The following is a 136193-nucleotide window of genomic DNA, read 5'->3' on the forward strand; positions in this document are numbered from 1 at the left end:
GACTTCACACGTCCAGATGTCTGACTCTAGGTGAGTGACCACACCATCATGGTTATCTGGGTTTTTAAGACCTTTTTTGTACAGTTCTTCTGTGTATTCTTGCCACCTCTTCTTAATCTCTTCTGCTTCTGTTAGGTCCTTACTGTTTCTGTCCTTTATTATGCATGAAATGCTCCCTTGGTATCTCTAATTTTCTTGAAGAGATCTCTTTCTTTCTTGAAGAGAGGGATTTCCCATTGCATTGTTTTCCTCTATTTTTTTGTTCTTCTTTGATATAAATAAGAATATATTCAAGGGACTTCCCCGGTGGGCCAGTGGTTAAGAATCCCGCTTGCAATGTTGGGGACTTGGGTTTGATCTCTGATCAGGGAACTAAGATCCCACAAGCTGCACCAACTCAGAGCACACACCCCAGCTGCTGAGCTGGAGCGCTCCGGGGCCCGTTTGCCACAGCTAGAGAGTCCGTGTTGGGCAACAAAGCGTCCCACGTGATGCAATGAAGATCCTGCAAGCTAAAAAAAAAAAAGAGTATAATCAAGACTGGATTTGTTATTGTATTTATTTCTTCTTCTGATTTAAAAAAAAATTATCAGAGTGTAGCTGATTCACAAAGTTGCATTAGTTTCGGCTGTACAGCAAAGTGTACCAATCATCCATATACATATATCCACTCTTTTTTATATTCTGTTCCAATATAGGTTATTACAGAATATTGAGAAGAACCCCATGCTGTTCAGCAGGCCCTTACTAATTATATGTTTTATGTCCAGCAGTGTGTGTGGGTCCATCTCGAGCTCCCAGTTTATCCACCCCCAACCCAGCTCCCCACCCCGGGAACCATAACTTTGTTTCCTACATCCGTGACTCTACTTCTGTTTTTTCCTTCTGATTTTAAAAGAAATTAAAATTAAAGCCTTTTCACAGGCCCCTGCAAGTGTTCTGGGCTCAAGGCCCCGTGTCTGGTTGGCCCTGATTCATTCTGTCTTTGGTGAGGGCTCCTGAGTTTCCAGGTACAGAGGCAGTGTCAAATGTCCTTTTTGTATATGTGTATTCAAGTGAGCAAAATGAGCCCCTCAGTCAGCTCAGGCTGCCCTAACAAAATTCCCTCTTCTAGGTGGCTTAAACAATATAAATTAATTTTCCCACAGTTCTGGAGGCTGGAAGTTCGAGATCAGGACGCCAGCATAGGAGATGCTCAGGGAGGTCCCTCTCCTCTGTGTCCTCGGGGGGAGGAAGTGTGTGTGTGTCTCTCTGCCTCTTCTTAGAAGGTCTTTGTCCTATTGAACTAAGACCTCACCCTTAGGGCCTCACGGAACCTTTTTTTGGCCTCAAGACATGTGGGATCTTAGTTCCCTGAGCAGGAATCAAACTCGAGCCCCCTGCATTAGAAGCAAAGTGTCTTAACCACTGGAGAGCCAGGGAAGTCCCTCACTGGACTTACTGTTGCTGTTTGGTCACTAAGCTGGGTCCAGCTCTTTTGCAAGCCCACGGACTGTAGCCCACCAGGCTCCTCTGTCCGTGGGATTTTCCAGGCAAGAATGCTGGAGTGGGTCATGGAACTTTACTTACCACCTAAAGATTATCTCCAGATTCAGTCACTCTGGGGGTTAGGGCTTCAACATATGAATTTGGAGGGCACACGGGGGAGAAACAACTCGGTCCACAGCAAATATGGAAGTACATACTAGTACAGCGGTGAGAGAATATGGCAAAAAAAAAAGGCCCACTGTTTTACAGATGAGAGGTCTGGGGATTAAAACCGCGTGGGGCCAGGACTGGAGTTCCTCAGCTTTCTCAATCCTTCAGGACAGTCTGTGACAAGGCACTCTGTGCCTCAGCTGGGCAAGAGTCTGCCTGCAATGAGGGAGACCTGGGTTCGATCCCTGGGTTGGGAAGATCCCTTGGAGAAGGGAAAGGCTACCCACTCCAGTATTCTGGCCTGCAGACTTCCATGGACTGTAGCCTACTAGGCTCCTCCGTCCATGGGATTTCCTGGAATAGGATGATCCCTGAGCCTTGGACATTCAGCACAGGAGTTGGGGGCTTACCCCACAGCCTGTTCTGGCCAAGCCCTTGGGACTGGGGAGTCTGCTGTGCAGAGGACCCTACAAGGAAATTACGTCTGAAATGGATTTTGTTTCCATCAGAACACTGCTTTAAAAACTATTCTGAAAGGCCAGCAAAAGACAAAGCCTCTTGAAATCCAGCTGGCAGCCCCTTGTTAAGAATAATAATAATAATAAAGCAATGAGGGAGCTTTGAAGAAGGGTGAATTAGCGTTCTGGCTCGGGCTGTGTCAAAGGCCTGAGACCTGACTCATCACCCAGGGAACCACATCCTGATCCGGAGACACTTCCACAGCTGGGAAGAAGGGCCCTGGCCCTCCCATCCCCCAGAGTTTTGTCCCCGCTTCTTTCTCCATTTCAGCCCACAGGAGAAGAGGCCAGGGCAGAGTCCAGAGACCTAACGGGAAACGCAGAACCCAGCCTTGGAGCCAGCTTTCTGGGTCAGCTCTCTGGATGGCAATTAGAACTGACTGCGGGAGATGAAACGGTCATCTTTGAAATGCGGACAGGACCGGAGGCCTTTGAGCTGGGAGTGTTTGCCACTAGTCCGAGCTGCTCTGTGGTCTGAAGCCTGGCCGGAAAGGCCGTGGGGAGCTTCTGATGGAATGAAAAAACTCAGCCAGATTTGGATACTCAACAAACACAAGTAAAACCTGGATGAGGTGAAGCGATGACAGAATGCGTTTGGGCTGGATAGGAAGCATCGATCTAGCCCCATCTGTGACATTAAATACTTTTTTTACCAAAAGGTCTTTTTATTGTAGCCCACATGTAAATGGATGCGATTCATGGTAATGCTTAAATGTCTACGTATTTGGTAAGGGAGGAAAATGCGAGTCAGTCAGGGCTTGCGGTCACAAGCAAAGCATGAGTGATGTGTATGGAGGCTGTGCGTGCATGCTCAGTCGTGTCTGAGTCTTTGCGACCCCCCTGGACTTGTAGCCCGCCAGGCTCCTCTGTCCATGGAGTTTCCCAGGCACGGATACTGGAGCGGGTTGCCATTTCCTTCTCCAGCGTGTAGTACCGAGGCTGGGGTAGGATAGAGATTACGCCTTGGCCTTGAATTGTTACAGCTCCTGGCGCAGCCGTTTCTCTGGAATTTGGGGGAGGGCATGCTCTCCCCGCTCCACCCCTACCTCCGTGTAACGTCTTTGCGTCTCCCCTCTCTTAGCCGTATCAGTTCTTCCAAGGAGGCAGCGGGTGTCACCAGCCTCCCAGTAGCAGCTGCCAAAAGCGCCTCCTGGGGTGTGAGCAGGAGGAAGTAACCGCTAGACGCCATCGTGGGCCGCTTTCCTCTCGTCCTTGATGGCCAGTGTCCAGCCACCTTGCTCATCCATGCCTCCTGGGGTGTGAGCAGGAGGAAGTAACCGCTAGACGCCCTCGTGGCCAGTGTCCAGCCACCTCGCTCATCCAGTCATTCAGGGAATATCTGGTGAGTTTCTTTTGTGTACCAGCGTGTGAAAGGAAATCACGTGGACCAGGAATGGAATCAGAGCTTCTCCAAGGTGGGAGAGAGGTCTGATTCTGAACCGTGAGAATGTACCCCATTAGCCCCCAGCCGCAACAGAAGTTAGCAGCTGGCACCAGTGCGCCACTGGCGTGCTTCTTTAACGCCCACTCTTCCTGTTTATGAGTGGTTGTCTTCCTTCAACTCACATGAGGATGGGGAGGGATCAGAAAGATGGAATCCCCTGGTCAATGGGAAAAAAAGTGCACAATGTGAGAGTTGTGAGTTAAGCTTTTTAACTTGCTTTTATTTATTTATTTATTTGGTTGTATCAGATGGCATGGGGATGCTCTAGTCATGGCTTAATTGCCCCAGGGCATGTGGGGTCTTAGTCCCCAACCAGGGATTGAACCTGGGTCCCCTGCATCGCAAGGAGAATTCAAGGAGAATTCTTAAGTCACGGGAGACCACCAGGGAAATCCCAAGAGTTCAGTTTTATTCTGGAAAAAATGAGGACTGTAGCCTGAAAGATGGAATTTCATAGAGAAACTGCTCTGAAGAGGTAGGTGTTGACTGAAAAAAAAAAAAAAAAAAAAAGAAAACCACAGCCTAAAAGTTGAGAGTTGTGTTTTATTCAGCAGACATTCTGAGGACTTCAAGCCCAGAGACAAGACTCTCAGATCACTCTGAGGGACTGCTTCAAAGAGGCAAGGGGGAGATAGGAAGGGTATACAGGAGTTTTTGTGACAAAGACCAGATAGTTGGGACATCAAAAGGTTATTGTTAATGAAAGAAAACGAGATATCTCAAATTAATTTAGTGCTTTTCTATGTATGAAAGAAAGTGAAAGTGAAGTCGCTCAGTCGTGTCTGACTCTTTGCGACCCCATGGACTGTAGTCCACCAGGCTCCTCCATCCATGGGATTTCCTAGGCAAGAGTACAGGATTGGGTTGCTACTTCCTTCTCCAGGGGATCTTCCCAACCCAGGGACTGAACCCAGGTCTCCCGCGTTGTAGGCAGACGCTTTACCATCTGAGCCTCCAGGGAAGCCCTTTCTGTGTTTGGGAAGATGCAAAACCTGGGCCCGTAGAAATCACTCCTTTGACACGCACCCCGGCTACCTGGGGCCAGTGCCCTGCGTTTTCCCCCTGAGCCTCCTCAGGGTGCACCATCGGGGTGTGTGGGGGGTGCTTGCAAAGGCAGGCCTGCCGTTTCCACCCTGAGCGCCTCAGGGCTCACCGTTCGGTGGCTCTGATGATGGTTTCACGGCTGCCACATCCTTTGTTTCCTGATATTTTTAACTCACAGCGGGAAAGCCAGTAATCTCCGTGATTTTGGCGAAGGGGATATTGCCGTCAAGCACACACTTTGGCAAAGGCTTGCTGCTGGCCACGAAGAGCAGAAGTCCCCTCCTTTTTTTTTTCTTTTGTTAGTTGGGGTAGAATGGCTTTACCGCGTGGTGTTAGTGAGTCAGCCCTGTGTGTACACTGCCCCTCGCTCTTGAGCCCCCTACCCCGCCCCACCCTTCTGGGTGATCACGGGCGAGCTGAGCGCCTGGGCTCCGGGTGATCACGGGCCGAGCTGAGCGCCCGTGCTGCGCGGCAGCTCCCCGCTAGGCCTCTGTTTAGCACACAGTGGTGTCTGTATCAATGCTGCTCTGGCAGTTCGTCCCCTCCTCTCCTTCCCCGCTGTGTCCACACGTCCACCCTCTACATCTGCCTCTCTGTTCCTGCCCTGCAAACGGGTTCATCAGCACCATTTTCCTAGATTTCCTATATATGTGTTAATATACAATATGTGTTTTTCTCTTTCTGACTTACTTCACTGGGTATGTCAGACTCTAGGTTCATCCTCATCACTACAGATGACCCAGTTTCACTTCTTTTTATGGCTGAGTAATATTCCATTACATATATGTGCCACCAGACGCCACCTTTGATGATTTCAGTGCTTTTCTGAATAGGAGGAGATGCAGGAATAACTGGGCTCATAAAATCTTCTCCTGAGAACATGAAACTATCTGAAGCCCTGTTCTGCCAGTTCTTCCCGGAGCACAGAGTGCCTTGTTCCTGACCTCCTCCCTGAACCCCTTTCGGGGGCGCTGAAGGCCAGTGGCTCCAGGGGCTGTGCCTCCATCCTTGTGGAGGCCGGTGCTCGGCGAGTTTGTAGTTGGCATGCTCTCACTGGGTGGGGAACGTTTCCATGAGACTCAGTGACCCAGCTCCTCTCCCAGACACACACACCAGGCTGTCCCTGATGGTTACACATGATCACTTGAGGTTCTCAGCAGCTCATCAAGTTCCCACGAGCAGTCCCCACGCTCAGGACCTCTGCCTTTTCACTCAGGAAAGGTACGTCCAGTACAGTAGAAACCAGCACAACATTGTAAACCAGTTTTCCTCCAATTAACAAATAAATTAAAAAAATAACTCTCCTTCGTGATACACATAGTGAAAAACCAAAGGTCACTGTGGTAGAGAATAACAGTGAAGGTGCTCAGAAAGGCCCCTCGAGGAGAAGCATTCAAAGGCTCAAACGGAGGACTTCCCTGGTGGCCCAGGGGCTAAGTCTCTGTGCTCCCAATGCAGGATGCCTGTGTTCGAGCCCCTCCCAGGAAACTAGATCCCACCTGCTGCAACTAGGATCCGGCATGCCGCAACTAAGACCCAGTGCAGCCAAATCAATAGATAAAATATTTAAAAGAATAATTATAAAGGCTCAGATCCAAAGGATGAAGCAGCCGCGCGGAAAGTGAAGGCAAAGTCCTGTCCCAGGAACAGAAAGGACAGAGGCAGCAAGAGTGTCCATATTCTAGAAGGCGGGGACTTGATGGGATAGGGGAGCTGAGAAATACCAGGGGAGACTGGACAGGAAGGCAGAAGTCAGCTGGGCCCAGCCTCGCAGGCTAGACAGGCTGAGATCTTATTATGAGTGCGGAAAGAAAGTCGTTGGTGTGACTTTCCGTCAGAATGGTCTTCCGTGGAAGATCATCTGCTCTTGTTTACAATTCTGGCTGCCAAATGCAGAATGCATGGAAGAGGCAGCGCTGAGGCACGGAAGCCAGTTAGGGAGCTGTTCAGTGCTCCGGTGACGAAGGACTGTGGGGGGACTGGGGTCATCCCCAGACGAGACAGGTGAGTGGATTCGGGATACGTTCTGGAGATGTTACTGAAAGGCCTGCTGATGGACTGGATGGGGGCAAAGCTCCAGACCCCCTGGGTGAGAGCTTAGTCAGTCTCCTACCACCTTCCAGCCCCATACAGAGAGCCGGAGGTGGAGGTCAAGGGTTCAAGTTAGGACAGAAAAATTTAAAAAATATTTATTTTCTTATTTGGCTGCACCGGACCTTGGCTGAGGCATGCAGGCTCTTTAGTTATGGCATGCAGGGTCAAACTTGGAACATTTGCACTGGGTGTGCAGAGTCTCATATATATATATGGTGTGGGTGTATGTGTGTGTTCTGGATGTTTGACAGACAAGGGGAGAGAGAGAGAGAAAGAGAGAAGTTTATTTTGAGGAACTGATTCACATGATTCTGAGGCTTGGTGAGTCCTAAACCTGATCAGGTAGGCTGGCAGGCTGGACTCAGGGAAGACTCGTTGGTAGAGTCCACAGGCTGTCTGCTGGCAGAGTTTCTTCTTGTTTAGGGGTGGGCAGTCTTTGTTCAATTAAGACCATCAGCTGATTGGATGAGGCCCATCCACATTATAAGGGGTGATCTATTTTACTCAAAGTCCACTGATTTAAATATTAATATCTTATGAAAAAAAAATGCTCCAGAGAAATATCCAAACTTCCAGCATGATGTTCGACCAAATACTGGGCACGATGGCCCAGTCCATTTGATTCATAAAGTTCACCATCCCAAGGTCTAACACAACAGTTTGATAAATTGCTATGAGAGTTTAAATCGCAAACTGACTTTGGAAGTGGTAGAGAAAAAATGAAGGTGCTTACACCTTTTGACTCAGAAATGACCATCCTGGGTACAGACCCTAGAGAAACTGGCCGCATGCACAGGTATATTCGTAGCTGCCTCGTACAGAGCTGGAAACAAGTGCCCATCTGTACCAGAGCACACGACACTGTGGGTGTGTTCACACAACAGAACTCTACAGGACAACGGAGATGAACGAACCATAGCTCCACGCCACGGTACGGACAAATCATAAAAGCACACTGCTCGCGAGAAAACGCAGATGCTTACGAATACACACCGCAATTTCATTTATATAAGTTTCTGAAATGGGCAAAACTAACGCTGTTGTCTAAGAGTGGTGACATAGGAGGCAAGTATATAAAGAAAAGTAAGCAAGTGATGACTGCAACATTCCAACCGTGGCCTCCTGTAGGGAAACGGACTTGGGATTAAGAGGCGAGCAGAGGGTGCTTATAGCTTGACAATAATAACCTAGTTTTTGAGCAGGGTGGTGGTTACGTGGATGTGAACTTTATAATATTTGTTAAACTGTACATTTATCTTGTGTAATTTTCTCTATGAATCACTGTAGTTTCTTAATGTTACAAACACAAAGACACCGGGCGGCCATTGCAGATTTCTTTTGGGTTATGTGTCTCATCATAAAATGAAATTAGGGGCTTCCTTGATGATCCAGTGGTAAAGACTCCATGCCTCCAGTGCAAGGGATGTGGGTTCGATCCCTGGCTGGGGAACGAAGGTCCCACAGGCCGGGAGATGAGACCAAAATATAAAAGTAAATAAAATTAAAAGTCTAGATGGGCTTGCAAGGATGCTTGACTCAAGAACAAACCCCTTTTGATGCAAAACCCCATTCATGAGCGCCCAATTTATGACCACACTAATGGGAAACAAAAATGATGGCTTTTTCTGGAACTTACGGGAAGGTAGTCATCAGCACTCAAAAGCTATCTTTTCAAATACGTTTTAAGTATTTGTCACCTGTCTTACCCAATCCTCAAAATGACCCTGTAGGGGAGATAGTACAACCTCCATATCAATCAGATTCTGAAACTGTGACTCCTCAGAGAGGTTAACACCCCCCACTTCCCCAAGACAGTCAATAAGTAGAAAAGTAAGGACTTCCCCTGTGGTCCAGTGGCTAAGACTCCGAGCTCCCAATGCAGGGGGCAGGGGTTCAACCCCTGATCAGGGAACCAGGTCCCACATTCGAATTCAGAGTTCACACGCCGCAACTAAAAATCCTGTGTGCCACTGCTAAGACCCAGCACAGTCAAATAAATATATAATGTTTTTTAAATAATAATTTTTTAAAGTAGAAAAACAGGATTTGAATCCGAGTCAGGGTGACTCAAAGATACATGTGCTTTCCCTTCTGCCCTGTGACTGACTACAGGGCCCCGGGCCGGGGGGGAATGTGTAGCCCCTCTTCTGTCTGAAAAACTCCCATTTGTAGCAGGTAAATATTTGTATGATGAGATGCTTGCAAGGTTTGTAGGGCAAAGGTAATTACATGTTAGAGGGTGGAGCAGAGAAGAGTCCTCAGCAGGGCTAGCAATTACGGGGGCTTTGCGTCCACTTCCAGCTGCACCAGGATATTGGCTCCCTGCCCACCTTGTCAGGCGGGGATGGATAAGGGCTGGGCAGGCGGGCTGGCCCCCCGGGGCTGGGGCAGGCACTGTCATCCCCGGGGGCGGCAGTCAGGAGCAGTGGGTCAAAAGAAGAAATCCCAGTCCGGGAGGAACCAGATTCAGAACTGAGTGAACTGTCCAGACCTGGGTTTTCTACCCAAAAAGGTGACAGCAGAGAGTTGGAACCAAAGGTTAGAGGCATAAATGTAGCAGAGAAGCCAGGCAAGCTGCTGAGTAAGGAGAGTAAAAGCAGGCAGGCCAGAGGGAGCCTCCTGGAAGCACAGTACAGGGAGGCGCCTGGCTGGTGTTCAGTCGCCAGGTCATGACTCACCCCTTTTGACCCCATGGACCGCAGCACGCCAGGCTCCTCTGTCCTTCACCATCTCCCCGAGTCTGCTCACACTCACGTCCACTGAGTCGGTGACGCCATCCAACCGTCTCGTCCTGTGCTGCTCCCAGCACCTGTTGCCTTTCATCTCTCCCAGCATCAGGGTCTCTTCTAATGACTCGGCTCTTCGCATCAGGAGGCCACAATACTGGAGCTTCAGCTTCAGCATCAGTCCTTCCAATGAATATTCAGGACTGATCTCTTAGGATGGACTGGTTGGATCTCCTTGCAGTCCAAGGGACTCTCAAGAGGCTTCTCCAACACCACAGTTCAAAAGCATCAATTCTTCAGCGCTCAGCTTTCTTCACAGTCCAACTCTCACATCCATACATGACCACAGGAAAAACCATAGCCTTGACTAGACGAACCTTTGTTGGCAAAGTAATGTCTCTGCTTTTGAATATGCTATCTAGGTTGGTCATAACTTTCCTTCCAAGGAGTAAGTGTCTTTTAATTTCATGGCTGCAGTCACCATCTGCAGTGATTTTGGAGCCCAGAAAAATAAAGTCTGACACTGTTTCCACTGTTTCCCCATCTATTTCCCATGAAGTGATGGGACCAGATGCCATGATCTTCGTTTTCTGTATGTTGAGCTTTAAGTCAACTTTTTCATTCTCCTCTTTCACTTTCAACAGGAGGCTTTTTAGTTCCTCTTCACTTTCTGCCATAAGGGTGGTGTCATCTGCATATCTGAGGTCATTGATATTTGCCCCGGCAATCTTGATTCCAGCTTGTGCTTCTTCCAGCCCAGTGTTTCTCATGATGTACTCTACACATAAGTTAAATAAGCAGGGTGACAATATACAGCTTTGACGTACCCCTTTTCCTATTTGGAACCAGTCTGTTGATCCATGTCCAGTTCTAACTGTTGTTTCCTGACCTGCATACAGATTTCTCAAGAGGCAGGTCAGGTGGTCTGGTATTCCCATCTCTTTCAGAATTTTCCACAGTTTATTGTGATCCACACAGTCAAAGGCTTTGGCATAGTCAATAAAGCAGAAATAGATGTTTTTCTGGAACCCTCTTGCTTTTTCCATGATCCAGCAGATGTTGGCAATTTGATCTCTGGTTCCTCTGCCTTTTCTAAAACCAGCTTGAACATCAGGAAGTTCACGGTTCATGTATTGCTGAAGCCTGGCTTAGAGAATTTTGAGCATTACTTTACTAGCATGTGAGATGAGTGCAATTGTGCAGTAGTTTGAGCATTCTTTGGCATTGCCTTTCTTTAGGATTGGAATGAAAACTGACCTTTTCCAGTCCTGTGGCCATTGCTGAGTTTTCTAAATTTGTTGGCATATTGGGTGCAGCACTTTCATAGCATCATCTTTCAGGATTTGAGATAGCCCAACTGGAATTCCATCACCTCCACTAGCTTTGTTCGTAGTGATGCTTTCTAAGGCCCACTTGACTTCACATTCCAGGATATCTGGCTCTAGGTCAGTGATCACAGCATCGTGATTATCTGGGTCGTGAAGCTCTTTTTTGCACAGTTCTTCTGTGTATTCTTGCCACCTCTTCTTAATATCTTCTGCTTCTGTTAGGTCCATACCATTTCTGTCCTTTATTGAGCCCATCTTTGCATGAAATGTTCCCTTGGTATCTCTGATTTTCTTGAAGAGATCTCTAGTCTTTCCCATTCTGTTGTTTTCCTCTATTTCTTTGCATTGATTGCTGAGGAAGGCTTTCTTATCTCTCCTTGCTATCCTTTGGAACTCTGCATTCAGATGGGAATATCTTTCCTTTTCTCCTTTGCTTTTCGCTTCTCTTCTTTTCACAGCAATCTGTAAGGCCTCCCCAGACAGCCATTTGGCCTTTTTGCATTTCTTTTCCATGGGGATGGTCTTGATCCCTGCCTCCTGGACAATGTCACGAACCTCCGTCCATGGCTGGTGATACATGCATGAAAAGGAACACAGGCAGCCGTGAGGAGAATGAGGCACAGCGGCATGGAACGACATGGAACAATGTCTGTGACACTCAGATGAGACAAGAAATTATGGAAGAGTAATAATTATGTGTGTAAGAGGCAGATGTAACTTCACAATTAGAGAGTCTCTAAGAATACACTTGAAACTGTTACCCGAAGCTGTATCTGGAATAACTTTTCATTTTATAAATGTCTGGATTGTTTGAAAATTTTTACAAAGTACACATGTGATGTTGTAGTGGTAATTTTGAAAGAATAGTATAAAATTTCCTTGAAAGTGAAAGTGTTACTTGCTCAGTCGTCTCAGACTCTCTGCAACCCATGAACTGTAGCCTGCCAGGACAGAGAATTCTTCTGTCGTGGAATTCTCCAGGCAAGAATACTGGAGTGGGTAGCCATTGCCTTCTCCAGGGGATCTTTCCAACCCAGGAATTGAATCTGGGTCTCCTGCACTGTAGGTGGATTCTTTACCGTCTGAGCCACCAGGGAAGCCCATAAAATTTCCTTAGAAAGAAGTAAATGAGCCCATTTAGAATACTCATCGGGAGTCATAATACATTTTTGTTCCAATCAGAAAAGCTTTATTTTCCTTGACCTTCTAGGGTCTTCAAATAGGTTGTGAGTCAGGGTTTGGTGTGTGCTTCTCACTAACTATTCGGACCTAACCCACGTCTTTGTCTTTCATTGCCAACCATGTCCTACCAGTTGACCGATGGAAGATGAAAATAGAGGGTTTTGTTTTATTTTATTGTGATAACAACATGAGATCTAGTCTCCTAATTTTTTAATGTACATTGGTGTGGGCTGTAAGGACAGTGTTGTACAGCAGGTCTCTAGCTTGTTTACCTCTTTTTTTGGCTGGGGCTTCTGGGATTTTAGTTCCCTGACAAAGGATTGTCCCTGCAACCTCAGCAGTGAAAGCATGGAGTTCCACTGACTGGACCGCCAGGGAATTCCCAAGGGCTATTCTTCTTACTTAACTGAAGTTTTATGCCTAGGGATCAATAATTCTCCATTCCCATCTCCCACCCAACTCTGGTAACTACCATTCCAGTCTCTGATGTTATGGATTTGACTACTCGAGGCATCGCGCGTGAGTGGAATCAGGCAATACCTGTCTATGTCTGGCTTCTGTCACTCAGCATCGTGTCCTCCAGGCCCACTCCTGTTGTCTCGTGTTATAGAATGTCCTTCCTTTTCACGGCTGAATATTCCTGCACTATATGTACACGTCACACGACGTGGGGCAGAAAACAGCCCACAGGGGGCAGCTTGGTGAGAAGATGTAAAGGGGTATCGGCTGCTGACCCTCACCCGGCCATCAGCCACGGCGGCCAACCCTGGCCTGCGCCGAGAAGACTGCAGGAAACCAGAGACAGGCTCAGCCAGCGCTCCACCCGTCCTCACTAAGCACCACCCCCCACACAAGGGGGAGCCAGGGTAGGGGCCGGGCTGCCCCGGTGCCACTGTGGATGTTTCTCCTGGCCCTTCCCCTCCAGGAAAAAAAAAAAAAAACGAGTTAAAAAAGGAAAGCTAAGACACAGCCCTCAGAATGGCAGAAACATGATTCCCACACAAATATGCAGCAAGACCATTAATGAGACAACCATCAGATTGACAGAGCAGGTTCAAAGAACAATGCAAGAAGCTGGTGTGTGTGTGTGTGTGTGTGCACGCGTGCGCATGTGGTCGATTAGGCGGTGTGTTGCTGCACATACATAAGAGAGATGATTAGCTAAAAATCATACACGTCCTAGGTAAAGCTGTGCATCTGGTCTACCTGGCAGGGCTACTACAGAAGAGATGGTTCCACCTCACTCGCCTCTCTGGCAGACAGAAAAGATTTGCATCTTATCCTTTTTTGGCAGGTCAACATCTGACATTACAGACCCTGGGCCCTGATCCATAGTGAATAAGAAATGAGGGACTTCCTTGGTGGTCCAGGGATTAAGACTCTGGGTTCCCGATGCAGGGGACCCGGGTTCAATCCCTGATCAGGGAACTAGATCCCACAGGCTCAATTAAGACCTGGTGCAACCAGATAAATAAATTAAAAAAAAAAGAAACAAAATTTTATTCTCCTTGAATGGTGTTCCTCAGCTAGGATTCCGAAGAGAGGACTGAGACCTAATGCCCAAGACACTCTTTGTGCATAATCACAACCTCTCTGCGTCTGTAGTGATACTCGTGTGGCTTCTGTGAGTGAAACGAGGAAATAATCTTCCGAATGATTCTCTGTGTTCTGGGAGTCTGGTGACCCTGAGTCTTCTGCCCAAATCCTGGCTTTTGGGTAATTCTTCTTCTGAGGAGAAACCGCGGGCATGCAGGTTGTCAGAAAGCTTCACCCATAGCAGTTGGTACCTGAGGGTGGACCAGAGATGGGAAAAAAAAGATAAAACGCTTTACAGAAAGAGCTTCAGTGCGAACTTGAATTTATCCAACACCAGGAACCCCACAGGGAGGAGAAGCCGTGCACACACATGGAGGGGAAAGGGCCTCCTGTGAGCTTATCCATCCTCACCCATTGGAAGGGAAGGTTCTCATGACAGAGAAACCCTGGACTTGCTGAGCCACAGAAGCCCGAGAATACTAGAGTGAGTAGCTGTTCCCTTCTCCAGCGGATCTTCCCAACCCAGGGATTGAACCCAGGTCTCCCGCATTGCAGGTGGATGCTTTACCAGCTGAGCCACGAGGGAAGCACAAGAATACTGGAGTGGATAGCCTATGCCTTCTCCAGCGGATCTTTCAGACCCGGGAATCAAACCAGGATCTCCTGCATTGCAGGTGGATTCTTTACCAACTGAGCTACCAGGGAAGCCATCCGATTGCCCACACTAAGGTAAACACCCTGCTTAAGTCAACCTCAGGCCATTCACAGTGGTAAAGGGCTTCAGCTTGGTTCCCAGTTTCATCGGGCAAGATAGTAGCCACAAAGCAGAGACACCGTTTAAACGTCCAGAAGAGATGCTTTGGCAAAGAGCTGGGACGTCCGGAGGAGCTTGGGAAGACCTCTGCGCCGGTCCTTGTCCGCCCTGAGACCCTGGTGCTCGGAGCTCCACGGTCCTGCCGCCGGACACAGGGTGTTCACTCTGCTGCCAGCCTCAGACGCGCTCATGTCCTGTGCCGGGAATCCACAGGGGTTAGCGCCGCGTCTGGAGCTCAGACAGACGTGGTCCACACCCTGGCTCTGTCACTAGCCGTGTGATGTCAGGTGAATCAAATAATTTTCTGTTGAGTCTCGTTTTTTTTAATTAATTAATTGATTTTTGGTAGCTCTGGGTCTTCGTTGCTGTGCTCAGGCTTTCTCGAGTTGCGGCGAGCGGGGACTACCCTTCATTGTGGTGCACGGGTTTCTCACTGCGGTGGCTTTTCTGGCTCTGGGGCACAGGCTCTGGGCACATGGACTTCCGTACCTGCAGCATGGGGGCGGGGCCGCGGGGGGCAGGCCTCAGCAACTGTGGCACACAGGCCTAGCTGGAGGCACGTGGACTCTTCCCAGACTAGGGATCGAACCTGGGTCCCCTGCATTGGCAGGCAGATTCTTATCTACTACGCCACCCGGGAAGTCAGAGTCTCATTTTTTAAAATTCGTTTCAGATGGAATTAATGTTAGCACCCATGTCGTAGATGTCATGAGCATTAATGAAAGGATGAAGGACGTGGCTTTCCACCAGCATCTTTTTGTTCAGCTGTCTCCTATGTTCAGGTTGGCGCAGCTCGAGCCCGGGGGACAGAGGAGTATCACTGCCTGTACAGCTGTTGGCGGCCACGGCTTGATGTAAAGGGACTTCCCTCCCACCCCCGACTTGGGAGGTTCCCCTGTGGCCCCAAGGAATGAGGACCTGAGAAGCCGGTACCATCTTTGTGAGTCTTTCCCACGGATGCCCCCAGCAGCCCATAAGTGTTCTCTTGCCCCTGTTCCTGGTCGACCCATTGGAACAGCAGCTCTGGTACTAGCAGCCAACTTTCCAGAATGTGCCAAACAGGACAGGCCTGGCAGTGACCCGACCACAGGCCATCAGAGCTGTATCAGGCCACCAGAGACCACCGTGTTTTGCAGAGGTAGGGTTGCCAGATTTAGCAAATAAGATGCAGAATGTCTAGTTAAATCTGAATTTCAGATAAACGTCCACAAAAAAAAAAATTTTTTTTTTAATGTAAGTAGGTCCTAATATTGCATGGGACATATTTTCAAAGAAACTTTTCTTTGTTTATCTGAAATTCAAATCTAATTGAGCTTCTTCCTGTATTTTACCTGGGAACCCTGGGAGGGAAGCTAGGTATGGAGAGGGAAAGCAACTTGCTCGGTTCACACACAAGCCAGGTCTCACAGTGGGGTCCATCGGCCCCCAGTCTCCAGCCTCCCACCCCTCGACACAGATACCCAGCTTTCTGGGTTGTTTTTTTTTTCTTTCTGGTTTTGGTTTTGGTTTTTCCAGTTTTCTGTTTTTCACTTAAGGTGAATGCTTGCTGGACTGGGTGTCCCAGATTCCTTGCGTATTACAGATAGGTAGAACCACGGACTCCAGGTAGCCAAGAAAAGAAGGGGAAACAGCCACGGAGGAGAGCAGGGGTGAAATCAGGACCTCAGGAGGTCCAGTCCAGGCTTTATCTTCAGGAGAAGGCTCACCAAGTGAGCCAGAGGCTCTTAGCTATTACATCAAATGGGCACCGCTGGGCCTCTTTCCAGGGCGTTCCTTTAGGGATCCAGTCCAAAGAGCAGTTCCAGGAAGGCAGCTTGCTGGTAAGCTGCAGGTCTGGGACATTTGGGGTCTGGGATGGCTCCATCACCGCCAGGTGCAGAGGGAGCAGGACGCCGGCTGTGCCCAGCTGAGATCTGCACCCCAGCTTCCCCAGCCCGGATCTCCAGGGGCTTTGAGCTGAAATTCCAGGAGGGGGCTGGACCAAGTGGTCCGGCCCAGCCTGATTTACGGGAAACCACACCAGCCCTCTATCCGCCTTAATTTGTAACTGGGCAGTGTCCTGGGCCAACCAATAGCTACGACCGAACCCCCACCCATCGCAGCCTCCCTAACCCTGGGGGACTAGCCGCTGAGTCGGCCCGAGGCAGCGCAGCCATCGGAACTTAGGAGCAGGTTTGTGCTGGCGGATGGGGGTTTGGGGAGGAAGGCGGTCTCCCGTCCTCACTTCCCTCCCTCCCGCAGGCCCCCCTGTCTCTGCGGTCTCTGGGCGTCGCCGGTGCCCCTTCCCTCCCCTCCCCTCCCCCGGCCCCCTCCGACCGCCCCCCTCCCCGCCCGGCCTCATTGTTGAGCTGCAGCGGGACCCTCTAGATGGAGCAGGTGGACCAGCCCCGGGCCTGGGAGGGGGCTGGGACGAGGGGCCAGCCGAGCCGGGAAAGGGACGCGGTCTGGGAACAACAAAACAGGGGGAGGCGCCGGGAGGAGGCGCCCGGGCGGGAGGCGGGAGCGGGCGTTGAATGGGGGCGGGCTCCGTGGGGGTGGGCGTGCGGGGGGGCCCCCAGACCCCAGGCTCCGAGCTGGCACCCGAAGCGGGCTGACCCTGCAGGTCCGGGCTGAAGTCGCCTCCCAGATGGCCTCCAGGCTGACCCCGCTGACCCTCCTGCTGCTGCTGCTGCTGGCTGGGGTGAGTGACCCCTGCGCGGGCCAGGCGGGAGCAGGGCTGAGGTTAACCCTTCTGGCTCCGGGGAATTCGAGAGCTCCTCCTGAGATCGACACCAGGGGTCCTCCCACCAGAGTTGAGTACACAGCTTGGAAAGAGCAAGGACTCAGACCCACCTAGGGTCTAATCCTGCCTGGCCCGCCACCCCGTACCCGCTGTGGTGGCCCGGAGCCTGGTACTTAGGCGAGCTGACCAGCCCTGCTGCACAAGGTGGAGAATAAAGCAGAAAGGCGAAGGAGATGGACAGCATTTTGAAACTAAAAAGCAAGAGCTCCTCGTGGAAACCTGAGCTGCGGGGTGAGGGTGGGAAGGCTGCCCCCAGTGGTGCCGGAGGTCAGGGGTAAGGGATGAGCCAGGGAGAAAGGGGGGTGTTTGCCTTGGCTTGTGCATTCAGTGGGTGTGTGCGGAAGTTGACTTTAGCATTGCCCTTTGAGATGGATCAGATAATATGGTGGTGATCAAGGCATCTGGAAGCAGAGACCCAAGTCTGACCCCTAGTTTTTCCTCCAGCTTCTCTTAAGACCCTGTGCTAGTTGCTGAATTTGTCTCAGTTATTGGCTTCTTTTATCAGTTAAATGGGATAATGCGGGCTTTCTCTGAAGCAATCCATGGTGAGGCTCCAGGGCAGGCCCCTGTCCTACCAAGCTTTGCCAGGAACAATTCTCTGGTATCCCACCTTTGATGCTCTGGCAGCTCAGTGGTAAAGAATCCACCTGCCAATGCAGGAGACGCGGGTTCAATCCCTGGGTTGGGAAGATCCCCTGGAGCAGGAAATGGCAACCCACTCCAGTGTTCTTGCCTGGGAAATCCCACGGACAGAGGAGCCTGGTGGGCTACAGTCCACGGGGTCGCAAAGAGTCGGACAGACTTAGCAACCAAGCAACCCATCCCACCTTCTCTTTGAGTGTTTGTGTTTAAAGGGGACTGTGCCTCATAATGAAAGAAAGAAAGAAAGTCTCTTGAACCACAGGACAGAGTCACCTCAGATATGATCGTCGGCCCAGGGAACTTACAAGAAGGGGAAAGTGAAGGAGACAGCCAGAAAGGAGGTATTCTCGATGGTGAGTCCATTCAAGGCAACGAGGACTCTCCCACCTTGCCGATAACTAACCTGACCGTCGTGCCAGCCACTGTCACCAAGCCCTTCAGCCAGCCTGCCACTGAACCGGTCCAATCAACCATCCAGCCCACTGCTGAGCCCTTCTGCCCGGCGCCCGTCACCTCCTGCTCTGACTCGGAGATCCGCTCAGCAGAGGCGGTGCTGGGGGAGGCTTTGACAGACTTCTCCCTGAGGCTCTACCAGGACTTCTCAGTGTTGAAGAAGAGGGAGACCAACTTCATCTTTTCCCCCTTCAGCATTGCCAGCCTCCTCACCCAAATCCTGCTTGGTAAGAACCCGAGTTCTCTCCAGCTCCTGTGTTTGACGTTCCCTTGAGGCAGGGTCCCTGATAGCTCAGTTGATAAAGAATCCGTCTGCAATGCAGAAGACCCAGGTTTGATTCCTGGGTCGGGATGATCCGCTGAACAAGCGATAGGCTACCCACTCCAGTGTTCTTGGGCTCCCCTGGTGGCTCAGCTGGTAAAGAATCCACCTGTAATGTGGGAGACCTGGGTTCAATCCCTGGGTTGGGACGAAACCCTGGAGAAAGGAAAGTCTACCCACTCCAGTATTCTGGCCTGGAGAATTCCACGGACTGTATAGTCCATGGGGTCACAAAGAGTCAGACATGACTGAGTGACTTTCACTTTCACTCACTGAGGCAGGGTAGGTATCTGGATATAGATACAGCTATGCCAAAGGAAGGAAGCTGTGAAAATGGGCTACGTTGGGGGTGGGAATCTTTTTATTCTGGAACTTACATTTATTCTTTCATTTAACAATCATTTAATAGGCACTACTTATAATAAAGGGCTTCCCAGGTGGCTCAGTGGTAAAGAATCTGCCCGCCATTGCAGGAGACATGGGTTCAATCCCCGGGTCAGGAAGATCCCCTGGAGGAGGAAATGGCAACCCACTCCAGTATTCTTGCCTGGAGAGTTCCATGGACAGAGGAGCCTGGCAGGCTACAGTACACGGGGTCTCAAAGAGTCAGACACGTCTTAGTGACTGAGCAGCAGCAGCAGCAGCATGGCTTATAAAATCCTATGACCTGTGCAAGAACATGTAAATAAGGTTGCAGCCCATCCATCATGGTTCAGGGTAAGACCATAAGGAAACGACAAGAGAGGGACATAGAGTAGAACCATAACAATGCTGCTTTTCAGCTATGTGAGCTTGGGTGGATCACTTAACTTCTCTGAGCCTGAGTCCTCTGTGTAAAATGGAAATGGTTGTGAAAGTGAAAAGTGAAAGTGAAGTTGCTCAGTCGTGTCTGACTCTTTGCGACCCCATGGATTGTAGTCTACCAGGCTCCTCAGTCCCTGGAATTTTCCAGGCAAGAGTACTGGAATGGGGTGCCGTTTCCTTCTCCAGGGGATCTTTCCAACTCAGGGATCGTCTCCCGCATGGCAGGCAGACGCTTTACCATCTGAGCCACCCTTAAAAAAAGAAAAATTAGCCAGATAGCCCAGTGCCTAATGTGGCAGGAGGTCAAAAAAGTGTTAATCCCTCCACTTCCCTGAAAGACCACTGTCAAGTCCCCTGGGGTAATTTACCTTAGAAATGGCACAAAAAAGTGCTCCAGGCAATGGAAACAGCTGTTGCTCCAAAGGGGAATTCCAGGAAGGCTACTGCAGCCAATACAGTGAGGAACAGGGGAACCTTTCTACTAGAGTCCCAGAATCCTAACGTCCCTGGCCTGTATCCGATAGATGCCAGCAGCACCCCACACCTCCAGGTGTGACACCCAGAATGTCTCCACATGTGGCCAAGTGTCCCCTGGGATGCACATTTCGTTTGATTGGTTTCAGTTAATTTTGTTATTGCCCCTCCCCCAAAACTGGCTTGAATTTTTTCTCCACCCTCTAGTTATGAACTCCATGATCTTAAAATGAGTAGATTACTTCCTCTCTTAAACCTCAGTTTTCTCATCTGCATAATGGGGATAGTAACTGTCCTTACATAAAAGGGTTACAGTGAAGATTCAAAGAGATACTATGGGAGAAGCACCTACGATGCCTGGAACAAAGTGAGTGCTTGCTGAATTCTATTACTACACAGAAGGTGTGGACAATCAGTATTTAATGATGAACAAGGGAAAGGGAATTGGGCATCTTTTATGAGTCTCTGCTCTCTCTTCTTAATGACGAGCTAGTGTCCCTGGTTACAGGCTGAACCTTTGTAAACCCGAACCGACTAAATAAGAGGTCGTGTGGGACAGGTGGTGACTGGACCAGGCTTTGGGTGACAAGTGGTATTAAAATTAGGTAGGAAAATGCAGGAAGGGAATATTTAGTCCTAGAAAATTCTGGATTGTTCATAATTCCCCCACCCTTCTCTTTCTGACATGTGTTGTCTTTGAAACCATTTCTGGCTCTGATGATACGGGGTTAACCCCCCCGCCCCACCATTGCAGCCTGGTCTCCTAACCCTGGCCCCCCTCCGCTCTCTGCTCTTGGCTGCAGGGGCTGGAGGAGAAACCAGGGTCAGCCTGGAGCGCCTCCTCTCTTACCCCCAGAACTTCAGCTGTGTCCACCACGCCCTGAGGGCCTTCATGTCCGAAGGTTTCACCTCGTTCTCTCAGATCTTCCACAGCTCAGGTGAGTGTTAGGGGGAAGGACAGCAGGGGCTGAGCTGGGCCCTCAGGATTTGAGTGGGTGCCTAGCACTGGGGATGGAGGAGGAAATGACAGCCCACTCCAGGATCCTTGCCTGGAGAATCCCATGGGCAGAGGAGCCTGGCGGGCTACAGTCCGTGGGGTTGCAAGAGCAGGACATGACTGAGCGACTAAACCATCCATCTGTAGCACTGGGGAAAGAGAGGACAGAGGGAATGTTAGAACCAGAAGCCGGCGGGGGGTGGGGTGAGGGTGGGGGTGGGTGGGGAGGCATGCAGAGCAGGGCGGGGCCTGAGAAACACCAGGTGGCTCCTGGGTGCCAGATAGGTGCCCAGGTGAGATCGTGGGCAAGTCATTTGCAGTCATCAATTTCATCAAAGTAAGAACAGTCCTCTGCATTCAGGAGCAGGGAGGGCTGGAGGGCTGGAGGGCTCTAGGCGTGAAATAGACCAAACCATGTCAGTCTGGGGATGCCCGGGTGGCCCAGTGCTGAAGACTCTGGCCTTTCACTGGCCGAGTTCAGGTTTGAGCCTTGTTGGGGAACTAAGATCCCGCCAGCTGTGAGGCCAAAAAACAGAGAAAGCGTGTGAACCAGGGTCAGGGGGTCTTGGGCCTCCTGTTCTTTGTGTGTTTGTTACATGAATTTGTTGCCATTTACGCATGTTGCATTATTAGGTAAGGTGATCAGAGCAGTCAGTGGTAAAGAATCCGCCTGCCAATGCAGGAGACATGGGTTCGATCCATGGGTCAGAAAGATCCCCCTGGAGGAGGAAAGGGCAACCCACCCTGGGATTCTTGCCCGGAAAATTCCACGGACAGAGGAGCCTGGCGGGCTACAGTCCATGGGGTTGCAAACGATAACAACAACATCAGAGCAATAAGCTTCCAAAATGATCTAATGCAGTTCGTTCAGATTTTGTTCCCCAGAGCCCGAGGTTCCTGCAGAACTGCTGCAGGTGGGAGTGGGAGTGAGGGAGGCTGAGGGGAGGGGGCTGGGTGGGGGAGGGGATGGGGGTGGGGGGTGGGGCAGCACTTTCTGTGAGACGGGATGGAGCCAGGTGGGCTCTGAACTCCCACCCAGCCTCAACCAGAGCCCTTTAGTGTTGTGGGCTTCAGACATGACTACATTTGAAACCTCAGTTCTCCTGAGCTTAAAAATTACAGGTTTAGTGTGATCCAGTTTTAAACTGGGGAAAAAAATTGTCTTTTTTTTTAACTATAAAAGCAATACTCATTCATTGTTAAAAAAAAAAAAAAAAAAAACCACTGAGAAAATATCGGAATTCCCTGGCCATCCACTTGTTAGAACTCCACACTTCCACTGCAGGCAGCACAGGTTCAATCCCTGGTCCGGGAACTAAGAGCCTGTGTGCTGCTCTGCGAGGCCAAAAAGAATAAACGAGAAAATATAGGAAAGAAAAAAGAAGGAAATAAAGAAAACTCATCTTTAAAAAAAATTAAAAAAAACTTCTTTTCAAGATGGGAAAATTATGACTCAGAGGGGTTCAAGAAACTTCGCCTTTTTTACTCATTTGCTATAAATCGAATTTATCCTCTGTCTTGCTAGGTTGGCAGAAAACACAGCTGCAGTCAATATTTAGTATTTAGTTCAGGAAAATTTTTTGTTTCAAACACTTTTTTTCTCTAGTAGGCCTGGGTTTTGGAGAGCAAAACCCAGGAAGTCCTGTTACAACCTTCCACTGAGACTAGAAAGCAGTCTGAATGAAGGGAAGAAAAGAAGAAAAATACGGGCAAATGCAAGCTAAGATCTCAAAGAGCTGCCTTGCTGAGCCACGGCCGCCCAGCAGTAGAGGCCTGGGACAGGGCCTCCTGCTCTCAGCTCAGGGTCTGGGCTACGGAGCGTCTGTCAGAGGAGGGGCTGCAGCCCTGCTCCACGTCGCGTTCATGGGGTAGAAGCCAGCTCCCTCTGCAGGGCTACTCCTGGAAGGGGAGAGGATGTCCCGAATCTCGAGCCTGCGTCTCTCACCCGACCCTCCTCCCCATCCCTGCAGACCTGACCATCAAGGACACCTTCGCCGAGGCCTCTCAGAGGCTCTATGGCAGCAGCCCGAGACCCCTGGGAAATGACAGCACAGCCAGCTTGGAGCTTATCAATGACTGGGTCGCCAAGAAGACCAACCTCAGGATCAGGCGGCTGCTGGACAGCCTGCCTGAGGACACCCGCCTCATCCTCCTCAACGCTGTCGCCCTGAGCGGTAAGGGGGAGTCTCCCTATCCTGAGATCTTCCTTCCCTTCCTGGTTTGAAACCCACTCAACCCCAGGCTCCACCCCTGGATCCCCGGTACCTGCCCCACCCCGTGCCCACAGAGCATTTAACTCCCTTTCCTCCGGTCCCCACCCGCCTTAGAGTCACCCTCCGCCTGCTCTTCCCTCTAGCCAAGTGGAAGATAGCCTTTGATAAAGGCAGAACAAGCACAAAGCCCTTTCACCTCAAATCCTCTGCCATCAAAGTGCCCATGATGAACAGCAAGAAGTACCCTGTGGCCTCTTTCACAGACCGGACTCTGAGCGCCCGGGTGAGTTCTTGGCCCCCCCCCCCTGTCTCAGAGCCTCTCGCGCGTCCTGACTTCCTTTCTGGGGGCGCACCCTTCCACTGAAAACCCGTCTTCTGTCCTGCTTCCATCTCTGCTTCCACCCTATCTTTTCTCCTTCTCCCCCTCTCCAGCCTGGGCCAAGGGAGGCATTATATATTTGAGGTTGGAAAGCAAGATTCTAGTTTCCTCCTGCGTCTCTACTGCGTCAAATGGCAAAACGTGAGTCGTGTTCCTGTTCTGTGTCTTGGTTTCTCTTCCCAGTCAACCCACCAGTAGACCCTGCTTGCTTAGGAACTCCTGTGTGTGTCCCGGTGTACGCATGCATCTGTGTATATATGTGTGCACATGTCTGGGTATATCCATGTGTTCATGTATGTAGTAAATGCATGCGTGTGCATGTGTTAAATGGCTTAAGTTCCTTGGCAGAAATTGAACAGTATGATTTCAGTGAATGAAGAGGGAAGGAAGAGAGACCAGATGTTTTCTTGGTTTTCTTCCTTATGTTGTTATTTATTTCTTTCTTAAACTTTTTATTTTGTCTTGGTGTACAGCCAGTTAGGGCTTCCCAGATGGCTCAGTGGTAAAGAATCTGCCTACCGATCCTGGAGATGCAGGAGATGTGGGTTTGATCCCTGGGTCGGGAAGATCCCCTGGAAAAGAAAATGGCAACCCACTCCAGTGTTCTTGCCTGGAAAATTCCATAGACATAGGAGCCTGGTGGGCCACAGTCCATGAGGTCACAAAGAGCCGGACAGGACTGAGCACACACGCACACACGCACACATGCACACACTCATAGCCGGTTAACAAACAATGCTGTGATAGTTTCAGGCGAACAGTGAAGGGACTCAGCCCTACATGTGCGTGGACCCTCTCCCCCAAACCCCTCCCTTCCAGGCTACCACGTAACACTGAACAGAGTTCCTTGTGCTGCACAGCAGGTCGCTGTTGGTTTCCCACTTTAAATATAGCGCCGTGTACATGAGTGACCAGATATTTCTGCCTTGTTAGGGTAGCAGGGCACAGACCTATGAGACAGGGAACAGCAGGAGATGCCCAGTGATGCGGGGTCAGGCTGAGAAAGACAGGACCTGTTCTGGAACACGCCAGGGCTGTTTCCACCCTGGAAGCTTTCCTACCCTTTCCCTCTGCTGGACCCTCTGCAGGCAGATTGTCACATACCTTGTTCCTCTGGCTCATCTCATGTCAGCTAAAAGGTCAGCTAGGTGGAGAAGACCTCCCCCTGCTTAAAGTCGCCTCCTCCTCACCCTGTCTTATTCCTAATAATGTTTTGTTACTAATATATCCATGGACTGTATTGTCTTTGTGTTGTTCAGTTGCTAAGTCGTGCCCAGCTCTTTGTGACCCTATTGACTTCAGCACGCCAAGCTTCCCTGTCCTTCACTGTCTCCCAGAGTTTGCTCGAACTCGTGTCCATTGAGTTGGTGATGCCATCGAACCATCTCATCTTCTGTCACCCCCTTCTCCTTCTGCCCTCAATCTTCCCCAGCAGTCTGCCCTTTGCATCAGGTGGCCAAAGTATTGGAGCTTCAGCTTTAGCATCAGTCCTCCCAATGAATATTCAGGGTTGATTTCCTTTAGGATGGACTGGTTGGATCTCCTTGCTGTCAGAAGGACTCTCAGGAGTCTTCCCCAGCACCACAGTTCAAAAGCAGGGTTCTTACCACTATCTGAATTACGTTGTCTATTTGCCTATTTAATTGCAGTCTTGTCTATCTCTCTGAGATTTTGTGATCAGAGACTTTCTCTCTCTTTTCCCTACAATATCTGAGGGCCGAGAGCAATGCCACATATAATAAGTGCTCATTATGTTTGCTGAATAAATGAATGTTCAATGGAAGATGCTAAAGGGAGCAACTCACTCAGAATGAGTGGCTAGGAAGATGTCACAGAAGTGGCTACTTTTGACCACTCTTAACCACCCATGCCCTTCTCCACCTCTCCATCCATCCACCCCCACCCAATGGCTTTCAGTATTGCCAACTGTTTAACAGAACCAGAATACGTGTGCAAGGCAGAAAGCGTGAGGATGCCGGGCAGGCTTGGGCCATCACTCTAACTCACAGTATTTGCGGGGAGAGTATCAGGGTGAGGGATTTTTAATGACAAAGGAGGAGGGTTTTTATGCAACCCCCCTCCCACTCTTTGGGTTTGGCCAGGTGACTTAGCCGGTAAAGAATCCACCTGCAAGGCAGGAGGCCTGGGTTTGATCCCTAGATTGGGAAGATGCCCTGGAGAAGGAAATGGCAGCCCACTCCAGTGTTCTTGCCTGGAGAATCCCATGGACAGAGGAGCCTGGCGGGCTACAGTCCACGCGGTCGCAAACAGTCGGAGACGACTGAGCGACTAACGCTTTCACTTCCACTTTCCCCACTCTTTACAGTTCCATGGGTTTTAAACAAATACTTTATTTGATATGGGCGTCCCTGTGGCTCAGCTGGTAAAGAATCCACCTGCAATACGGGAGACGTGGGTTCGATCCATGGGTTGGGAAGATCTCCTGGAGAAGGGAATAGCTACCCACTCCAGTATTCTGGCCTGGAGAATCCCATGAACTGTATAGAGTCCATGGAGAAGAGTATAGAGTCTTGGAGAAGACTCTTGAGAGTCCCTTGGACTGCAAAGAGATCAAACCAGTTAATCCTAAAGGAAATCAGTCCTGAATATTCATTGGAAGGACTGATGCTGAAACTGAACCGCCAATTCTTTGGCCACCTGATGTGAAGAACTGACTCACTGGAAAAGACCCTGATGCTGGGAAAGAGTGAAGGCGGGAGGAGAAGGGGACGACAGAGGATGAGATGGTTGGATGGTATCACAGACTCAATGGACATGAGTTTGAGCAAGCTCCAGGAGTTGGTGATGGATATGGAGGCCTAGTGTGCTGCAGTCCGTGGGGTCACAAAGAGTTGGATATGACTGAGTTGACTTTCACTTCACTTCACTTATTTGATGTGGTCACATTATAAATTCAAAATCAAAGTTTTACTTAAGCTTTTAAATTTTTAGCTGAAGTTGCTACATTATTAATCATAATTTTTTATAAAACACTTTCATTTGTTCTTTAATTAAACCACATTGACCAGATTAAACTCCTTTAAGCCATTGTTTCATTTACAAATATGGTTAATTAATCTTCCCCTAAGCATTATGAGCTTATGTATATACTTTATAAATATACTTCGTACGTTTGGCATACTTGATTTTCTTTTTTAACATGTTAAATACTTGACTGGACAGAATCACACCCCTGTTTGTCCATATCTTGTGGCACCTGAAGCCCACTTGTGAAAATTAAATCTGAAGAGTAAATCAACTTTCAATCAACATCTCAACTTTATTCTCAAACCGAATGCACCTATCCTACCCCTCTTTGTCCAAAAGCATGAAGCTAGCATGTCTGACTCTTAAAAATTATACACGCTATTTTAAATAACAAACACAGATTACTCTGAACTTATCACCCAGCGTTCATACTATAGAATTGCTTTATTCTGTCATTCCCATACTTCGTTCTAAATTTTCCTGGGATTTAAGGAGTATTTCCCCAACAAAGGGGGTTAGATTTACCAACTCAAGTACGCTAGGGTTACTAGCTGGAAATTTCAAGGCCAGAGCGTGGTGATTTTGGTCAGAGAGGCGAGGCCCATACCAGGATGTGGAGGGCGCAGCGTCCGGCCAGCACCCCGTGCAGCCCCTCTGCCGACAGCGCCCCCCGTGATACAGCAGTGTGCAACCTGCTTCTTCTGGGCCAGTTTTTCAAATTCCAACAACTGACTGGTTTCAGTTAACGTCTTCATCGCCCAGTTGAGTTCTGCATTCTAGATTATTCTTGTCCGTCTCTCAGCCTCGACCTTAATGCCATTTCAGTGATAGTCTCTTCTGTCCTCTCCGTCTGGGGTTCCCTTCTTGGCACTACTGACACTTTGGGTCAGTGATTCTTCGTATAAGGCGCTGTCCCCGGCCCTGCAGGACTTAGAAGCGACCCTGACTTCTACCTCCTAGACGCCAGTAGCACTCTGAGCGCCCGTTTCTGCCAGCTCCGAGCGTTACCAAATGTCACTGGGGGCAAATCATCCCGAGTTGAGAACGCTCGTGTATTGCACTTGTGGCTCCTGTACTTCGACTTTTGTCTGGCCGCCAGTTGTAAGTCTTTCTACTGGCAAACTGCAAAGGTAGGCTGGGATCAGCTTGTATACCATGTTGAATGCCAGACCAGGAGGTTTATACCTACCCTCACAGGCAGGGAAAAGCCATCCAAAGTCTTTGAAAGGACAGACCTGATGACTCTGATGGTACATCATGTGCTTTCTGCACTTTATGCACAACATATGTGAAAGGAACTGGGCTCAGAGGTCCCACTGCTTGCCTGGATCGCACAGCTCATCAGTGGCAGAGTATGGGTGTGACCTTCAGCCCGTGAAATCAGAAACTCTAGCTCATTTCTCTGCGTCTCACCAGCACAGGGCCAGACCAGCGCTGTTTGCCTACCTGGCCACCCCATCTTGTGGCAAAGCCTGCGAGCCTAGTTCTGGCTCCTTCCTGAAACAGTACAGACTGGAGACCAGCCTCGGGTCCCGGAAGGTAGGGGCCAGGAGACAGCAGGGCAGGAAGACTGATAAGGTGCGTCTCTTCCTCTCCAGGTGGGCCGCCTGCAGCTGTCTCACAACCTCAGCTTTGTGATCCTGGTGCCCCAGACCGTGAAACACCATCTCCAAGACCTGGAGCAGGCTCTCAGCACCGCCGTCTTCAAAGCTGTCATAAAGAAGCTGGAGATGACCAAGTTCCATCCCACTCACCTGACGATGCCTCGCATCAAAGTGCAGAGCAGTCAGGACATGCTGGGTGAGTCCTGGCAGCCCCGGATTGATCCTAGGCCCCCAGAGGGGAAGAGGTTGTGTGTGGGGGGGGATGGGCCTTAAAATGTGGTCAACACTGTCTTGAGTATTTTTCACATCCATCGTCTCAGGTTGGGCTTCCCAAGTGGCTCAGTGGTAAGGAATCTGCCTGCCAATGCAGGAGATGCAGGAGACCCGGGTTCGATCCCTGGGTCAGGAAGATCCCCTGGAGGAAGAAATGGCAACCTACTCCAGGATTCTTGCCTGGAGAATCCCATGGGCAGAGGAGCCTGGCGGGCTACAGTCCATGGGGTCATACAGAGTCGGATGACTGAGCAACTGAAGACAAATGCGTGCCATACATATCCCTTCGTTTTCTTTTATCAAACTTGGGTCTCCTAATAGATGATCTCATTTCCTGATCTCGTTTCACGCCCTGGTACGTGATGTCATTTGAGAACGAACGTCCTCCTTCTGATTCGTCACCTCGTTTCCAAGATCCTTGTTGATGAGGAAGCCGAGGCATCACTTGTCAGGGTTTTGGGGGGCTTGTGGCCAGGCCTCTGACCACTTGAGAGGAAGTGGTGACTGGAGTGAAGATGGGCCCACGGATTAAGGAGCCCACGAACGGGACTGGAAGGCACACTGTAGTGTGATTACAATTCGATAACCAAGGAAGAGGAGGAGAAAGAGAGGGTTGGAACTTGGGATCAGCCCAGGAAATCAGGACCCATGTCTCCAACTGCTGAGGTTTCCGTGCTGGTCTTTTTTGGTTTTGTTTCTTAACGTAATATTTTAATTTTAAAAGTACTTTAAATGACTATTTTTTACATTTCACTTTTTATAGTTTTTAGAGGTTGCTTTCCGTTCACAGCGTCTGCCGAACGCGGGCTGCGTCCCCGTGTTGACAGTCGTGCAGGCCTCTGACGCGTTGTTTCCCCCGTCTGCGCCCTAGATTACTTTGACTTCATCTACGACGTCAACCTGTGCGGGCTGACGGAGGACCCGGACGTGCAGGTGTCGGGGATCCGTCACCAGGCCACCCTGGAGCTGACGGAGAGCGGGGTGGAGGCGACTGCGGCCTCAGTCGTCTCCGTGGCCCGAAACTTGCTGCTCTTCGAAGTGCAGCAGCCCTTCCTCTTCCTGCTCTGGGACCAGCAGCACAAGTTCCCGGTCTTCATGGGTCGGGTGTACGACCCCAAGGGCTGAGCCCGCCCTGGGGCCTCAGCTCACCTAGCTGCAGCCCACTCTGCACTTGCCCCTCCCCACCTCCCACCTCAGGCCTGCCTCCACCCGAAGGGCTCCCCTGGGGTCCTTCCCTCCTCCCTTACCGTGACCCCTCCAAAGCACTTTTTGCCACCTTCTCTGGTACAGATACAGCGGACTTCACAAATAAAACCTGGCAAACCGTGACTTTCTTTGTCATTGTCTTTCAATTTTACAGGACGAGGGCCTCCATGGCCCCTGTATCAGCTAGCTGCTGCCGTGTAACAAGTCACTCCAAACTTAATGGCTTAGAATAGCAACCGTTTATTATTTCACAGAAGTCCGGGGGTTAGGGCTGAACTCACTGATCTGGGCTGGGCCAGGCAGACCTTCCCTGTGCTCGCGCATACGTCTGTAAGAGTTGGTGGGGTGACCGGGGGTGACTGACCTACAGTGGCCTCAGCTGGACCACCTTGGCTCTCCTCTGCACATCCATCTCCTGGATCCTTCCAGCAACGCTCACCTGCGGTGGCACAGTTTCCAAGTGAAGAGTCAGAGACAGGCAGTCCTTTCCACACCCTGCGGCTCGGCTTGCATCAAGTCTACCATAGTCCTGTTGGCCAAAGCAAGGCACATGGCCAGACCTAGAAGCAGAGTGGGAAAGCGCTACAGAGTGGAAGGGCGGAGCCACTCACTGAGCGCTTCCAATGCGATCTATTTATCACAGCCTGTATCTTGTTCATTTGTTTGCAACAACAACAGTAATAACAGTAGCTCACGTTGTTGAGAACTGACACAGGCCGTCCCCTGAGAGCTCTGCACGCTTAGTGGTGACCCCGTGGACGTAGCCCGCCAGGCTCCTCTGCCCACGGCATTTCCCAGGCAAGAGCCCTGGAGTGGGCTGCCGTTTCGTCCTCCAGGGGATCTTTCCAACCCAGGGATCAAACCCTCGTCTCCTGTGTCTCCTGCACTGGCAGGCAGGTTGCAGACATCAATCCTCACAACTGTATATGGTAAACTCTAAACTTGAAGAGGCTAAGTCTTGCCCAGAATCCTGCAGTTTAGGTGCCAGTCCTGGGATTTCGAAGTACATCCTTATGACCGAAGTCTGAGCTCTTAGCCACTCTCTTCTATGTCTCTCGCCTTCTATCTCCGAATCCTGCCTTTTCTTCATAGTTCCTTTGCTCAATCAATTTACTGAGCACCCAGCATGTGTCTGGCACTGTGCTAAGTGCAGAGGAGACAAAGATGACGTGAACCTAAGGCCCGCCTTTATGATCTACACCTTGATGGGGGAGACAGATAAGGAAGATAGACTTCTAACACAGAGCATTTTTTTTAGTCTCCGAAGACGTCTCTCAACACGTTGTCCCCATTTCCAGCTTGTACCGCTAGACTCACGGATGCTCCAACTCTGAGCCCTTCTCTTTCCCTCTTTCCCATTCTGCTTGGCTCTCATCCCATCATTTTGTCTCCGTCTCCTGTCTCTATTTATGTTTCTCCATCCCTCCCATTCCCACCCCCAGCCCACCACGTCTCTCCTGTGGCCTCTTCTCCTCTCCTTGTTACAGTGTTGTCAGTTTAAACATGCCCATTAATTTCTGACTTTAGCCCTTCAGCTGCAGGCCTGGTCGTCCTTGACCCCTCCCACTTACCCTGCCTCCCCCACGGAGTTAGGCTGGTCTCCTTCTCTGTGTCCTGGGCTGGGGTGCCACGCTCAGGGCTGAAAGGCAGGATCGGAGGTACCAGTTTCCTGTGTTTTAACTGCACCATGTGGCGTGTGGGATATTAATTCCCCGACGAGGGATCGAACCCACACCCCCCGCCCCATGCCCTGCAGGGGAAGCACGGACTCAGCCCCTGGCCCTTCGGGGAGGTCAAGCTTCCCGTGTGCTGCTTCTAGGTCACACATGTTCTGGTTTCTGAGAGGCGTTCTGGTTTCTGTCGGGTGGGTTCTGAGAGGGGGAAATAGAAGACGTGGCGGGTGCTCATGGCTTAACCCTTCCCTGTCATTCATCCGCTTTTGCTTGCTTCCCCGTCTCAGCCTGTGCTTCCGGACCCAGCTCCCCGTGTGGATTGTTTTGGGGGCAAAACCTCAGAGGCCAGGTCCCCAGACAGAGCCTTCCTTGCAGCTCAGTCTTCCAACCAAGGCTAACAGTCAAGAGTCATCCAGACGTGACCGGCAGCGCGGTGGGTGCGGGGAGACACTCATCCCGCTCCGTGTACAGAGTGATCTCTGCGGGCCCTTCTCTTCCCGTTTCCTTGGCCTCCTGGGAAGACGCCAAATTTCCATCAAGGGGGCTGGCTTTGCACTGAGTCTTCCGTGAGGAACTGTTGAAAGCAGTCACCTCCCAAATGTCAGAAGATTCACCCCTCTTTGGGGAGACCCTGATGCGATGAATACGGTGTTGAGTGCCAACCCCAAATCTGAAGGAAAAGGTGGTCCTGACCCGTGGGCACAGAGCTTTACAGAGCTTTTGATCCTCCCCACCATGCTGACGGTCAGGTATTTCTTCCGTTTGTGAGACAAGGAAGCAGAAACTCAGAAAGATTAAGCAACTATCCAAAGACTGTGTGTGCTCAGTGGCTAAGTCGTGTCCAGCTCTTTGCAACCCCATGAACTGCAGCCCGCCAGGCTCCTCTGTCCATGGCATTCTCCAGGCAAGAGGACTGGAGTGGGCTGCTGTGCCCTCCTCCAGGGGATCTTCCCGACCCAGGGATGGAACCCACGTCTCCCGTATTGGAAGGTGCTTTCTTTGCCACTGAGCCATTTGGGAAGCCCTGAGACCACACGTCTGTAAATTGATTCAGGGTTGTCTGAACAGGTGGCTTCCTTGGCCAGGCTTATCTCCTTTTTGCCCAAACGAGACCATAAACCAGATCTCTCTGATTATGTCCTACACCATGTCCCCACCATGCCTATCAAAGTGCTTTACCCTTAAAAAAAAGACAAAAAAGAAAAAAACTATTGAGTGAATGAATGATTGAATGAATGAATCACCACATCCAGGTAGGGGGAAAGAAGAGACTGTTATACATCTAGACAGAGTAGAACGTCTGAGAGTGAAGGGAATTTAAATAGTCTCAGTTCTGAGGATTTTCTTATAAGAGGGCATGTGTCAGTTTGGGGGGTTTGGTTTAATATGATTAACATTTACTTAGCTGGTGAGTAAGTGAGTCCATGAGGGCCCCGCAGGTCAGGGTGGCCTTGGTTAGCTGCCTGCTGCAGTCAGCTGGGGGGTTAGCTGGCGGGTTTGAAGGTTTGGCTTTGGGCTTGTACAGTCTCTTCCGTACGGCTGGGACCTTGGCTGAAACGAATTGGCTCACGGACTCTGCTCCAACGGGTCTCTCCTCTTCTAGGAGGAGACTAGGAGGCTAGTCTGGTCCTGTTCAAACGGAGGTTGCAGGGGTCTAAGAAATTGATGGAGACAAGCAAAGTCTCTCGAGTCTGAAGCCAGGAAGTAACATCACATCACTGATGCCTCGTTCTGTTGGCCAAACCAAGTTACCGGTCCAGCTTAGGTTCAAAGAGTCAGGAAAAGCTGTCCACATTTTTTTTTCAGCCATGCCTCACAACTTGCGTGATCTTAGTTCCCTAACCAGGGATTGAACCCAGGCCCTGAGCAGGGAAAACTCAGAGTCCCAACCACTGGACCGCCAGGGAATTCAACAAACGTGTCCACTTCTAAAGAAAAGACCGGCAGAGTCTTTTTGCTAAAGGCATGCCTTTAAGGAAGCAAGAATGATGGTAACCACCTTCTAATCCACCACAGCGGACTTAGCGTGTATGTACAGAAAGTATTAGCGAATTGCCGCAGAAACTTGCTACGCTGACATTTTTCCTGAAGGCATCAAGAACTTTTTGTCTGTATCATTACGATATTAGAAACAACGTATTAGGTTTGCATGAGGTGTCATGTTGCTTGTGTATACTCACTCTTCTTTTCCGCTATCTCTGTGACTGGCGTCCTTAACCCCAGCTCTTCCATTTGGGCTAGTGTCACTTTTGAGAAAGACAGAAGGCCACACACCCATAGACACACGTATCTGAGACCCTCGCCCTCTTGACCTGCCCCGCTGTCCCACCCTGGCAGAGGCAGATTTCCGGGGGTCTGCTACCCATCCCCAGGGACCCAGTCCTCCCCTGGCGGGTGTGGTGAATGGTACGGATGTGATGGACGTGAGTTTGAGCAAGCTCCGGGAGGTGGTGATGGACAGGGAGGCCTGGCATGCTGCAGTCCACCGGGTCTCAAAGAGTCAGACGTGACTGAGCGCCGAAACTGAACTGAACCGATTCTGAGAAAAAATCCTGAAGTGGTTCGAGTTGCGCTGCAGTGAGTCCTTACTGCCGTGTGGTGTCACTGTTGAAACTTGGTCCTGTGTAGCCTCTTGGACACATGATCTCTTCCAGATTTTTTTTAAAAACACTTTTATATATTTATTTATTTGGCTGCACCAGGTCTTAGTTGTAGCATGTGGGATCTACTTCCCTGACCAGAGACTGAACTCAAACTTCCTGCACTGGGAGGAAGGAGGCTTAGCCACTCGACCAGGGAAGTACCTGTTCCAAGATTCTGAAGCAGCCGAAAGCGAAAGTGAAGGTCGCTCAGTCGTGTCCAACTCTTTTCCCCCCGGTGGACTATACAGCCCATGGGATTCTCCAGGCCAGAATACTGGGGTGTGTAGCTGTTTCCTTCTCCAGGGGATCTTCCCAACCCAGGGTCTGAACCCAGGCCTCCCGTGTTACAGGTGGATTATTTACCAGCGGAGCCACCAGGGAAGCCCTAAATCCCCGATGTGGGGATTTACACTTTGATTCCAAAATTAACAGTTTATACTCATTCAGCCACTGCTTTCAAAACAGTGGTTCTTTAGGTTCTGCCTGGATTCCAGAAGACTTCCTGATCTGAGCCACATGCTGTGTGAGAATTTGCTTGGTCCCCATAAACCCTTAGGGCTAGGATCGAGAACCACAGTAGCAATGAAAACCACCTAAACAGGCACTGAGCATTTACCAAACTGAGAAATTTTCGTAGGTTGCATAATTTCTTTTAAGAGGAGATCACATCTTATGAAAAAAATATGTTACCAAAGACACTGGATAATTTGACTTACATAATTTGACACTGTATTTTCCAGAAGAATAATCATGAAAGACAGAACATTAAAAAGCAGAGAAATCACCTTGCTGACAAAGGTCCGTCTTTCAAGCCGTGGTTTTTCCAGTACTTGTGTACAGTTGTGAGAGCTGGGCCATAAAGAAGGCTGAGTGCAAAGAACTGACGCTTTCCGACTGTGGTCCTGCAGGAGACTCTTGAGAGACCCTTGCACAGCAAGACCAAACCAGTCAATCCCAAAGGAAATGGAGGGTGAGATGTATACAGAGAGTATCATGGAAATTTGCAATGCCATATGTAAAATAGATGGCCAATGGGAATTTGCTGTAAGACTCAGGGAACTCAAACATGGGCTCTGTGACAATCTAGAAGGTTGGGATGGTGAGTGAGATGGGAAGGAGGTTCGGGAGGGAGGGGACGTGGGTGTAAATACAGCTGATTCTTGTTGATGATTCACAGAAAGCCACAAAATTCTGTAAAGCATTTATCCTTCAATTAAAAAATAAATAAAGTGGAAAAAAAAAAACTAAAGAAAATCAACCCTGAATATTCATTGGAAGGACTGATGCTGAAACTGAAGCTCCAATACTTTGGCCACCTGATGCTAAGAGCTGACTCATTAGAAAAGACCCTGATGCTGGAAAAGATTGAGGGCAGGAGAAGGGGACGACAGAGGACGAGATGGCTGGATGGCATCATCGACTCAGTGGGCATGAATTTGAGCAAACTCCAGGAGAGAGTGGAGGACAGAGGAGCCTGGTGTGCTGCAGTCCGTGGGGCCGCGAACAGTCGGACGTGACTTAGTGACCAAGCGACAGAAACGGCAACAGGGAGAGGGATCTTCAACCACTTCTGTATTTGCGCTATTTTGCATTTACTAAACACTAAAAATCTCGTGTTTCACTGAGCAGGCACTCCTAAATTAACTTCTTGGCATGTTATGACAGTTACTTGGGCTTTTTCATAGTGTTGTTTTTTTTTTTTTTATCATATCTAACTTCCATTACAAAGCTATTGATTTTGGAGAGTGTTTTTTGGCACGAACACAGCCACTTAATGACTCTAAGATAACGTCATTCTAGGATACAGAAAATGTTTTTAATGATAAAGTTGAATATTGGAATAACAGCACACTTGTCAGTAATGTCACTGTCGGAGGTTATGATACACATAAGCAGCAGTGTGGTTAACGATGGAAATGTAAAGGAGGTTAGTTACTTTGCCAACTCGAAGGACGCTGCTAGGTGGCCAAAGCTGTAAACAGTCGGGAAACCACTCAGCATACCAATCCTGAAATCATGCAACCTTGATTTTTTTCATTTAAGGAGATTTGCTGCTTTTCAAATTTGAATAAAATATGATGGCCCCACACCACCGTGTTGTTCAGTCACTTCAGTCGTGTCTGACTCTTTGCCACCCCATGGACTGCAGCCCGCCAGGCTTCCCTGTCCTTCACCAGGTCCTGGAATTTGCCCAAATTCATGTCCGTGGAGTCGGTGATACTATCTAGCCATCTCAGCCTCTGCCATCCCCTCTCCATCTGCCCTCAATCTTTCCCAGCATCAGGGTCTTTTCAAATGATCAGCTGTTCTCATCAGGTGGCCATAGTGTTGGAGCTTCAGCTTCAGCATCAGTATTTCCAACGAATATTCAGGGATGACTTCCTTTAGGATTGATTGGTTTGATCTCCTTGCAGTCCGAGCGACTCTCAAGAATTCATATCATTATTATCCTCTTTTTGCCAATGGAAAATGGAGCCTTAGAGAGTAATTAATCCAGCCCCTCAAGGCCTCTAAACTGGTGCATAGCAGAGTTGGAAGTAGACTCCAGTGCTTAGCAACCTAGATTCCATTTTTCTCAAGGTAATTTTTTTTGTAACGACCTTACATATTCTTTGTCCTAAGACTTGTTTGAAATTGTACTCACCCATTACCAAAATCTCTCCACGATCTCGACTTTTGAAAAAATATATGTATTTGGCTGCAGAGGGTCTTAGCTGTGGCACGTGGGATCTAGTTCCCTGACTGGGGATCGAACTCGGGCCCCTGCATTGGGAGCACGGAGTCTTCGCCATGGACTACCAGGGAGATCTCCACCATCTTGAATTTTGAGAAGAAATGTTGGGGAAATATGAATTCCCCTTCTCCCAGAAAAAAGCTTTTAAGCAAATTGGGACACCTCTTCCATCCCGACCTGCCCTGGATGGGGCGAGGACAAGCCATTATTTCCTCCCTGGGGACCCGGGCTACCTACCTGCCAAGAGAATTGTTCAAACTGCAAGTCCTCTTTAAATGACCCAGACAAAAATCTACATTTTACATATTCCTCTCATTGTATATTTAACCATGTCTTGATTAGCAACCTAGCACATGTGTACACTCATATAGATACGTGTGCCTGCTGTGCATGCTAAGTTGCTCAGTCGTGTCCAACTTCAGGCTGCAAGACTCCCTTGTCCATGGGATTCTCCAGGCAAGAGTCCTGGAATGGGTTGCCATGCCCTCCTCCAGGGGATCTTCCCCACCCAGGGATCGAACCTGCGTCTCTTACGTCTTCTGCATTGGCAGGCGGGTTCTTTACTACCAGCACCACCTGGAAAGCCCATAGATATGAAAGTCGCTCAGTCATGTCCGACTCTTTGCGACCCCATGGGCCATACAGTCCATGGAATTCTCCAGTCCAGAATACTGGAGTGGGTAGCCTATCCCTTTTCCAGCGGATCTTCCGGATCCAGGAATTGAACCGGGGTCTCCTGCAGTACAGGTGGAGTTTTTACCAGCTGAGCTGCCAGGGAAGCCCAGGTATGTGCAAGTACATGCAAACGTGCGCATGCGCGCACACGTACACGCATTCGCTGTCACGAGGGAAGCCCCTGGTGTCCAGTGGCTGACTCCACGATCCCAAAGCAGGGGCCCCAGGTCCGGTCCCTGGTCAGGGAACCAGATCCCACATGCCGCAACTAGGGCCCAAAGCAGCCAAGTAAATAACTAAATATTTTTTTAAAAACGCTAATATTTGGGTCACAAATATACACATTCACTCGCATTCACACACACGTACAAACCTCTGGAAGGCTGTGTCAGAATTTCCTTGCAACTCTACACCCTGCCTCAGCTCCAAGCCCTTGAAGAGGACCTCCCAGGCACTCCCTGGAGTGTTCACCCGGGGAGCTCTCCTCCAGGGGAAGGATCTCAGAGCTGCTCCATGTTAATTACAAGCCCGAAACAGGCTCATCCATCATCCTGCGGTGACAGCCTGGCCGCCCGGCACCGCCCCCCGTCGCCCCGTTTCTCCTTGGGTGACCAAGCAGACCTGCTCCACAGAGTCAGGGGCAGGGTCCGGCTCAGCTGACGCCCTCCTCGCCTCTCCTCTCCAGGGGGCTCCCGTGAATCCCCCACTCCCCTCCCTTGCTTAAGCCCCCTTCACGCGGGGATTTTCCCACCTGCCCCACACCGGGCTTCCATTTCAGCATTTCCCTGAAGCTTTGCAATCATCCCTGGTACTGTTTTGCCCGCTTCGCGGATGAAGAAAAGGAGCCTCGACGAAATGATTTGCTCAAGGTCACCCCAGCTGGGAAGGCTCCATTGCGTTCAAACCAGACTCTGCAGTTTGCCTGGGATCCCGGTGCGTCTCCCAGCCTGCCCCACCTCTGGGCTGGGGACTCCCCAGCTCAGGTCTCAGGTGTGAAGGGCTTGCTCACAGCTGAGGGGTTCCTCCTGGAAACCCCACGGCGACTTCGTCCTCCTCTTCTCTCCTAAACTAGCCTCAGGGCCAGAGTCTCAAGGAGATCCACAGTGGACATGAACAGGAGCCCCGGGGCCAAGGGTCAGGGGCCAAGCAGAAGATGCCTGGTTACAGGGTGAGATGAGAGGGGGGATCTGGGGCCACCAGACACACGGGTGCCTGACGGCCGGCTCCAGGATCACCGGCAAGGCCAGCTCCTGCCCTGCGGCCACAGTGGGCTGGTCAGCCCCGGTCCCCACCGCTGCTCATCCAGCCCTGCCTCGTGGGGACTGGGTCCTCTGGAGATGACTCTGTGCCCCTTCACAGCGTGAGGACCAGGGCAGTGTGGTCCTCATTAGAAAAAGCTGCTCCAGGTCCGATGCATGAGACAGGGCGCTCAGGGCTGGTGCACCAGGATGACCCTGAGGGATGGGATGGGGAGGGAGGTGGGAGAGGGGTTCAGGATGTGGGATACATGTACACCCATAGCTGATTCAAGTCAATGTATGGCAAAAACTACTACAATATTGTAAAGTAATTAGCCTCCAATTAAAATAAATACATTAATTTTTTTAAAAAAAAGAAAAATAAAATGAAGATTAAAAAAAAAAAAAGAAAAAGCTGCTCTCCTTGGCTAGATAATTTTGAAAAACCCCTGGAGGGCAGGGACCGTGTCTTTTTGTCATTAGCCTCAGCTTCAAGCAGGGAGCCTGGCACCTACCAAGCGGGCACTCAGTACCTATTGGCGGAAACGAAACAAAAGGGAAACGCCTTTCTGAATCCTGTCCGTTTCTACTTTTTACACTTTTGGCTGCGCTGGGCCTTCGTTGCTGCGTGCGGGCCGTCTCTAGCTGTGGCGAGCAGGAGCTGCTCTGTAGTTGCAGTGTTCTCACGGGCTCCTCACAGCGGTGGCTTCTCTCGCTGCAGAGCACAGGCCTGGGCACAGGCTCCGTAGTTGTGATGGACGGGCTTGTTTGTTCCCCAGCACGTGGGATCCTCTTGGACCGGGGATTGAACCTGTGTCCCCGGCATCGGCAGGTGGACTCATGTCGACTACGCCACCAGGGAACTCCTCGTCCATTTATTCAGATGCTGTCATTCTCCTGAGCCCAGTGCGAGCCATGTCCTCCCCTCCCCCAGGAGTGCCCTCTGCGCTTCCCAGTCAACAGCAGCATGTTCATGAGTAGTTGCCTTTTCACTCCAGCTACCAGGAAGCTCCTTGGGAATACCGCAGACACCATCTAGGTCTATAAACGCTTTTGATTCAAAGTGGGCAACGTCCGTATTTGGGTAAAGATCCTTTTTTCCCTAAAACAATGACATCGACATTATTCTTACCTTTATGTTTCCTGAGGAAACCGCTGGAGGTAGGAAACCCGAGGCATCGCTTCTCGTCGTTATTATCAGCTAGGGTTTTGCCTAACGGGTTATTTCTCAAGGAAGGAATCACACATTCGCATTGCATGGTCCTTCCTCCTCCCTGCTGCTCTAGGCCTGTGTCCCTGGGGTCGGGATTTAGGACTCGTGGAGGGCTGGTTTCAGTGGGAGCTGGGTGATGGTTCTGCACCCTGCCTGTAATGAAACATCTGGAGCCTGGAATGTTCATGACTCTGGGATTCAACAGTGTGACAGCACTGCAGATGTCCCATCTATTCAAAAGGGCCACCTAAAGAGAATCTGCGCTCTGTAACTGTCCCCTTTCCGTGTCCCCTGTCCCTCTAGATATGTAACATCTACAGAACTCCCAGATCCATCCACCTTGTTTGTTTCCACCTAAGATGTTTCATCTAACAATTATTTACATCCCGGAAAACAAAAAACCAGCAAACCATGAAGCTCCCCGCCAAACGTATTGAAAGAAAGGGGAGAACTAGTCCCTCATGCTAACTAGTCTCTGATAAGAAGCAGCATTCTCTTTTGTAGCTATTTGTATGTCTAGCTTTTGGCTGCACCGTGCGGCATGTGGGATCTTATTCCCAGACCAGGGATGGAACCCATGCCCCCTGCATGGGAAGCATGGAAACTCAAACCACTGGACCTCCAGGGAAATTCCAAGAAGCACCCATCTTGCAGCATCAATCACAACAGCTGAGAGGCAGAAGCAATCTAAACATCCATTTGGACCAAGAATATGTGGCTACAGAAAATGAAGTTTACCCATGCAATGCACTGTGACTCAGCTGAAAAAAGAAAAGAAAATTCTGCCATATGCCACAACATGGATGACATTTGAGGACGTCATGCTCACATCAGTAGACTTGGCCACTATTTGCCTCTGGTCACTGCTGAAGTAATCCAGGGACAAAAGACAAATAACGTCCAAGTCTACTGATGCGAGGGGTTTAACGGAGCCGAATTCTTAGAGAATAGAATGGGCTGGAGGGAGAGGGAGCAGGGGTCTTGATCTTTAATAGCTGGGGCGGTTCAGTTTTGCAAGACGAGAAGGTTCTAGAAATCTGTTACATGACAACGTGCAGTAGTAGTATAGTAGTGCTATACACTAAAAATGGCCCAAAAGGTGAATTGTATATTTTTTTTAACCACAATTCTTTTTTTTTTTTTTTTTAAAAAAAGCACCATTCATGGGCCACAAGCCTGTCCCAGGGATTTCCAAGGAGTGAAGCACTCGCCGTAATTGAACACGATAGGTACTGTTTTCCTCACTTCATAAAGGGAGGAACAGAGAGGCCCGCAGGCCTATTTGAGCCTGTGGCCATCTGCCTCCCAGCGGCCATGCTTTCTGACCGCTGTGGACTCCTGCACCCTCATGCGGGACTGGGCTGGAGTCCAGCACTCCAGACAAGAGCAGAGAACGGGTGCAGAGAGAAAGCCCTCTGGTTTGCAAGGCCAGACCTCCCAGGCCAAACCACCTCCTCAAGCACGCCAACAGTGCCCGCAGTACGCTCCCCGCTTCTTCCTTTGTGATAGAACCCTTGATATTTAGCTGGTCGGCTACCCGGCCACCTGCAAGATAAAGAACTCCTCCCTCGAAATCTGCTGGGACCACGTGACTACGTTCCGGCCAGTGGGATGTAAGGAGAAGTATCATAGACAACTTCTGGAAAGTCTCTTTAAAAGAGGAGCACATCCTTCTTCAGTCCTCGTTTCTCCCCTCTATAGGCTGGAATAAAACATGATGGCTGGAGCTTGAGTGGCCATTATGGATCATGAGGTAGAAACTAATATTAACTGATAACCCCAACCGTAGCACACCGATACCATCATGTAAGGCCCCTGCACACGAGGAGGGCTCTGACTTATCAACGATGGGTTTGCTGCATATGAGAGAGATCTGAAGTCATCTCATTGGTCCTGACAGGCCTAGCGGGACCCAGATCCTCTAGGGCTGATTGTTGGGTGAAATCACAAGACACCAAGGGCCCACAGAGAAAGCACAGAGGTTCTGGAGACAAACACAGATTAGAAGCCAAGACCACTGACTTCTCCTGTTTTCCCATCCATTCATTCAACAAGTATAATTTGAGGCCTCACTACGTGCCAGGCACTGCTGTAGCCCTGGAAATACAGTGTCAAACCAGACAGAGCCCTGGTCCCCAGAGGTCTTGGACTGCTATGGACTCCCGTTGTCTTCTTTCTACTTCCTACCGTGTGATACGAAATGTCCCTCGCCCATGGGAGGTGGGGGTTGGGGAGGGAATTTTTAAATGGGGCCAAAGAGGGCAAGAGGAGATTGCACCTCTCCTGAGACTCTCAGGAGATCTCCTGAGAAAGCCCATTTTGGAGCAACAGAGGAGACATTCCTATGTCTTGTTCTGGCTTGCTCTGTGGGTGGGGGTGGAGCCGAGAGCTGCAATATGAAATCAATAAACTCACCTGAGAATCCACCAGCAGAGCCGGTTCTTTAAGTTTCTCCAGCGTCCCAAAGGGCTCCAGCTGCCGAAAACGATTCCTGATATTAGTATTGGCCAAGGCAGTAAAAAGTTCCCCAGTGGAGACCTGTATTTTCTAAACCAAAATCATGGCACAGTGTCTGAGCAGTCCCTGTCCCTGTGGTGTCCACGACAACTGGAAAGTTTTGAAATCAGAGCTCTCTGCAGATACAGATTTGGGGCATATGACATTGAATCATACTGGCTTGGCATGTCACCCTAAAATCCTTTTGCTGCTAGAAATTAATAAATCTAGTTGCTCATTGCAAGACTATTCATAATAGTCAAGATGTGGGAACAACTTAAATGTCCATTGACAACGAATGGGTACAGAAAATGTGGTAAAGGCACACACTGGAGTAGAATTCAGCCTTAAAACCAGAAGGGACTTCTGCAATGAGTGAAAACGTGGGTGAACCTTGAGGATATTACGCTAAATAAAATAAACCTATCGCAGAAAGACAAATGCTGTGTGATTCCACTTACACGACGTTTCCAAGGTAGTCAGACTTTCAGAATCAAAGAATGGAACAGTGATTGCCAAGGGCTGGAGGGAAAGAGAAATGGAAAATTACTAATCAACCAGCATAAAGCTTAAATTAGGAAAGATGAATAAATTCTAGAGATCTGCTGTACAACACTGTGTCTGTTGTCAATAATACTGCATTGAACACTTTAAAATCTGTTAACAGGGTAAATCTCATGTTAAATATTAAGCATACTTACCATAATAAGATAATTTTTAAAAAATCTAGCAGTGAACTAAGAGTTGATCTTGTACTAAGTGTTCTGATTGTTGCCCCTGGGAAACTGTCATTCTGTCTGGGGAGATGTAACAAGGAAAAATTAAAAGGCACACTCTCTCCTCTCAGGGAGACTCGGGGCTTGATGGGGAATCAGACATAAACCAACCAGGACTGCACGAGGCAGAAGCTTCGATTAGAAAGGCAGGTAGGGTTCAGCCTGGAAGGCACTGAATGCCACGCTAAGAAGTTCAGAACGTATTCTCTGTATGAAGGTCTAACCTGAATTGATGAAAGGCGGGCGCAATATGTAGTAAATGGACTCCGGAGGGTTCATAATCTTGAAATGTACATCAAAACACAAAATATAGATTTTTCTAGAAAGATCTACCTTACCCACAGATTTCATCAGCTTTAAAAAAAAAAAAAGGGTCCTTAACCCAATAAAAGCTTCCCTGGTGGCTCAGAGATAAAGAATCTGCCTACCAATGCAGGAGACACTGTTTGATCCCTGGTTTGGGAACATCCCCTGGAGAAGGAAATGGGAACCCACCCCAGTATTCTTGCCTGGAGAATCCCATAGACAGAGGAGTCTGGTGGGCTACAGTCCATGGGGTCGCAAAGAGTCAGACACGACTTAGTGACTAAAAAATAGCAACCCAATAAAAGTTAGAAAATGTGGTCTGGGCACTAGAGAGCCATCACAGTTCGGGGCAGATGAATGGTCTGAGGTCCATGTTGTGGACTCACACTTTGATGGAGGGGAGGTTGGAAGGAAGGCTTTTCAGAGGATGATCCAAAACCCCAGGGTGGATATTAAGCTGACAGGCGAATAGCATCTAAACGCACAGGATTCAGAGCAGTTCTGGATGAAAGAGGCACAGGGAAAGAACGGGAAAGATCGGAATTACGATTGGGACTCCAAGGAGAAAGAGGCACAGGGAAAGAACGGGAAAGATCGGAATTACGATTGGGATTCCAAGGAGAAAGAGGCACCGGGAAAGTATGAGTGACTTTCCAACGACACAACTTCTTATGATTTGCCTCAGAGTCAGAGGGAGTATTTTCACAACACCAGCCGAGCGCCAAGGTCACCAGGCAGCGTGTCAGAATTTCATTTTGTCTCTGGTATGTTTTGATATGAGAGTCAGGTACACTATTTTCCTCCTCTAAATCATGGGATTCACCTCCAGAAATTCTGTAGAATTCAAACGACTAGGAGGAAAACCTGCTCACTTGTTCAGCTTACCTTTCTCTGGGTCACCTTAGAGCCTCCTCCATCTTTGCGAAGGAAAACAGTCTCTCCTACAGTTCTATAGAATCCATGTTGCACGGGCTATTTCACCTCCAGAGCAGATGAGGAAGGGCAGAAATGACATCAAGGTTTTTGCCCTAAGCAACTGTGTCATGCTTTCATCCGCAAAATAGAACCTAGGAAAAGCAGCAGCTCTCTTGGGGAGACGAAGGTAAGATAATTGGGCAAACTGAATCCAGGTATTTCTGAGACATTTTATCCACTAGGAACCCTCGGGCTGTGGGTGGCAGAATTCGTCTGAAATCGATGGAAGCAGAAGGAACATCCGGGCTGATATCACCAAAGACTCTCGAGGTTCTGCTGCAGGTGTGGCTGTATCGGGCGTATCTCTCTCCCCATCTCTTGCCTTCTTGTTCCTTAATCCATTTCCAGTTTAGGCAGATTCTCCTCCACGAGACAGTGGTTATGACCTCCAGCAGTTTCAAGCTTACCCTCTCCTCCAGAACAATGCCAGCAGCTCCACTCTCTCCAAAGTCCTGGCAAACATCTCAGGTCTAATTCTGATTGGCTTTGATTAGATACCCAGCCTTGACTCAATTATTGTGGTTTCATTGGCTAAAACTTCTGTGGCTGACAGCCTCGAAGTTGCCCCCCTCCAGTGAGCCTGCTTCCTAGATGGCACCTTTGTGTCGTCTTCTCCTCGTGACTAACTTAGTTCTGACCAATCAAATGCAGCAACATGGCCGTGTTGTCACTTCTGGGATGCGGTGACCGAAGATTTTGACTTCCGTCTCTCTAGCAGACTTGCTGGCTCTGCTGATGCAAGCCTCCACCGGGCGGACACCCACGTGGCCGGCAACCGAGGGGGGGCCAATCGCCACCAAAGAGCCGAGACCCTCAGCCCGACAGCCCTTGAGGAACTGAATCCTGCCCACAACTCTGAAAGCATCGTTGAGCCTTCAGATGAGACCCGAGTGCTGGGTGACACTTTGATTAAAGTCTCATGAGAGACCACGATCCGAGGACACAACCGAAGCCTGCCCAGATTCCCAACCTAAGAAACCGCGAGAAAATAAATGTGTGCTGTCTTAAGCCCCTGTGTTTGGGGCTATTTTGTTACACAGCCAGAGACGACTGATACGCCTGGTTTCTGGGACTGCCCCGCGAAGGGGCAGACGAGGTCAGCCTTGGGTGACCCACGCGGAGGGAAAGCAGGGGACGGTTGTCTCCCCAAAGGAAAGCTAAGGGGCAGTTACCACGTTCAGGATGGAGTCTGGGCAGGCAGAAACACCTGACACCTACCTCATACGCTGGGAATGCAGGAGGCAGCTGAAAACACACCCAGAGATGGACTGGGCAGTGATTCACGCACAGGTGGCTGTTGAAACTGCAGGAATGGATGAGACTGCCCCCGAGGAGGGATGCATCGAGGGCAGGATCTCTTAGGATGAGCAGCCATGAAGGCGGAGATGGGAGGATAGGCAGACGCGTGCAGGGCAGGGCAGGGGTCAGCATGTTACCTCTGATAACTGATATTGAACGAATTTGCCTTGTCTGGTCAGGGAGACAAGCATCTGAGGAGTTGTAGCATTCTGTTAGAAACCTGGGCCTCCCCCCTCCACCACCTTTTTTTTTTTTTTAATGTGGACCATTTTTATAAGCCTTTCTGGAATTCGTTACAGTTTTGCTTCTGTTTTCTCTTTGGGGTTTTTTGGCCACAAGGCTGTGGGATCTTGGCTCTCTGACCGGGGATCGAACCCACATCCCCTGCATTGGGTGGTGATGACTTGACCACTGGACTGCCGGGAATTTTTTTTCAGGAAGATGGAAATCTGGGCTGTCAGGTCAGAAGTTAGACGTTGGAAAGACACCCACACCAACGTGAGTATTAATATTAAAAGCAGGCAAAGGGATGATTTTGTGCAGCGAGAAACCTCGAGGGAAGACAGAGGCCCTGGGCAGATCCTCGCAGAGCGTGTGCTTAGGCAGGAGGGGAAGGAAGAAGACCCAAGGGAAGGGACGGGAGAAGGAATCGCAGGAGAAGAGGTAACTCAAGGCTGGTCTCGTCTCCTGGAAGCCACCAGAATCTCAAGATGGATGTAGTCAAGAGAGGCGGGTGCTAAAGAGAGCTTGAGCGTGGCGGGACTGAGCAAAGGATGACGGACCAGGCTTCAGGGGGTTGGGGTGGTCCTAGTGGGAACCGTTTCAGCGGAAAGCAGGGGCGGGGGCTGGACTGCACGGGTTTACGAGTGAGTGGGACGTGAAGGAGAGATATGGAAAGCCAACCGGCTCTGAGAAGTGGTCGACCTGGCCCGATTTGAGCCTCGGTGTAGGCTGATGGTGAACGCCTCTGCGACGTCTTTCCATCCCCATCTCGGGGTAATTTCAGTGGCCCTCCTTGAGCGCTGGTACAGCCGACACATCAGGGCCCTAAGCATCCACAGGCCTTTGCTGTAACGAGCCGGCTAAGAAACAGACTCAGCTGTGCTGGCTGTGGGATCTCTGCGGTGACGACCACTCAACCCGGCCACTGTAGCGCAACGGCGGTCACAGGCGGTGTGTAACCCAGGGAGCAAGGGCTGTGTCCCGGTGAACCTTAATCGCAAAAACAAAGAACAAATCCCAAAGCAAACAAAACCCCAAATGTCCCAAACAAACAAACAAAAGAATCTGCAGCAGGCAGCAGACAGGACCCGGTCTGTGGGCTCTAACTCGCTGACCCTTGCTCTGGGCTCCTGGAAGGGGGTCGGAGATGCAAGTAAACGGGGCGACTGATGAAGCAAGACCAGCATCAAGACCTCGGGGAGGTGGGTTTGCCTCAGAGAGAAGGTTCTCGCATCTCTTTGGACACTTGTGGCTCTCAGACTCCCTCTTCATATGTCTGCCTTTCAACCCTCAACTAGGAGCACCTCGGGGCTAGGAATGTCTCCCAGCAGTGATTCCAGAGATTTCCACATAGGAAGCCCTCAGACACAGAAGCAGTCGAGAGGAGACACAAAACAGCTCATTGTGGAAGGAGGGGAAGGAAAGAGCTCCTCATGGAAAGGCCTGTTTCGGCTCGGTGAGTGTGGAGCCATGAAGCCCGGTCCCCTCCACTGACGTTCAAACAGAGAGGCAGCATGTCTCCAGTGTTTCGGATTCGGTCCTTCCAGGGGGCAGAGGACTGGGGCAGAAGGTCTTGCTGACTCACAGTTACCCAGTTCCACGAGGTTCCCTGTTGGCTCAGCGGCAAAGAATCCGCCTGCAATGCAGGAGACATGTAGGAGACACAGGTTTGATCCCTGGAGGAGGAAGTGACAGCCTGCTCTAGTATTCTTGCCTGGAGAATCCCATGGACAGAGGAGCCTGTGGGGCTACAGTCCAGGGGGTGGTGGAGTCGGACACGACTGATCTCCTGGGCACGACTGAGCTCTCACACACACACATACCCGAGTAGGGATCTCGAGGGACCCTGGAGATCAGTGAGAAAGGCAGAGGGCCACCTCCTGAGTGATCCTGGACACAGACGATGCGGAAGAGAGGCCTCTGCAGAGCCCAGGAGCATTCTGGAACTCCCAGACAAGGGGGAAAGAATGTAGGGGCGGAGGTGGAGCCAAATAGCTCCTGGTGCCTTTTTTAACACTCCTATAACAAGTTCGGATGTGAGAGCTGGACTGCGAAGAAAGCCGAGCGCCGAGGAATTGATGCTTTTGAACTGAGGTGTTGTAGAAGACACTTGAGAGTCCCTTGGACTGCAAGGAGATCTGACCAGTCCATCTTAAAGGAGATAAGTCCTGAATATTCATTGGAAGGACTGATGCTGAAGCTGAAACTCTAATACTCTGGCCACCTGATACCAAGAACTGACTCATTGGAAAAGACCCTGATTCTGGGAAAGATTGAGGGCAGGAGGAGAAGGGGACGACACAGGATGAGATGGTCAGATGGCATCACCGACTCGACGGACATGAGTTTGGGTAAACTCTGGGAGTTGGTGATGGTCAGGGAAGCCTGGCATGCTGCAGTCCATGGGGTCGCAAAGAGTCGGACACGACTGAGTGACTGAAATGATGACAAGTTAGACCATGTCTATCTGCTCCTGGCCCTCATTTCCCCCACAACCCCTACCCCGAGCTGACCAGCATGGGGGATCTTAGTTCCTTGACCAGGGATCGAACCTGCACCCCCTGCTGTGGAGGGGTGGAGTCTTAACCACTGGACCACCGGGGAAGTCCCCTGGCCTCCATTTTAAACTCCCAAGATGCGATGGAGTTTAAAATGTGGTAAGTGAAAAAGGACATGGCAGCCCACTCCAGGATTCTTGCCTGGAATTTCCACAGACAGAGGAGCCTGGAGGGCTGAGCACAGACATGAGAGAGAAAGGAGCTTTGTGAGGCTCATTCCTGGGCACAGGGAATCCAGAGGCTGGACACAGAGCTGAGGCAGACCGAGGAGAGTCCGTTCTGCCGTGGGAAGGATGTTTGTGGAATGTACATGGGGGCCTGCAGACGAAGGTAGAAGCTGCAGAAGGCTGAGGGTGGAGGCGCTGGGAGCCTGACGAACAGTTGAGAAGCATCACTGTTCAGGAGGGAAAAGGGTTAGGGCGTCTTCAAGAAAAATGATGTCAAAAAAAAAAAGAAAGAAACATGACATCACTGGAGCTGAGCCAGGCCCAGGGGGAAGTGTCCAAGTCTGCCACCACCTGTCTCAGCCTGACTTTCCATCCTGGCCACTCTCCTTCCTACCTCCTGGGTCCCACGGAATTTACAACCCATTCTAAGCACAGACCGCTGCTTCCCCATCTTCCAGCCTTTGTGTTACTGCCTCTTCTTGCCATTTCCTGGTCTTCCTTCCTCCCATCTTCTTGTCTTCTATTTAATAACTAATTAGGCCGTGCCAGCCTTAGATGCGGCAGGCGGGACCTTTGATCTTCGTTGAAGCATGCGAGATCTTTAGTCGTGGCCTGGAAAGTCTTAGGCACGTGGGCTCTAGTTTCCTGATCAGGGATCGAGCCTGAGCCCCCTGCACTGGGAGCGTGGGGTCTTAGCCCCTGGACCACGAGAGAAGTCCTCGTCTTTTTTCCTTTAAATCCTTTCTCATCTTCAAGTGTCAGATGCTCCTTCCTCCAGGAAGACTTCTTAGATTCCCTTCCCCACTGGGAGCCATCCTTGCCTCTGAACTCCTTACCTGTCTGTCACCAGAGAAGTCTTTTAGCAGTTTTCAGCTGTAATAACGCAGTGTTGAGCACAGAAGCCGTTCCCCAGGCAGCTCTGGGTCTTCCCCTTACCCACAGCGCATTGCCCAAGCAGACGTCCTCCAAGAGTGGGGACTAGACCAATACCATACAAACTCAGGCAGGTGCCCAGTCCCTTTTACCAACCCCTGTGGCTCCTCTCTCTGCTGGGTTAGGGCCCTGTATGCACCAGTCTTTGCCTGTAACCACCAGAACCTTGGACCCTCATACCCTTCCACTCCACCTGCAGAAATCACAGCTGCTTGCTAATTCGGCCTCCTGGTCAACCCAAGGATAAACCCAGAGTTGGTTTTCTGCCTCACAGCTTCTGTTCCTCATGCTGGGGGTGGTGCACACTGGGGTCTCTGAACCACCCTGACTTAGGACACATGCTCTGAGCTGCCCATGTTCTCATCACCCTGGCAGAGCCAGGAGCTCAGCCTCTCCCATGGAGCTGGCTGTCCCTCAGCATCAGTCTTGTTGGTGGATTTCCACCCCAGGTCCTCTATGTCCTGGGTCAGAGAAGTGCATTTGTTGAATGAACTTAATGGTGTGTGTGGCAGCAGCGGGGTGGGGGTGGCGGGCTCACAAAAACTCTGAAGAGGACGTCCCTCCGGGTCCAGCGATTAAGACACCATGCTTCCACTGCAGGGGACAGGGGTTCAATCCCTGGTCCAGGAAGTAAGACCCCACACGCCTTGTAAAGCTCAGGAAAGATGCACTAAGTGCTGTGCGCCCCTGGTGGTTTACTCGCTCAGTCGTGTCCCAGTCTTTCAACCCTGTGGACGGTAGCCCTCCAGGCTCCTCCGTCCATGGGATTTTCCCAGGCAAGAATACTGGAGTGGGTTGCCATTTCCTTCTCCAGGGGCGCTTCCCAACCCAAGGATCCAACCCTGGTCTCCTGCATTGGAAGCGGATTCTCTACCCACTGAGCTACGAGGGAAGTTTTGGGCCAAGGACATCCCCCACCCTAACTCATGGTGTTTATCCTTGGAAAAACATGAAGGTTGGGCAAACTTGCAAATCCTCTACTACCCCTAACCTTCTGTGTGCTGTGGGTATGTGTAACTTCAGCCCCACAGAGCAGACTGACAATCCGACAGCGGTAAGGAAAGCATTCCTGACGAAGGGGGCAGGGATTTAAGCCTCACTTTCTGGACACTGACACACGTTGGATCTGGAGGACTTTGCACCTAGGGACAAGGAGAAAAGACTTTCTGCCAAGCAAGATTCCTCGACTGCTCTTCACCAGCAGGAACACCAGCATCCTGGACCTGCAGTGTCCAGACTGCTGTCACTGGTTACATGTGGCTATTAGAAGTGATTAAAATCAGATAATATCAGAACCCCATTTCCTCAGTCATAGTCTTGGAAAAGACCCTGATGCTGGGGAAGATTGAGGGAAGTAGGAGGAGGGGGTGACAGAGGATGAGATGGTTGGATGGCCATTATATCCACTCAATGGACATGAGTTTGAGTACGCTCTGGGAGTTGGTGATGGACAGGGAAGGCTGGTGTGCTGCAGTCTATGGAGTTACGAAGAGTGGGACAGGACTGAGCGACTGAACAACTGTCACAGTAGCAAATTTCAAAGGGTCAGTAGCTGCACGTGGCTAGTGGCTACCACAGTGGATGGTACAGTACAGATCATTTCCATCCTTACATAGAAACTTCTATAGGAAGTTCTAGATCGAACTTTTGTAAATCAGGAAACAGGCCCAGAGAGGAGACCGTGACCTCGAGAAGCGTGTTACAGCAAATCAGGGCCCAGAATAAAGGGACCCCCACGTCCAGGCCTGACTCACTGCTCGGCTCCCTAGTTCCTCCGTGCCGGTCTGGGCTTCCAGCTCCGAGTGGGCCCAGTACTGGGCCGGGCGGGGCTGGGCGGGCTGGTCCCAGGGGACGTGTGTGACGGAGCAAAGCTCCAGATGCTGCACATTCCTGGTAGGGTCAGACCTGCCCCGCGGCAACCAGGGGCTGAAGCCGCTCAGAAGGGCCCAGATCTTTCCGGAGCTGCCCTCTTCCTGCCCAGCCCAGGGGGCTGGCTGGTTCAGGAGCGCTGCTCTGATCGCCTGGGCTGAGGCTGAAAGGCCAGGAGGGTCCCGGTTGGAGAGGGACTTCGGCTCAAGGGGCGTCGGGAGGCGGGCAGGAAATCGCACCTCTCGTCTCCTAGGGTCTCCGAGTCCGGCACCAGGGGCGTCCGCGAGCCGGGCTTCGGGAGCCGCATTTGGCGGGAACCGGGTCCGCCCTCACCTGCAGCCGGATGGGGGACGTGATAGAACGAGCCGGGAGGCCGACCTCCAGGGGTGGGGGGGGTGCCCGAGGGATGTGGGGGGAGGCCCGCGGAGGGGGCGCCTGGGAGCGCCCCGACCTCGCTGGCCGTGGGGGGGCGCGGGGGATGGGGGTTGGGGGCGAAGAGGGGAGCCCGGCAGCCAATGGGCGGGAGGATCTCGTTTCAAAAGGGTGAACCCGCAGCCAATGGGAGCCTGGGGCAGCGGATCCTGCTCACTCCATTCAAGAATCCCAAGTATTCAAGATGGACGGCAGGGAGTGTGGAAGGAGAAGGGGGCGCGGGGGGCCCGGCGCGGGCGCGGCGCCCGACGCCCCCCGCCCCCGTCTCGGCCGCGGACGCCGCGGGGCCCGAGCCCGGCCCGGGAGGGCGGCGGGCGGGGGGCGTGGGGCGGCGGGGGGGGCGGGGGGCGCCGGGGCGGGGAGGGCAGAGAAAGGGCCCGGGAAGAGGGAGGCGGCGGGCCGAGGAGCGGAAGGAGGCGCGGCGTGTAGGTATCGGGGCGCCCCGAGGGCCAGCGCCGCGGACTGGGGGGGCGCATCCTCTCGGCGAGGGCCGGGGGCGGGCCGGGCCCCTCCTCCGTCTTCTCTGCCCCCGCCGTCCCCTCCGCGCGGGCATCTCTTCTGGTTTCTTCTTTCGCCGCAACTGAGACGGGGGAGCAGCAGGCGTGTCGTGCTGGCGTGGCTCCCTGCGCCTTTCCAGTGGGGGTGTGGTGGGGCCGGGGCGGGGGGCTCCGCTGGGCCATCTGTGTGTGCCCGGGCGTGCGTGTATGTGTGTCTGTGTGCAGGGTGTGTGTGTGCGTGCGCGCGCGCAGGGTGTGTGTGTGTGTCTGTGTGTGCGCGCGCAGGGGTGTGTGTGCGCGCGCGCGCAGGGGGTGTGTGTGTGTCTGTGTGTGTGCGTGCAGGGGCTGTGGGGCACAGGGGACTTGGCGGGGGCGTTGAGGGGGGAATGCAGGGGCCGCAGGGCTGAACCCAGCGCGGAGTTGTGCGTCGGGAGAAGTTGTGGGACGAGCCGGGGGCTGCGCGCGGGGGTGAGGCCCGCCCCTGCCTTAAGAGTTGCCGGGCCTGGAGGGGTGCGCTCGGAGCGCGAGCTGCGGGCTCCCCCCCACGCACGCCGTCTGGGTAAGTGTGTAGTAAGCTGAGCCGTGCAGCAAGTGTGGCTGGAGTGTGTGCGCGCGCGCCCGTGTGTGGTCCAGCCTCAGGTGTGTGTGTCCCGGGGGCGGTGGGGGTGGGGGGCGGCGCCGAGCTGGGTGTGGAAGGAGCGCACGCCCCCCTCACTCCGCCCCCCGCGCCCCGTTCCTGGGACCCTCCGGGCAGCCCCTCTGGTCGCCATGGCCGCGGGCCCGGCCTGCCCCGCCGCTCCCGCCGCCCCTCCACCTGCCCTTTCTCTCCCTGCCGCGGGCTGGGCCCCATCCCCCGCTGCTCCGGGGGGCCAGGGCCGGAAGATGGTGGCCGGTGAGGAGTGGGGCGCGGGGAACTTGAGCCGCCCCTCCCCCGTTTCCTCCTCGGCCTCCACGCCCGCCTCTGCCAGGAGCCGGGGGGCGGCACCCGGGCCCGTGGCGGGGGAGGGCCCCGCCGGCGGCCGGACCCGGGGGCCCGGCTCTGGGCGGAGGGGGCCGTGAGAGCCGCGGGGTCCGGCCCGCGCCCCCCACCCCGGGTGCGATCTGGGCCCCCTGGGGGGCATCTCCCCCTGGCCTCCAGGAAGCTGGCTGGCCCATGCTCTTGGCCCTTCGGCCCCTTGTTGACATGGTCCGGTTCCCCACGGGGACGGCTTTGCTCAACCCAACAGCAGAAGCTGGTGACCGACCCTCGCGGAGCCTGGATCTCCGTCCATTAGAACTGTGGGCCCCGGGCCCCGATTACAGGAACAGACTGCATGGAAAGGCAGGGGACAGGCTCTCTTGCTTTTCGAGCTAGTGGGAGGGAACCCCCTCCCCCCCAGGAAGAGCTCCCAGCGGGGAGGGCACAGGGCATCCCCCAGGGGCCTTTCTGATGGGTGCACCCCGGAATTACCCCACAGCCCGGCCCCCGAGGGCCGCAGCTCTAGCCAGGAGCCTGCTGCCCCAGATCTCTGCCCGACTCTGAACCTTTGGTCGGTCTCAGGATTGTTTGTCGGGGGTGTAAGCCCCTTAGACCTGGTAGGATGGGGACGTCTGAAGATGCCTGAAGATGCCGGTGAGCTTGAAAAACCCCCTAACCGGAGTCCCTGGATAAACAGGAAACAGATTCTGACCCTACTGCCAAGGAAAGCCTGTCTCTAATGGCGAGGGAATGAACCGCACCATTTTGTTCAACGCTGAATCCACTCAGTGGATTTTGCAGGCCTCGGAGAGGAGCTGTAGAGGTGGGACTTCACCCACAGCTTCCGCCTGCAGACCTGGGGGTCTCTCTGTGCGGCCTGTTCGCCCCCATCCGAGACTGTCCCGTGAAGGCCTAGACCTTCCCTTTATCTAAACTAAAAAGGAGAGAGAGCTTTAGAGCGGGGAGGAAGCTCTGTGGTCTGGGCCAGCCAGCTCCTCTCTGGAGGCAAGCTGAAAAGACCTACAAACCCAGGTAAACCTGGCTTCTCCTCACCTCCGGATCTGGGGGCGGGGGTGTCTCCCAGTCATCTTCCCGTGAAGACGGAATGCCAGGCTGCTTCCTGGCACTCTGTTCCCTCTGCCCTGAAACCTCCGGGGAAAGATGGTCTCCATGTTAGGAAGGAGGTGAGGAAGAAGACAGGAGGAGGAGTGGAGGGAAACAGAAGGGACACTGGAGAAAGGAGGGGAGCTGTGCTGAAGGTGAGGAAGGGGTGGGGAAGCCAGGGGCCTGGGAGCAGGGCCGGCGCCCCTCTGCTGCGGGCCGGAGCTCTTTTCACATTGTGCTACTGTCTGCGCCTGTCACTAGCAGTGCAATGTTAAAAGGGCATTGGCTGTGCAGCGCTACCCAGCGCCGGCTGCCTCCCGGGCATCGACCTTCCTCTCCGGCCTGGGCACCCCTCAGCCACCCTGGTGGGAACTCAGGAGGTCTCCCTCTGAGTAAGTCAGATGAATAGCTCACACTTACGGAAGCACGTCCGTGTGCAGTCTGTGTGCCAGACACCAAGTGCATCATGGTGGGTCCTCAGGACCGAAAAGTAACATCCCCATTTTACAGATGGAAAAACTGAGTCAGAAGAGGCTTAAGCAGCATGGCCAGAGTTTGATGGTGCTTAACGTTTCAGAGCCTATATCTAATCCTGTCCTAAATCACAGTTTACCAGTCTTGGAGAGGGTTGAGGAAGGTTGTTGAGCTGAGGGGTAGAGGGTTTTTGGTGCCACCTGCTGGTTGTAGATGAGTATCTTCCAAAGGTTCAATGCTTTAAGGAGGAAAGGAGGGAGTGACTGGTTGGCTAAGAAGTTCCCAGACTCAGCTTGGGATTGGAGGGTGGGTGGACAAGATTGAATCACTGTTTGGTCCAGAGTAGACCTCCATTAGAAAAAGGGGGTGCACAGGCAAGGAAAAAAGGCTAACCCGAAAGGACTGCACCCCAGGGAGGGGCTGGTACGCCCCTTGCATTCCATGCCTGCAGCTCCTTCCCTGGCTCTCAGGCAGAAAAAGGAGACCTCCTCTCCACCTACCCCTCTTGGTCACAGGGTACTTGATACCTGTCTGAGCATCCAAAGTTTGGACAGTCCCGCCCCATGGCCTGATCGCAAAGATTACATAGGATCCCTTGAACCCAACTCGCAGAATTATTCTTCCAGGAGAGATTACAAAGAACCGAGACTCATGGGTGCCGTTTACTTTCCTGTTTCCCACAGTTCCTAGTTGGCTTAATAAGTAAATTGAGAGAGAGGCAGATTTGGGGAGCTTTAAGAAGGCAGCTAGTTTGTGCCTGATGTTCAAGGTCAGAAATATTCAAGGACAAGCCTTCCTGAACTTTAGTGCAAGAAGTGGGATTGAGAAGGACAGGGTTTCTGGGTCCCTTGCTGGAACCTGAGAGAAGGCTCTGGGCATCGCCAAGCAGGCTGGGACGGACCCCAAGGCCTCCCAGGTGGGGGTTCTGGGCACCCAAGGCCCCCTAGATGGGGGTGCTGGGACAGACCCCGAGCCCTCCCAGATGGGGGTGCTGGAGCGGACCCCGAGGCTCCCCAGATGGGGGTGCTGGGCACCCAAGGCCCTCTAGATGGGGGTGCTGGGACAGACCCCAAGCCCTCCCAGATGGGGGTGCTGGGGCAGACCCCGAGCCCTCCCAGATGGGGATGCTGGGGTGGACCCCGAGGCCCCCCAGAAGGGGGTGCTGGGCACCCGAGGCCTCTCAGAAGGGGGTGCTGGGCATCATTCCTTCAGGGCTTGATTTGCCTTCTAGCCCCTGTGTCTTCCAGAGGTCTTCTGCCCCAACAGTCTCTGCATTCTGATGTTGACAACAGTGTCTGAGACTACAGTTAGCTTCAAGTCTCTTTTTTTTTCATTCTTAGCATTTCTACTTGAGCCTCTTTTTGGGCCATTTGGTGATGTGAGTCCACTTGATAAAGGACAAGAAATGTTCAGTGTTTACTCAGTGCCCTTGGGATGAAGTCCTTGAGTGTTTCATGGCCCCAGCCTGTCTTTCCTGGGCTGGCTCACCTCTCACCCACTCGTATCTGAGCTCCAGTTTAGGAAAGAAACTTTTATTTCTCTTCAAATTAACTCAACTTGAGCCGCCTGACACAGTGCTCTCAGCCTGAACTACCCCCTCCCCTTACTCTTCCTTTCTGCCCACGCAGCCTCTCAGCTTTCAAGGGCTTTCAAAGTCATCACTTCTGCAAAGGTTGCTCTCCTCAGTTCTCGGTGATGCCTCTACTACAAGCCCTGCGCTCACTCCCCTGTCCCCTTCTACTGGAAGCGCCTGCATCTTGTTTGTCTTCCCACTAGACAGGAAGCTCCATGAAGTCAGGCCATGAATGCCTTCTTCTCCACTGCTTTGCCAGTGCTAAACAAGGCCTGGCAAGGAAGTGCTCTTACAAATATTTACAGTACCAATGAATGAATGTGGAAATAACAAGCTAGCTTACAAAAAAAAAAGATTTTTATGATGCATCCAACCCTCCCTGCAGTTGTTGGTGACCGCACAACAATAAGAATTTCACAGCACTGCCAACAATCGCACGAGGGTCGTGTGGCTGCATTGACGCTGCAGTGTTGAGCTGTTTTGTTCCAGTTTGTAACCGCTGCCAGGGCAGCACCTTGGCTGATCGATTTTCCTTTTAGCTTTAAGAGGAGCCATGAGCTGACCAAAAGATTCCAGAACCAGGCTGAAAGGCAATGGGACCCAAGAAAGCTCTTGTTCTGGAATGAATCTCTTCAAACTTGGCAAAAGTGGATTCCTTGTCAAGGGCTCCAAAAGACAGAAGCTGTTAAGGATGCTCCCGCTGGAATCTCAACAACAACAACAAACCATCTCAGAAGCAAAACCTCACCTGAATCTCCATCCCCTGGTGTCTTGCCATAGACAGAGCAATTGCTGCCCCCTAGGGGTAGAAGGGCGGCCTTCCCAGGTGGCTCAGATGGTAAAGAATCTGCCTGCAATGCAGGAGATCTGTGTTTGATCCCTGGTTCCCGAAGATCCCCTGGAGAAGGAAATGGCAACCCACTCCAGTATTCTTGCCTGGAGAACCCCATGGACGGAGGAGCCTGGCAGGCTGCAGTCCATGGCATTGCAAAAGAGTTGACTTAGCTGCTAAACAACAGAGGAGGAGGGGCAGGCCTGGGGCAGGGGTGTGCATGGGACGATCTATGGTACCTGCCAAGAAAAGTCAGAGGACCGAGTGCCTCACGTGTTGCTTTCCCCTTTTTATTAAAAATAGACCCGAACACTTTATATATCATACAAAAGTTTCGTTCGCTGGTGGCAGCCGCGAGGACGCCTAGCCTCATGGCACTGATCCCCCACCTTCCCTCTGAGGGCCTCGGTCCCAGGGAGCAGTAGCCGGCCCAGAGGACGCCCACCAACCCTGCTCGCTCTGGAGACTGCCAGCCGCGGGTGGGGCTGTTCAGGGGGGACCTCCCCCGACCCCACCCCATGGCAAAGGTCAGATACTGAAAGTGCCTCTTCAGTGCCAAGGTAAACTGCCAAGTGGAGTAAAATGCAAACCCCTGGGATGCTTTGATGATCTCCCAGGGCCTGGGACTCCGGACTTTTTTTTTCTTCCGCCCGCCCCCCACCCCACGAATCCTGGCTGCTGCAAATGGGGGGGTGGGAAACGTCACCCTTAAGAGACTCCGGTACCTCCCGGCGTCTGAGGTCAGCATTTCACTCCACTTCGAGCCTTTTCTCACCTGCTATTCTGTGGCCTAGGATCTCCCAGTGCCAAGACTCGAGGTTGGTCCTCTGTTCGCTCGCAGAGGTGGAGCAAACACGGCTTCCTCCCGAGGGTCCTCTAAGCCTGCGTCTCTGCCCCGCCAGCCCCTCGGTTTTCAGAACCTTGGGGGCGACAAGTCCCCACGCCACCCCTTTCCCCTCCGTTTCTGCCTCTCCCTGACTGCTGCCCACGCCTGAACCTTCAACACCCCTGGGGTACCGCAGACCCCCATTCCAGGGGGGCCTGGGCGTGATGGGGTGGCGGCGGGGGGAGGGACGGCGGGAGCAGGGTCCCCCCCAGGGGTGGGGCAGTGCTCATGCTGGTATGGACGCGAGGCCGGGCGGGGGCAGGTGTGGGAGGGTGGGGCATGCGTCGGGAGGGCAGAGGCCGCCGGAAGCCCTCAGTCCCAGCCGTTGTCCTTCACCATGTGCGACATTTCAATGATGTACTTCCCCTCCTTGTACTTCTGGCTCGTCTCAAAAGCCTGCTCCTGGCGGGGGGAGGCCGGCAATGTGGGCTGACGGGCCCGCCTACCGCCGCCGGCGTAAGCCCGCCCCCTACCCGGTCCCCCCACTCCTAGCTCCCGCCTCCCTCTGGGTCAGGCAGACACCTGACGGGTGGCCCTCCCCCCCAGTACTTACATATTTCCAGCCCAGGGTGGTTTTGCAGCTCTCGCAGAAAATATCAGCTACCGAGTGCAGCCCCGTGAGCAGGAGGCGCTGTTCAGCTGGCCCGCACCCCACGTTGACCCTGGGAGACCGGAGGACCCAGCACGTGGGGGGGAGGGGGCGGTGTGTCACTCCGTCAGCGCACCCCCAAAACAGCCCAGAAGGCCAAGCCTCTGGAGAGAGCGCAACCCACCCAGCTGAGAGCCCTGCCTCCAGCACCCCACCCCTTGCTGTCTAGCGCCTGGCACCCCAGTTCTCCCGGGCTCCCCACAAAAGCAACAGACCGGGCTTCCGCCAAAGGAGAGGCAAACCCAGAGGGCGCAGGGCACCCCCCTCGGGCGGCTCAGCCCCTCTCTTCAGAGAGGAAAGCTATTCACCCACACCGGCACACACGCACAAGGGAGAGGGGTAGACTCACACGGAGTTAAACAGGTAGGCTCGGCCATGGCTCCCCTGGAAGGACTGCGGAGACACAGGGCGGGCGGTGACTGCGGGGAACCCTTGACCCCGGGGGTCACGCGCTCCCTGAACCCCCCGCGGGGGCATGGTGGAGGGAGGCCAGGCTTCGTGGTGTCATCCCCGGGTGATGTTTGGAGGAATCTGATGCGGGGGGCGAGGGTGGGGGTGGGAGTGATGGAGGGGCGTTACCTTGGAGATGAGCTCGTCGTGTTTGGCCAGGTGTGCGCGGCAGTGGACGCAGCTGTAGGTGCGGTGGCAGCGAGGCAGGTAGCTGCGGAAGGTCTTGGCGGGGAGGCAGGCGGGGGCCGGGCCAGGGTCGCAGCTGGGCATGACGGGCTGGAGGACGATGCCCTGGCGGGCGGGGGGCGCAGGCGCCGTGCAGCCCCCGCACAGACGGTCGCAGGTGAAGCAGCGGAGCAGGTTGGCTAGAGCCGTGTTTCAGGACGGGAGCGGTGCGGGGGGGCTGCCGGGCCAGGGCCCCCCCAGACGTGAGCCAGGCAGAAATGGAGGTCACCTGGGAAGGAGGGCAGGGTCACCAGGAAAGCCGGGGGGCCCTGCCGGGGGCACGGAAGAGCCGGGGCGCCTGCGATCACTTCCTCTCCTGCTTTACCCATCCGCAGCAGCCCCGCTCCGCGCGCGCGCTCACACTGCATCTGCCACCCGGACTGACCGTCTGCTCCGGCCGGCCCCGCAGCGGATGGGGGGGGGGTCTCAGCCCGGGAGGCGGTGTCTCGCCCTCCTGGGGCCAGAGCCAGCCTCCACCATTTTCCACTGGGAGCGGCCCGCTGCCATGGGAGCCGCGTCACTGGCAAATGCTCCTTCCTCCCTCGCTTTTCCATCCTTTTGTGAGGATGCGTCCCACGTGCGCTGGTAGGCTCTGTGTCTCTGGGGCTCAAAGCCTTGAAAAAGTTGGGGGTGCGTGCCGGTCCTTCCTTCCCGTGACCTCGGTTTGCAAGGTAATTGGCCCCAGCACACGATTTGTGTGGGTGCGAGGAGCGTGATGAGAAAGGGAAGGAGCGCGGGCAGGTAGGCAGACAGGCACACTCCAGTCCTATCGGGGGGCGGGGGCCCAGAGCCTGATGGACGTCTCTGCTGGGACCGAAGGCCTCGGACGGGGCTGCTGCCCGGCCCTGCGCTTGGGTTCGCTCATTCTGGCCCGGGAGCATCACTGGGCTTGTCTTCTCAGCTTCTGAGCTCGTCTGTCTCTCTCTACTGCCCTCTAGGACTGTTGCCTTGGCTCTCAGTGAAGCACCCAGCATAGGAGAGAAATGATCTTCCCTTTGGGCGCGTCTGACCGCTGGGGGCCAATGGCAAGTAGGGCCGGTGTCAGAGAGGCCGGCGGTCCCGGGCCGTGTTGGCAGCGCGGGTGCGGTGTCTCATGATGGGCAGCGTCACAGCCCCGTGGTTTGGGGGCACAAGGTACAGGATGTTTCTTTCCCCCTTCTCCCAGGGGCAGGGACTCTGGGTGACGCGAGATAAAAAGAATTGCCTGGTTCTGATTAAGAATCTTGAGGAGGATTCGCAGGCTTCAGCCCCACAGTGGCCGCGGGTGCTGGAGGCAGGGATAAGGCGGGAGGTGTCCTCTGCCGGCCCTGATAAGCCAGGGAGCCTCGGCCCGCTCCTCGGTGGAGCCTGCTGGCCGGCTCTGTGTGGCTTAGCGCCGGTCTGTTTCGGGGATGCCAGCCGGGTGCCCTGGCAACAGTAGGCAGAGGAGCCGGGGTGCGCAGGCTCCGTCCTGCCCTCCGCGGGGACCACCAGCACCCCAGCTGTTCCAGCATTGCCTGGGGCCGCCAGGTCGGCTCTCTGCAAAGCCTCCCGGCAGAGGGCATCGGCCGTTTCAGGCCCTCGGCCCCTGGTGGGACTCAGGAAGAGCACCCTGGGCTGAGTTCAGGGTGACATTGGGGTCCTCACCAGCAGAACACCGGCCAGCCTCCGCTGGACACGTCTGCCTTCAACTTTGCCCGCCAGTGAGTTCCCGGCGGCAAGCTCCACCTGGCGCCCCTCCCCCCCCGCCTCCACTTTCCCGGGGCCCGGGGAGGGGGCAAGGACCCCCAGCCTCACCCCGCCTGTCTTCCCTGCTTCCCCATCCCGCCCAGGGGAGGCTGCACAGAGAGCCCCTCTCGGGGGAGCGGGGGCAGGGTGCGTCGGGGTCACTTCTCTCCCCATCTCAGATGACCGGGAGAAGCAAGGGGAGCCAATGACGGGGGCAGAAGCGCGCCGGGGTGCTGACGGCCCCCCGAGTGAGCCGCGGCTGGACCGTGGGAGGCGCGGGGAGGGGGTGGGAGGGAGGGGTTGCTGAGCAAGCGGCGCTGACGGCAGAGGCGGAGGCTGGCGGAGCCAGGTGCGAATCCCGTGCCTCTTAGGGGGGAAAAAAAGGAAAAGGGAAAAAGGGAGGGGGACACCTGCTCACAATGGATGCTCGCATCTGCTCGGAGGCCGCGAGCCCCCCCGAAGGCCTGGCATCCTCGGTACGGTACGGTCCCAGTGATGAGCCGCGCAGCAGGCTCCCGGGGCGGGCTTGGTGGCGGGGGGGGGGGGGGGTCTGCACCCCAGCGGCCAAACAATATAAACAGGGCTGCTTGATCAAACAGGGGTGCCTGAGGCTGCGGCCAAAGTTGCCGGGAAGAGCTCGCAGAGGGATGAGGCGGGGAGGGGGAAGGGAGGACAAAGGGTGGATGGAAAATGCTTTGGCGAGGGAGGAAAGCCACGCGCAGCCCGAGGGGGAGACGCACAGACGGGGAAAGGTGTGCTTGGAGAAGGGCTGCCCCCTCACCTTGAGGCCGGCTCCAGAGATCTCCGTCTATCTCCCCCTCTCTCTCTCAATCTCTTTGCGCTCTCTTCGCGGCTCCTTCCGCTCCTTCAGTGGGGAAGGGGCGGGGGGCGGGGAGGGTGGTGGTGAGGGGCTCCAGACCCGGGCTGCCAAACTGGCCCAGCTGCGGGGGGCGGGGGGGCGGCCAGAGGCGGCCTCCCGCCGGTACCCCGGTCTGTGGGTGAATGTAGCTGTGTGTTGTGGGACTGCATCATAACACTGTGAGTCATCCGGGCCCCCACCCCCCTCACCTCCCACGTCAGAGCGGGGCTGGGAGACACAGGAGGCGGGCTGGGAGGCAGGCAGCGGGCAGGCGTCGAGGGCTGGGGCTGGGGCAGCGATGCCCGGGGGGCGGGGGGGCGAGCCAGGGGCGGGCAGGGAGGGGAGCCGGGGTGCTGCGGAGGAGGGCCCCGTGGCCAAGGAGACCGCCAGAAGCTGGGGGGAGGACAGGGCTGGGCAAGGATGGAGCCCGCGGTACGGGTGGCGGGGCTGGACCAAAGACGAGAGGCTGAGAGCCGGATGCACAGTCAGGACCCACCGTGCGCTCAGTCAAGATGCTACATTTCCCATTTCAGCTCTGATGCTGACGCGGGGGAAAGCAAGCCATTTTAATGGTCACGGATGGCATGGGACGCCCCCAAGCTTGTACCAGGCGCTTCCAAGCCTCAAAGCCTCCGGTTCAGTACACCGCCCCCCCCTCCACCCGCCGCCGAAGGAGTCACAAACCAAAAATGACCTCTGACAGGCAAACCTCTTATCGACTACTTCCAAATGAACTGTGCTTCACGCACGGAGACACCCATGTTACATAAGATTCTCTGCTGGGCTCTAAACTTTGAGGGAAAAAGGAAACTCCTCTCTGCATCCCAGGACTGCAATGCCAAGTGCAGAGCTTTGCCTACAGAAGATGCTCAGAAAACAGTAGTTGAGTTGCAGATATCTTCAGACGTTGTCCAAGTGTCTGGCTTTGGTCTCGGAAGAGACGTGAGTTGGAATCGCAGCTCTGCCAATACACTTACCAGGAACCACTGGGCCAGTTACTGATAACTTGTGTGCCCCTGTTTTCTCCTTCTGCTAAATGAAGCTGATGTTTACCACAGGGACATGTGAAGTAAAGTGAGATAATATGTAAACATCTAAAAAAAAAAAAAAAGCTTGGCACCTGATAGGCAGCTAGTAAACAGTAGTTACTGGCATTTCAAAACAGTGTTCTCAACTTGAATACCCCTCAACCCCGCGTGGAGTTATTCTTAAATTCTGATAGCTCAAGAGGCACATGCCAAATTTGTGTCTTATGAAGAACTTAACATCTTTCGTGCTGTTTTTCTGTCAGTTTCCAGTTATACTTCATGTGAGCCAAAATATTTCTCATAAACTTTTGCCCTCTGCAAGTTGCTGAAGTATGTAGACACAGAACATACCCTCTAAGGTAAAAACCTAGATTTCTAACCGAGGTGAACGTTCAGAAAAAGTACTTTTTCACAAGTAAAGGGGGGAGTGAAAAGTTAAGGTAGGGAAATGAGGTTAATGGGAGGCAATGCTAACTGGGTATGAAAAGTGAAAGGAATTCTGAATATTTCTTCAGGATACCTGGTAGTTCACTGGAGAACTAATACACAACACAGTGAATGAATTAATTAAAGCAAACCATCCGAGAATATCCTTCAGTTTAAGGTAGATTCTGAAAACACAAAGTCGGTATCTTGAGTGATGTTACCAGAGGTTTGGAATTGACAGGTGGCACTGAGTAAAGAAAGAAGAGGGAAATGTTCTCATCTGGACAGCAGATGAGGAAGGAAATGTAAGTGGAGGAAGAATTTGTTGAGGAAAATAGAAGGAAGTGTGAAAAAGGAAAGTGAATAGTTTTTTAGGGCAAGGTTTGAAAGTGTAGAAGCAAAAAATTAAATGAACTCAGGAAGATGATCACGAATTTAGCTGGAGAGGAGAATGAAAAAGGCATGTGAGGGCAGTGTTATCTGAGGGTGGGGTGGAGAGGAGAGGAGTGCTTGGTGAAAGACTGAACGTGAGGAAAGAGTGTGGGCAAGCACAGATGCTTTCAATGTTGCACCCTGAGCCTTTCTGTGTTTAAGAAGCAAAATGGAGAGCAGGCCCTAAAGGAGGGGGAGGGGTTTTTTCTCCCTAAACTCAGCTTGAGATGGCTATTTAATATCCAAATTAAGATGACCTTGGGACTTACCTGGCGGTCCAGTGGTTAAAACGCCACACTCCCAAGGCAGGGGACATGGGTTCTATCCCTGGTTGGGGAACTGCGTGGCATGGCCAAGGAAAATGAAAGAAACAGAAAAAAGAATGATGACTTTAAATAACTGGGAGAAACTGCCTCAAGGGAGAGAATGTGGAGGCAAAGAAACAGATCTGGGAAGTGGACTGCGTGTGAACAGGAGAGGATGAGCTCATAGAGGATTTTGCAAATGAAAGACTAGAACTGGACTCTTTTTCTGTGTGTGTGAAAGTTGCTCAGTCATGTCCAACTCATTGCAATCCATGGACTATACAGTCCATGGAATTTTCTAGGCCAGAATACTGAAGTAGGTAGCCGTTCCCTTCTCCAGGGGATCTTCTCAACTCAGGGATTGAACCCAGGTCTCCTGCATTGCAGACGGATTCTTTACCAGCCACAAGGGAAGCCCTAGAACTGGATTTTTGCAGAATGGTGAGCAATTAGAGGATACCTGGTAGTTCATAGGAGAACTAATACCTGCACGGTGAGTGCATTAAATAATTAAAGCAAACCATCGGAGACAGACGGGCTTCCCAGGTGGTACTCGTGGTAAAGAACCATGATGTGGGTTTGATCCCTGGGTTGGGAAGATCCCCTGAAGGAGGGCGTGGCAACCTATTGCAGTATTCTTGCCTGGAGAATTCCATGGACAGAGGGGCCTGGCGGGCTACCGTCCATAGAGTTGCAAAGAGTCAGACAGGACTGAAGCGGCTCAGCACACCACACACACGCATCCAAGAGAGAAACGTGAGAAGTAAGGATGGCAGTCTTAGAAAGTGAGGGCTAAGGTGGGGCCAGCTGGAAAAAGGCAACCCAGAAAATCTTCCTAGGCTTTTCCACCCGGATTAACTCTGTGAGCTGGACTGAAGAAAGTATTGATCTCTAATGAACGGATGACAGTTACAGCGTGTCCTTCACAGGATTCTTGTGAGGATTAAATGGATTTATACCCTTAAAGCCCATAGAGCACGATGTGGCATCTAGTACTATGCATTCACTATGTAATAACTGAACTCATACTCCAAAATCTTGGGTTTGAATACTGCTGCTACTGCTGCTAAGTTGCTTCAGTCATGTCCGACTCTGTGCGACCCCATAGACCGTAGCCCACCAGGCTCCCCCGTCCCTGGGATTCTCCAGGCAAGAACACTGGAGTGGGTTGCCATTTCCTTCTCCAATGCGTGAAAGTGAAGTCGCTCAGTCATGTCCGACTCTTAGCGACCCCATGGACTGCAGCCCACCAGGCTCCTCCATCCATGGGATTTTCCAGGCAAGAGTACTGGAGTGGGGTACCATTGCCTTCTCCAGGGTTTGAATACTAGCTTGGGCAAATCCCTCCACCTGTCTTAGTCTCCTCTCTCACCTGAAATTTAATAAAGCTGACTTTACAGGTGGCTGTGAAAGAGGACACCTGAAAGGGCTTTGAAAAATGTAAACTACAAACAGACGGCTTCATTATAGCTCTCATCCTCAATCTATAATAAAGCCTTAAGAGCTCACATCCGATGTTTTCTGTTACAGGCATTGGGTTTAGTGCTTTATATGCATTATCCTTGGAGAACGAAATGGCAACCCACTCCAGTATTCTTGCCTGGAGAATCCCAGGGACGGGGGAGCCTGGTGGGCTGTCGCCTATGGGGTCGCACAGAGTCGGACACGACTGAAGCAACTTAGAAGCAGCAGCATGCATTATCCTATTCATGCTTCAAAACAACTTGAAGATAAATTGTTATCTCTATTATACAGTCAAAAAAACCCAAACAACACCTGGGTCTAAGCCTGTGATTTACCCAAAGTCACACAGCAAGCAAGTGGCAAAGAATATTCCCAAGTCCAAACGCATCAGAAGTGTATAAAGTGAAAGTGAAGTCGCTCAGTCGTGTCCAACTCTTGTGACCCCATGGACTGAAGCCCTCCAGGCTCCTCTGTCCATGGAATTCTCCAGGCCAGAATACTGGAGTGGGTAGCCTTTCCCGTCTCCAGGGGATCTTCCCGACCTAGGGATCGAACCCGGGTCTCCCACCTTGCAGAGATGCTTTACCTTTACCGTCTGAACGTATAGATGTGGCCCAACCTGTTGCTTGTGGGGTGAATGATTGCCCTTGTATAACCGTCAGAGATTTGGGGAGGGAAAGAGTCCCCAGCAAAGCTCTCCGCTTAACAGGAGAGGGGTTGTTGGGTAATGACTGCCTTGCAGAGTAACTGGAAGAAATTTATTTTTTATTCTCTTATTTAAGTAAAATGCTCTGTAATGCTCTCCAGGGGTCAAACGCTGTGTCAGGACGGGGATGGCAGTCCAGTTAGTCTCTGATGAGCTGCTTGGCTGACCTCTCTCTATCCCTAGGTCTCCTCGTATCCACACAGGGCTCCGCGCCCCGCTTCCAGGCGGCTGTGGGGCCTACATGGTGAGCCCCCTCCCCTGCCCGCCTCCCTTCCCCTTCTCGGGCCGCAGGTGAGCAGGAGCGACGGGGAGAGGGCCCACAGCCACCGCGCCTCAGCGGCCGCCGTCCCCTCAGCTGCCAGTCCCCGCCGCGCACGGGGGCGTAACCACCCCGCCTCCTGCTTCCTTCCCCAGCTGCTTGACGAACAAAGACGGCAGCCGCCCCGCCCACCTTTGACGTCACGGTAAAAAAAAAAAATTGACTACAAGTCCCAGAGGGCCGAGCGGCGGCGAGAGCGCGACCGCTCGCGACAGCTCTGGTACAACTACATCTCCCAGGGGGCCCCGCGCGGCCGCTCCTTCCCCACTGCGCAAGTGTGGAAATGCTTGTTTTCGGCGTGGATCTCGGTGAGCCCGTCTCTCTTCTGGGCTTGTGTCCTGTCTTCTTGGTTTCGAGGTTTGAGCTCGTGGCTGTACAGGTGAGGTAGTAAGTTCAGGATCGCAGCCGCCGCCTGCTTAGAGCCTGCGCAGATTTCGGTGCCTGGGGAGGCTGGGACGAATGCTAGACCTGGAGCTGCGATCTAGATCGGAGATAATTCTTTGCTGTTCCTCGGCGCTTTCTAGTTTACTAAATTTTTTCTTTCCCTCCGACCATCCCGGTTAATCCCCAGAACAGAACTTTGTGTGGGGAACTGTAAGCGCCTCCAGTTGACAGCGGAGGAAAAGGTTGAGAGGAGCTAAGTGAAAAAGACACTGCTGGTGGTTGCTGAACGGTTTCCTTGATGCTGTTTGCTTCTGAGTCCCAACTCGGTATTCTCTCTCTGCCTCCAGATTGCTGACTCCCTTTTTTGTTGACCCAAGGATTAGGGACTGGGCATCTGTAGCTTTTTCAAGTCTGGAGTACCCGAAAGAGTGATAGTGATGAAGGGAGCAACAAACGTGCTGTAATCAAGTCTGTCAGTATGTAGGTATCTTTTTTTTCCGCCGACGTCTGAGTTAGTTATCCACTCGGTGTTTTTACAGAGGTGCCTTTTGGTTGTCAAGCTCTATTTTAGGTACTGGAGTTACAGCACCAAACCAAAATGCCCAACCCTTACCTTCTAGTAAGGGTAGATAGACAGTAATCAGATATATAGTGGGACAGGTGGTGATGAGAGATAAGGGGGAAGAATAAAGCAAAGGAGAAACATCCTCTGGAGGATTTTGAACCGAGTCCTAACTTCTGTTTAGATCTGATTTTGGCGTTCCAGACAAAGCAGCCACACAGGAAAGATGGGAGAGGAGGCCAATGATGACAAGAAGCCAACAACTAAATTTGAACTGGAGCGGGAGACAGAGCTTCGCTTTGAGGTGGAGGCGTCGCAGTCAGTTCAGTTGGAGCTGCTGGCTGGCATGGCAGAAATCTTCGGCACAGAGCTGACCCGAAACAAGAAGTTCACCTTTGATGCCGGCGCCAAGGTGGCTGTCTTCACTTGGCACGGCTGTTCGCTGCAGCTCAGTGGCCGCACCGAGGTGGCTTACGTCTCCAAGGATACCCCGATGTTGCTTTATCTCAACACGCATACGGCCTTGGAGCAGATGCGGAGGCAGGCAGAGAAGGAGGAGGAGCGAGGCCCCCGGGTGATGGTCGTGGGCCCCACGGACGTGGGCAAGTCCACCGTGTGCCGTCTGCTGCTCAACTACGCGGTGCGTTTGGGCCGCCGGCCCACGTACGTGGAGCTGGATGTGGGCCAGGGCTCTGTGTCCATCCCCGGCACCATGGGGGCCCTGTACATTGAGCGGCCAGCGGACGTTGAGGAGGGGTTCTCCATCCAGGCCCCGCTGGTGTACCACTTCGGCTCCACCACGCCTGGCACCAACATCAAGCTTTATAATAAGGTCAGAGCCCAGGGCAAGGCGGTTGGAGGGAGGGGGCCGGCGTTTGCCAGGTAAAACTCTCTGCCCCCTCTCAGTGGCCATCACTTCCAGGGTGATGGGTTTTGGAAAAGACAGTTTCAAAAATAGTTCAACCTCAGATGGTTAAACATTTCTAGGGACCTATTCTTAAGTAGGTCCTATTCTTCCCTGGTGGCTCAGACGGTAAGGCGTCTGCCTACAATGAGGGAGGTCTGGGTTCAGTCCCTGGGTTGAGAAGATCCCCTGGTGGAGGGCATGGCAACCCACTCCAGTACTCTTGCCTGGAGAATCCCATGGACGGAGGAAGCTGGCAGGCTACAGTCCATGGGGTCGCAAAGAGTGAGACACGACTGAGCGACTTCACTTCATTCTTAAGTAATTTATTACATTTCAACTTGGGACATGAAATACCAGAGACAGAAAAAACAACATAAAATGAAAACTAACTCCATGTTATGTGGTTAAAACCACCGCCATCAGGAATGTCCTTTTTCTTGAACCTGATACCACTTAGGCTAAGGAAGGATCGTGTGGCCGAGGGTTCGTTTTGTGCCTTTTCTCCCTCACGTGGACCCTTTCTTCTGCAGATTACATCTCGTTTAGCCGATGTGTTCAACCAGAGGTGTGAAGTGAACCGCAGGGCCTCGGTGAGCGGCTGTGTCATTAACACCTGTGGCTGGGTCAAGGGCTCTGGTTACCAGGCCCTGGTCCATGCAGCCTCAGCCTTTGAGGTGGATGTCGTTGTGGTTCTGGATCAAGAACGGCTGTACAACGAACTGAAACGGGACCTGCCTCACTTCGTCCGCACGGTGCTGCTCCCCAAGTCAGGGGGTGTGGTGGAGCGCTCCAAGGACTTCCGGCGGGAATGCCGGGATGAGCGCATCCGTGAGTATTTCTATGGGTTCCGGGGCTGTTTCTATCCCCATGCCTTCAACGTCAAATTTTCAGATGTGAAAATCTACAAAGTCGGGGCACCCACCATCCCAGACTCTTGCCTGCCTCTGGGCATGTCTCAGGAAGACAATCAGCTCAAGCTGGTGCCTGTCACCCCCGGCCGAGATATGGTGCACCACCTGCTGAGCGTCAGCACGGCGGAGGGCACGGAGGAGAACCTCTCCGAGACCAGCGTGGCGGGCTTCATCGTGGTGACCAGTGTGGACCTGGAGCACCAGGTGTTCACCGTTCTCTCTCCGGCCCCCCGCCCGCTGCCCAAGAACTTCCTTCTCATCATGGATATCCGGTTCATGGATCTTAAGTAGCGATCCGCAGGCAGCCTTGCTGCCTGGGGCCTGGAGGCCTTCCGGCCATCACCAAGGGCATACGGGCTGAGGGATGAGCACCTCTTGCGGCCAGGCTGCTGGGTGAATGGTGGACTACCAGAAAGCATGCGTTCTACCTCGTAAAAACAGGTGGTGGTCACCTAACTCTTCAGTTGTGAGCCAAAGGTTTCTTAGGTCACCGAAGGTGCCATCAGAGAAGCCCCCTTTCTTTCACTGTGCTACCACGTGGACTCATTTATTACCATTTTATCTTCTGCATATACTACTTGTTATCTCATTTGTCCGCAAAGAGTGAATTCAAAGGACTCCTCCCAATAAAGTTCATACTTGGAAAAAAAGAAAAAACTATTTTAATAAATATTTTTGCCATAGCACAGGAGTTGGTATCATTTTTTAAAGCTTGGGTTTTTTCCCCCTAAGCATTGTAGAAATATTATTGGAATGATGTATTACTGAATGCCTAGAGAAGAAGAAAGCCAAGAGCCCACCTGTGAGCTAAGCAGGTGAATATTTATGATGGGTTTCCTTTTCCTCTGCACTTGGGTGAATAGATCCTAAATCTGTTGTCAGTGATGGGTTTAATATAAGGAACTAAACAGATGGTGGTAAACTTGGGGTGAGATTTCAGATTGGATATTATCCAGAGATAGCTCGTTTTCTCTCAGCTACAGCTCTCTGCTCTCTGTCCTGTTGTCTGTTTAATTGGAATCAGATCCCAAGTCAAAAAATACATTTGAGCTTCCAGGTGATAAGCCGGGACAGCCCATCTCTTTGATCTCTTGCAAACAATTGGTTTCCCTAGTTTGGACTTGTATTATTGAATAAGTATCATGATGACCTTATCCATTGATTCTTTTCACAAATTTTTATCATGCACCTACTGTGTGACAGGGACCTTTCTAGATGGGGGAATGAGATGGACAGAGTCTTGCAGAGCTTACAGTAAACATAAAAAGTGAGGTGCTGTGCAGAGAGGCTTAAGATTGGGCCATAGGAGGTGGGGCGGCCCGGAGGCTTTTTAAATCAGGTGGTCAGGAAAGGCCTCTTCTGAGCACACGTTTTGAGTTAAGACCTGAATGGCTGTGTGCAATTGGGACAGAATCTTCCTGGTGGAGGAAGCAGTGTAAAACCCTAAAAGGAGCAAGCTGAGTGTGTTGGATGAAGGGAAAGGCCAGCATGGTGGGAGTGACATAGCAAATCAAGGGGAGAGGGAAAAACTCAGGCCGGGGTGGGAGGCAGCAAAGACCAGATAGTGTAGGGCTTTTGTAATCCAAGAAGAGTGGGAAACGATGGGAGAGAGGTAAGAAGCTCCAATACTTTGGCCATCTGATGCGAAGAGTTGACTCATTGGAAGGACCCTGATGCTGGAAAACATTGAAGGAAAAGGAAGAAGAGGGTGGCAGAGGATGAGATGGTCAGATACCATCACCTCCCCACTCACTCAATGGACATGAAATTGAGCATACTCTTGGGAGATAGTCAAGGACAGAGGAGCCTGGTGTGCTGCAGTCCATGGGATTGTGAGAATCAGACATGATTTAGGGACTGAACAACAACAAAAACACGGACTGGGTAGCTTACAAACATCTGAAAATGGTCAGATTTCTGAAGGCTGGAAAGGCCAAAATCAAGGAACCAAGCATAGTCACATTCTGCCAAGGGCTCTCTTCCAAGTTGCAGATTACCTGCTTCAACTGTGTCCTCACAGAGTGAGAGGGGCAGGGAACTCTCTGGAGCCTTGTTTATAAAAGCACTAATCCCATTCATGAAGGTCTACATTCATGATCTAAGCATCTTTCAAAGGTTTCATCTAATATTGGGGATTTCAACATAATTGCGGGGAGGCGGGGCACAAAAATTCATACCATTGCAGGTGGTTGAACACAGGAATGGCATGTTTTAATTTACATTGAAAAGATTTCTGCTGGGCAGAAAATGGATTATAGAGGCAAGAAAAGAAGCAAGAACACAAGTTGGACTTTTGAGGTAGGGTCAGCGTGAGAATTAATGATTCAGAAGAGGGCAGCAGAGAGAGTTGAGTAGATTGCCTCGGGAGATTTCAGAGGTAAACCTGACAGGACTTGCTGATGGGGGTGGTACGGAAAAGCACGTGGAATCAAAGGTGATATGATTGTGGATATCAAAAATGATACCCACATTTTTTACTTGGGCATCTAGATTGGATCTGAGGTTGAGGAAACTTTGGGAGAGAGGATAAAAAAGTACAGATACTTTGAAAATACCGATAAACTACACCAGGAGAAACTATGAGGTATTACTTGACATACATAGCAAAGTAATTTATGTGAAGTTTGGTGGTCTGGATATCTCATTGTTTTAGTCTAGATTTTGCAATACTTTTCAGAAGTGGCTATCAATTTAAATCTTGTGTTCTATTAAACATCCTTTCCAGGAAATATCTTGCACAATTCTAAGGAAAATTGGAAAAGAAAATGGAATCTCTCTCTAAACCCTGGGATAGTTTATGCCACTGTCAGTACTCATCCAGCTAAGAGCTTGGTGTTCAGTAATCCAGTGTCCTAGGGGAGTTCAGTGTATGTGGCTGGTCAGTGGACTGTCCAATGCTCATTCCCATTTAGCACTGTCTAGCCAAGAGACAAAACAATTTATAGGTTCTTAGACTGTTGAAAGTGGGAAAAGGAAAATGCCTAATTTGTGAACTTGGAGAAATGAAGTCTTAAAAGTCCAAGAAAAGGGACTTCCCTGACCGTTCAGTGGTCAAGACCCTGTACTTCCAGTGCAGGGGGCACAGGCCCAGTCCCTGACTGGGGAACCAGAATTCTGCAAGGTGTGCCACACAGCCAAAAAATAATGACAACAAACCCAAGAAAAATACAGATAAATGAAATTTTATCTTTCCCTAAGGAAACAAATTAAGCTGTTTTACAAATAGGAAAATATTTTATCTCTAATAACACCTTAACTTTACCTACCCTAAGGTAGAAAGTTTAAAAACTTTGCATTTTTAAAAAGTACACAGTCATTAAGAGAACTCTCCAGTGTGCTGCAAGAAATGGTAGATGAAGCCTTTAGCCAGAATGAACTACAGCCTGTTGACACATGCCATGCCAGAAAAGGAACTAGGCTAGACCTCAGAAAACAGAAGGCAGGCCTTCTCCTTCCCTTGCCGCTCAGCTTCTAAACATCAGAGCAGTTAAAGCAGCAACATGTGACACCAAAGCCGAGGACAGACAGCAGGATTTAGAATCACACTTCACAGGTGAGAAACCTTGGCTTCAGAGAACTGGCTGGTGGAACACTTTTTTGAAAGACTATTATGTAATAGCCAGAGCAGAAAATGGCCTTGAGCTAAATCAGGAGAGAACACTGGGCCTTGCTCTTGGGTTCACAGCTGTGTAGGACTAAATAGGGCAAACCATGGTGCTGAGATCTAGGCAGAACTGGCCAGCAGCTTGCCATGGGCAGCACCTTCTGGAGAACCTTTTCCTTCCTTTGGCCTGTATTTCCGGACTGCCCAAGGTTAGGCGTGGGGTCGTCCAGCCCCTGTGCTACAGCGAAACACTAAGGCAATTAAGCGAGGCCCAACCAGTCCATCCTAAAGGAGATCAGTCCTGGGTGTTCATTGGAAGGACTGATGCTGAAGCTGAAACTCCAATACTCTGGCCACCTGATGTGAAGAACTGATTCATTGGAAAAGACCCTGATGCTGGGAAAGATTGAGGGCAGGAGGAGAAGGGGACGACAGAGGATGAAATGGTTGGATGGCATCACCGACTCAATGGACATGGGTTTGGGTGGACTCCGGGAGTTGGTGATGGACAGGGAGGCCTGGTGTGCTGCCATCCATTGGGGCAGTGTCTAACATGACTGAGAGACTGAACTGAACTGAACTGAGTTTCAGGTGTACAGCAAAGTGATTGAGTTACACATATACACATATCTCTGGTGGCTCAGATGGTAAAGAATGTGCCTGCAATGTGGGAGACCTCGGTTTGATTCCTGGGTCAGGAAGATCCCCTGGAGAAGGGAAGGGCTTACTCACTCCAGTATTCTTGCCTGGAGAATTCCATGGACAGAGGAGCCTAGTGGGCTACAGTCCATGGGGTCGCAAAGAGTTGGACACGACTGAGTGAATGAACTGAACTGAAACTCTTACTCCAGGGACCGCTGCTGCCTCCGCGCGCACTCCCGGCGTCCCCTCCCACGGGTGGCCCTGGGGCCCCAAGGCTGTTGCCCGCTCTCCTCTCTCTTCTCTCCGGATCTTTGGCTGGAGCTTCGCCCTTCTTGGTAGCTCAGCTGGTGAAGAATCCGCCTGCAATGCACGAGACCCCGGTTCGATTGCTGGGTCAGAAGAGCCGTTGGAGAAGGGATAGGTTACCCACTCCAGTATTCATGGGTTTCCCTGGTGGCTTAGCTGGTAAAGAATCCTTGGGAGTCCTGGGTTCGATCCCTGGGAAGGGAAAATCCCCTGGGGAAGGGAACGGCTGCCCACTCCAGTATTCTGGCCTGGAGAATCCCATGGACAGGGGAGCCTGGAGGGGTCCATGGGGGTCACAAAGAGTCGGACAGGACTGAGTGACTAACACTAACTAACTCGTCCTCTAAACTGAGTCTTCCAGTCGCGGCAGACCCTCCAGGCACAAGCGACAGCCCAGGTCTTGCCATCATCCTGCACCTCTGCTGGTACCGGGGAACTCGCGGACTGGGGACGGTGACATCGATTTTTTAAATAAAGTTTTCGCCATCAAAAAGGGGCGGGGTGGCCGGGGGTTGGCCAATGCACGGAGGGGCTGAAACAGGAAGACGCCAGGGCCCGAGGGTGATTGGTTACCTCAGAAGCCTGTCTGGCTGGTACCACAGTTATTGAGGTGGGGGGGTTTGGGGAATACGGGAGGGTGGCGGCTTGTTCTTGAGAACTTTCAGAAGACACATATAACTATATTTTGCTTCTGAGGCTTTCTGCGTCTATAAGGGAGGGGCGGAAACCGGGACGCAGGAAAAGGGGACCTACTTGCCCGACCATTCCCCCATTTCTGACTCCCGCGCAGTACGCCCACCCTCCCCGGGCAGTCGCCGGCGAAGCCCGACGGCCCTGCGCGCGCGCGCTCTCGTGTGTTCTCGCGTGGCGCGGCGCTCTGCTCCCGCAGCCAATCAGGCCGCGAGGTCGCCGCGGTCGCCGGGGTGAGCGCGCACGCCCTAGGGAGGCGTGGGGGTGGGGGCCGCACGGTGAATGGGAGCGCGCGCGGGGGCGGGCGCGGCGGCGTGAGCCGCATGAATGAGAGAAACGCGCCCCGCGCGAGACGCAACGCGCGCGCCCGGCGCCTGGAGCCAATGGGAGCGCGGAGAGGGCGGGCGACCCGGCCCTGAGGGCAACGGCCGCGCGCCGGCTGGAAGGCGAGCGTCGCCGGGCGGGCGCGCGCGTCGCGGGGCGGGCGCGGAGCGTGCGGGGGCCGCGCGCTGCCTCTCAGAGGCCGGACGGCACTGCCGGGAGGCGGCGGCGGCGGCGACGCGGACCTGGCCGCGGGTGAGTGCCGGGGCCGCTGGCCTCTGCGGAAGCGGAAGTGCGGGGTCCGGGGGTGGGAGGGGAGCATGACCTCTAGGGAAGGGGGACCGAGGAGGGGAGGCGGTGGGAGTCCCCGCTCCGTGTCCGGGCCGGGTCCTCCGGCCGCGGCCGGACCCTCGGGCCCCGGAGAAGAGCGACCGGCAGAGGCCGGGGCTTCCCTCAGGGCCGGGTCGTGAGGGGACCCGGGCCCCTGCGGCCGCCGACCCGGTCCTCCTTGTGGGCCGATCCTGCCCCGGACGGCGACCCTCGGCGTCCCGGCCCCGGGGTGGGGACTGGGCTCCGCTCTCTCCCTGCGGCTCGAGTCCCTCTCCCCGCTCTACCGACCCTTGTTGTGGTCCAAGCCTCATCCTGTTACCTGTCCCCTCGCATCCGCCCGCTTCCATCCCTACCCCCACCAGCCTGGAGCTCCCTGCTCCCAGTACTTTGTACTTTTCACAAGTGGGAGCTCCACTGCGCTGGCCATTATTTTGCCTATAGGAATCCTGTGGGGCAGGAAGGTTGAAAGTGTTTACCGACCTGGCCAAATGGAGACGTCGAAATGAGAAGTAAAAGTTCTGGAAGGAGGTTTGGGATCAGATATATGTTATCCTCTAGACAGCGTCTCTGCCTTGGCGTTTTCGCTTCTTGGGTATTGCCATCTTGTCTAGGTTGACCTTATATTCGCCTCCCCTATTATTTTTTAATCCCGGGATCCCTTTGTACAATATTAAATCTCTTCAGAGTAGTCAGTATCACCTAGTCGTTAAAACCCACCTAATACAAGATTAGTATGGCCAGGTACCTTGCTACCTCGGTTTATAAAGATCACACCCATATTAAACCCCTCTTTGGCTGTTCAGCGGGTATCTTGACGTGTGGATTATTCCAGACGTACTGATAACTTTGTATTCGGATTTGCAGTATTATACTGTTACACCACTTTATCTTAACAAACAGGACTTGTGCCCTCAGTCTTGCTGTCCTGTCCATTCACCCCTTTAAGGAGGTACTTGTGTTAAAACTTCGCTAAAGCCTTGAAACAGCACAGTATACGTGGTCGCCTTCCGTAGAGTACTCTGCCTGGCGGTGTCACACACGTGCCTGTCCACCTTGGTCATACTAGTGTGGGTCCAGACTGCTGGTTCTGCTGAACCACACTCACGCTGCAGTCTCATCTCGGTTACTCACAGAACATCCTTCTGCTCTGACCTGGTGTGTCTTTAGTAGACCCAGTGTCTCCTTAGGTTTTGTCTTGTCACTTCTAATATATATCCTCTAAATATCTTAGGCTGATCACTTTTGTTTCCCAGTACTGTCCTCCCCAAATGGCCTGGCCTTTTATGACTCTGAATTACTTTGGCAATACTAGCCCACGTGACTTTTTTCCTGTCAGAAAAATATAATCTGAAATAACATATGGTATCTAAATGATATCCTACCCTAGATAAAATATAAGCAGTGCAATTTTCTATCTTCTCCAATCTTTGAGGCTTTGAGGGAAAAGTTTAATAGTACTGTGTGCAAACTAAGAATTTGCTCCTTGCTGTTAACAAAGTTACTGAGGCCTAAATTCAGAAAGTTTGGCTTTGATTCCTGTAGGAATCATTCTATTCTAATAATGCTGTGTGGCCCTCTAAAACAACATTTTATGTGTGTGAGTGAGAAAGCGCATGAGAGCATCTTGAAGGAAGATTTGTCTCCTATGCCATAGAAAGGAGGAAGTGATGGATTCCAGGGTACATTCATATTTCACTATTCAAAACTTCTGATATTTTCATCTCTGTCTTTGGTATTAGGGAGATACCACACCTCTTGGATGGGGGAAAAAAAAAAACAAACCTTAAGTAAAATGTTTGGTCTGCAGATTCCAAGTTGTCTTCAGCAGACAGGTGGTGTAGTAGATGAGAAAGGTAGGAAAGGTTTGCTTTGGCAGAGGGGGGCCTGTGAACTGTGAGTTCTGAACCTGACTGCTTAGTAGACGGCTTCAGGCATTCTCTAACCTTCAGTTTTATGGAGTGGGATAAGGAACTGTGTCATCAGATAATGTGAGTTAAGTGCTTTGACATCACTAGATGAAAAGCATCCCATACAATGCAAAGTGTTATTTTGCTACTACCATCAACAGAAATAATTGCTATTCTTAATCATATCAGGGAAGGTGGGGTCCCTTGACTTCCTATTAGGCCAGTATAGGAGCAGAAAACTGTTGACTTGGGAAGAGAAAGACCAGCTCCTCTGGTTGCCTCAGTTTCTCCTAGAGGGCATCTCACCTTACAGTGCAGGGACATTTCTCATCCAGGTCCTTTCGTGAGTTATTTCAGAAGACCAGAAATTCAGCTTTTGCCTCTCTTAAGGTTGTGACTAAAATCATAGAAGGATAAGAGCGAGAGAGACATAGAAAGGAAATGAGCCTGACTGTCCTAATTTTGTCCTACTTTTTTCATTGTAGCAATAAATATTCTCTTTGTTCAAAGGGAAGTCTCTTTTCTAGGACCGCCCTTCTCTGCTGCGCTGTTGTTTGTTTTCCGATTTTGATATTCTTGGTATTTGTTACTGCCATTGGTGTCAGGTGGGACGGGCCCCCTCTGTGCCGAGAGCTAGTTCTCTGATGCTCTTAGGCCAGGTGAAGCCATGGTTTTCTTTCTTCAAAATGAAGAGCGCTTAGAAGAGGGAAGAATTCGAGCCCACTGTCCTCCCAGTTCGGAGTCCTTCCCACATACACATAGTGAAGTAGAAAATCATCTTCTTTCAGAGGGCACATTTTAATAGGATACCTTATGGGGTTTTAGCCTCAGTATTCCTAAGAAATGCCGTGAAAACATTTCTCTGATCAAGGTATTTGTTTTTCTCCAGGTGAGGCACCATAACCTAGTTGAACTCTGTATCCAGAAAGCCCAAGATTAAAGAAGATCAGAGACACTGACTAACCTGGAAACAGGGACCTCTTGGGAATTTTGCTTTCATCCACAGTGACCTTCCAAACATATCATCAAGTGGAATTGATTTTCTTCATTTTATTTTGCTTATTGGGAAGAACATGGCTTCGGGAATTTTGTGTTTCCCTTCAGTTTTGCATGAACTCTGCAGGAAACGGAGCCCTTGAAGGGTTTGGGAGTAACGAGAAGAGACTGAAGACGGACAGGCTTGCGCCCGTGCACACCCTCGGCTCTGTTTTCCCTCCCCCCTTCAAAGAAAAGGATTTACAACTCAACCTTGTAACAGCTGCTGCCCAGCTTTAGCCATCAAGAGAAAGTAAATAAAATTAAACCACGACTGCCACTGCCAGACGACAAGCCCTGAAGTCAAGGTGTGGGAGTGGTGGCGTGGAGAAAACCGCCTGAGAGGGACAAGGACTGCAGTGACGACAGTTCTCTTTAAAGCTGGAAGGGGCCCCAGGTCCCTTCTTGGATTGAAGTAGAAACACAGGGCACCTCTCTCGGGGGCCGCTCACCCTCCGGTGGGAGTGAGGTGGTCCTGGTGTCTCCTCGGAAGACTTTTCCTCGCGAGAGGTGTTCCGTCTCCCCCGCCTCCTCCCCTCCTTCCCTGCGGAGGACCTGCCTCCCTCCATGCGCTGTTGCCCGGCCTGCCCAGCCGCCCGTGCTCTCTACCTGCGGCCCTCTGCATGTGTGCGGCCTCCTGTGTGTCTCCGGGTCTCAAGCTGTACCGCTTGTGTTTCTTAATCGCTCCTCCCGCCTTGCTCTGGGGAGCTGGTTCTTCGTCATCTGGAGTCACCTTTCCCCCTCCCATGTGCTTTCCCTCCTTGGAGATCTCTTGACCTTTGCTTTGATTTGGGAGGGGGAAGGGTGGTGGTTCCAAGCTTTCTGTGTCCCTGGTTTCCTCGGTCCTCCGCTCTCTGTGGCCTCCCCTTGTCCCGTGTTCTGGTCTGTTCTGCCGCTGTGTGGGCCTGTGCTATGCGGCAGGGCAGATCTCCCAGCAGAGCTCCAACATGCCCGCAGAGTCTGCAAAGAGGTTCAAACCCAGCAAGTATGTTCCCGTCTCGGCAGCTGCCATCTTCTTAGTGGGAGCCACAACGCTCTTCTTTGCCTTTACGTGAGTTTCCTCCCAGCAGTGGTGTGGGATGGGGAGGGGAGGGGGTATGTTTCCTCTTGAGTTGGGCTCCTTACTCGCAACGCTGAGTGACTGGGAGTGTTTGAGGTCTAACACAGGTAAAGGGAAACCCAGAGGTGTGGTGAGAAGCGTTAAGGCTCTCTGCTTGGTCCTCTGCCTTCCCCGCCTCCCTTCCTCTGGAGTCACAGATGTCTTCCTCTTTTCCTACCCATTTTCATCATTAGACGATTCTGAACTAGAAAGGAGGTGGGAGGGAGTCACCAGAGAGGATGAAGCAGCCTCAGCAGTCAGTTCTGTGAGAGAACTGGACTCGACGGAAGGTTCGTCAAGTAGTCGTGGCTTTTCCCCAGGTTCACTGAAGCTCAGATCTGCGATTGTGGGGACTCAGAGTCCTGGATAATCTCAGACTTGATTTAGAAGGTCTGCAGTTGAGACGGTTTTGGCCTTTAGTGTTGCTCAGATGGTTTCCGTTGTGGTGTGGGTGTGGTTTTAACTGTGCTGTGTGACATGCAAGATGTTTCCCTGGCCAGGGATCGAACCCAGGCCCCATGGTACAGGCACTGAATCCTCGGCCCTCGGCCCCCGGGGAAGCCCTGGTTTTCTTAGGGTCGAAGCTGGAGAAGTGAAGGCCACTGGGAAAGAGCAGGTCAAGAAGAGAGTCCTAGAAGGCTTCCTTTACTTCGGCTCCTGCTGAAGGGGATGGCAGGCATTTCTCCCATTCCATGGTCCTTTTAGGAAAAGCAGTTGGCGTTGAAAGACTTCCCACTTAGGATATTCAGCCTTTGTTCATCTGCTTGTTACTGGAGGGGATCTGAGTGATTTGTCTTCATTCTTTTCCCTGTTACTTCAGCTGCCGACTACCTGGCAAGCGTATTTGCTGTTACCTGTTTATAATTTAACATACACCAGGCTTCTGAGCCTTAAACTGTTGAGTCATTGAGTTAGTGTTCTAGTTGTAGCTCTTGAAACAATCAGAGCATGCTAGATTTTCTGGGGTGTTGACTCTGCCGTGATTCAGGCTCAAACCTAATTGTGGGGTGCCGGTTAGAGCCAGTGTGAGGTGGCTGGCAAGAAGAAGATGAATTGTAGTGATCGGGAATAAAAGCAGTTTGGACCCATTGAAGGATGACTGAAGCGGGCAGTTACTGTTATGGGGAGAAAGTAGAACAGAAATTAAGTCTGTGATAGGAGTGAAGGAACCACCTCCCTCCAAATAGAGCTTCTGATGCCAAAAGGAATTCTCAAAACTGGGTTGTTTGGCCAAAAGAGTAATAATGCAGAAGTAAACTAAATGCAGTGTTTTTCTATTTGGTTTTTAAACAAGGGAAGGATGAACCTGTTATCTAAGGTATGAGCATCATCCAGCTTCCCACCTCACCCTTGGCAGAGCAGACAGGTCACAGATTCTTTGGGCCTGGCGCTTCGGCCTGAGCACACCTGTGGAGTCCCTCGGGTTCAACCCCGCCTTCCAAAAAGGAGGGCTGAGTCTTCGGTGTCAGGCTTGTTTGGTTTCTGCTGTCACGGCCACTGCGTGGAGTCGGTGTTTTTACCGAGGGTGTTTACACGAGATCTCAGTGTCTTTGCTGCAGCTGTGGTGCTGCTAGGAGGGGCAGGTTCAAGACTAATCTGACACCCTTCCACCCACCTGATGGGAGAGGGAGTCGTTTCCTTTAAGAGGCAAAGCCTTTGGGAAGCGAAGAGATTGGGGACTGGCTCTGTGGTTTCTCTTTCAACCCATCCATTCCTGAGTTGGGGCAAGCAGAATCTTCGGTCTTAATTTGCTCCTCTGGAGCCATTGAAGTGTTTGGCTGGTTCTACCAGTTTTGCCACAAAGAGTTGTCCTGACATAGGCATTTTCTCAACTGATAGTTGAAGCTGTTTAACCTACTTTCCTGTTGCCTGGTGCCAGAAAAGTCAGGGGCCCTCCTTACTCCCTGCGCTCTCAGCTCCAGGAGAAAGGGTTTTGGAGGACAGGCTTGACTCTTACTTGCATTGTTGCCTCTAACCCTAAGTGAGAAGCACGTTAAGACTTCACTCGAGTTCCGCCAGCAGTCTCCTCAGGACGCGGGTCTGGCTGGCCTTTGCGCTCCGGGTTCGCCCCTGCCTGCCTCATGGGGACGTGATGGACACCCTGTCTGTCTCAGGGCCCTGGTGCTCATGGCTTCTGCAGTGCTCTTCTCCTCCTCTGCATCTGACCGTCGCAGCGCCTGCGCACGCGGGTGCCTGGCTCGAGGTAGCACTCTTCTCCCAAACTGCCCCAGCCCTTCTGAGGTTCAGTGCTCCATTTAAAACATACACACCTGAAAAAGACTGCTTTCAGATAGGCTGGAGGAAGGCCCTTCTGGAACCAGCTCCTGCTGGGCCTCGAGTTGGCCCCTGCCACCACCCTACTCCCCCACCCGGCTGCCGCTGGCTGTTCTCACATCAGGGCAGGCCCCAGGTGAGAGCTCCTCTGGGGCCTACAGGCCTGGGAGGAGGAGGAGGAGCCCTCTTGATTGGCAGGTGTAGTTTGTGGAGAACTAGGCACAGTTCACCCTCCGTGTTTCTTTGTCAAGCAGGGAAAGCGTTGAGCAGAAATTAGCAGTTGGGTGTGGTCAGCAAGACGTGATGTTCTGCTCCAGAGGAGCTCGCCTGGAACTGCTGAGGTCTCCCCCGTGACCTCTCATTTACAGCCTTTGTCCAGCACTGAAACCAAGCAGGAGCTATCGGGGACCCTGTGGTTCTTTACTCTTGCCACTGTTTGGGAAGTCGGGGGCCTGCTAAAGGAACCTCCCGGTCCCGGTTAGGTAATAGACCCTGCATTTAAGGTCACCGGCCTGGACCCCACCTGGCTTTGCTGAGTCTCCTTTTGTGATGGGCAGCGGGCAATTCCAGGGGAGAGGAATAAGCCCTGTTTGGGGAAGCTGGTTCTGGTAAAGTTGGTTAGCTGCTGCGGGCCTCTGTCTTCTCTGTATAATGAGGAAGTTGACCTAGAGAATTTATTTAAGCAATATGCCCTTTTTTTTTTTTCCCCACTGAGCTCTTCTGTGGAACCCAGTATATAAAGTGTAAGGGTAGGACTGCTCTGGTTCAAGAGAGGCTGGCACATAGAGCCCCAGACCCTGGGTATCTCCTCTTTGCCTTCCTGGGGACCCCGAGACCTCCTTAGGGCTCCTAGCAATACCATTAGAAATAAGTCCCTGAATCGCATCCTCTAAAGCCTCCTTGAGCTGTGGTGGGATGTCAGCCAGTGTCCGAGGTGTCTGTTTCTAAAACCGGTGGGGCGGGCATGGGGGTGAAGTCTGGGCCGCGAGTCATCCCCTGCAGGAAGGGAAGTCAGGGTTGTCCAGAAACCCGTGCTGGTCCTACCAAGGCCCTAGCCGTGGACGAGCTTCCGCCTTTCCCGGCTCTGCGTCTCGCCCCTCCAGCGTCTCACCGGCTGAGCTGGGCAAGCTTGGTGACTCCCTCTGGGTTTCTTTCTCATGACTGCAGAGGTGCTGGCACCTGATTTGAGTGGGAGCAGCCTCGTGATGTAGGGCATTAATTGAGCAGTGGTGGTTCTTTTCCTTCCCACGTTGTTTTCTCATCCAGGAATACATGCCCAAGTCCTGCATCTTGTACTCGGCTGCTTGACAGTCTGGAGAAGACAGGACAAATCCAGTGTTTCCTGAGAAATTTACCCACCTAGAAGGGAAGGGATTGTTTTCCGTGGAATCTTGAGGATCCCCCGGGCAAGAAGTGGGATGTTATTTCTAGGCTTGCCTCATCACCAAGGAACACTCCGCATACGCTCGGAGTAGGTGCTAGGCATGGCAGGAATGCATAGACCTGTGCTTTAGGAGCAAATACCTCTGTTGTGTTCTTGAATCTGATATCCAGACCGAGGAAGTGCAGTTAGGGAGGGAGGTGGGGCTGGAATGATAATTGATGATGATGGAGATGGTTAATAATGTGTTTTGTTTGCTGCTTCTATCTTGTGAATCCTCATACTAAGCCAGCTAGTTTAAAAGGAATTGGAAGCTCTTCTCAGACATTGTCTCTTTCATTCTCATAACTGTATGATGTAGCTGACGTAACAAGCTTGCAGAGTTTCCTGTAAACTACCTAAGGCTACAATAGCAAAGCATTGATGAAGACAGGATTGAAATCCAAAGCTTCTTGACCCCACTTTAGTTTTCTCACCAGGAATTTAATTATATATATATATGGAAGAGGTAGGGCTGGGGGACAGATTTTCAGTACTGTGAGTATTGAAACCCATCCTCCCAATTTTGGAGAAGGCAATGGCAACCCACTCCAGTGTTCTTGCCTGGAGAATTCCCAGGGACAGGGGAGCCTGGTGGGCTGCTGTCTGTGGGGTCGCACAGAGTCGGACATGACTGAAGTGACTTAGCAGCAGCAGCAGCTCCAATTTTATTTGGCCTTGGAAACAGGAGTGCTGGAGCGGCGGGCAGAAGAACCTGTTCTCCCTGGGGTGGTGTAGGTCTGGGAGTCTCACCCGTGAGTCAGCCAGCCTTCTGAGTGACGCCACTCCCTGCGCTCGGAGCTCTGTGATTACCGCCTTCGGCGGAGGACGAGCCCCAACAGCTCCTCAGCTCAGGTCTCACCTCCTCCCATCAAAGGCAGCAGATTGAGACAGGCCACTTGAGGGGGTCACCTAGGAATCTGGCAAAGTACTGTAGCAATGGCAAGCCCCTCCTGGAGCCAGGCAGGATGTGGGATATGGCAGGAGCAGGCCCTGCTCGCAAGGCCTCTCCTTGGTGGGAGGTACCTGACTTGGAGTGCTCAGGTTGGAAGCAGTAGTCTTTGATTTGAATCTAGGAGCAAGGCTCGCCCATGCCGTGGAGCTATTTGCATCCTTTCTAGATACTTGCCACAGTGGGGATCGGCTTTATTTTGGAACTTTTGTTTTTTATTTTGGAACAGAGATGGGAACTTGATTCTAGGGTCATACACTTCAGCTGGGAGGGGTTGATATCCAGAAGGTTGTAAGGGGCGAAGTTCATTATCCAGGGGCTGGTGGTTGGCAGGATGTCCTAGGAATGGAGCGATTTGCTTTGTTTGGAAATGCAGAAACTGAGGAAAGAATGGGCTCAGAAAGACTGACCTCTGTCAGGGGCCGGCGTGTCCCTGTCCACTGTAGTTTCACTCAGAGACGGAAGGACCCTTACTGTTTCCGAAGCTCCAGAGGCCACAGTAGCCAGTTCTAGGAATGAGACTTTTAAATCACAGAGACCTCAGTGTTCTAAGGATTTAATTCCTTTTCCCCTTCTAATTATCTTCCCAGGCTGTAGGAGTCAAGTGAGTCACCCTTTCTCCTCTTCCCTGGGTGGAAATTGAAGTGACAGCTAAGAAGCAGGGAGGGGCTCTGACCTGGATGACTGGTTTTCAGTTTCTCTCCCTCCCTCAGAGGAGCCTAGGAGGTCGTGCTTTGGGTGGGGCTATGTGAAGACTCTGCCTTCTTGCTTGTGTTCCACCCCAAACCCTGCCAAGGTGTGGGGTCAACTTTTTTGAATCAGCCTCCAGAGGAAGAGGCTTCCTAGGAGACTTTGGCAGAATAAAACTAGAGCCGTTACTGGAGGTCTGTTTTTCCTTGAAATCACTGCCCTGGCTCTAGCTTCATGGTTTTGTCTCCCAAGTAGGTACTGGCCCATCAAGAGAGGCAGAGTTAACTCGTAGTTACTACCTAAGACACCCTGGCACATCGTGAATGTTTGCTTCAGTCTTTTTTAATGATTGGCTAAATGGAGTTTGAGTCAATGGTGGTGGTGGAGGCTTGGGAGGGGCTCTGTGACAGTAAATGGAGTTTGAGTAAATGGTGGTGGTGGAGGCTTGCGAGGGGCTCTGTGACCGCCAGTGTGGCCTCTTATTGTTAGCTTGCTGTCATGTTGTGTTGTTGCTCAGTCGCATCTGAGTCTTTTGCAGCCTCGTGGGCTGTAGCTCGCCAGGCCCCTCTGTCCACGGGATTCCCCAGGCAGGCATCCTGGAATGGTTTGCCATGTCGTCCTTCAGGGGATGTTGCCAGCCAGGGATGGAACCCACGTCTCTCGCGTCTGCGGCGGACTCTGTACTGCCGAGCCACCAGGGAAGCCCTGTCGTTGGTTTATTCCTCACCGAGGAGCTCCGTTCGTTTGAACGTCCTGAATCACCACTCAGGGCTGTGCTTGTTGTTCGGATGGAGACAGATCCGCTCTCCGCAGAATCCAGGCCTGCCGTGGATTAAGTCTCCGGAGTCATTTGCTGTCTTGTCCTGCTGGCGCCTCTTCCTTTCCTTCAGCGAACTCTTCCTCTCCTTCCGGCTGCTCTGGGTGAAGGGGGACAGGGACAGATGCTGGCCTAATTCTGGAGATTAAGTTCCCAGCCACAGAGCAGATTAGGGTGTTCAGCCACTGTCTTGTAGTGGGAAGTTCTTCTGAGCTGAGCCGGGAGAGAGGGCGTTTGATACCAGGGACCCCGCAGGCAGCTCATCAGCTGTCCTGACACTTGCAGGAACCACCCTTGGGGAAGGGTGAGCGGGCTGCATTCCGGAGGCTTCTGTCCTGACGGAAGCTGAGCGCCCAGCTCACTCTTGGTGTCAAGGAGAAGTTCCCTAAAGCCTTCTCGTGGTTTGAACTTGGAGTACTCGATGCATGTGGCCTGCTTCTTTTCCTTGCAGGATTTAGGGCCACTTTGGTCTGATACCTTCTCTCTCTCTCTCTTTTCTCCTCCACTCTTCTGCTTCATTTGTTGATCTCAGGGTCTTGGTATCCTTCCTTATCTATGGGTGGTTTCCTTTTGTTTACCCTGAGAACTAGCCTCTAGTTGAATAAAATTCTCTGAAGTATCTGATACATATTTGTATCTATAATGGATCTGAAGAAACTTTAAGCAGTGGCGAGTGATTTGGAGCCAGCGAGGCAGGTGGTGGTCCCTGCTCTGGGCCAGTGTGCGGGTCAGTGGGGCATGGCTGGGGGCCAGGGGCCTCGGGGTGTCCCAGAGCAGGACTGCAGCTGGTGTCGGTTACATTCTTAGTCCCTGCTCCTGGGCCTGGTTAAGAGGAGGTCAGGACAGAGGCCATGACACGTGGGCGATCCACAGGTTAGGAATGAATTTGAAGAACACAGACTTCAGTGCAAGGGCTTATGAGTCTTGTACCTTGATCTAAAATGAGCATTTCCCTGGGAAACTAGACCCACTTGTTGGGGAGGATGAAGATAATTTGAGACAGCGAAGGTGAGCCACACGAGATGTGTATATAGGTGTGGGGCGCACACACCTATGTTTTTTTATACAGCCGCTGTCCTGAGTGTCGAGGCAGCCCCTCATTCTGTTTATTATCTGTGCAGCTGTCCAGGGCTGAGCCTGTCCGTGTCGCCTGCAGTGCCCGTCTACAATGCAGTGGTGTTTCTCTTTGTGCTGGCCAATTTCAGCATGGCCACCTTCATGGACCCAGGGGTCTTCCCTCGAGGTAAGATCTCCCTCTTCTCTCTCGGAACTGCCTTTGAGAAAAATGAGTTTTGGCGTACACGATTGGTCTGGGGCCTTCGGGGTCTTGCGTTTTGGGATACTCCTGTAGTTTAATGGTGAAAAGCATGTCAAGGTTTTATAACTTCTAGGCCTGTGATCCACTTTGGGTCAACTCTGGTTTTCAGTTACTCATTCAGCAGAAGTTTATTTCAGGCGTATGGGTTGGGCATTATTGCTAGCTTTGATAATATCTAAGATAAATCAGAGAGTAACACTGTGATACAACCTGTAACGGAAGCATGAACAAGGTTCTGTGGGACCTTGGAAAGGGTGCACTTATCCTGCCCAGGTAAACTGGGGAAATGCTGTTGGAGGTGGGGAGAGAAGATCTTACCACGTGGAGGATGGGAGGGAAGGGCACTTAGGCAGAGGAAGCAGCGTGTGACTGAACTGTGACCGGGAAACACAGAATGTGGTGGGTGGAAGACAGTGCAGGGTCAGGCCAGGGGGCAGAGGCAAAGCAGAGCCCAGGGCGGGAGACGGTCGCACGGGTGGCAGTTCTTCTTTGGACAGCAAGAGGTCTTGAACAAGAGGAGTCGTGGGATCGGGTTTCCTTTCACAGAAGTAATTCTTAAGAACAAGTAGATACCTTTTGGGAGGCTACTGCAATAATGCAAACCAGATGAACTTGAATTCAAAGCTGGATTTACAGATTTAGACCCAGGAGAATTTTTCACGACTAATCACTTATTAGGTGAGAGTGAGAGGGTAAAGGAATTGTCTAGGGTGGTTCCACCGTTCCTAACTTGAAAGATAGGTTGGATGCTGGTTTTCATGAACTCAGATCCAAGTTACAGGAACGTTGAGCAGTTTTGGAGGGAAGACAGAGCATCTTAGACACGTTGGGATACTTAATGGATCGTTCTGGCTTCCCTCATAGCTCAGTTGGTAAAGAATCCACCTGCAATGCAGGAGACCCCAGTTTAATTGCTAGGTCGGGAAGATCCCCTGGAGAAGGGACAGGCTACCCGCTCCAGTATTCTGGCCTGGAGAATTCCATGGACTATATAGTCCGTGGCATTGCAAAGAGTCAGACACGATTGAGCGACTTTCACTCCATTCCACTTCACTTCAGTGGATCGTCAGGTGCAGTTTACCCGGTCGCATTTGAGGAGTGAGGCTCGTGGCAGAGTCCTCAGTCGCGTAGATCTGTCAGCAGCAGGAGTGAGGCTGTCTAGAGAAAGTAGAATGAGGTTAGGGAGGAGCGCGTGTCAGCCTGACCAGCCTCGATTAATAATGAGCAGAGGAGAAGGAGCCATTGAGGAGAGCTGGGCAAGAAGAGAAGGCAGGGGGGGAAATGCACCAAGTGGGGGCCCAGGGGGCCGACGGCACAGCTGACGGTCGGCGTTACCAGAAGTGAAGTTGAGCGGTGTGGGGACTCCAAGTTGCCCGTTGTTTTGGTAATTAAGAAATTGGTGATCTTAGTAAGAATTGCTTGAGACCCCCCTGTTGTTCAGTAGTTAAGACTCTGCGTGTCTGCTGCAGGGGGCACAGGGTCGGTCCCTGGTTGGGAAACCAGGATTGCAGAGCTTCATGGCGTGGCCGAAAGGACACAGCACACACAGGAGTCTTTACTTTTTGGTCCTGCTGTGCAGCTTAGGGGAGCTTAGTTCCCTGACCAGGGATTGAACCCAAGCCCCAGCAGCGAAAGCACTGAGTCCTGACCACTGAACCACCAGGGAATTCCCAACAAGAATAGTTTTAATTGTGTGTTTATGCATGTGGGAGAGAGACAGTGAAGTTACCGAAACTGCAGTGGTTCGTAAGCCAGGGAATGGAACATGAGGGAGCATCGTCCTCGAGGATTAAGGTTATTCTTTCAGGAAGTTGAGCAGAGAAGGCAGAAGGTGGAGTGTCTTCGGTGAGAGGGAAGGGTCTCGTTTGTTTTGTGATACAGAAGGCATTAGCATGCTGGTAGCATGAGGAGGTGGAGAAGGAAATGGCAGCCCACTCCAGTGTCCTTGCCTGGAGAATCCCAGGGATGGGGGAGCCTGGTGGGCTGCCGTCTGTGGGGTCACACAGAGTCGGACACGACTGAAGTGACTTAGCAGCAGCAGCAGCAGTATGAGGAGGTGGAGCCAGAGAAGAGAGAGAGACTGAAGTTGAGGGAAGTGGGTAATTGAAGAGTGACCGGGAGGAAGAGCGTTTCCCCTCTCCTGGCGGAAGGGTGCTGCTCACAGAGCTGGGCTGTTTCTGGAACAGGAGGCGAGAGTGAGGCCCAGCATGGGTGGGATGAGGTAGGAGGAGTGGCTGCTGGCGGTTTTTGCTGATGGCGTCTAACTTTCTCTCACACTTGCGGTTGCCTCATGAGAGACACTGGGGTTGGGCAGCAGCTGCAGCGTGGGGAGGCGTGTCTAAGACTCACCGCTCACAAAGCCCGTGTCGCCGTGCTCTGCGGCTTCTGTGTCAAAGGCGAGCGTAACAGGAGGTGCTTGGAGATCCTAACGCCAAGGAAGGCTGCTGTACCAAGTGTTTAATGGTCATTTATCAAATATTTACTGATGATTATGGTCATTTGCGATTTTTTTTTTAAGGTCCTTGCTTTCAAATAGCTCTGTCTAGAAGGGAAGATAGGGAAGACATTTACATAGATACATACACTGGTGACTTTTAAGAGTAATCAAAAAACTGTAGAACTGTAAGAAGAGAAAGAGCTCACTTCTGATAGACGACGGTGTGGAAGAATCAGTTATTTCAAAATAAGTAGCGTTTGAATTTTTTCCTTTAAACAAGTAGAACCTTCGTAATGTAGAAAGTATAAAATAGATGGTGAAAGTCGCTCCGTCGTGTCTGACTCCACGGAACTCTCCAGGCCAGAACACTGGAGTGGGGAGCCTTTCCCTTCTCCAGGGGATCCTCCTGACCCAGGGATCGAACCCAGGTCTCCCTCATTGCAGGTGGATTCTTTACCGGCTGAGTCATAAGGGAAGCCCATCAAATAGATAAATGTCACCTGTAATTTCACAGCCCAGGGATAACTACTGTTACATTGTCATATGTTTTCCTTCAGTCAGCATTTTGAAGACTTACACATATAATGTTTATACATACCATACACCTGTAGCACATACATGCGTGTCTATTTTTGTTTTCAAAATGGGATCTTTTAGTTTGTACAGTAATTTACCTTGTCCTTTTTCACTTAGTTACATTGTTAGCATTTCCCTTAGTCAGTAAATTTGAAAACTTTAATAATCACTACACCATCACTTATTTAATTTTTCCTTCCCACAGGTATTTTTTTTTTTAGATTAATAATTTAATGAAAATTGCCTACTGTAGATGAAGGCAAATAATGTTTCAGTTTTGAAGTGGGGTGGTGAGTTTTTTATTGTCACAGTTGATTCACAGTGTTGTATTGCTTTCTGCTGTATGAGTTTCTGATAGCTGAGAATTGAAAGGGCGTTCAGGGAAAGACAGTGTCTGGAACCAAGAACAGTACAGACATGTATGGGGAATCAGGGGAAGGCCTTTGACAAGGGGCTGTGCATGGAGAGAAGGCTCACGCTAGTTCGTTCCTCCCCCGTTTGGATTGCTGTAGTTCAGTCGTGTACTTGTAAATATTGAGCTTTTATGCAGACTCATTATATATGTACTTTGATATGTAAGTCATATATTTCTTTTGAAATATATTCATAATATGTAAACTAAGAATCCCAGCCTATCCATATCGGAGCCGCCTCTGAGTCATCCTCTTAACCGCTTTCCCCAGTGTAAATTACTTCCTCATTTCCGCGGTGGTGTATGTAGAGCTGATCTCGAAGCGTCAAGCTGCCGGTCCCTGGCCTCCCTCTCATTAGACTGCATTCCTTGAAGGCAGTGTCACTGCGTCCCCAGTGCCTAGTACAGTTGCGGCACAGCCGTGTTTTCAGGAACGTTTCCTCTCTACAGCTGAAGAGGATGAAGACAAAGAAGACGACTTCCGGGCGCCCCTTTACAAAACCGTGGAGATCAAGGGCATCCAGGTGCGCATGAAATGGTGCGCCACCTGCCGCTTCTACCGGCCTCCCCGCTGTTCCCACTGCAGCGTCTGCGACAACTGCGTGGAGGTGAGCGCCGGCGGGACGCCCAGGCCATCTGCGGCCTGCCCGAAGAATCGGGGTGGGTCCTGTGGGCTCTGGCCCAGGGCGGCTCCTGGGGCTGTTCTCGCTCTGCCAGAGTGCTGGCAGCCACATATGTGTGAGAGGCGCCCTGTGCGCGGCCTGTTGCGGGCGGTACCCCAGTGGGCAGGCACAGGCTCTCCCACCCCGTCAGAGCTCTGGCCTTCCGTCCCTGGCCCAGCTTCTCGCTTCTTTGTCCTGGCTCCGTGTGCGCTCTGTCTCCCACGCCATCATGCTGCTGCGTTCACCTTTTACAGTAGGTAACTGATGAGAACCCACCATCCAGCACAAGGAGCTCAGTGCCCTGTGGTGACCTCAGCGGGCAGGGGTCCACACAAAGGGGTCCATGGCTACACATGGCTGATGCGCTTGCTGTACAGCAGGAGCTGACAGCACGGTAAAGCGGCTATACTCAGATAAAAATTTAAAAAGAAATGTGCAATTTTCAAGTTAAAAACACACAAAACAAATTATACAATTATATTTCTCTTTCTGTCCTTCTGCATTCCTTGTCTTTTATTTTTAACCCTTTTCCCAGTCCATTTTTACTTGGCTATTAGCAGTTGCCTACTAGATTTTTTTTTCTGAGCCTTTTTTTTTTTTAAAAAAAAGAAAAGAAAAATCTTAATGGATTTGCAAGCCTCTGACATTTGTGCCTGTCAGAGTTCCTTGGTCCCATAGGATAAACTGTGAGAGATGGCCTTGGCCTTTGATCAACCTCTGGAGGGTCTTTGTTACAGATTGATGTGTTAAGTCACTTCAGTCGTCCCAATTCTGTACAGCCCTTTGGACTGTAGCCTCCCAGGCTCCTCTGTCCATGGGATGATCCAGGCAAGAACGCTAGAGTGGATTGCCATTTCCTTCTCCAGGGGGCCTTCCCGGCCCCGGGATGGAACGTGTGTCTCTCAGGCCTGCTGCCTTGGCCGGCGGGTCCTTTACTATTCTCTCCCACCTGGGAAGCCCTACGGAGCGATAGACAAGCTGCAGGGGCCTGTTTTTACATTTTGCAACTAAATGGTGAACGTGACCACACATCGCTCAGAGCAGCGTTTAGTTCTGTCTGCCGTGGCCCCAGCCTGCCTTGTCCACCCGCAGGAGTTCGACCACCACTGCCCCTGGGTGAACAACTGCATCGGCCGCCGGAACTACCGTTACTTCTTCCTCTTCCTCCTCTCCCTGACGGCCCACATCACGGGCGTGTTTGGCTTCGGCCTCCTCTACGTCCTCTACCACATGGAGGAGCTCTCCGGGGTCCGCACGGCCGTCACGTATCCTTTGAGGCCTGTGGGTCGCTGGACTGCTCGGGGCGGGGGTCTGCGGTGGCGGGGGTCCTAGGGACGGCGGCCACAGCAGGGCCCGGGGCGGGCCAGATCATGGGGCTCTGCTCTCCTTGACCGCTGGCTTCAGGATGGCCGTGATGTGTGTAGCTGGCTTGTTCTTCATCCCGGTCGCTGGCCTCACGGGGTTCCATGTGGTGCTGGTGGCCAGGGGACGCACCACCAATGAACAGGTAGGAGGAGACGTGATGGGAGGCCGTGATGGGAAAGCAGGCTTGTGTCTCAGCCCAGGGATTAGCGTATACTTTTTGTGATGAGGTGTCCACGTTCCTCATGTAAGCATGGGAACAAGCCATGTCTTAGTTAATAAGCATTTATAGACTGTGTCCTCGGTACTGGACGCTTTGGGCTCTGAGCCAGTAGAAACGGTGAAGACCTGGGCCGGCCCTCAGGAAGCTTGTAGTTCCTTCCCTGCACGTGGTAGTAGCTAATGGGACTTGCTTACTCGTACGTAGAGATCCCCACTTTCCATAAAGAAACTGATGTTTAGGGTCAGGTAGCTACTGTGAGGGGGACCTAGAAATTGAACTGACGACCCCGACTAGAGTTCCCATTCGCAGTCACCACAAAGATGCGCTTCTTTGTAACATACACGCGGGACTGGATGTTACTCATTCTCATGTCTCCCAGTAGTGGGTGCACAGTAAGTTGTCGCCGATGGTGTGTTGGCTTCTGGAGGTCACGGTGCCCTTGTCTGACTGACCTGGTCCTTTCTCCTCCGTCCAGGTCACGGGTAAGTTCCGGGGAGGCGTGAACCCCTTCACCAATGGCTGCTGTAACAACGTCAGCCGTGTTCTCTGCAGCTCGCCAGCGCCCAGGTACACTTGCCCCGTGCTCCAGTGCTCACCCTCGGTCACACACGTCCGTTGTCTTTGGGTTGGCTCTGGTGTGGGGGTCTGCCTTTTAGGGCAGGTTCTCCTAGAACGGGAAGTGCTGAAGTGCCGACCTTCAGACCCTGTGAGTCTGGTGCGTTCTTTAGATGGTACTCCCTTTGGAGAGGCGAGAATGAGATTTACTCCAGCGTGCCTCGAGCTGGTTGTGTCAGCCCAGAGGCCTGGTCTTGCTGTCGGTCTTGTACTCCATAGAATCAGAGAAATCAGTTCAATTCTGGTCTTTCCCCTGGCCGGCTAGGACTCTTTCTTGTATCTGTAAAAGTGCTTTCCATAGGGTCGGCAGCCAGTAGATATTTTTAAACGACTGAATAAAAGCCCTCTCACTCCTAACACTCAGGTATTTGGGGAGACCAAAGAAAGAGAAGACAATTGTCATCAGACCGCCCTTCCTTCGGCCCGAAGTGTCAGACGGTCAGATAACCGTGAAGATCATGGACAATGGCATCCAGGGGGAGCTGAGGAGGACTAAGGTAGGGGAACGGGGGTAACGCCAGGCACCTCGGGGAGCCGCCTCCACGGCAGAGGTGGAAGCTTGCTTTGTTTAAATCTCTTACCATATTTATCACTTTCTGGTTTGTTTTGGAGTTACTTAAATACGTAACTATTTTTCCCATTGCATTTTAAGTTCATTAACAGAAACTGAGTCCATTCCTCCGCAAGCTTTTCTAGGAGTTAACATAGAGCTTACGGGTGGCAGGAGCTCAACAAGTAGTTGGTGGAAATAATGACAGAATGAAACCCTTGTTGAGGAAAACCTCTCTCTCCAGCACCGTCCCCAGAGTGACTGGTTTCTCCTTTCCTAGTTGAGAAGCACATGATGATGCCCCCCGCCCTCCTTCCCCCCGTTTTGTACTTCGAGTCGCCCTGACCCTCCCTTCTGCCTCATTTCTCCAGTCTAAAGGCAGCCTGGAGGTAACAGAAAGCCAGTCAGCAGATGCAGAACCGCCCCCACCTCCTAAGCCGGACCTGAGCCGTTACACGGGGCTACGGACACACCTCAGTTTGGCCACTAATGAGGGTGAGTGTGGCCGCAGGAGTGAGATCACTCCAGAGATGGCACAGGCAAGGGCTGGGGGAGGCCGCTGCGCTGTGACTGAGAAAACCCAGAAAGCGGTGCTTGAACCACTTCTGCAGACAGCGGGAGAGGGGTCCCACGGAGCTTGGGCCGTGGTGGGGCTGCTGCGTGCGTGTGCCACCAGAGTGCACGCCCAGCTGTGTGTGTGCACTCACTCTGGTTCTGGGCTGGCTGAGTCTGTAGTCTTGGTTTCAGCACGCTCATGTATGTCCCTGGGCCTCTTTTCCTGCAGAGAGCAGCCTCTTGGGCAAGGACAGCCCCCCTACACCCACCATGTACAAGTACCGGCCGGGCTACAGCAGCAGCAGCGCATCAGCCGCCATGCCTCATTCATCCAGCGCCAAGGTACTGAGTGCTCGCGAGGAAGTAGGGCTGGAATGTAGGCCACCCATTCTGGGAAAACAGGGACGGGCGAAGGGGAGGAAGCACCGAAAGGGAGAGAAGAGAAGCAAAGGCGTATTGCTCCTTGTCGGCACTGGTGGTGCTGAGTCTCCTTGCTGCCTGTCCTTCACCCCAGAGGGGCCCCTGTGGCCCCATCCATGAGGCCCTGAGGACAGCCTCAGCTGAGCTCAAAGCCCAGCTCCGCCGCTGCAGACGCTCCTTAACCTGTCTGCGCCTCACTCCCTGCTGTTCCTAATCAGAGATGAGCCTCGGGGGTTAAACATGGGAATGCAGGTGAACTCTAAGCATGTTGCTGGTGCGTGACACACACTGATTTTGACGACTCCTTGGGCTCCGGGGCCTTGCGTCTGGAGGGAAGGGTGGCTAGAGCCAGCTCTGCTTTCTCCCTCAGCTGAGTCGCGGGGACAGCCTGAAGGAGCCGCCCTCCATCGCAGAGAGCAGCCGCCAGCCCAGCTACCGCTCGGAGCCAAGCCTGGAGCCTGAGAGCTTCCGCTCGCCCACCTTGGGCAAAGGCTTCCCCTTTGACCCGCTGTCCAGTGGCTCGCGCTCCTCCAGCCTCAAGTCCGCCCAGGGCACGGGCTTCGAGCTGGGCCCACTGCAGTCCATCCGCTCCGAGGGCACGACCTCCACCTCCTACAAGAGCCTGGCCAACCAGACGCGAAATGGGAGCCTGTCTTACGACAGCCTGCTCACGCCCTCCGACAGCCCCGATTTTGAGTCTGTGCAGGCGGGCCCGGAGCCAGAGCCGCCTCTGGGCTACACGTCTCCCTTCCTGTCGGCCCGGCTGGCCCAGCAGCGGGAGGCCGAGCGGCACCCCCGCCTGGCGCCCGGTGGCCCGGCGCCCCGCGAGCCCTCGCCCGTCCGCTACGACAACCTGTCGCGCCACATCGTGGCCTCCCTGCAGGAACGTGAGAAGCTGCTGCGCCAGTCACCGCCGCCCGGCCGCGAGGAGGAGCCGGGCCTGGGGGACTCGGGCGTCCAGTGCACGCCCGGCTCGGGCCACGCGCCGCGCACCAGCTCCTCCTCTGACGACTCCAAGCGCTCACCCCTGGGCAAGACGCCACTGGCACGCCCAGTGGCCCCCCGGTTCGGCAAGCCGGATGGGCTGAGGGGCCGGGGACTCGCCTCCCCTGAACCAGGCCTGCCTGCCCCCTACCTGGGCCGCTCCGTGTCTTACAGCAGCCAGAAGGCCCCCCCTGGCGTCCCGGAGACAGAGGAAGTGGCCCTGCAGCCGTTACTGACGCCCAAGTAAGTGTCCTCGGCCTGGCTCCAGTACGCTGCCTGCAGGCGGCCTCGGGGTTCCTGAAGCGCGCGGACCCGGCTCGGCCTGCCTGGGGAGAGCCCTGCCTTCCCGTTCCTCTTGCTTCCTCCCTGGGCCTCGCCTCTCGAAAGGCTGAGGAGAGGACATTTCCCTTAGTTTCATCTCCCTAAAAAGCAGTTTGTTTGCTGGAGAGGAAGTGAGCAGTGTGGCTGCTCCTGGGGAGGAGGAATAATTAGGGGAGAGCTTGTCAACGGGGCAATAAAATGAAAGGGGGTGTTTGGGTCAGCGAGGTGTATATAGAGAGCACCGCGTTTTCTCTCAACCTGTTTCAAAGTGCATCCCTTTGCTGTGTCGTGTTGTACGCTGACCCCGCTCTCCTTTACTTCCCAGAGATGAAGTACAGCTCAAGACCGCCTACAGCAAATCCAACGGACAGCCCAAGAGCATAGGCTCAGCCACCCCCGGCCCGGGCCAGCCGCCTCTCAGCAGCCCCACGAGGGGAGGCGTCAAGAAGGTGTCGGGGGTGGGGGGCACCACCTACGAGATCTCGGTGTGAGCCCGGCCCCCTCCTCTGCACCTGCACCAAAGGGCCCCCAGGGCCACCTCCCTCCGCAAGGGCCCCCTCCCCGGCACGGACACGTGTAAACCGCCGATTCCGAGAGGAAGAGGGGCGTTTCATAAGATGCGGGGGCTGGGGGGTCAGAGCGTGGGGGCCCCGAGACTGGGGTGGCGACCCCCCTTCACCTTTCTAGACCCCCCCTCCCCCACCCCCTGGACCAGACTCAGTGGACATTTGTGCAATTGCTCGCCCTGGAGGGAACCAGATCATTTTTAAACCAGAAATAATTTTTTTTATTATTGTTACGGATTCTATTTTTTTCCTCTTCTGCGTTACCAGGTGTGTGTGTACATATATATATATATATATATATTATAAATATCAAAGAAATTATATATCTATCCTGGGATGGGCAGATGAGGGAGCGAGGTGTGTGTGGGGCCCCTTACTCTTCCTGTTCCTCAGACCAGCCGGAAGAGGGGAGACGTCCTGAGGTCTTCCTCTTCCCCACGGCTCCCGCTCTTGGTCCCAGCTCCAGTCCAAGGACATAGCACCCTGTGCTGGTGCTCAGGAGAGACACCCAGGGAGAGGAGAGGCAGGGCAGGGTCTGTCAGAGGAGGAGAGCGCCTCAGCCCCTTGACTGGTGGTGGTGGTGGGGTGGTCAGAAGGGCTTGGAGGAGCTCCAGCAACAATACTGGGGTAGCCCCCCTTCTTGGGGGAGAGGGAGCAGAGCAGGCTTCTTTAGCGGGCCCCTCAAAGCCCTCCTCCCCCGTTCACATGGTTAACGTCATTTTTAAACCCAAGGCCGGGAAAGAAGAATCCAAAAAGCAATATTTCTCATCACATGCCAAAAACGGGATGGAGAGAAGGAGCAGCAGGCCTAGGCCCCTCCAGCTGTCCCTTGGGGGTCCCCCCTGCCCACCTCAGTATGGTGCTGGGTAGAGGGGATACCTGGGTTCTCACCTTCAAAAACAGGGGCGACCCCAGCCTCCAGACAGAGGCCCTTTTATTTTTTATTCTGATTAGCCATTTTAAACCAACAAGGAATAAAAAGAAATCCTGATCTAACCAGCCCCGCCGACTTGCGTTGTTTTGTGCGCTTAAGGCAGGGTGACTGACCTCTGATGGGAAGTTACAAGGACGACCTTGGAAGCGTTTCTGGTCCGGGCCCATCCTTAAGTAGGGCTGTGGTGAAGAGAGCCACTTAAGACAGATCCTGTTTTTATTTCAGTGATTTAATTGGATGTTTCAGAAAAAAAGTCTTGTAACGACCAAAACTTGTAATTTCAGAGTTTAGAGAGCTCTGACTTTTGCCTTCAGTCCCTTAACAGAATCTTCTCTGGATGGTAAAGCTCCTTTGGATGCAGCCAGAGGCGAGCCAGTGGCTGATCGATTGTGAAAGGCAGACCACAGGGACACACGGGCCGTCTCTTCTGTGGAAAGCAGAAGGCTGTGTCCTCATTTAAATAAGGCACCCTTAGACACTCATCTCAAAAAGCCAGCCAGAACCCTTTATTTTCATGTCTATAACTGAAATCTGTAAACCCTCGCTCTGAAATCCTAGGGTAACATGAGCAGAATGAGTGGTTTTCCATCTGCTACTCTAGGATCAACCCTGGGGCTCATCCCAGCGGACTTCAGCCATGCCACGCTGGGCTTAGGTCAAGACGACATCGGCTGGGGCTCTCGTGGTAGCTTCTGCTTGCCTGGCCTGCTGCAAACACTGAAGGGATTTACTTTACCTTGTTCAGTCACTTGGTCGCATCGGACTCTCTTCGACCCCTTGAACTGCAGCATGCCATACTTCCCTGTCCTCCACTGTCTCTCCAAGTTCACTCAAAGTCACGTCCATGAGTCAGTGATGCCACCCAACCAACCCTCTCGTCCTCTGCTGGTCCCTTCTCTTGCCCTCAATCTTTCCTAGCATCAGCATCTTTTCCACTGAGTTGGCTCTTTGCATCAGGTAGCCAAAGATTTGGGAGCTCGCTAGTTTAGGCTGCCTTTTTTGTTGTTGTCTTAGAAGCTTAGATAGGCATTCACATGAGCCAAATAATTTCACTGTCTTAAGGAGTGACAAAGATCAAAAGTAGTTCTTATTATAAAGAGAATCATTTACCTTTGCTTGCAACAAATTTATTTTTTTTAAAAAAAAACACAGGGTTGACCAAGAAGCAACCTTGCTGAAATTCACTTCTTGGGTGCTCGCTCCATCAACTACCAAGTTGCCACATGAACTGACCTAGGACACAGCCAGCCTTAAGCAGGAAGGTCACCCAGGCACTAGCTGGCAACCTTAGAGACAGGGAGGTAACGAGCCTGGGGCAGGAAGGCGTCGGCACACTCCGCTTCTGGACCCTGCTCCCCGATCTCGGGCGGCTGCCCCACCTGCTGAGGAGACCATCCCATGCAAGGTCCGAGCCCCCTCAGACCTCAGCACACCTTGGCTTACACCCTGACTCCCACAGAAAGGCACTTACCTCCTGACAGGCAGCCACGCTTCAGCCAGTTTGATAAATGCAATTTTAAGAGAATAAAAATCCTAACAAATCAGACCAAGTCCTACATCAGACAAACTGCACACAAGAGGTGAACAGAAAGCTTCCTGGGAGGGGAAGAGGTGTCCGCGAGAAAGCGAGGCGGGTGGAGGCCGCCGGGAGCCCAGCCTGTCCCTGTAGGCTCCTCCGGCTGACCGGCTTCCATCCCTGCACCCGGCGCTGACCCGGGCCGCCTCCAGCCCAGCAGGGAAGTCCTCCTGGCAGGGTCCGCCGGCCCTTAGCGGAGGCTGCTGCTACTGCTAGCCTGAGAGCTGCCCATCCCAGGGTGCTCCGGGCTGTGTCGGTTCTGGAAGGAAAGGAGGGCAGAGGAAGAGGAGGGACCTCTACCGAGGGCCCGACAGGGACTCCCAGGCCGCCGCCACAGGCTCCTACCGCACCTTCTTCTTCTTCTTTTCTTTCTTCTTCCTCTTCCGCTCAGGGTCCTCTTCTTTTTTCTTTTTCTTCTTCTTGTGATCTGAATCAGACGGCGTCTCTGGGGGGGATACGAGGTGCCCGTCACGGGTCGGGCCCCAAATTCTGCACCGCTAGAGCTCTGGGATGTGAGGAAAACCCCTAGTCCAGGGCGCTGCTTCTCTCCGCGCAACCAGGACGCGTTCAGAGGCTCCGCTGAAGCCCCGGCCCGAGTTCCCGCCTGCCCGGGGGGCTGCATTATGTCAGCTTTTTCTCTAAGGAGAAGCTGGGAGTCCAGGGCTCTTGAGGAACTTAACTGAGCTTTTAACTGAGGAAGGTCAAACCAGACTCAGAGCATGTGGCTTTCCAGCCTGGAAGACAGCAGCTTCTTACCTGGGGGGACGGGGTCCTGGGTGCGGCTCTGCTTGTGCTTCTGCTTATTCTTCTTCTTAGGCGGCTGAATATGCATCAGGCGGCACTGCTCCGGCAACTGAAGGAGCCGAAGGAAGGGCTGAGTGACCAGAGGGCGGAAACCCCCTTCCCGTCATCCGCTCTGCTCCCATCACCTGCTCTGCGCAGTATGTTAGGTACAGACGCGGGGAGGACCACCATCGTGAAGCCTTCGGGCCTCCGTCCCTAGCCCCACCTCCCCAGGAGGGCACGCACCGGGCCTCCCCCCTGCCCTCTTCCTCCCCAGGAGGGCACGCAGCAGGCCTCCCCCCTGCCCCCCACCTCCCCCCCACCTCCCCAGGAGGGCACGCACCGGGCCTCCCCCCTGCCCTCTTCCTCCCCAGGAGGGCACGCAGCAGGCCTCCCCCCTGCCCCCCACCTCCCCAGGAGGGCACGCACCGGGCCTCCCCGCTGCCCCTCTCCTCCCCAGGAGGGCACGCACTGGGCCTCCCCCCTGCACCCCTCCTCCCCAGGAGGGCATGCACCGGGCCTCCCCTCTGCCCCTCTCCTCCCCAGGAGGGCACGCACCGGGCCTCCCCCCTGCACCCCTCCTCCCCAGGAGGGCACGCACCGGGCCGGTGTGCAGGCGGAAGCCAGCCAGCATGGTCCCTGTGATGGGATTGAAAGAGCCCCCAAGGATAGGGGGCTTCTCAATGAGGGAGCGCAGGCTGCTGTTGTCATGGGAACCAGGCAGATCAATCATCCCGGGTAGGTCGGGCAGGAAGTTACTCAGTTTCTCCTTCACTTTCTTCCCACAGAATTTATTATAGGCATGCTCCAGGTTGTAGTGTGTGATCAGGTTAGTGCTGCCTGTCAGCTCCGTGCTGCCTGGAGGATACAGGGAGAAGAGAAAGGAGAAGAATCAGTTCCAAGAGCTGTTGTGTAGCTGTTCAGTCGCGTCTGACTCTGCGACCCCTGTCCTTCACTATCTCCTGGAGTTTGCTCAAATTGATGTCCACTCAGTTGGTGATGCCATCCAACCATCTCATCCTCTGCAGCCCTCTTCTCCTGCCCTCAATCTTTCCCAGCATCAGGGTCTTTTCCAAAAATAAAGTTTTTTTTTTAATTCACTGACCTAGAAGGGAAAGTGAAAGACTATATTTTAACCTAAATAAGGAATCTTTAAATTAGAATTACCAATAAAGAAAAGTTATTATTGAGTAAGAAATAGCAAGAATAAATAACACATAACAAACACTAAAAATACTATACTATAGAATGGTAGGTTGGAATGAGGAGAAAAAATAGGCAAAAATCCAAATAGGGCAGTGGTGGAAACCGCTTTAACCCAATCAAGGAGACAGTCTAACCAGAGTAATAACATACAGTGCTTATAATCTGTGCTAAACATTGCTCTGTGTTTCATCAATATGCTAATGAGAAGTTAATACTTCTGGCTGTGACTAGAATAATTTAACCTCACAGCTCAGCTACAACCATGCTTAAGGCCGACTATTACAGTACTCTTGCTTGGAAAATCCCATGGACGGAGGAGCCTGGTAGGCTGCAATCCATGGGGTCGCTAAGAGTCGGACAGGACTGAGCGATTTCACTTTCACTTTTCACTTCCATGCATTGGAGAAGGAAATGGCAACCCACTCCAGTGTTCTTGCCTGGAGAATCCCAGGGACGGGGGAGCCTGGTGGGCTGCCGTCTATGGGGTCGCACAGAGTCGGACACGACTGAAGTGACTTAGCATAGCATAGCATAGCATAGCATTACCCAGTGGTGAGTGTCTTGCTTCCTTTTTTTTTTAAACTAGCAAGAAACTCCAGTCACCTTTACAGAGAAAAACAGATTTTTCTAGCTACTGCTGGTAACTTTTGTTACCACCATCTTTACTCTTCCTATAATACCAGATATGATAGCTCTGCCTAGAAGAAAGAAATGTCTGATTAGAAGTTGGGCAACTAAAATTATAATCCTGTATATGCCTGTTTCTGTTTATCTATGGAATCTATCATAATGTTAAACTTAATGTTTTAAAAAAAAAACAATGTTTTTTCAAGGTTCAAATGAAAACATATTGAAAAGTATAAAGTCTGTAAGTGGAAGGCATCATCAGTATAAACATTTCATGGCTGACTTTTTTCAAAGAATTGCTGTTGTTGCTGTTCAGTCACTAAGTCGTGTCCAACTCTTTGAGACCCTGTGGACCACAGCACGCCAGGCTCCCCTGTGCTTCACTGTCTCCTGGAGTTTGCTCAGACTCATGTCCATCGAGTCAGCGATGCGTCCAACTATCTCACCCTCTGCCGCCCTCTTCTCTTGTCCCTTCAGTCTTTCCCAGCATCAGGGTCTTTTCCAATGAGTTGGCTCTTTCCATCAGGTGGCCAAAGTATTGGAGCTTCAGCTTTAGCGTCACTCCTTCCAATGAATATTCAGGGTTGATTTCCTTTAGGATGGACTGGTTGGATCTCCTTGCAGTCCAAGGCACTCTCAAGAATCTTCTCCAACACCACAGTTCAAAAGCATCAACTCTTTGGTGCTCAGCCTTCTTTATGTCCAACTCACATCCATACATGACCACTGGAAAAACCACAGCTTTGACTAGACTAGACAGACCTCTGTCAGCAAAGTGATGTCTCTGCTTTTGGGTACACTGCCTAGGTTTGCCACAGCTGTCCTTCCAAGGAGCAAGTGCCTTTTAATTTCATGGCTGCAGTCACCATCTGCAGTGATTTTGGAGCTCAGGAAAATAAAATTTGTCACTGCTTCCACTTTTTCGCCTTCTATTTGCCATGAAGTGATGGACTGGATGCCACAATCTTCGTTTTTTTGAATGTTGCATTTCAAGCCAGCTTTTTCACTCTCCTCTTAGTAATTTAACTAGGGTCCAGCGGTGAGAGTAGAAATATCTAACCTACAACTTCATAGTCTAGTTATGATGAACACGCGGGGTCCAAATGACAGAAGTGACTTGTTTATAATCATTCACTTGAGAAAACTCAGCTTCTGAGCTATCAGCCCACCGAGGGCTGAGAAAAATGCCTTGTTCACTCATGTGTCACCGGTGCTCCATAAACATTAAATGAACACGGTATTTTTCCTCCCTGTTGACAGGCCTTACCCTATTCTGTTGCGCTGTCTTCTGCGCCAGCTGTCGCTGAAGAATGGGCCGCGTAATGGCAGGGGGCTCAGGGGCCCAGTGCTTCTCATATCAGCACTGCCTCCTTCCGTTTCCCCACTCTGCGCTTTTTCTAAATTCTTTAACCTAAAAGAGTCCATCCGATGTTCTGTTTTGCCCATCAGTTCTATGAAGATGATTTATAAATCTCTCTCCTCAGTCCTGATTCCACTCCTGAAAACTAATCTTCCATTTCCAACATTCTCTTAATTCATTGCAGATTCAGTTTTTTTTTTTTGGCTGCACCAGGAGGCTTATGGGATTGTAGCTCCCTGACCGTGGATCAAACCCCTTGCAGAAGCACGGCACCCTGACCACGGGACTGTCAGGGGATTCCCTGGATTCTTTACCTCCGAATCTTCCCCACCTCACTCATGGTTCCTTTATTTTAGTACATGGCACCCATATTCTCCAGATACCTTTAGAAGCTGTACTCAGTTCAAAAATCTTAATGGTTTCCCATTCCCTCAGGAAAAAGCTCAAATTCCTTCGACTTACATTCGTGGTTGAACGTATAAACATCTTACTGAAACATCACTAGCTGGAATCAAGACTGCTAGGATAAAGAGCAACAACCTCAGATAGATGACACCACTCTAATGGCAGAAAGTGAAGAGGAACTACAGAGCCTCTTGATGAGGGTGAAAGAGAGTGAAAAAGTTGGCTTAAAACTCAACACTGAAAAAACTAAGATCATGGCATCAGGTCCCATCACTTCATGGCAAATAGATGGAGAAACAACGCAGACAGTGACAGACTTATTTTCTTGGGCTCCAAAATCACTGCAGATGGTGACTGCAGCCATGAAATTAAAAGACGCTTACTTCTTGAACGGAAAGCTATGATAAACCTAGACAGCATTTTAAAAAAGCAGAGACATTTTGCTGATAAAGGTCCGTACAGTCAAAGCTATGGACGTGGGATGAACTGAAAGACGTCCCCGAGACTAACGTCTAAAATGACCTGATCTCCACCTCCTCAAACTTGTTCTTTCCTGACCTCAGCACTACCATCAACCCTGTTATTCAAGCCAAAAATTCGAAATCATCCTCAATTCCTCTCTCCTCCACTTCTATATTCAATCCTTCATTCCTGTCAGTTCTACCTCTAACATTTATCCTGCATCCATTTACTTCTTTCCTCCACTGCTATCGCCTAGTCCAAACCATCTCTTTCCTGGACCACTAAGCAGTAAGTGAAAGGGGGATTTTTGCACAAACTAACGCGATAATTAATTCAGCTATTTCACCACCACTTTGCGACCCCATGGACTATAGCTTACCAGGCTCCTCTGACCATGGGATTTTCCAAGCAATAGTACTGGAGTGGATTGCCATTTCCTTCTCCAGGGGATCTTCCCAACCCAGAGATTGAACCCGGGTCTCCTGCATTGTAGACAGACGCTTTACCGTCTGAGCCACCAGGGAAGTCCTTTGCATTATTACATTCAATAATTACAGCTGACACACCTGTAAAGTCTTCTCCAGCACCATGAGTTTCATTTGCACTTTCCGTATCAGAAAACAATCACTAAGGTTTTTTGTCTCTTTGTTGGTCTAATAGTTACATCGTCTGAATCAGAACTATATTCGGAACAACTATCATCTTCTGAAACACTAGTAAATATGTTGCTTGGACAATAAGACAAAGTATCTGCATAAAATTCACTGAAAAAATTTTCTTCACTCAAAATTCCATGATGTGTCACTTTTTAAAATTTTATGAAAATAAACTTGTGTTTATAAGGTGCACAAGGCTGGAATAAAAACCTAACAGAGCAAAATGCAAATGATAATGTCAATGATAAGTTGTATAATGAATCCTTGATCAATTTTAAGCGTTAACAACTTCCCACAGTGAAGTTAATGGTTTCACTCTCTAAAAAATGTATTGACACGTTTCTGGTCAATACTACGTTAAAATCTAAATGTGTAATACAGGCCTCTGCCTACCACTCTCACTTTATCTCCTATCACTCCTCTGTTCACTTTACTGGAGTCCAGCTGATCTTCTGTCCCTCAAACATTACAAGATTTTTCTCACATTGGGGCTGTTGATTTCAAATTTTTTTTGTATCCAGTTATCCCTTCTCCCACTCATGAATGGCTAGCTCTTTCTCTGCGCTTACATTTTAACTCTAAAGTAACCTACTCAGAGAGAGCTTCTCTGATCACTCTAGCTAAAGCAGCTGCTGCTGCTGCTAAGTCACTTCAGTCGTGTCTGACTCTGTGCGACCCCATAGACGGCAGCCCACCAGGCTCCCCCGTCCCTGGGATTCTCCAGGCAAGAACACTGGACTGGGTTGTCATTTCCTTCTCCAATGCATGAAAGTGAAAAGTGAAAGTGAAGTCGCTCAGTCCTGTCCTACCCTCAGGGACCCCATGGACTGCAGCCTTCCAGGCTCCTCCGTCCATGGGATTTTCCAGGCAAGAGTATTGGTGTGGGGTGCCATTGCCTTCTCAGTTCCGCTCCCTTAAATCTTTATTACATTTTTTTTTCCTACAGCCATAACTGCTATGCGATTTCACCCTGTACCTTTTGCCTCCTCCATGGGCACGTAAACTCCCAAACAGGCAAGGATACTGTCAGCCTTGTTCACAGCTGTATCTTCAGTGTACAATACCCCTTGGTACACAGAATAGGTGCTCAACGAAATATTTTTTGAATGAAAGAATCTGGTCCAATTCTATTCACTTGTTTCCAGGCCCAGAGAAAAAAGGCAACAAACCAACAGGAAGTTGGAAGCAGATGTGGAACTAGGTCCGCAAGGATGTTAAATCAGGACTCTCAAATTCCAAACTCGAACCCTGGGTGCTTTTTCAGAGTTAGCCGCTCAGTCGTGTCCAACTCTCTGAGACCCCATCGACTGTAGCCCGCCAGGCTGTTCCGTCCATGGAATTTTCCAAGCAGGGATACTGGAGTGGGTAGCCTTTTCCTTCTCCAGGGGATCTTCCCGCCTGAGGGCTCAAACCCCAGTCTCCCGCATTGCAGGCGAATTCTTTACCATCTGAACCACCAGAGTAATTTTTAGGGAGTCATAAAACCACCGTCAGGGTCAGAGGCAGGGCGGAGCGTGAAAGGCGGCCACAGAGCCCCATTCTTCTCATTCCCAGTCCATCCCGAGAATTCCTGTCGTGCCTTTGGCCGTGAATTCGCAGTCCTTTCCGACACGGAGTTCCGAAATCTCCGAACCCGCCGCCCGGGCTACCCCTCACCTCCCTTGGCGTCTAGGAGCCACGCCCAGCCCCACCTCGCGGCGATCAGATTGGCCGGCTTCGGCCGCGCCTCGGACTCACCTGGCAGCTCCCTCATTAGGTAGAAGGGGCCGCAGCCTGCCGCCGACTTGTCGCTCCCGGGAGGGGCCGAGGCGGCGGTCGGGGGCGGGGCCGGACCAGGCCCCCCGCCCGGAGGCGGCGGCGGCGGAGGGGGCGGCTTCCCGGGTCCGAAGCCGAGTGCCGCTGGGGGAGGTGGAGGGTCAGCCTGGGCCCCGAACAGCGCCGTGAAATTCTCCATCGTCCCCTCCGCCCCGGCGCCGTCCCGGTGTCTGGCGTTAATGATTCTCATTGGTTAATCTTTTCACCGGGTACTGCCCTTTTCCTCCAGGAGCCGTTTACCATTGGACTGCCTCTGGCCCTGCCTACCTTCTTCCGGCAACGACTTCCGTCGCCTTCTGAGAACGTTCCGGAAATACTCCTTAACTTTATTAAATTTTCCGAGGCCTCCGCTCGCAGCAATCGCTTGAAACCAATGAAATGACTTAGGTAGAAAAAGCGACAGTTAGGTTAGCCAATAACATATCAAATCCCTTTCTCACCTTCCTTGCCTGCCGTAGGGGCCAATCAGAGATCTAGTTCCGGGTCCAGAGGCGGGGCATCTGACACTTGGCCCAATGGAAACCTTCAATGGTGAGAGAGGCGGGACCAGACCTACGGAAGCCGAAGAGAGCGGCCGGCGCCTCAGGGGGCCGGAAAGATGGCGGTCCTAGCGCCTTTAATTGCTCTCGTGTATTCGGTCCCGCGACTTTCACGATGGCTGGCCCGACCTTACTACTTTTTGTCAGCCCTGCTCTCTGCTGCCTTCCTACTCGTGAGGAAGCTGCCCCCTGTCTGCGAAAGTCTCCCCACGCAACGCGAAGACGGCAACCCTTGTGACTTTGACTGGGTGAGCGACCCCCTCCTCGGGACCCCACGACCTTGACTGTCCCCGCCCTGGTGGTCGCAGCCGGGAGCCCCGAGGCTGGCTGTTTTGAGAACGCCTCAGGTTCCGGGCCTCTTAGCGGACTTGACAGACTACTAAGAGTGTAGGGCGTGGATTGTTATCCAGCCTAAACCTCCTCTGGTTTAGGGTGGGAAAGCAGCCGGTTAGCTCGCCCAACAGTCTAAGCCTTCTGCCTTTTGAGTCCAAGCTCCTTCCCACCGCCCAGTCCATGCTCGACCAGAGTCCTCCCCAAACTGGGCACTCGCACTCTCCTCCAGTGTTGCTCGTTAGTAAAGCCTGTTGAGGAACCAGTGAGTTGTACAAGGCAAGTAGTATCTCTGGTATTCTCGTTTCATTGATGAAGAAACGGATCTTGGCGTGGTTAGGAGATTCGTCCAAGGTCACACAGCTAGTGAGCGACGAGGATTTGCAACCAGTCTTCAGCCATGGTAACAGCACACAGCCGTTTCTTAAAATTAAGTTAACAGTCTCACAGGGCGGACTGTGTGCTGGGCTCTGTGCCGCATACTGCGGATGTAAAAATAAATAAAATTGTTAGGCCTATGGAAATGGAATTGTAAAAAAAAAAAAAAAAAAAACGTAAAGAAATCCGTCTCAAGCCTCTTGCAGTCCTCCCTGAACTGGAATGGAGGGACCACTCAGAAAAATAACTTGAGGGGCTTCCCTGGTGGCCCAGGGGTTAAGACTCTGTACTTAACTTGCAGGGGGCCTGGGTTCCATCGCTGGTCAGGGAACTAAGATTCTGCATGTTTTAAGGGGAAAAAAAAAGTGTAAAATAAGTTGAAGCTTTCTGCCCTCTGCTGAATAGCCACATACATGTACTGAGGAAAGACAGTCACCTGAGTTTTTGTCTTTTTTTCCCAAAGGCCCAAATGAGTCTTGAACTTTAACAGAACCTGCTTCCTTACTTTTTATTCTTCACACTTTTTCATACTCTATCCTTTCCCAGTGTTATTAATTAGCTCAGATGTAGCCATCTTCTTCAAAAGATCCTATTTTTATCTATCCCACTTTAACCAAAATAAGAAACATGTAAGTGGATGGAAATAAAGATTTTTATAAAAGGGACTTTTTATGCAATTAATTTCTCTGAATACTCTTCCCTAATTATATGCAAAATACTGGAAGGTGTTATGTTTTCTTTTTACTCTGTTATTTTTTTTTTTTAACTATATAGTACTCATAACTGTTTGTCTTCCTGGAAAATCTGTGTTTTACTCATTTAGCCTGGTGATTTGGAAGTTACAGTATTAAGGTAGATAGTGTTAGCAAGGATGTGACTTCCCTGGTGGCTCAGCAGTGAAGAATCTACTTGCCAGTGCAGAGACTAGGGTTTGATCCCTGGGTTGGGAAGATCCTCTGCAGAAGGAAATGGCAACCCACTCCAGTATTCTTGCCTGGGAAATCTCATGGACAGAGGAGCCTGGCAGGCTTCAGTACATGGGGCTGCAAAGAGTCAGACAGGACTGAGTGTGTAAGCACATACACCCACAACCTTTGAGTTTGAATAAGGGCCAAGTATTAGATAACAACAAGGAAGTAGTATTAATTTTGTTAGATATGATAATGGTATTTTAGTTTAAGAAAGAAGTTCTTATCTGTAAGCAGTATGTACTGAAATCTTTATAGTCAAAATGATACAGTTGCAATTTGCTTTTAAGTTTCTTCAGCAAAAGAAATGGGTAGCGTAGATGAAATATTTTGCCATATTGGCAAAATATTACTATTGAAACTGAGTATTAGGGGTTTACTAGGGTATTGTAGGAGGCGGAAGATAATTTTCCCTTTGCCCTTCTGAGGTCTTGCCTGAGACTACTGTAATAAAAGACAGATTGAAGTCAATTAAAATACAAACACGTTTATTAACATGTGTAACTTGTGTACAAGGGAGATACCCAGGGAAAAATCAGTGACAAAGAGGCTTAGAATTCCAGCTTATATGGCATCTTCAACAAAGAACAATAGATTTGTGGAGAAATGACAGGATGAAGAAGGAAGGAGTTTTAGGTTTGCAGGAGCTGAAAATTGGAAAGGTAAACTGATGGTAGATAAAGGCGAGTTTGTTACGGTAGATCCCTCTGGCGCTATCTCCAGGCTGATAGCATCTAAAGTTATCTCCCCTGATTAGTTTTGTCCTTGGTAAAGAAGGTAAATTTTTGTCCTACTCTTAGACACGTAAGGGAAGGGCATGGAGCTTTTCTTTATTTTACTTCTCATCAGTTGCCTTTAGACTCAAAATAATCCTTATGCCAAAATGGCGTACTTGGGAGTGGCGTATTCTGCCACCCTTCAGTATCCTCTCTGATTTGGTGTGTGTTTGAGAATTTCCTTAATAAAAAGTTTGAAACAGGGCTACGCTGGTTACTCGGTGGTAAAGAATCCACCTGTCAATGCAAGAGACACAGGTTTGATCCCCAGTCAGGAAGGATTCCACGTGGTGTGGCGCAGCTCAGCTGGTGCGCATAGCTACTGAGCCTGTGCTCTGGAGCCCGGGAGCCGCACTGCTTTCCTGAAGCCCACGTGCCCTAGAACTCGTGCTCTGCCATGAGGGGGCCACCCCAGTGAGAAGCCTGCTCACCCCCATGAGGGAAAAGCCTGCCTAGCAACAAAGGCCGGGCACAGCCAAAAACAAGTAAAGATAAAATTAGCTTTAAAAAAAAGTTTAAAACGGTGAATAAACAAGCAAACAACCAAGGGAGCTCTTGTTTATGCAGTTATTCTGGAACCCAGTCTCGTCCTGTCTCCTACTGATGGCCTTAAGATCATCCCAGCACCATGCCAGCAGGTGGACAAAGAAAGCTGTCCTGCAAGGATGTGCATCCCCTTTCTTAACTGCTTAGGCACAGAAGTGGTGCGTCACTTCTGCTCACAGTGCGTTTAGGAGTGCTGGTCACACAGTTCTCCCTAGATGCAGTATGTCCAGGAGAAGAAGGAAGTAAAGTTTGGAGTATACATGGCTGGTCTTTACCACAGACACATTCTGTCTTTAGAGTATATTCCTTTTAGTCCTGTCTTTGGTCTCCTGATTGGGCATAATTCTCTTTTAAATCTTTGCATAATTATAAAAGCCACTTTTTTTTTTAAATTTTATTTTATTTTTAAACTTTACGTAATTGTATTAGTTTTGCCAAACATCAAAATGAATGCATCACAGGTATACATGTGCTCCCCCTCCTGAACCCTCCTCCCTCCTCCCTCCCCATACCATCCCTCCAGGTCGTCCCAGTGCACCAGCCCCAAGCATCCAGTATCGTGCATTGAACCTGGACTGGCATCTTGTTTCATACGTGATATTTTACATGTTTCAATGCCATTCTCCCAAATCTTCCCACCCTCTCCCTCTCCCACAGAGTCCATAAGACTGTTCCGTACATCAGCGTCACTTTTGCTGTCTCGTACACAGGGTTATTGTTATCATCTTTCTAAATTCCATATATATGCGTTAGTATACTGTATTGGTGTTTTTCCTTCTGGCTTACTTCACTCTGTATAATAGGCTCCAGTTTCATCCACCTCATTAGAACTGATTCAAATGTATTCTTTTTAATGGCTGAGTAATACTCCATTGTGTATATGTACCACTGCTTTCTTATCCATTCATCTGCTGATGGACATCTAGGTTGCTTCCATGTCCTGGCTATTATAAATTTAAAGCCAGTTTCATTCTTGAAAACTCTTCCTAATTTCTACTCGGGTGGAATATTTATTAAGGTCTGTCATATTTCCTACCTACACCCCCCGCCCCACACATTCAATGTCCATTTCTAAATCCAGTCAGTTGCTTTTTGTTGGAGACTGAGGCTAAAAACCTAGGTCCCTGATTGCCAGCCGTAAATCACAGTTAATTGGTTCTGTCTGAAATAATGATTTGGATCCTGTATGACTAACAGAAAGGTATGGAACGCCTCAAACCCTCCAGTCTACAGAAGGCCCTCCCCGTGTGCAATCTCTCACAAAGTCCTTGTTACTCTTCACTGCAGTCTTTACTCTTTGAAGTTTGCGTCTTTGTCATTTTCATTGTCTGTCTCACTTAACTCACATGCAACTTACCTTCTGGAAGGTGAGGACGAACAGCACACTAGTGGTACTGAAAGTCCCTCTGAGAGGTTTGAAGGGCCTCCTTCAGCTCTCAGGTTATATTCAAGGTTCATGGATTATCACTGAATATTAGGTGGAGAGGAATGTTTTACCTTAAAACCAAACAAATGGAATAACCATCTGTTGTACTGATGGGAATGATTGAGAAAGTTTACCTGGGAAAGTTATATTGTACCAGAGTCATGCTGAGTTGATTGTAGTATCTTACAGTTTTACACCATATACTTTATATAACTGTTTCATACTTCTTATCTTCTTTAATCCTCAGTTAGGGAAGCCCGTGCTCCCAGGTGAAGTACTTTGCTGAAAGGCAACAGGCAGTTTGTGGTAGTGGTAGAATTGGAGCCTGGATCTTCTGACTGGTGTTTTCCCCACTACCCCTTGTGCGTGCTAAGTCACTTCAGTTGTGTCTGACTCTTTTCGACCCCGTGGACTGTAGCCCTCTAGGCTCCTCTGTTCATGGGATTCTCCAGGCAAGAATACTGGAGTTGCCATGCCCTTCTCCAGGGGATTGTCCCAACCCAGGATTAAACCCGCCCCTCTGTGTCTCCTGCGTTGGCAGGTGAGTTCTGTACCACTAGCGCACCTGGGAAGCCAGCACTGCTGCTTAGCTGAGTCCTGTCATTTCTCTACTGTTAGCATTCCCAGTTTGGATCTTCGTTCATTTTTTCTCTGTTGGTTTGTATCACATATTTGGCTCCCTTGGTCACCCAAATCGTTTCCATTCATGCCATTCCTGACGCTCTGATTCTGTTCCAGAGAGAAGTGGAGATCCTGATGTTTCTCAGCGCCATCGTGATGATGAAGAACCGCAGGTCCAGTAAGTGTGGTTTCCCGCGGTTCAGACCAAGGACCTCCGGAGTCTTCCCCTCATGTTATGAGAGGGGCATAACTTGGTGAACTTGTCCCTCATTCTCTGCCAAGGCTGAATTTGACCTTAGACTTTTATCCTCTCCCCCCTCTCCCGTTTCAAAGTATTCCAAGGAGAGGGACAAATAATAGAACATGGGAGCACGCAGCCCAGCCTGACCTCTGACATCTTTGTGTTTCAGTCACCGTGGAACAGCATATAGGCAACATCTTCATGTTTAGTAAGGTGGCCAATGCGATTCTTTTCTTCCGCCTGGATATCCGTATGGGCCTGCTTTATATCACACTCTGCATAGGTAAGGAGAGTGTAAGACTTGGTTGTGGGAACCAAATTCCAGCACCAAACCAGTTTCTCCATACCTGTCTTCCATAGCTTATAACCAATTAACTGTGAGACTCAGATGGTGAGAACCTACAGAGATTGTATTTTAAGAGGAAGGGAATGTGTCTGTGTATGTCTACAAAACGCACTCTTTGGTACTTGGAATCTTTGGGTTGGTTTGAAAGTAAATCCCCTACTCAAGGCCTTATATGTTTTCTGTGCTGACTTAACATGCACAACATGAGAGCTGCAAGGTAAGTTTTAATTGGGGGAAAACGAGGCCTGCAGGCTGGGAGACAGCACCTCAGTTAGCTCTGAGGAACTGGTCCAGAGAGGTGGGACGAAAGGACAGTGTGTATTTGATTTTGGCGAAGGGGGGAGTACATGCAGTCAGCATATGTTTTTATAGAAAGTGTGTGCTAGTCTCATGAAGCTTTCTGCCAGTCACGAGAAACCGTTGTCACCATAAAGAATCTTGGTGCTTTTCTAGATGTGAGGAGATACACGAATTGAGCTCATAAAATCGGCTCCTGAGAATATTTAACTATCGGAAGACCCGTACTGCCAGTTTTTCCCTGAGCGCAGGGCGCCTCGTTTCTGCTCTGCACCCTGAGCTCCTTCAGAGGGTGTTGAAGGTCGGCAGCTGCGGGCGCGTGTGACTTAATCCTTACAGAGGTAGATGGCGAGTGCCACTTTGCAGTTAACACCTGTGACACCCTTTTTCTGTGTTTAGTGTTCCTGATGACCTGCAAACCCCCCCTGTATATGGGCCCTGAGTACATCAAGTACTTCAGTGACAAAACCATTGATGTGAGTACTCTTCTTCCCCGTTCCTGGGTGCCTTGGGGGTGATTTTGTCATTGCGCTCCCTACTCAGAGGAACAGCCGTGCTTCAGGATGGAATTCAAGGGCACTGGTTCATTGTGGGGTCTACAGAGGTATGGGGAAGCCGAGATGAGGAGTTAGGTGCTAAAGTCTGAATCTTCCAGGAGCCTGTGTAATTCAGTTCACCGTTTCCTCTCTGTGTGTGGCAGGAGGAGCTGGAGCGGGACAAGAGGGTCACTTGGATCGTGGAGTTCTTCGCCAACTGGTCTAGTGACTGCCAGTCATTTGCCCCTATCTACGCTGACCTCTCGCTCAAGTGAGTGGGACAGAGGGAGGGGCGGTAGAAATTGTCCCTTCCCTCTCGTTGGTTTGGCCTTGGTTTTTGCACACTGCAACCAAAGGCACTCCTGCCCCACCCTCAGGTATCTGTGCCTCTGTTTCATTGATTCCTTCTCTCTCATCTTGTGAAACAATACATTCCTCCCAGATACAACTGTACGGGGCTGAATTTTGGGAAGGTGGACGTTGGACGCTACACTGACGTTAGTACACGGTATGTGAGGGCCTGGGCAGGGGGTCCCCTGGGGCGATACACGCAGATGCACTTACAGAGAACCTTCTGGATCCTGCAGGTACAAGGTGAGCACGTCACCCCTCACCAAGCAGCTGCCTACCCTGATCCTGTTCCAAGGTGGGAAGGAGGTTATGCGGCGGCCGCAGATCGACAAGAAGGGCCGGGCTGTCTCTTGGACGTTCTCGGAGGTACATGAGCGGGCAGGTGGTTCGCAGGAGGGTGTAGAACAGGAGGTCAGTTTGGAGCGCACCCTGGGTTTGATTCCTAGTTCTGCTACTTGCCCACAAGCTTTGAGAGTGTGGACTGTTTATTAGGTCTCATTCATGGATTCACTCAGCAAATTATCCTACCACGTGCCAGACATTATAGCAGTAAGGAACGGTTATTAGTTAAGACTCAGTTTCGGTGGCTCTTACAGTCTGTTTCCTTGGCAGTAAATTGGAGAGGGTAACATTTGCTTACAGGTTTTGTTTTGCAGATTACATTAAATAATGTAGCTATAATTCTTGGCACAGTGACTGGCACATAATAGGTGAATATTAATTGACTTTTTCAGGTACCCCCAAAAAAGAGATCTGGGTTAGATTCCTGTCCTTTGCTTCCTCCCTTCCTAGACTGTGTAAATACAGTTGGCCTTTGCACAAACGAGTCAGAACTGTGTCGGTCTGCTCGTGTGGATGTTGTTCAATAGTAAAAACTACAGTGCTGCGCAGCCTGCGTGGTCGGCTGGAGCCGGACTGTGGTTGCGGAAGGCTGACTATAGTTATACATGGATTTTTGACTGCAAAAGGGTCGGTGCCCCAACCACACCCCTGTTCGACGGTCAACTGTACTTCTTCCCAGACACGACTCTCCCTTCCAGCTTGAACCTGATGCGTGTGTCCCTTTTGCACAGGAGAATGTGATCCGAGAATTCAACTTGAATGAGCTCTATCAGCGGGCCAAGAAGCTGTCAAAGGCTGGAGATAAGATCCCCGAGGAGCAGCCAGTGGCCGCTGTGCCTGCTGCCGTGCCAGATGAGGAGAGCAAGAAGGACAAATAGGACCCCTGCTCCAGTGCTTCCTCTCCTGTCAGTCCCTGGCACCTCAGGGGCCCTGCCCTTGTGTAACCACAAGCCTTGCCTGAGACCTGGGCCTTTTATTTATGTTTCCCCTGTTTGGCTATGCCTAGATGGGGAGGGTATCGCTTCTGACTTTTAAGAGGCATCCAGGGCAATGACAGGCACCCTCTCGGAAGGCCCCCACTGTTGCGGCCCGCTGTTTCACTGGAGGGAGGGAAAGATCTTGTCTGGTGGAGGGAGAAGGCTTGCCCTCCAAGCGGGGCCAGTGCGTCAACCACCATGTGCTGCCCGACGTCTCCATCAGGCTCTGGTCTCATTCCTCACGGTGGCGCCATGCAGCCTCCTTAGCCTAGATTAAACCCTAACAAACAGGCCAAGGTGCAGAGTTAGTGCTGAGATTTTCCCCTCAAGGAATCTTACTCCTTTAGGCCCTTCTGGCTTAGTCTGGCCTGTACTTAAAAAAGTGTAAGCCTGTGACCGGTCCCAAGGAAAAACCTTCAACCACAGACTTTTCTCTTTGAAGATTACTGAATAATCTACGTATTTTATGAAGATTGGGAAGAAGGGGAATAGAAGTTGGAGACTTCCTTTGTGTGGTGGGCCCTGGACGATGGCTCATTTAACCCTCCTGCATCCTCCCCACACCCAGTTGATGGTTTTGCACAATAAAGAGACTGAGAATTACTTTATTTTGCCTTTGTGTGTGATTCATGCATTACAAGTGAAGTGTTGGTCGCTCCTGCATTAGAAAAGCCAGGCAATTGCAGAGGACTCTGCCATGTTCATTTCAAAGGCCATCCTGATTAGCTCATCAGATGCTGCACACAGGTCCCCACACTGTGGACAGCTGCAGGTTTGGGTCTTCCCTCTGTTGGTGTTTAGTCGCTCAGTCATCCTATGGACTAGTCTGCCAGGCTCCTCCGTCCATGGCATTTCCTTGGCAAGAATACTGGAGTGGGTTGCCATTTCCTTTCTCCAGGGGATCTTCCCAACCCAGGAGCACACCCATGTTTCCTGCATTGGCAAGTGGACTCTACCACTTACCACCTGGGAAGCCCTTTTGAAGAGTAGCTATCCAACAACTGAAGAATCTACTAGATTATTATGATGACAATACAGACCTTAATGAGAGAGAAGGGGGAGGAAATGAGGGATGAGTAGGACTTAAGAAATCCCTGGGCATCTTTTCAAAATAGACATAGATAGGCTTGTCAAAATCTCAGGACCTTTGCATGCATTTAAAAATGTTCCTCAAATGGTGGTGATATTACTAACACCCTACTAACATCCCACTTGAAAATCAATGATGTAAACAAAATAGTAAATTTACTTTATTCATATTAATGAAGGATCCTGAATGATTACCGACGTTAGATCTAAGCAATTAACTTGGAAGAAGCTCAAAATGAATTGGAGATATAATATTGGCTTGGCTTTAAAGACTAGGAAACAATCCAAGCTTCAAATCAAAACCTTGCACCCGTAACAAAGTTTACTTAACCCCAGAGTTAAGCTGTACACTCGGTCTGGGACTGATCCGTGGGTCCCAGGAGCGAAGTTTTGGGTAGCAGTCATGATGGACACCGTTCAAGCTGGCGCCGCGGTTACAGAAACGCCTGCGTGAAGACTTGTTTTCACAGCGACCCGGCCCCCGGCCAGGTGGTTGGGCGCGGCGCTCCGCACCTCCCCGCGTCTGCGCGCAGCGCGGCTTCGCCCGCGGCCCCGCCTCCAGACCACGTGTGCGCCCTGCGCCACGCTTGCCGCAGCTTAAGAGGTTTCACGTCGGGAGCTGAGTTCCTGGGCTGCGGTTCGGCGCTCGGAGCCGGGCTGGCCTGTGCCCGCGGCTGTGCCCTGTCCCCAACCGGGCCCCAGGCGCCATGGCGTCCCGCGGGAGGAAGCGGAAGGCCGAGGCGGCGCTGGCCGCTGCGGCCGAGAAGCGGGAGAAGCCGGCCGGCGGCCAGGAAGGGGGAGTGGAGGGGCCGAGCGTCGTCATCGAGCACTGGTGAGCGGCCCGGGGCGCGGGCGCCGCAAGCCTGGGCCGGGCTCTGACCTCGCCCCTCTCCCCACAGCACGAGCTGACGAGTCTACGGGCGCAACGCCGCGGCCCTGAGCCAGGCGCTGCGCCTGCAGGCCCCCGAGCTGACGGTGAAGGTGAACCCCGCCAGGCCGCGGAGGGGCAGCTTCGAGGTGACGTTGCTGCGCGCCGACGGCAGCAGTGAGTGCGGGCCGGGCGCGGGGGCCTCCAGACCGCCGCCTCCCGGTGGCTTCGGGGAACGGCTGCAGGGTTCCATAGCCGTTGGGCTTCACGTGGCCTTTCTTCCCAGGCGCGGAGCTCTGGACGGGTCTTAAGAAGGGGCCCCCACGCAAACTCAAGTTTCCGGAGCCTCACGTGGTGCTGGAGGAGCTGAAGAAGTACCTTTCGTAGAGAGGTGGGGCAGAAGGCGTCTCGCTGAGGTTCGAGATGGCGAATGGCGGGGAGTGGGGCTGATCTTCGTGCGGCTGCTGGCGAAGCAGCCCTTCCTGTTAAACCCCCGATCCCCGATTTCACACAGGACGTAGGTTTTCCATGACTCGCTTCTGCTCTCGGGCTTTCCTCTAGTGGGAATACCTCTTCCCCTTTTTCCTGGTGGAAAACTGAAAGTCGCCCCACCCCCCCCTAAAAAAAATTTCCTATTCAGTGTGCCCTTTGCTACCTTTATGTTTCATTCCAGTGTCTCTGAGCTAAGTCGTGGAATGCCGTTGGTAATGTAAATGACTATGAGAATGCAAATTGTGACCTTAAAGGATGCAGAGAACTGTGTCCCTTGGAGTATGGGCCGATTTTCTGTTTTCTAAAAAAACAGCTCACTTTCCTGTAAACCCACCGATGCCCTCATTTGTGTGTGTGTTGATTCTCCCTGGCCAAATCTCTGTGTAGTTTCAGGTATGCCTACTGCCTCTTGTGTTAGCATATGCTGCCAGCCCTGCGTGGTGATGCCGGCACTCCTGGGCACAGAACCCGACCCTGTCTTTGTCCGAGTGCTGCAGACAGGGCTTTGGCATGTTGTCAGGCACTTGATGTTGAGTGAGATGGGGGCGGTGTGTGTGTACACCCCTTGAGCTGTGTCCAGTGGTGGAGGGCTGGCTAGGATTACCTGGATCCCTTCTCTAACTCTTTTCCTTTCTCCTTTTCACAGCCTCTGTCCCTGGTGATGTTGGAGCATTTATGACGGGACATGGCCAAACTTTAGTCATGTCCCTGAAGCTGTGGTTTCCTCCCCTCCAGAAACGAGGGTTCAGTTGTGAGGCAGTCCTCTAGTAAGACATTGAAAAGTTCTTGGATTTGGTTTAATAGAAATTAAAGGATTTGAGTTTACATAAAGCCTGAGTCCTGAAGTAAATTTATTAATATGGGAAGGGGTGCCCTAAGCCAGTCTTATGGGATTGGTCCTCGTGTTCCTCATAGCCTGAGGTCACCAATTAACTTGGGTCTCCTATGGTCCTTAATAGAGCATGAGAAACACTTGTAAAAACTAGGGGGGAAAAGGAAATAAAAGGAACTATTTTTCTCACCTCACTTCTCAGAAGTGATGGTGCAGGACATCTTCCCAGCCCCGTGGAGCTTTTGGCTACACTTCCCATGCCGGCAGTGACTAAGCCATACATACCAGGTACTAGGGATCAGATGCCTGCTGATCGGGGAGACTGGCTTTGGCTGTCACCTATGACTCACTAGAGTTGGTGACCACAGAGTTTATTGTTTCACTTGTCACTAACTGGAAGACAAGATTATAAAAGAAGGGGATTCGAGTTCATAATCTTCTACCTATGGAATGACTTTTGCCTGGCTCCAAAAGCCTGGGGAGGGAAGGAGCGCTTCAGGTGTGCCTGCCTCTGGTGCTGAGAGCACAGGGACACATGCTGGCCTGTTGGCGGCCTCTTAGCCAGCATGTCCCTCCCTCCCAGTCCCTGTGGCCTGCCCTCCCCGCTTTGCCACTACGTTAGTATATCTACCTCTGTTTCTGACTCTGAGGAAGGGTCAGGCCACACGGAGAGAATACCCATGGGTAGAATCCCCTCTGACAGTGAGTCTACATCAATCTCCTCTTCAGGGCTGGCAGGAAGTGGACCCACCCACTCAGAGTTGCCAGATCCCTCTTTGCCTGCCTCTGGAGCTGGGTATAATACCTCATCCATTGATAGGGACACTTCCAGGCCAGCGTCCACCCAGTTTGAACAGGGAGGCGAGAGGTCTCCATAGGACTTTTGGGGAGGGTCAAGGGAGTCCATTTGGAGAAGTTTGTCTCTCTGACCTTCCAGTGGCTGGGAGCTGCTAATTTCCAGGTCTGGAGTCCAAGAGCCTCCCACTGAAAACACCTCCCCCTCACTTACCTCGGAGGGCATGACAAGGGGGCTGAAGGGCTCAGCTGGCTCTTTGTTCTCAGAGGGCAGGACTAGGGGGCTGAAGGGCTCAGCTGGCTCTTTGTTCTCACCAAGAGGTTCCTTTTCCAGTCCTGTGAGCTCCCTGGGCCAGAGCTCCACGTCTGGCAAACACCATTCTTCCCCTTCAATCCAGGTCTTGCCTGTTTCTGTCAGGTGGTAACTCGGGGTCCTGCAGCCCTCAGCCCGGGGACTCTCCAGAGACTCCATGGGCGGCTCAATGTCGGAGCCGCAGAGCATGAAATCCAGGATCTCCTCCAGCTCGCTGGTGGCGGCAGCACTGGTGATGCGGTACTCCTCAGCTTCGCAGGGCTGCCCAAGCAGGGCTGGGTTGAATGTGTAGGACTCTCTGCAGTCCATGTCCAGTCTAGGTTCCTTTCCTACCAGCTCTGGGCTGGACCCAAACTCGGACTTCTCCACTGGGTGGTCTGGGGAGCTGCCGGCAGAGAGCAAAACGTCTTGTAGCCTGGAGCACACGGGTGAGTCCTCACACAAGTTTGTTCTCGCGGAAGACAGGTCCTGCTCCTTACCTGAGGATGGCTGTGTCCCCAGAGGCTCTCCTGAGTCTTTGAGTTCTGGGATTTGAGGGCTATCTTGAGAGATTCTGAGGGGAGGCTCCTGAACGACTTCCCAGCAGGTCCCGTTGACTATCTTTCGAAGCTTCACTCTCCCAACCTGCCCCTCCTCTGCTGAGTCTGGGTGAGGAGTCCTGACTTCGGGGCTCCACTTCTTGTTCCCAGCCGTCTTCCCAAGACCCGATGCACTTGGGCTGCTCCTGAGGGGACTAGCTCGCCCCGTTTTCTGCTTGTCCTCTGGTGCTTCTTTATTTGTACTCTTCTGCCGCCACAGACGCCGGCCAGGGGCTGTGGGCACTGAGCTGGCTCCACTGAGGAGGCTGGCAGGCTTGGATGTGCAGACATCGGGAGACGGCTTTGAGCGGCTCAGCTTGATCTTTCTGGGCAGGAGTCGCTCGTCTACGCAGGGGTACAAGCTGGGTGGGGAGAGTGAGATAGGACCGAGGGCAGGGTCACTCCTGTTCTCTTTGGGTCCCTGACTGTGGCTCGATGGTGAAGCACTTGGTTCTTGTGGAGCTGGGCAGGCCCTGGCCTTCCTCTTGAGTAGGAGAGCGCCAGACGAGTTCTCCGGGTTCTGTTGGTGGTTCTTCTCTGGGGGTCCCTCCTCCTTCCCCAAGGACTTCAGTCTCGCTGCCCTGAGAGGACAGGGCGCCTGGGTGACAGGCAGGGGGGCTCGAGGCCGCCGGCTGGAAGCCACCACCCTGGCAGAGATTGGCGCGGGGCTGGGAGGCTGCAGGCACTCCCTGTTCAGCCTTCGACCCTGAGGGACCTTCACCAGCTTCCCACCCTCTAGCTGAAGGGATTCGAGCTCAGACACCCGGAGCTGGCGGGCTGCGGAAAGCACGTCCTGGACTTCTTCCCCAGATAATTCCATCTCGGAGGTGTACAGGAAGTCCACCAGCTTCCTCAGGGTCCTGATCTTCAGGCCCCCGAGCTCAAGCACCACCTTCCGACCCTGGGCTGGCTTCTCCCGCTCCAGGCGCTCTGTGAAGAAGGGGCTGCAGGCTGACAGGATGCAGCAGTGAGCTGGGACTGCCTCACCTGCAGGGAAACCCAAGTATTTACCTCAGGCCGGTGGCACGCTCGCGGGTTAAACACAGACACTATGCCTGAATGTGCTGTCCCTTCTGTTGCCCTCATGGAAGTTCAAGTAGGAGAAATCTGTTTCTTCTGCCTACCTGGAACATTCTGCCATTACCCAGCTAACTCAGTTTTTATCTTTACAGGTTTATTTTAGGCTTTCAGAAAGCCTTCCCCACCCCTCCTCCGCCATCCCGTCTGGGTTAGCTAGCTATCACAGCATTCAGCTATTTGCATTGGAACTGTCCATCTCCTTCACAAAACTTCTAAGCTCCAAGGACAGGAACGGTGCCTGTCTGACTCACTGAAGAATACCCAGTACTTGACACAAAGTAGGGGCTCAAACACTTGCTGAATAAATGTTTTTGACTCACCCAAGAGCTTAAAAATTTGTACAGAAGCTGCTTGTGACCTAATCAAAAGATCATGAGCTTTGGATATGGATAATCAGGATAATCAGGGAAGCTTGCTTCCCTGGTGGCTCAGACAGTAAGAAATCTGCCTGCAACACAGGAGACCCAGGTTCCATCCCTGGGTCACGAACATCCCCTGGAGGAGGGCATGGCTACCCGCTCCAGGATTCTTGCCTGGAGAATTCCATGAACAGAGGAGCCTGGTGGGCTACAGTCCATGGGGGGCTCGAGGCCGCCGGTTGGAAGCCACCACCCTGGCAGAGATTGGCGCAGGGCTGAGAGTCGGACACGACTGAGTGACTTTCACTTTTCAGTTAGGGCTCAGTTCTCTCCTGAAATCTCTCCACTGCGTGGTATCCACTGTCCTGAGCCACCTTCTCATTTTATGGGCACTTCTGGAGAAATTTTTCCCTCTCCCATGGCTTCCGTTAGCAAAGGCTTGCTGATGATTCCCAGATCCAACCCTGCCCAGATACCTCTTCTGAAATACTAAGCATGCCACAGCCTGCAAGACAACAGGGACGTCCCACAAGTACCTCCAATGCAAGCTTTCTAGAAAGTAAACTCACCATTCCCCACACTCCAAAACTTCCTGATTTTTACTTCAAAATAAGAACACATTCACCCAATGGCCCAGGCCCGAAAACTAGAAGTCGTGTTTGATTCTTCCTTTTTTCTTACTCACTGCATCTAATCAAATATTAAGTTTTCTTCAAAAAAACCTAGTAACTCTTGAGTCCTTATTAGGTGCCAGGCACCTAAGGCTCTTACCAGAATTAATTTTAATCTTCACTGCAACCTTGTGAGGTAGTTGTTATTACAGATGAGTAAACTGGCATAGTCTACTACTACTAAGTCACTTCAGTCGTGTCTGACTCTGTGACCCCATAGACGGCATAGTCTAGTAATGTGCAAAATTACAGTTAGTTAAGCATACAGTCCCATCACTTCATGGCAAATAGATGGGGAAACGGTGCCTGACTTTACTTTTTAGGGCTCCAAAATCACTGCAGATGGTGACTGCAGCCATGAAATTAAAAGACGTTTACTCCTTGGAAGCAAAGTTATGACCAACCTAGACAGCGTATTAAAAAGCAGAGACATTACTTTATCAACAAAGGTCCATCTAGTCAAGGCTATGGTTTTTCCAGTAGTCATGTATGGATGTGAGAGTTGGACTGCAAAGAAAGCTTGAGTCTTTTGAACTGTGGTGTTGGAGAAGACTCTTGAGAGTCCCTTGGACTGCAAGGAGATCCAACCAGTCCACCCTAAAGGAGATCAGTCCTGAGTGTTCATTAGAAGGACTGATGTTGAAGCTGAGACTCCAATACTTTGGCCACCTGATGTGAAGAGCTGACTCATTTGAAGAGACCCTGAGGCTGGGAAAAATTGAGGGCAGGAGGAGAAAGGGACAACAGAGGATGAGATGGTTGGATGGCATCACCGACTCAATGGACATGAGTTTGGATGAACTCCGAGTTGGTGATGGACAGGGAGGCCTGGCGTGCTACGGTTCATGGGGTCGCAGAGTCGGATATGACTGAGCGACTGAACTGAAGGAGCAGGGGCAAGATTTGAACCCAAGGCTACCTCAGTCTATGTTCTTAACTGCAGCAAATTTTGTAAATTCTTTTTGTTGCTGTTGTTCAATCGCTAATTTGTGTCTGACTCTCTTCATCCCATGGACTGTAGCACATCAGGCTTCCCTGTCCTTCACTATCTCCTGGAGCTTGCTCAAACTCATGTCCATTGAGTCAGTGATGCTATCCAACCATCTCATCCTCTGTCGTTCCCTTCTCCTCTTGCCCTCAATCTTTCCCAGCATTAGGGTCTTTTCCGATGAGTCAGCTCTTTGCATCAGGTGGCCAAAGTATTGGAGTTTCAGCTTCAGCATCAGTCCTTCCAATGAATTCAGGGTTTATCTCCTTTAGCACTCACTGGTTTGATCTCCCTGATGTCCAAGGGACTCTCAAGAGTCTTCTCCAGCACCACAATTTGAAAGCATCAATTCTTCAGTACTCTGCCTTCTTTATGGTCCAACTTTCACATTCGTATACCTCTTTAATACTTATCTTTAATAGCTCATAAACCATATATTTCTTTCTATTCTCAATGCCTTAGTTCAGGCCACAATTCCCTTTTTCCTGGATCCCGAAATGGCCTCCTATCTGGACTCAATAACAATCTAATAATTCCCCTCATTGCCTGAGTGCTATTTCTAAACAAGTTATGACCTTCTTCTTTAAAATCTACAAGTATAATTCCAGTGTTCTGAGGACAAGAGCATCTTCTTTGGTATAACACTTCAGACCTGCTAATTTCTTTAGCCACAGCTCTGATCAATACACTTCTTACAATCTGTGCTGTAGCCATAATGAACCACTTGCAAACCTCTGGCCCATACCTCTCAATCTCGGTACATGCTGTTTTCTCTGCCTGGGAAAATCCTTCCGCACTTCTTCCTACGTCTATTTGTCCTTCACAACTCATCTAAGAGGTTATTTCCTCCAAGAAAATCTCCCTAACCCCATCTCCCAACCTCCTCAGGTCTGTTAAGTAGGTGCCTCTTCTGCTCTCCTGTATCAGCCTATATCTACCCCAATATTATTTATTACACCGCCTCGTTATCTGAATGCATTGGTTACCGGAATATCTCCCCCTTATATGGTCTCCTTACAAGGATGGGCTTTATCTTCATATATACTATGTGCCCATGCTAGTACAGTATACTTTTTTGGTTTACTTTGAATAAAGGAATGAAACGCCACTCTTCTAAGAGAACCAACAGACAAGTCACTTAAATCACTGTCTCAACTTGCACATCTGTATAGAACTGGAACCATACAACAACGTTCTTTATATCACAAGGCTGTCGTGAAAATCAAGATGAGAAACTAAACCATACTGTATGTACTTGGTAAACTGGAGAGTGTTATACAATGTTGGTAATGAAGAAAGTGAACTGCCAAGAGACGAAGTGACTTGCTTGGCAAGACAATAGGAACACAGGGCTTCCCTGGTGGCTCAGTGGTAAAAAAATTTGCCAGCCAATGCAGGAGACACAGGTTCAGTCCCTGGTCTGGGAAGATCCCACATGCTGAGAAGCAAGTAAGCCATACTATTAAGCCTGTGCTCTAGAGCCCAGGGCCCCGTCTACTGAAGCCCGTGCACTCTAGAGCCCATGCGCCGCAACAAGAGAAGCCACTGCAAGGAGCAGCCTGCGCACTGCGATGAAGAGTCCCCACTCACCGCCACTAGAGAAAAGCCGGCGCAGCGATAAAGACCTAGCGCAGCCCAAAACGATAAATAAAAAAGAAAGCAGAAAAGTACATAATAGGACCATTAATACTTACATTCTGCTTAGTACAACATTAAAAGTACCTAAGTGTTTTACATATGTTAAACTCAATCTTCACAATCATCCCATTACCGTATTATCCACATTTTATAGAATTTCTACACTTACGAAGCTTTATAATTAATTCATTTTTTTTTAAAAGGAGTATAATCTCACTTTCACTTTTGAGAAATGTACCCGTCCTAGAAAAAGCTCTTTACCAAACAGGACTCAAAGGCAATCATTACATACTTTCCTGGTTTTGTTCTTCACTGCCTGGCCCTAAAATCATTTTCTCTTAGTCTATGGTGAGTTTTCAATTGAGTCCCTACTAGTCTCTTACCTTCTGCCTGCAGAAGGACATCACAGAACACACCACTCTTTTGCTGGTGATAAAGCTGCAGAAAAGCTAATCGGAGGAACCGGGGATTCCTGTACAGGATTTTGGGACTGGCAGGAGAGCACATGTTGATCTCTTAACAACCTTTCTGGGTTTTCATGGATCAGATTCCTGTGGGTGAGAGAACACCTTTCAGAGGCATGGTTATACCTAATTTTTTTCTCTTTATGTTTAAAATGACAGAGGAATTTTGAAAGTAAGAGACAAAAGCATGAATTGAGGAACCATAAATCCAGGGATTGTGCCCCCAAGTGTATCTTAAGAATATCCTAGTGGTTACAGATGGGAGCTCATTGATAGCCTTAGATTTGAATCTCAGCTCTGTTACTTATTAGCTGAGCTATATAATTTCAGGCAAATGATCTAACTTCTCTGAGTCTTACTTTTCTGATCTAGCTAGGAAATGAGAAGTATAATAGTCCTGTACTAACCTCATAAGGCTGTTTGAGAGATTTAATGAGTCAATTTCTACCAAACTGCTTAGCAGTGTGAGTGCCCGGCACAGAACTGGCACTACACGAATGAAATTTTTGTTATCCTTAAACCTTCCTCGTTCATATCACCAGGGACTCAACTCCCGTGGTGCTGACTGCTCATATTCTTCCTGAGCACCACATTTCTGAGTTTCATGGGTATACTTCCCACATGTAACACATTTTAACAAAACACGTATTGAGTATTAAATGATCTCTAAGAAGTCACACACGCCTTATTTTCTCCAAGCTCACTCTATCACACTAACCAGCAGAGGGTGCACAGCAGAGAAGAGAAGCTGCTGGGCTTGGTGAGGTCTCCAACCGAAATAACAAGACTGCCACCCTTGGTTCAGATGTTCTTGTCCAGAGGAAGCCTGTTTCCGCCTGGAAATTGGTACAGAATTTAGCCTTTAGGTTTGTCAATCTGGTTAACTATCTGGCTAACAGTGAAGCAAGGATGATTATGCTAGATTCTATCCCTTCCCAAGCACAAGCTGGGTATTTGGACTCCGGGCTTACTACGTTTCCAGTTTTCTGCACCGAGATCCCCACACGCTGTACAGGTGGCGTTCCTTTCCCGGCATGCAGGTTTCCGTCAGGTGGCACTGGGGCTCCAAACGGTTCACGTCAAACTATCGGGAAAGAAACGAGTGGAAAAGGTAAATTAAGAAACCGTAGGTTCAATTCCATCCCAGCCAGAGACACGGAAGTGGAGGATGGCAGCGGTTGCAAGGGCCCAAACATAGGCCCTGGGGGAGACTTCCCGACCCACCAGCACTGGGCCTCGCCCCCAGACCCAACCTGGAATAGCTCTGCGGGAGGAGATGCTCCTGCGGTCGTCTCGGTGCTTGGGTCCTCGATCCAGACTGCCTTGCTTCCTCCCACACTCCAGCCTGGCGCGGGGAGGCTTAGCAAAGCTGCACAACGTCCCGAGGTCTCCTTCCCTGTCCAGAACCAAAGGAATCGGGGTTGGCGGAGCGGGGAACGCAGGGCTTCAGGGAAGGCCCTGCAAAACGGGGCGCTCCGCAAGCTCCGGGCGCCCCGGGCCCAACTCCTTTGAAGAGAGACCTCTCGGCGCGAAGGTTTCTGGGAATGGAGCGCGGGGGTCCCGGAGGCCCGAATCCAAAGCTCGCCCTCACTGTCGCCTCCGGCCGCACGGGCTTTGCAGCCGCCCCCACAATGCCCTTGTCCTGGCGCGGGCCCCGGCACACGCGTGCACCAGGGCGGTGGTGGTGGGGGGCGCTGACAGCGAAAGCCTGAGGCCACGCAGCCAGCACCACACACCTCGCACCACACACCTCGCGCCACCGTCCTCGCGCACCACACGCACGCACGTCGCGGACCCGACGTGCTTCCTCCTCCCCCAGCCTCGCGGGTTGACGCCGGGCGAATACGTCATCCCGCATTGGCCAAGGCCCCTCAGACAGCCAATCACAGGGCGAGGGGCGCTTTGGGCGGGAAGCTAAGTCTCGAGGGACTTGGGGGCTGGGGGCAAGAGGGCTCCCACGGCGAGAGACAGGGGGAAGGGCCTGCCGGGGAGGGATTCTGTAGGAGCAGGCCTCATCCTTGGCACCCGATGAAAACAAATGGAAAAGAGGCTCCAAGGAGGTGGGAGGACACCTCCGGCTTCCCGTGGAGGAAGCTGGTAATGGCCTTGGTCCGGCTAAGAGCGCCCCAGACGTAATGGAGGCGAAGGCTTACAGATGGCGCCAGTCGCACCTGGTCCCACATGTCTCTCACACTAGGTGGCTCCTGAGGCCAGGAATGTTCTGGAACAAGGTTCCTGGGCTAACTCCTGATTTCAGGTTTGTCATAGACTCCACCCCAGACCCACATCTGGGAGACCTGATGACCCGAGGTGGGGGCAGAACTCTCCATCCGGAGGGATCTCGAGTGTTGAGGTCTTTAGCGCACTTCCTGGTCAGAAACAAGCTGTTTTCAGGGGTGAGACAAAAAATAAATGATCTAGAGACCACACATTCTGAGAGCACGCCAAGCCGCGTCGGAACCGCACAGCAGTTCTCTGCCCCGTGCGTGTTAGGACCTGGGTCCCGGCTTCAGGTAGCTGCCCGGTGTCGTCCTGCGCTGGACGGAGCCGGCCAAATCCAACGCCACCGGGGACAAAGTGTGGTGCAGTCACCCGGCCGGAGGCAGGAAGGACGGTACCTGAGAGACGGGGAACCTGTCCAGGGACAAAGCGGAGAGCGGTGAATAGTACTGGGCGCTCAAGTGTGTCTTGATTGCTATCTTATATCTTTTCAAAAGGATCTGAGGTGGTTGAAATATGGGGCGGGGCATGGATTGCCAAGTCAGGTAATATTTTCCCTAGTTTGAGCTCCCTGCCCTTGAGATGAAGAAAGAAGCAAGGAACAGAATGACATTTGGGGTTGCTGTCAGACTTTGAAGAGGTAGCAGTTCGTCAAAGGACATAAAACTTAGCAGAAGGAGGACAGAATTTTAGATGCTGCCAGCGCGTCACACACACACACACACACACACGCGCACACACACACATGCTGCTGCTGCTGCTGCTGCTAAGTTGCTTCAGTCGTGTCCGACTCTGTGCGACCCCATAGACGGCAGCCCACCAGGCTCTGCCGTCCCCGGGATTCTCCAGGCAAGAACACTGGAGTGGGTTGCCATTTCCTTCTCCAGCACACACACATACACACACGCATACACATACACACGAAAGCAAGCAAGGGAAAAAGACGGAATACTTGTTTGCAGCATCTGTTACTGTGGAAATGGAGCCTTGACTCGTCAGGTGCAGTGCCGCCGTAGGTGAATCTGTAGCGTTTGTCAAGAAAATATAAATATTGCGTCCTCTCAGAAATATATTGTTATCAGGACTAGACTAATTTTCAAGAGGTAGAGAGGACTCACTTCTTTGTTTGTTTGTTTTAAATGCAACAACAGTTTAGTTAAATCTTGTGTTAGTCGATTTTATAAAGGGAATGAAAAATGGCCATCCTACCCAAGGCTTCAAAAATGGCAAACTTAGGATGGTAATGTGTTGCCATCAGAGCAGAGAAAGAAGTAAAAATGTTTTGTTTTCCTTTGTATGAGTAGACTTTTTTTTTTTTTGGAGTTGGATTTTAAAAAATTTCTTCTCTTTGGCATTTATAGTTTTAGGCTGTTTTAGAAGTAAAGTCATCACAGCACAATGCTCTGCCCTATATAATAATTTTAACATTTCTTTTTTAAGTACAGTTTTATTTCATAGTTCAGTTTATGATATCTTTTCTTTGTGTGTATGTGATGATGGTTGTGGGTGGAGAAGTTAAACTTTGAGAGTTGTAAAAATGAGTACTGAATGTAGTCTTCCATGCATTAAAAACAAAATGAAGAACAGAAAGAAAAAAGGAAAGGGGGAGAAAAGGCTCCAATAAAAACAGCCCTTTTTCTCTGAACACAGCCACTGATTTCTCTCCATTTTTACTGCTACTTCTGCAGTCAGCTCCATATCCCTGCAGCTTGACTTTCAAACGGATTTCCTTGCTTTCACTCTTCCCTCTACTTTAATCCATTTGTCACATAAGCAGCCAGACCTTTTCAAAATGTTGGTTGGATTATGTCATTCTGCTGTTTAAAATTTCCACAGGCTTTCTTTCACCTAGAATAAAATCAAAACTCCTTTCTCTAACCTATAGATGCCTTTATACTCTGATTCCCACCTATACCTCCCTCATTTCCAGCATGTTCTGCTGGATCCAGTATATTTCAGCCCCACACTTTAGGGCTTTGGCATTAGTAATTACCATTGTTCATATTTTCTCAAGGTTGGCTGCTTCTTACCATTCAGATTTTCCCTTAAATGTCACTTGTCCAGAGAGTTTGTCCCTGACATCCAATCTAGAACAAGCCACAAGTCCTTCTCATCAGTCTGTTTGATCTCTGCATAGTGTTCCATCTGACATCTTATTTGTTAACCTGCAATTTCCCCTGACCCAGCTAGAATGTAAACTTATTGAGAGCAGGGTACTTGTCTGTCTCATTATCCTTGACCTCTAGAAGGGCGCATGGCTTACAGTAGGTGTTCAAAATAACCCAAAAGGAACACGTCTTTTAATTTTATTTTCTATTCACTGAGTATAAACAGGTTTTCCCTCAGTGAGTGTTAATCCTTATGATTCTTTATTCGAAGATGGCTGTTTCAGATAAATTTAACAACTTTTCATCACTGAGTTAACTGTTTAAATTTGTATATAATTTTTTTTAATTTATTTTTTATTGAAGGATAATTGCTTTACAGGATTTTGCTGTTTTCTGTCAAACCTCAAAAATTTGTGTATAATTTTATTTTGAATGTTATCTACAAATTCATTAATGCTAAATGACTTGTCCAGGATTATTTAACTAGTAAGACAACAGACTTCATTTCATTATTCATGTGTTGTTAAATTTGATATACAAGGCTGAGCTCTGGGGATACACTAGAAAGAGAATTTTTAATGCCTTCATGGAGCTTATCTTCTGGTGGGGGAGACAGGAAAACGCACAGACACACATGCATGAAGGAAGGAAGTCAAAATATTTGCAATCTGTTAGTGATGGTGTGAAGAAAATGAGACTAATCCATCTCTAGAAAATCATAGCTTATTCTAGATAATGGCTGTCATCTAGGAACCAGTGAATCAACAAACTGGTTGATTTCTGGTGTTGTTTTCCTTTGACAGTCATCTTTGGCTTTTAAACTTGCTGTACAGGACTAGGAATAGATGGACAGTAGAGGTAAAAGAGGGAGAAGGCGATGGCACCCGACTCCAGTACTCTTGCCTGGAAAATCTCATGGACGGAGGAGCCTGGTGGGCTGCAGTCCATGGGGTCGCTAAGAGTCGGCCCGACTGAGCAGCTTCACTTTCACTTTTCACTTTCATGCATTGGAGAAGGAAATGGTAACCCACTCCAGTGTCCTTGCTTGGAGAATCCCAGGGACGGGGAAGCCTGGTGGGCTGCCGTTTATGGGGTTGCACAGAGTCCAACACGACTGAAGCAACTTAGCAGCAGCAGCAGCAGAGGTGAACGATGTGATAAGGTAATTGGAAAAGATTCTTAGGCAATGAGAGTTAAAGCCTGTTTGTTTCTTTGTCAAATGTGTTCATTTCCCATTCTAGTTTGTTTAAAGCCCATCAGACAGGTGCTGTGATGTCTGTTTGGTCTTCCAGCACTTCTGAGAGAACTTCTTTTTGGCCACATTAGACCAAATGAGAGGGTCTAAACCTGATTGCAAGGGCACTTTCATGCTGAGGAGTGGAATTCCAGTTTAGATAGATAAGGAGGGTCAGATTATGGTTAATAAATGTTACTATAATGTATTGGATGAATAAATATGGATCTTGAAAACAGACGAGGAGCTTGGCCTTTATCCTGACCACAGTGTAAGGGATGGAAATAGCATGGGTTTGGAGTTAGACTGATAAGGGTTTACTCCTTAGCTGGTTGAGCTCAGGCAAGTTTCTTAACCTTGCTGAGCCTTGATTTTCTCATCTGTAAAATGGTAGTAATACTGTCTCCATGGTGGTATTTTAGAAGTTAGGGATATTGAGTGCAAAGTGCCCTTACATGATGGATGCCTCATCATTGGTTGCTATTTTGGGGCAATGGTGAGCTATTGAAAATTTTTTGGCAGGGTAGATATTGATAATCATAACTTATTGAGTTTACACTGTATGCCATGTATTATTTTAAGAACTTTATATGTATTTTAATTCTCTCAACAGTTCTATGAGAGAGATATAGTTATTATCTCCATTCATAGTTAAGAAACTGAGTCACAGAGAAATTATATAACTTTTCCAGGGTTGCACAGTGTGTAGCATGTGTGTGCTGCTCGCTCAGTCGTGTCCAACTCTTTGTGACCCCGTGGACTGTAGCCCGCCCCAGGCTCCTCTGTCCATGGGATTCTCCAGGCAAGCACACTGGAGTGGGGTGCCATTTCCTTCTCCAGGGGATCTTCCTCAACCCATTCTCCTGAGTTTCTTGCATCGGCAGGCAGATTCTCTACACTGCGCCACCTGGAGAGCCACAGAGTATGCAGCACACTTACTTGATTAGGTATACTTAGGAGAGGCGGTTGGAGCCAGTCAGCCTCACTGCGGAGCCTGTGCTCTTAACCACTGTTTTAAATTGTGAAAACTTTATGAAGATTCATTTGGTAGCAGCCTTCAGATTTTTAGATTTTTCAGTAAGAACGAAAAAGGAAATTTTCAGTTCATCATTATCATTTTCATATAGTTAATGACCATAATATAATAGTCTTTGTAAGCATAAAAAATTTTCAATCTCTGCCCTTCATGGCCTAATAGTCTGAGAACATATTAAAGATAACTCTTAATGAGAAAAAGAATACCTGTTATAATCCTTTGTTTAGGTCAAGCGTAAAGAGAATGTATGAACTAGACCTTCTTAAGCCCGAACTTCACAAATGAATTGAATTTTCTTGCTGTGAGAGTTTGTTTTCCTTGCATGTGCTGTTGTCTCCAAATATATCACTTGTTTATGGGATATCATTTACTATGCCCCTCAAGCCCACGTTATTTTGATTTGGGGCAAATGAGAAGACTGATTTTCTTCAACAGCCTAGTGGATTCAGCTTCCTTCTAGTTGAAAGTATGTGTGTATGTGAAAGTACCTCAGCTGTGTCCAGCTCTTTGTGACCCTATGGATACACAGTCCATGGAATTCTCCAGGCCAGAATACTGGAGTGGGTAGCCTTTCCCTTCTTCAGGGGATCTTCCCAACCCAGGGATCAAACTCAGGTCTCCGGCATTGCAGCCGGATTCCTTACCAGCTGAGCCACCAGGGAAGCCCAGTTGAAAGTACAGACACTAAAAATGTTAAGTCGAAGTATTTGTTTTTCTAATTAACTCTAATGCATTTAAACCAAAATAAAATTGAGAATTCACCTCAGATATCCCCTACTACCCCAGCCAACACGCTGTAGCCCTGTTTCTAGTGTTTCTTGCTCCTTCCCATCCTATCTTCCTGTGGGAAATGCTCTGGGGTAGAAAGCAACAAACCAAACAACAGCAGGCAAATAAAATCAGCTTTTTTTCTTCCCTACCCGGAAAGGAAGGAGGGAGCAAGAACTCCACCATCAAAGAGAACCGTGGTTCTTAGGCATGCCATTCTAGAAAGCCCTTGTTCCTTCAGCCCCCTTCCCCGACTCCTCCCAGCTCTGCAGTAATTCCTTAGAGATTATATAGTCTCCACTTTAAATATAAATATATATATAAAACTTCCCCCTGTCTCTTTTTCTCCTCCTCTTGCTTTTTTTCCCCTGTTTCCTATAATAAAGTTTCCTATTGGATAAAATCAGCTCCCTGATTTATGCCTAGCTCCTATTGGAAGTTCTCAGGGGCTGACATCACTTAGGAAAGCGAGGGGGTAGGGCTGCCAGATCAGTTTGTCACCACCCAGGCTCCCTAGCCTTTGGCTGGGTGCAACTTCCATTTTAGGTGTTGGATCTGAGAGAAAAAAAAGGGGAGAGAGAGAAAGAAGAGCAGGAAAGATCCTGAAAGGAGGAAGAGGTGGCGAAAAAGCAACTACCTTGCTGGATTTGTCTTTCTCAGCACATTGACGGAGCCTTGGTTTTCTCTCTTAAAGAAGTGGTTTTCAGAAGTCCACATTTGAGGTGTGTGCCTTTTTAAAAAATATGTGTATAGACGGGTAAAGCAGGATAAGCCAAGTTGAATTTTTGTCTTATGGTAACCGAGGGAATTTGAAAACGAGAGGGTCTGTTATGCTGACGAGTGACTTTTAAACAATTATTAATTTTTCTTTCTACTTATTTGGGGGAATTTTGGTATTTTATCGTATTTAAAGCAAAGGAAGATATTCAAGACCCAGAAACAAACTTCTAGGTCTAATATAGGGAGATGAATAGATTCAGAGGGGTGAGAGCTGTTCCATAAATTTACATTTTGGTGTGGTCTTTGATTGTATGTGTTTTTTTCTAGGTTAGGCTAACAAACTTCTGTTTTCAGAGCCCAAACCAAAAGTTGGGTTTTTTTGGCATGTTGTGTGTGGGTTGGGAAAGGAATTTGTCCGGGTCGGAAGCTAGTTATACAGATGGTTCTAAATATGTTTCAAAAGCTTTTTTTCTCCCTTTTGTCATTAAATTTGTGAAAGCAGAAAGTTGCAGGGAGCTTTGCAGCTTAAATAGTGGTATTTCCCCCTGGAGAGTTTGAACGGCCCAGACCGGTTTCAGCCCTGCTGTTCCTGGGTGGATCCCTCTCTTACTTTTTCAGGTGTGGTGGGTGGGAGCCTCTTTCGCCTTCTAGACTTAGCCTCCCTGCTTTGCCTTGTAAAAGAAAACAGATAGATCCTTGGTAACTGGATTGCCATCCCCTTCCTTCTAAAACTACCTTTGATGGCAAAGATTTGTGGCGGTATTGTATGTTCAGTCTGCACGTACCATAATGTCTGGTGTCCGTGCTTAAAGGGATAAGGAACCTCTAGCCATGCCTTTTAGCTCACCTGAGTTAAAGTAGCACACAAGAGACGTTTTCAGCTTTGTGCTCTCTGAAAGAGGCTGGGATTAAAAAAAGGTCAGGCTGAAACACTTAATATAGACTCTAGTGTGTAGGGTGCGTTTGCGAAAGAACAGGGGTAATTCTTATTTTTAAACCAATCTGAAAGTTGTTTTTTTGGAGGTGCATTTTTGATTTGGTTAACTTGCTGTGAAATCAGAAATCTTTTAAGAACTGAAGGCCCATGGCTGTGCTTTCGTATCTTACGTTTAATCTTAAGATTTGTTTTTGTTTTGCACATACATTCTTGCAAAAATACTAGATAAGCATATAGCCGGCTCCTCGGTAGCTGAAAACTGGATGTTCCCTACCTTCTCCCTTTGAAAATGCGAATCATCTGCAAAATTATAACTGCAATAGACATTGCTCTAATTGTAGCAGGATGGTCCTTAATATGTAAGCTGCTATTAGATTTAAACTGGTATGTATCTATACTAATCCTCTGATTTTGAACCCCCCACCCCACGCCACCCCGCCCCTTAATTCTTTTTAGACTAGAACACTTCCTTGAATTTCTTTTCCAGGACAAGACTGTTTCTTGAAAGATAATCTCATTCTTGTGAGGTTGTAGCTTCAGAGGAAACTGAACTTTGTCCCTTTTAATCTAATTTATGCAAGGGCTACAGTAAGATTTTAATGTCTGGATCATCTGATTATAGCAAGTGCAGTTAAAAAGAAAGAGAAAGGACGACGTGTGTGTTTTGCTGGGCTGTAGTTACATCATTTCCAAATTTTCGAAAGCTCCCTTCAGCCTTGACTGCAGCCTGGGGGGTTTCTTGGTGGATCTCTGGAGGATCGGTCGTGCTGCTGCCAGAGTGTCCGTTTCCCACTCAGCCTTTAGGGGGAGGGCTGAGGGAGTCGGAGCGAGTACAAAGGCAGTTTGAAAACAGGTTCTGGGTGGCTGAGTGGTGGTGGTTTGGGTCCAGCTTTAAACACTGGGCTTTGTATCACTGCAGTGAGCATCCTGGTTGTAAAGCGTCCAGGACTATTTCCACGAACGGAGGCATTGTTTTGACTGGTGTGTGCTATTAGAGCCTTTTGAATGATAAGATGGAAGCTTCGTCTTTTACCTCACCTCTGCTAGTTCTTCCAGGAAATAGAGGAAGAGTGTGAATAAGTAAATCTTTTATTTTTTGTTTCGCTCCTCATTTTGGTTTGGGGGTAGAAAATGACAAGTAAGTATGAGTTCTGCAGATTTTCCTTTCCTTGTTTGACTCCTCTATGCTGTTGGTTTCTTTGTTATATGACTAAGGTATGGTCTGTGTTCTAGGTAGGGGCCTCCTTTGGGTGTCTAGAGTCTTAATTCCTTTCTTAGGGTTCACTTATGGAGAGTCAAAGGGGTTAGAACACGTTCTTTCAGCTAGGATAAAAATGGGGACTGTTGGAAATCTTAAAAAGAAGCTCTGAGTAATTGCAATTTCAGCCTTGGGTTTATGAGGTAGATGATCTCTAGAGATGAGTGAGAGAGGATGGATGCAAATAAATTAAGCGTAGATCATTATTCAGTTGGAATACCAAAGTGATTAGCTCGGTGTAATTCACTGCTTTCTGCTCTGGTACCTGGTGCCCCTGTTCCTAAGTGCCAGCCCTCCCTCTCCCGCCCCCACCTTGTTTACTCAGTGAGTGCTAACCATTTTGCCTGAACTATTTATTTAATTTCCTACAGTAACTTTCTGTTTGTTGTTTTTTGGTTTTTTTTTTGTTTTTTAAGGAATTTGAGCCTCAGAGAACTTGAGGTTTGCTGAAAATTTCAGTGCTTGTAAGTGACCAAGGCCAGGATTAAACCCTGTTCTGACTATATAAAGTTAGTGGATTTAACCGCTAAAACACTGCCGTTCTCCAGAGAGAATAGAAACAAGAGCCAGAACTAAACTGAGCCCTTTTGAGAGGCAGGAGTGCTTCATCCTGAGGAAGGTCAGTGCTTGCTTAGAGTTCCTGCATGCTCCGAGATAGAGTAGTGTATGTAAAAAATCCATTTTCCATAAAGCTGTAAGGAGCTAGATATGTTAGAATGGATATTATCTCAACTTTATTACAGGGATCTTTCCATATGCACACCATTATTGTCCTGTAATTCTTTTTTTTTTTTTTTTTTCATTATTGTCCTGTAATTCTTAAACCTACTGG

The 136193-nt window shown here is 50.9% G+C and overlaps 10 protein-coding genes and 2 long non-coding RNA genes across 76 annotated transcripts in view; 7 read left to right on the top strand and 5 right to left on the bottom strand.

Moving 5' to 3' along the window:
* Positions 1 to 2998: 2998 nt before the first annotated feature.
* SERPING1 (serpin family G member 1) lies at positions 2999 to 29584 on the top strand. Of its 4 annotated transcripts, none has more exons than XM_086341753.1 (10): positions 2999 to 3498; positions 14066 to 14239; positions 15107 to 15264; positions 16927 to 17004; positions 18011 to 18428; positions 20605 to 20739; positions 22769 to 22972; positions 23155 to 23294; positions 27977 to 28178; positions 29127 to 29584. In XM_086341753.1, the coding sequence occupies exons 4-10, from the start codon at positions 16951 to 16953 to the stop codon at positions 29378 to 29380; spliced, it is 1407 nt and encodes a 468-aa protein (XP_086197879.1). In that variant the 5' UTR covers positions 2999 to 3498; positions 14066 to 14239; positions 15107 to 15264; positions 16927 to 16950; the 3' UTR covers positions 29381 to 29584. The 4 variants fall into 4 exon arrangements, with proteins under 4 accessions (XP_086197879.1, XP_086197881.1, XP_086197880.1 ...); XM_086341754.1 differs by having other exon boundaries at positions 3184 to 3498; positions 14066 to 14611; XM_086341755.1 differs by lacking the exon at positions 14066 to 14239 and having other exon boundaries at positions 3162 to 3498.
* Positions 29585 to 57376: 27792 nt separating this feature from the next.
* On the bottom strand, positions 57377 to 62064 carry YPEL4 (yippee like 4). 3 transcript variants are annotated; one of them, XM_086341837.1, is made up of 5 exons: positions 61806 to 62064; positions 59222 to 59546; positions 58992 to 59035; positions 58547 to 58655; positions 57377 to 58395 (listed from the first exon to the last, which is right to left on the bottom strand). In XM_086341837.1, exons 2-5 carry the CDS (start codon positions 59360 to 59362, stop codon positions 58306 to 58308), a joined length of 384 nt encoding a protein of 127 aa, XP_086197963.1. In that variant the 5' UTR covers positions 59363 to 59546; positions 61806 to 62064; the 3' UTR covers positions 57377 to 58305. The 3 variants fall into 3 exon arrangements, with proteins under 3 accessions (XP_086197963.1, XP_086197964.1, XP_086197965.1); XM_086341838.1 differs by having other exon boundaries at positions 57377 to 58389; positions 61806 to 62036; XM_086341839.1 differs by lacking the exon at positions 58547 to 58655 and having other exon boundaries at positions 58310 to 58389; positions 61806 to 62034.
* Positions 61307 to 70010, top strand: CLP1 (cleavage factor polyribonucleotide kinase subunit 1). 11 transcript variants are annotated; one of them, XM_086341824.1, is made up of 4 exons: positions 66738 to 66942; positions 67295 to 67427; positions 67694 to 68341; positions 68947 to 70010. In XM_086341824.1, the coding sequence occupies exons 3-4, from the start codon at positions 67736 to 67738 to the stop codon at positions 69616 to 69618; spliced, it is 1278 nt and encodes a 425-aa protein (XP_086197950.1). In that variant the 5' UTR covers positions 66738 to 66942; positions 67295 to 67427; positions 67694 to 67735; the 3' UTR covers positions 69619 to 70010. The 11 variants fall into 11 exon arrangements, with proteins under 11 accessions (XP_086197955.1, XP_086197947.1, XP_086197950.1 ...); XM_086341828.1 differs by having other exon boundaries at positions 67714 to 68341; XM_086341826.1 differs by having other exon boundaries at positions 66738 to 66871.
* Positions 66035 to 66688, top strand: LOC147358779 (uncharacterized). The gene is made up of 3 exons (XR_015142443.1): positions 66035 to 66171; positions 66428 to 66535; positions 66659 to 66688. It is a non-coding gene; the product is annotated as an uncharacterized LOC147358779 (long non-coding RNA).
* A 3745-nt stretch (positions 70011 to 73755) lies between the features above and the next one.
* LOC147358780 (uncharacterized) lies at positions 73756 to 75813 on the bottom strand. Its single transcript, XR_015142444.1, has 2 exons — positions 75701 to 75813; positions 73756 to 73933 (listed from the first exon to the last, which is right to left on the bottom strand). It is a non-coding gene; the product is annotated as an uncharacterized LOC147358780 (long non-coding RNA).
* On the bottom strand, positions 74207 to 75228 carry LOC147358781 (uncharacterized). The gene is made up of 2 exons (XM_086341927.1): positions 74633 to 75228; positions 74207 to 74301 (listed from the first exon to the last, which is right to left on the bottom strand). Exons 1-2 carry the CDS (start codon positions 75210 to 75212, stop codon positions 74207 to 74209), a joined length of 675 nt encoding a protein of 224 aa, XP_086198053.1. The 5' UTR covers positions 75213 to 75228.
* ZDHHC5 (zDHHC palmitoyltransferase 5) lies at positions 75007 to 97416 on the top strand. Its single transcript, XM_086341820.1, has 12 exons — positions 75007 to 75145; positions 78017 to 79213; positions 86536 to 86657; positions 90608 to 90765; positions 91912 to 92084; positions 92224 to 92326; positions 92880 to 92971; positions 93384 to 93516; positions 93941 to 94064; positions 94354 to 94466; positions 94915 to 95771; positions 96175 to 97416. Exons 2-12 carry the CDS (start codon positions 79110 to 79112, stop codon positions 96338 to 96340), a joined length of 2145 nt encoding a protein of 714 aa, XP_086197946.1. The 5' UTR covers positions 75007 to 75145; positions 78017 to 79109; the 3' UTR covers positions 96341 to 97416.
* A 1038-nt stretch (positions 97417 to 98454) lies between these two features.
* On the bottom strand, positions 98455 to 106411 carry MED19 (mediator complex subunit 19). 2 transcript variants are annotated; one of them, XM_086341835.1, is made up of 5 exons: positions 106162 to 106411; positions 100310 to 100566; positions 99682 to 99778; positions 99276 to 99370; positions 98455 to 99184 (listed from the first exon to the last, which is right to left on the bottom strand). In XM_086341835.1, exons 1-5 carry the CDS (start codon positions 106376 to 106378, stop codon positions 99116 to 99118), a joined length of 735 nt encoding a protein of 244 aa, XP_086197961.1. In that variant the 5' UTR covers positions 106379 to 106411; the 3' UTR covers positions 98455 to 99115. The 2 variants fall into 2 exon arrangements, with proteins under 2 accessions (XP_086197961.1, XP_086197962.1); XM_086341836.1 differs by having other exon boundaries at positions 105401 to 106411.
* Positions 106412 to 106818: 407 nt separating this feature from the next.
* On the top strand, positions 106819 to 115521 carry TMX2 (thioredoxin related transmembrane protein 2). The gene is made up of 8 exons (XM_086341834.1): positions 106819 to 107026; positions 111941 to 112001; positions 112234 to 112347; positions 113107 to 113183; positions 113408 to 113514; positions 113686 to 113751; positions 113831 to 113960; positions 114668 to 115521. The coding sequence occupies exons 1-8, from the start codon at positions 106838 to 106840 to the stop codon at positions 114812 to 114814; spliced, it is 891 nt and encodes a 296-aa protein (XP_086197960.1). The 5' UTR covers positions 106819 to 106837; the 3' UTR covers positions 114815 to 115521.
* A 620-nt stretch (positions 115522 to 116141) lies between these two features.
* On the bottom strand, positions 116142 to 126942 carry BTBD18 (BTB domain containing 18). Of its 3 annotated transcripts, XM_086341818.1 has the most exons (6): positions 126831 to 126942; positions 126334 to 126476; positions 126052 to 126164; positions 125799 to 125916; positions 125000 to 125167; positions 116142 to 120867 (listed from the first exon to the last, which is right to left on the bottom strand). In XM_086341818.1, the coding sequence occupies exons 5-6, from the start codon at positions 125121 to 125123 to the stop codon at positions 118808 to 118810; spliced, it is 2184 nt and encodes a 727-aa protein (XP_086197944.1). In that variant the 5' UTR covers positions 125124 to 125167; positions 125799 to 125916; positions 126052 to 126164; positions 126334 to 126476; positions 126831 to 126942; the 3' UTR covers positions 116142 to 118807. The 3 variants fall into 3 exon arrangements, with proteins under 3 accessions (XP_086197944.1, XP_086197943.1, XP_086197945.1); XM_086341817.1 differs by having other exon boundaries at positions 126334 to 126897; XM_086341819.1 differs by having other exon boundaries at positions 118146 to 120867; positions 126055 to 126164; positions 126334 to 126869.
* Positions 116563 to 118193, top strand: SELENOH (selenoprotein H). 3 transcript variants are annotated; one of them, XR_015142441.1, is made up of 4 exons: positions 116563 to 116834; positions 116902 to 117047; positions 117157 to 117387; positions 118009 to 118193. XR_015142441.1 is itself a non-coding variant. In XM_086341840.1 (4 exons), the coding sequence occupies exons 1-3, from the start codon at positions 116710 to 116712 to the stop codon at positions 117255 to 117257; spliced, it is 372 nt and encodes a 123-aa protein (XP_086197966.1). In that variant the 5' UTR covers positions 116563 to 116709; the 3' UTR covers positions 117258 to 117286; positions 118009 to 118193. The 3 variants fall into 3 exon arrangements, 2 of the variants coding, with proteins under 2 accessions (XP_086197966.1, XP_086197967.1); XM_086341840.1 differs by having other exon boundaries at positions 117157 to 117286; XM_086341841.1 differs by having other exon boundaries at positions 117157 to 117261.
* A 6048-nt stretch (positions 126943 to 132990) lies between the features above and the next one.
* CTNND1 (catenin delta 1) overlaps positions 132991 to 136193 on the top strand; it is a 45038-nt gene continuing 41835 nt past the window's right edge. For 44 of the 45 annotated variants that reach the window (XM_086341763.1, XM_086341805.1, XM_086341794.1 and 41 more), the window contains exon 1: positions 132991 to 133168. The gene's annotated coding sequence lies outside the window, so the exon portion shown is untranslated. Of the gene's footprint in view, positions 133169 to 134922; positions 135242 to 136193 lie in introns of those variants that run through there. The other variant, XM_086341792.1, reaches the window with a different exon arrangement.

The sequence above is a fragment of the Bos grunniens genome, chromosome 15, assembly GCF_055505025.1.
Source record: "Bos grunniens cultivar Pamir isolate PY7600 chromosome 15, Bosgru_T2T1.0, whole genome shotgun sequence".
Lineage (NCBI taxonomy): Eukaryota > Metazoa > Chordata > Mammalia > Artiodactyla > Bovidae > Bos > Bos grunniens.

Excerpts from the sequence above, each read along its gene's own strand:
- SERPING1 (XM_086341753.1), top strand. The coding sequence starts at position 16,951 with ATGGCCTCCAGGCTGACCCCGCTGACCCTCCTGCTGCTGCTGCTGCTG. Across the intron at positions 22,973-23,154 it reads CAACGCTGTCGCCCTGAGCG|CCAAGTGGAAGATAGCCTTT; the intron begins GTAAGGGGGAGT and ends TCTTCCCTCTAG. Across the intron at positions 23,295-27,976 it reads ACCGGACTCTGAGCGCCCGG|GTGGGCCGCCTGCAGCTGTC; the intron begins GTGAGTTCTTGG and ends CTTCCTCTCCAG.
- YPEL4 (XM_086341837.1), bottom strand. The coding sequence starts at position 59,362 with ATGCCCAGCTGCGACCCTGGCCCGGCCCCCGCCTGCCTCCCCGCCAAG. Across the intron at positions 59,036-59,221 it reads ACGACGAGCTCATCTCCAAG|TCCTTCCAGGGGAGCCATGG; the intron begins GTAACGCCCCTC and ends GTGTCTCCGCAG. Across the intron at positions 58,396-58,546 it reads CCACCCTGGGCTGGAAATAT|GAGCAGGCTTTTGAGACGAG; the intron begins GTAAGTACTGGG and ends TCCCCCCGCCAG.
- CLP1 (XM_086341832.1), top strand. The coding sequence starts at position 67,023 with ATGCTAGACCTGGAGCTGCGATCTAGATCGGAGATAATTCTTTGCTGT. Across the intron at positions 67,082-67,713 it reads CTTTGCTGTTCCTCGGCGCT|ACAAAGCAGCCACACAGGAA; the intron begins TTCTAGTTTACT and ends TTGGCGTTCCAG. Across the intron at positions 68,342-68,946 it reads ACATCAAGCTTTATAATAAG|ATTACATCTCGTTTAGCCGA; the intron begins GTCAGAGCCCAG and ends TTTCTTCTGCAG.
- LOC147358781 (XM_086341927.1), bottom strand. The coding sequence starts at position 75,212 with ATGCTCCCCTCCCACCCCCGGACCCCGCACTTCCGCTTCCGCAGAGGC. Across the intron at positions 74,302-74,632 it reads ATGGGGGAATGGTCGGGCAA|CAGAGGTGCAGGATGATGGC; the intron begins GTAGGTCCCCTT and ends CCCCGGTACCAG.
- ZDHHC5 (XM_086341820.1), top strand. The coding sequence starts at position 79,110 with ATGCCCGCAGAGTCTGCAAAGAGGTTCAAACCCAGCAAGTATGTTCCC. Across the intron at positions 94,065-94,353 it reads CAGTTTGGCCACTAATGAGG|AGAGCAGCCTCTTGGGCAAG; the intron begins GTGAGTGTGGCC and ends CTTTTCCTGCAG. Across the intron at positions 95,772-96,174 it reads CAGCCGTTACTGACGCCCAA|AGATGAAGTACAGCTCAAGA; the intron begins GTAAGTGTCCTC and ends TTTACTTCCCAG.
- MED19 (XM_086341835.1), bottom strand. The coding sequence starts at position 106,378 with ATGGAGAATTTCACGGCGCTGTTCGGGGCCCAGGCTGACCCTCCACCT. Across the intron at positions 100,567-106,161 it reads CCTAATGAGGGAGCTGCCAG|GCAGCACGGAGCTGACAGGC; the intron begins GTGAGTCCGAGG and ends TGTATCCTCCAG. Across the intron at positions 99,779-100,309 it reads TCCGCCTGCACACCGGCCCG|TTGCCGGAGCAGTGCCGCCT; the intron begins GTGCGTGCCCTC and ends CGGCTCCTTCAG.
- TMX2 (XM_086341834.1), top strand. The coding sequence starts at position 106,838 with ATGGCGGTCCTAGCGCCTTTAATTGCTCTCGTGTATTCGGTCCCGCGA. Across the intron at positions 107,027-111,940 it reads ACCCTTGTGACTTTGACTGG|AGAGAAGTGGAGATCCTGAT; the intron begins GTGAGCGACCCC and ends ATTCTGTTCCAG. Across the intron at positions 113,961-114,667 it reads TCTCTTGGACGTTCTCGGAG|GAGAATGTGATCCGAGAATT; the intron begins GTACATGAGCGG and ends CCTTTTGCACAG.
- BTBD18 (XM_086341818.1), bottom strand. The coding sequence starts at position 125,123 with ATGTGCTCTCCTGCCAGTCCCAAAATCCTGTACAGGAATCCCCGGTTC. Across the intron at positions 120,868-124,999 it reads TGTCCTTCTGCAGGCAGAAG|GTGAGGCAGTCCCAGCTCAC; the intron begins GTAAGAGACTAG and ends GTTTCCCTGCAG.